The 144,179-nt window shown below is 36.6% G+C and overlaps 1 long non-coding RNA gene across 1 annotated transcript; it reads left to right on the top strand.

Moving 5' to 3' along the window:
- Nucleotides 1–28,113: 28,113 nt before the first annotated feature.
- Nucleotides 28,114–122,582, top strand: LOC148052158 (uncharacterized). Its single transcript, XR_015699261.1, has 6 exons — nucleotides 28,114–28,202; nucleotides 30,187–30,289; nucleotides 48,860–48,994; nucleotides 107,746–107,859; nucleotides 109,862–109,949; nucleotides 122,530–122,582. It is a non-coding gene; the product is annotated as an uncharacterized LOC148052158 (long non-coding RNA).
- Nucleotides 122,583–144,179: the final 21,597 nt, after the last annotated feature.

Below are 144,179 nucleotides of genomic sequence, written 5' to 3'. Positions count from 1 at the left end.
GCACGGCCAGCTCAGCTGACCCAGCCTGGCCAAAGGGCTATTCCATACCGTATGACGTCATGCTCAGTATGTAACTGGGGCGAGTTGGCCGGAGGGGGGAAGGGATTGCTGCTCGGGAATGGGCTGGGCATCAGTCAGTGGGTGGTGAGCAATTGTGTCGTGTATCACTTGCTTTCTATATTATTATTGTATTATTATTATTATTACTACTACTACTACTACTACCATTCTATTTCATTTTACTTCAATTATTAAACTGTTCTTATCCCAACTCAGGAGTTTTCTGACTTTCACCCTTCCAATTCTCTCCCCTACCCCAATGGGGGGGGAGTGAGTGAGCGGCTGTGTGGTGCATAGTTGCTGGGTGGGGTTAAACCACAGAGATTAATAAAGCAATCACTAAGACTGATACTTAGTCTTAAGTATTGTTGCGAACTTGTTGCTCTTTCCTTGATACCATTTGGAAAACAACAAGCTTCTTGGCCAGCAAGTATGTTCTTACCTCAGCACAAGTTGTGCTACTTGCTGAGAGTACAATAATAGTATCTGCAGATTTAAAAAATAAGGTCCTGAGGTTTTTGTGCAGTATTCAATCCATAGTGTTCCCAGGAAACTTTAAAAAAAAAAAAAAATTGTCATAGAAATAGCTACTGTCAGTAAAATATCAATAACCTAAGAGAAAACTGGAATCCATAATGTTATTTGCTTTCCATTGTAAACATCCTTGAGTAGTGGCTTGAAATTAATAATAATTTCATTATCTCTCATGTATCAATGTACATTTCATTTTCATGCTGGCAATACATGGGACCATATAATAAATAAATGGTATATAAATATAATCTTTTTTTTGCTTTGTATTCATTTCAGGACTTAATAGTATGAAGATATATGGTTAGAGCTGTAACATTTTCATGAAAATTATCTGTAGGTGATTAATTTTACTACTAGTGCAGTCTCTTATTCCCAGTACAGTTCACCTAATGGGAGCAGCTTTTATAATGGATTGCTTGACCAGTTGAGTTAATTCTGTGATTTTACATGTTCAGAGTATCACAAATCAGATTAAGAAGTGAAAGTATTAAATATTGTATCTGTAAAACCGTTACAAGGTTTATTAAGATCATAAATAGAAATTCAAAAGATGTCATAGGTTCAGAAGTTAAAATTTTAATTTTGGCTTAGTCTCTTCGAAAACAATGGCTTTTGAAAAAGTTGGAAACATGTATTGAGCTATAAGGTTTTCAAAAGCTGTTCACATTTGCACTTGAGCAATATTCTGAACACCAGAAACATTTAAATGCTGCTCTGAAATACCTTAAAATTATAAACTCTTTTAATATGTTTATGAAGACAACTTACCTGCATTGATTTGTTGAATATTTGGCATCAGAAGATCCTTTGTCATTTTGTTTAGCCTGCATAATAATGACTTTTTGCCTGCTCTGAGCTTTAAAGTAATTATAAAAGGATAAACCTTTATTGGTAATCTATATCTTTCAGAGTTGTGTTGATTTTAACTGAACAACAATGACAAAAAGGATATTAGCTTCACTGAACCAAACATTTGCAATTAAATCAGAGGATTGGGGAAAGGATTAGCACTAATGAGGTGAATAGTATGGATTACAGGATCTACATTTTGTCCAATTAACTTCAGAATCTTTATATTTAGATAAAACAATGCTTGGGGTAGATAATGGCTAATAATTGTCAATCATATGTGAAATATAGTTTTGACAGAATACATCAGCAGAATGTTCATTCAAGCTGTTAAGTAAATTAGGATTTCACTGTCTGTACTGTTAGGCACACCACACCCTAGATCTAGTAGCAGGCTATATGCTGACATACGGAAGGCTGTGCTGTTTGCTCTCCTCCTTCTGGAAAGTGGCTGCAGTACAGTTATGCATAATGTGAATGAGAGAATCTCTGCGAGAGCTCAGTCCAGATGCCACGTAGTTCAGTTTATAACTCTGACAGTACAAGGCACACAAGAAACATTGAGACTTTTCTTTGGTCCTTTATTTGTTGGACATTAACTTGCTGCATGAAAAGACTGACCTCTAATTTGTTTGTAACAGTAACAGCCATATGAGAAAACTATTTGTGACAAACTCTTATCTCCTTGATAGGTTTACTCCTTAGAGGTGCTACCTTCATCCTCTGTGCAAAAAAAAAAAGATGCTGCAAGATACCTCTGATTTTAGTGCATTTGCTCAAGTAAAGAGTAAAGTTTACGCAAGTGTGTATGGTAGTTTGGATGGTTGGGATTTAACATTCAGTTGTTTAAAAATTCTGTATGGTTTTTCATTGGTTTGGGTGGTGTTTTGTTTTGTTTTTTTTTTAAGGGGGTAAATTCTTGCAAGGTCTGATGTTCTTTTGTAACTTAATCTTCTCAGAGCACTTATTCTCATTGTGCACAACTACTGCAAATAAATATGTATGAAAGAGGAAATTTCTCTAATAGCTAAACTTTGTGTAGGCAAACCCTTCCAAAATAAAAAGCTAATAGAAAAAAAAAAAAAAAAACAAACAAACCTCACATGGCTTTATATCTGGAAGATGCTTAAATATTCTAAAATAATAAAAAAATTCTACACAAACCTAATTCGAGCAGTTTCATAGAGATACAAAGGCAGCTTCACCCAGTACTACTTTCCTTGAAGTTGGTCCAGTCTGCCCAAGATATGAAAAGAAATTTCAGCTATTGTGCTATCTAGTGGAAACCCTTAAGTATTTTCTGTTGTCAATTAGAATGGAATAACAATTAACAATGAAATAGCCTGTAATTTATGTTACATTATGGAGTTTGGATTGTGGATTTTTACTGTTTTTTAGGGGAGGGCGTGTGTTAAAATTTCATGCGTAAGATTGATTATGTTTATAGAAATTGACTTTCTTAGATTGAAAATGTTTGCCTGAAGTAAGCTGGATTTGTTTTCAGCTACACGCAGAATATAATCATGAAAATATAATGAAGAGTTAATGAATGTGCAACACATATTAAAGAGATCAAAGAATAGTGTGGTGAAATGAATTTTTTGGATAATGTTTTTTTCTGTTTTCTTGGCTGATTACTTGTGAAGGTAGTTAACACACAAAGGATGAACCATTGCATAATTAATTTATAACTGTAATACTACATATACCCTAAAAAAAACCTGGAAAATTAGAATATTAATATATGCACTGGTGATTATGTCAAATTATTTTTTGCCCAAACCATGTAATTATTTAATGCAGTATTTAGCTGTGACTAACGCTACAAAAGGAAAACAGAATATCCGAGTGATTTAAAGTGTTTATAAATATATGCCTGTGATTTTTTTTTTTTTAAATTGTATTAACTTGAGATGATTTTAGGAAGCCTACTTAAGTTTTGGTAAATTCCTTATTATTTATTTTATAACGCCCCAGTGTGAACATGCCATGAGGGTAAAAAAAAGTTGCTTGTTTGTTTTTTTTTTTTAAAAAAAAAAAAAAGGAGAAAAGTATTGGAGTCTTATACTTTCTGGGTTTCCATACCCAGTTTTCAATTACTGCAATTTAAATTCCCCTGTAAATTATTTTTAATTATTTCTATAAAGATGAATCAAAGTGAAAGCAAGAAGACAACCCATGAATTTTGTGCTGAATGCAGCTCTGATAGAAAGCAAGGTGGGAGTAGGGAGGAGTGTGTGCCATGCTTGAGTTAGAGGGAGCTTTGATTCTTGCAGATAAAAACAGATTATGTATAATTATAGGAAGTTTAAAAAAAAAGTTGAGTAATTTTTTCAAAGGTATCTAAGTAACTTGGCATCCTGTTCCATGTTCAAAGAGAAGTGTACCAATATCCAGTTTTTGTGAGGGCAAAGCTTGAAAGCACAGAGAAAGAAGGCCCAGGCTACTGAAAGTAGCTCTGAAAGAACAACACACTTAAATGAAAACAGAATGGGGCTGAAAGGAGGGAAATAAGTACAGCTTACAGTTCTTTTTTCATTTGTTTGGGGGGGAGGGGGTGTGGTTTTTTTGGGTTTTTTTGGGGTTTTTTTTAGGGACTGTAAAAACCACATTTTGCCATCACCTTCATTATGCCAAGCAACATGCACCCGCCACAGAACTGCAACATTTCAGTCTTTCTTTTCTTCATGTATTACTGAGGAGAGAGGTGTAGTTTTAATTACTGGAAAATTTGAAATGCAGGTGTAGTGACAAACAAAAAAGCAACTATCAGGGACAGTATAGATCTGGTTTTTTCCTCAACGTAATGGCACAGAAAGGGCTTTCTCAAGGTCCCCCATTTCCTATATTCTATGAGTTCTGTGGTCATCAACGTATTCTGTGCATTGTCCAGGGCTTGTGCCCACCTGCCACACAGCCACGCGTGCTAAGGTCTCCTGCAACTTTGCTTATGAACGTCCTCAGCAAGCAATGAATAATAGGTAGTGGGATTGTGAGCTAAGGCCAAAGACAAGAAATAAAGTAGGGAAGGAAGTATGGGGGTACACTTTGCGGAAGATCTTCAAGATGTTACAGATTTCGCTCTTCCTCTTGTTTACTCGTGCTTCCTTGCAAGGCCTGTAGAGTTTTATTTTCCTTAACCCTAAAGCACATGGAAAAAGTCCTCCATGCCTGGATAGGGCTTCTGACTGAAATAGGTATGACAAACAGAAATTGTAGCCTTCTGTATAACTCGGCTGTTCTGGGACATGATGGTGACTTTCTTGCAGTAGCCAAAAGCTGTTGTAATTTTCCAGCACAAATAGAGCTAATTTAAACAATCATTTCAATAACTCTAAAGGCATTTATGTTAAAAATTCACAGTGGCTTAACAAGAAAGAGTTACAATGGTCACAACTTCTCAATTAATTTAAGCTTTCCCAGTTTTGCATACACAAATCTTAGGTAAGCTGCAGTAGTACTGAGCTGGTATATTTTAGTGGTGCTTTGAACAATTGTCTTGAAACATGTGCCAAAACCACCAAATAGTTGTAATACTGTTAAACAAACAAATTTGAATCTGTACTCAATATTATTAAGCAAAACAAGAACTTTGCTTAGGCAGAATGTTTTGAACTGCTCCATCTCTGCAGAGTATGCTTTAGTGGCCACTTTGCTCACCAGTCCTATAACAATGTCTCAACTTTTAAACTTTCAAACACTGGTTTTACCAAGGGGTTTCTGTCATGTTCTTCAGAATCCAATTAACCTGATCAAGGTACCTTGAAAGAGGACTCCCAGACTGCTAAGCAAAGTTTGAATTAATTGTAAGACCTGTCTAATTAGATAGCATAATTTCTATTTTGACTTCTATTTTCAAATATTTGCAATGTAAATGTTCTAAATTGCTCTCTATACATCACATCATAAATATTCAGATCATCATTTGACACCTATTGCTAGTTTATACTCTACAAAATTATTGTAGAGTGCTGAAGCATTTTCCTCATCCCAGTGGAAGACAAAACAAAAAATAGCATAACTTTTTTCAAAAAGGTGTGAAGGAAAAGACTCTGAGGATTTTAAACAAGATCTAATTAATTCTAGTGCCTGTAATGTTGCAAAATGCACTGTATAAGACTTCCTTTAGCAAATTAGGTTTTATTTTTGATGTGTAAATATGATGATGCATGCAAATTATCTCTCCAATAGTAATTAATTACTCTGGGATGTTCTTAAAATTTAAATACTAAGTTATGAAATAGCTTAGAGAATAAAGGAAAATTTGCCACACTTTTGCCTATATCTCTGGTCTTGTGAGCTTCACTAAAACTATTGTTCAAGGACTACAATGATCATAAAATGTGAATGCTAGTGCAAATGATATGCTTTCATTGCCTAAAGGAGAGATTCTGGTTGTCAGTAGCTTGAGAGCTGGTTACTCTACACCTTCCCACTCATGGGAGAAGAATTGAGAGAGCATTCTCCAGCTGAGGCTTATTATGATGATGAGTTAAAGAAAGTAATCAGAGGACCATCTAAAGATCAAGGGTTTTGCAGTGTAGAGAGAGGGAGTCCAGCAAAGTTCATACCTGGAAACAGATGCATTTAACTCGGTGAACTGTTTTTTAATCAAGTTCTCATTTACTGCTGACCTCTCTGCTGTGAGGTATGTCTCTGCTTTCTGGTCTTTTCATGATTAAGCAGGATATCCATTTGTTCAGGATTTTGAAGAGCACCGTGCTGCTGTTGTACCTGAATATATGGGATAACTTATACAGATAGATAGATATTTGCGCATATAAAATACATGTACCACACATACATATATCAATATCAGGGAACTGGAGATTGTTGTGATGGGAATGTTCAGAAGACTGACAAATTGGGCCACTTTTAAATTTATTCATTAATAGTACATCTTGCTAGTAATCAATTCTTTATATTAATCATCATCACGATGTACATAAAAGTGTTTTAACAATTACATTCTAAGTTAGCTGCGAGTATACTGTATGATGGAGCTAATGATAGGGAGCTCCTGTATAGTTAGTGCTGATGGCTTATGGTCTTTGGTGGTTTGTAGCTGCTGAGGTTATGGTGACAGGCTTGAGAACTGTTTGAGAAAAGGCAGCACTGAAGTGGTCTTCTCATCTTTCTTCTTGGATAATCTGCGCTAGTGTCTTCTGTTTTTATGCTGTTGTCCCCCTCCAAAAGGGGATGAGAGTCTCCTCTGCCTATATGCTGTATATCCTGTTTTCTTTCCTCCTGTTAGTCATCTTTTGTCTCTAGGTGGATATGCTGCCTATTCGCAGACCATTGTGCTTGTCTTGTCCTTTGTATGGCAAGTTTTATTACTTGGATGCTTCCTGTGTGTGTCTTTATTGCCCCTTTGGTGACTGCCTTGTACAGGTACTCATGTAAAATTGTCTGGCCAGTGATTAAATTATTTTATAATAGTATATCCTTTGATCAATTATCAGTTGAACAAAACAGCTCAAAGGTTTGTGTCTGCAGTTCAGGTTGCAGAACTGTGCCAAGTAGTCTGAGAAACTGTCTTGCAGAAGTCCATGCTGCTCCAGGCAGAGTGTTCCTGAACTAACTCATTTTCTTAAGTAGCTGAAGGTATGTGCAGGCTGCACAGCAGATCGCAGAGGAAACATTTATTAAATCAGCTTCCACATGGATTATTGCAGTATCAGGGTGCTGCTTAATTTGCTTATCTGTTTTGGTGGTCTTATTTTAATGGGGGGGTGTGTGTCATCTCTTAATAGCTAAAAAAAGACTTAACAAAGCTAATAGGGTATTAAACAATAAAGGTATTGGAGTTAACAACCACTGTAAAAAAGGTTGAGGGAGAAGGGTAGAACTGAAAATGAAGAAGTGTGCATGGTAGGATTTAAGTTCATTACAGCACTGGGTAGGTGCCTATGTCTCATTGTCCTAAATGGCTAAGTATTTCTGATCACTTCCTTGAAGAAGAATATTGGAAAATCAGAGATTTATGTGTTGAAAATTACAGTTAGTTTCTGAAGTGGTTGAACTGTGAAAGCATGTTCTTTGTAAAATTCCTTATATAGTAAAGATTTAAAGTTTCAGTGGTTTAGAATTTGAGAAATGTTGCAAGTAAGACTAGTTTTAAAAGAAAAAAAAAACAAAAACAAAACCACAAAAAACCAAACCGAAACAAAAACCCCAAACCAAATCACTTTTATTTCAGCTTCTGTATTGTATATCTTACCATGCAGTGTGATCGTTCAGGAGCTCATTACCACTATCCAAAGCTTTGCTCAGAGAGCGCTAACTGGTGAACTGCAAAAAAGCTATGAAGAGCAGAGTCACAGAATATTTCCAGTTGGAAGGGACCCATAAGGACCATCAAGTCCAACTCCCTGCTCCTCACAGGACTACCTAAAACTAAACCATATGACTAAGAGTGTTGTCCAGACTCTCCTTGAACTCTTGACAGGCTTGGTGCCATGACCACTTCCTTGGGGAGCCTGTTCCACTGACCGACCACCCTCTCGGTGAAGAACCTTTTCCTAATGTCCAGTCTGAACTTCTGACATAGCTTCATTCCATTTCCTTGTGTCCTGTCACTGGTCACCAGAGAGAGGAGATCAGCACCTCTGCTGCTGCTCTTGAGGAAGGTGCAGACTGCGATGAGGGCACCCCTCAGCCTTTTCTTCTCCAAGCTGAACAAATAAGTGACCTCAGCTGCTCCTCTTAAGTCTTGCCCTCGAGGCCTTTCACCATCTTGGTCGCCCTCCTCTGGACACACTCTAATAGTATGAAGTCCTTATATTGAGGTGCCCAAAACTGCACACAGTACTCGAGGTGGGGCCGCACCAGTGCAGTATAGAGTACTGCTATTTGAATCTGATAAAGTGGAGAACAGTTGGCTGTAGCTCAGCTAAAATGCTGAGGTGTTTTTTTTTTTCTTCCCCCCTTTAGCTAAAAGAAAAGGTAGTTTGTGTGAATCAGGCATGAGGAGCCAGTTCAGTGGATCCAACTCCATGCAGGAGTACGGTCTCAGTGCTGCAGGTTTGGCTGGGTTTTGGAAAAAAATATTTCAGGACTGTAATGCTTGAACAGATAAACATTGTTTATCCCTGTCACTTACTGAGATAATGACTGTTTTTCTGTTACTGAGTTAGGAAAAATGGAAGACAACAATTGACTCTTACTATTTCTGATAAACTGACTGGAAAAATTTGTAAAGATGTAATGTTACTTTTTTTGAACAATCCAGTGATCTTTAAAATGCTTGAACAAGAATTGTCTGCATTTTTCTAAGTAAGCAAATAATTATACCTGCTTTTAAAAGATGCAGAAGAGCATCAGGTAGCGTTCTGAAGAAGCATCATAGTAGACTTGTCCTATTATTGTGCTTTTCCTCAGACATTTGCTATTTGGCATTATGGGAGATGAAGTGCTAGGTTAAATAGGCCTTTTCTCTGATCTGGTATGGCTGTGCTCTCCTGTAAGGTATGTAAAAAAACAAACAAACAAACACCACCCCACCCCCCCCCCCCCCCCCCAAAAAAAAACAACCCCAAACCAAAACCAAAACAAAACAAAAATAAAAAACCAAACCAAAACAAAAAAAACCCCACAAAACCAAACCCCAAAACTATATATTTACTGACAAAGCTATTAGTATTTTTTTTCCTGATAAAGAACCTTTTTTTTTTTTCTTAAACTAGAATTCTCAAAGTGGCCTCATAATATTTATTTAATTTGTAAATTTTTACTTTGATTTTAATACTACTGTTAGACTCTTAAAAATTTTAAACTGGTAAATTTTGAAGAACAAGAAAAGACAAATCCAAAGGAAAAGAAAGAGAACATGAAAAAACCCAAAGCTTTTCTTGTAGTAAGGGTGGTTACCTTGAAAAGTACAGAGATTCACATCTTCCTTTCAACTTTAAATGCTGATATATACAACAGGACATAAACCAGAAAGGTTCAGACAATAAAACAAAGTGATTCCAAAGAGAAAAATTAACTAAATGGGGAGTATTGCTCTTGGGGATCATCAAAGTGAATGTTTCTTCATGGGACTATATAATTGAGAAGGCAGGGGCATCTTTCTAACATGCACCAAGTGTTACACTGAACCTACTTCTATGTTAAAACGATTCACTCCCACATTTGTAGGAATTTTTGAGGATGAAAGTTTGTAACAGCAGTATGTATCAGAGGCAGAGATATCCTATTTGATTTTCTTTCTCTGAAGGGAAAATTACCTCCTCAAACTCCTTTAGCAAAGTGAGGTAAATTCATGCAACGCCTTTTAAAGAAAGAGGGAGATATATTAGAAATAGCAGGAGTTATTCAAATTAGCATTCTAGCATATTATAAAAATAAATATATATGCATAGTTCTGGAATTTAATTATGTATGCAAGCTCACAAACTTTTCTTATTCTTTCATTAAGTTGAGGATAAAGATTTTGGTATTCAGATTTTTAAAACATGATATATATTTAATTGATGATGTTCTGTTACTTGCATTTATACTCAAACAGTTCCTTCCCCTCCCTGAAAGGAGACAGAATGGCTCCTTTAAATATTAAGCACTCATTTACTGAACATTTGCAGCATGAAATCTGAACAAATTAATACATTTTACTGAACCCTATCCTAAATGTCTAATTTCTGTAATATATTAAGCAGAAGAGGTGCTTCATTCTACCTGAGATTTTGCAGTATAGCCCTTTACTTTGAGTGCAAGAAAACTTCAGTTTCTGCTTCATTAACTTTACAAACTTGATTTTGTTCTTATTCATTGTTTGTACCTCAGTTTTTTTTTCCTTTGATATTTGAAGTGCTGGTTCAGTTTTCATAAAAGTCAAGTGGAAATATGACCTGCACTTCAAAAGGGCTGAGAGTCAACTCTTAAACAAGTAAAGCATTAAATAAATGTGTATTTGAAATGCCATACAAATTCCAGCTGTTTTCTCTTACTCTTGTGAAGACTTTTTTCCTGTGGGTAAATATTTATTTCTATAACCTTAAGTCAATTAGAATACAGTTTGAGTGTTCTATCAGACTTAAAGCAAGAATTTACATTTTCTGATCAAGCTCAAGGTTGAGACGCCATCTAGACACCCAGGATTTTTTTTTTGTCTTTTTTTCAAATTGCAGCTTTATTTAGTTATGTCTGCACATGTACGTAAAATTTTGTAATAAAGCATATGTGTTCTTTCAAGGTTAATTTTTATTTTGCTGTCTCAGTCTATCAGGTCTAAACAGAACATTTTTAAAGCACTCAGAACAGCTCTTCAGACCCTCACAACCCTGAAACGCTATCTTCAATTTATAACAGATTCTGGAAATTATATTTGAGAGTGTTCTTTGTATTTAAAAAATATTGTCCATGTATGCTTCTCCATTGTACGTGTGTCTCAGCTAAGCCAGAGAGATCAGGGAAATCTATTTGGAGTGAGATTCTGGTGCAGTTATCCATCTCTGTCATTTCCGTAGCAACATCCACCTTTGATGGAGTATGAATGCTAGCAGGTGAATGATTTTCAGATAGGTAGTTTATTATAGGTATGGGAAAAAACACGTGGTAGAAGTTGCCCCGGACCCTTCCCTGGTGAATCATTGTAACTCTTGCTATTTTTAGGACTGGTTTCACAGGATGAACTTGATTGACACATAGATGTCAGGTCCTTCATGGTTTACAGCTACTGAGGAGGAGAAAAATGTGAAAATACTTGCAGACTCCGAGCTTTCTCACTATGGTCAAAGGCTAATTTTGCACTTCTAAAGACCTGGAGGCAGAGTGGTAGGCCTGGATGAAAGGGTGGATTGGTCTGTAAACACAGGCCTGCTCCATGTTTGCACAACAGAGAGACTTTGGTGTCTCCTTCCAAAAGGGGCATGATAGATATAGTGCCCCTGAACCCATGTGCCTGACACAGCAATGTCTGAACATTCACACCGATGTGCATATAAATGCACAATGGTCTGTCATTGAGCCCTACTTCTGTATTCATGTCATCCTTCACCTGTGTGATCAAACCAATACTCTGATGTTCAGGAACTGTTTCTGTGGTAGGTGAAATACCTGTGTTCATAACCACCACTGAGTAGATCTAAAGAGTTTGATTGCTAAAGTTTGATTCTGAATGTTGTTGGCTTTATAATAGTTCTGCTGGAGCATTTGAAATGCTATGGGTGGCTGTAGAAGTGATCTTCAGTGATTGTTTCCCCCCCCCTTATTCTTACCATCAGCTTAGCGTTTAGGCTTTTTCTCATTGTTTCCTCCCCTCTGCACTTCTCATGCCTATCACACTGTTGGTTATTAAATGAGTTGCTCTGTTTGATTGCCACTGGACATTATTTAGCACAGGTTTAGTTATAAATACATTGTGGATTTTTTCCCTGAAGTATCTTTAAAAGTGATAAAACCTGTGATGAAACTAAAATCTTTCTAACACCTAGGTTACTATCAGGAGAAATTATTGCAATGAGCAATAATTCTTCTTTTCTCATTAATAAAATATCTTTCATTACCTAACAGTGAATCAACAGCCACACCTTGCAGATATAATCACATTGTAGAAAGTGACCTTTTGCAGTGATAGTTGACAGAACAAAAAAATTAGAACAGAACAGAAAAAATTGACAGAAGAGAAAAATTCGAACAAGTACTTTTTTCTTGCTTTAGTTGGCCTCTATTTATTTGCCCTAGTGGGACATGCTCCTTATGCTTTCTTGTAGGCAATATCTGAAATGGCTCAGACTGTAGAAAACCTTGCAGATTAACTTTCTAAGTATGAGGAGTGATCAGATAATTTTGTGGTTGGGGGTTGTCTTCTCTGGGTGCATCTGTGTTAGCGTTTCAGCTCATACCAGTACTGCTCTTCTGCAGTGAATTTCTTGACTGTTCCCCACTACCTTCATTTGATTCACATTGCAGGGCAGCCCTGAGGTGTTCAGAAAGGGATTTCTTCCCTATGACGCTAACCCAGAAGGTCACTGCAGGGATGTGCCACTAGTGGCGGTTCATTGTCAGCCGCAGCTTAGCACTAGTCTGAGATGTGTGCTGTGTGGACACTGGTTACTTAGCAGCAATAATTTCAATCTACAGATCTGCTCCTATTGTGCAGCACTGCTTGGCAATGCAGGCGTGGCCTGTGACCGCTCCATGAGGTTGTTTTTTGTTGCTTGTTTTGTTTTGTCTTCTTGGAGAAATGGAAGCCCTAACTGTTGCCATGACAGACCCTCATCTTTTCATTTATGTTAAGTATCTTCTTTTTGGAAATTGCATATGAGGATATTAATATGCATCATATGAAGCATTCTACATGTAGCTATGTGACTTAATTTTCAGCCTCTTCCATCTCATGAATGGAATGTACACACCACGTGAAATGGGAAACACTGGTAACTAGTGGGTATTTTTATAAAATAGCAGAATAAATAGGCACATAAAACTTCACAGTGGTTACTGCTGCCTTTCAGCTATAGAGACTCACTGGGGTGCACTTTCAGAGAGAAATGTGGGGTCTAGAAGTAAGTACGCAAAATCTTTATATGTTTGTAGAATTACCATGGGTGTTGTTTTTTTTTCTGGAATACTATTTAATTTGCTTCATTGTGAAAATTCTTTTTTCCTCTCCAAGACAATAAATATTCTTAATTTGCAGACTCTTACTTTCCACCTAATTTTGAGACCTTTGGTTTTCTATGCCCTTCTTTCTAAATCTCATACTTGGCTGGTTACCATAGCTATCCAGAAATAATGTCTGATTCCAGTGTTTTTGGGCATTTTTTTAACTTAGCTGGAGGTGGGGGTGGAGAAGAGGAAAAAGCTGCATTTTATATTTCTCCAGATTAAATACTCAATATGTACATTGCCTCAATTTGCAAAGAAAGAGATATTGCTAAGCACATTTTCCTTTGATTCTAGTCCAAGATTGATAGAGAAGGGCAAGTCATTAGCAAGAAATATATTGCACAATGGTTAAAACTGTTTGTTTAAGAAATTCAATATCCCAAAATATCATTCTTGTCTCTAGAAAGGAGCATGAGTCTTAAGATAAAACCTGCTGCTGTGTCTGGTGTCATGTCCTACACACCATCTACAGAAACACCTGAAGGCATTTATATGGTTAGTGTGATGAGAGAATGGATTATGATAGAAAAACAATTATAAAAATCACTGTTGAAATCACTTTGTGTGAAGCTGCTAACTACTTCTGGGTGTACCATTAAGAAAGGCATTTTCCTGTGTCTTTAAGTGCACGACAGCAAAAATGTCACTATAAGGGAGTTCTGCTCTTTATTGTGGCCAGCATATAAGCTAATCAAATATTTGAGCTTCAAGGGCCTGTCTTGCTGTCTCTTTTTATATATTTATATTATTACTTTCTGTTACATTTTTTTTTCTTTGCTATTTCCTTTCAGGGTAGTTCTCTGGGTGGTCATGTTATTGCTTCTAGAGCAAAATATCTTGTGTTGTTTTAAGGAGACTTTGTTTCAGTAGAAACTGATGAAAAGTGCTGGCTTGTACTTGAGTTCTCCTTTAGTCATAAGCTCAGTTCAAAACAGGAATGGAGTACCACAGAAAAATAGTAAGTGCAGGCTGCATTTTCCAAAAAATGGCACAACTTCAAGGCCATAAGAAAAACAACGGTCCCTTTTCAACAGTTGTGACTTATTCATTTAATGAAGAGATGGTCTGTGTTAGGAGAAGCTTGCAAGCTAAATGCTTGTTTCTACTGCTGATTTGATAGAGGCAGTGATTCATGGATGAAGCTCTGCATAGGTGTGCATTTCTTGTTGGACATCACTCTCAATTGTTCTTTCATAGTCAGTTTTAGCACAATTGATTGCTTTTTGTGGGAAACTGGAATAGGGTTGGTTGATGTGGGGTGTGTGAACAATGTATGTGTATATATATGCATGCTATAGATAAAGTATTCTGGCTGATGTTTACTTTTTGGGATTTGTTAGTATGCAGATACCATAGCACACAGACACATTTTTAGATTTACTCTTTTAGGTACTGAATTGGGACTTCTAACAGTGCTTAAAATAGCTTGTTATTAACTGTCTTTATTTTCCTGTTTGTTTTCATTGATATCTGCATGCCTAATTCCATCAATTGCAGCTCTCTCTGAAATAGCAGCAATTTTCTATTAGTTGGTGTGTTTTAGAGCAACACTCAAATATATATTTAAAAAAATAATCATTTGAAAACAGCCTTGAAGGACACATTTCATTAAATACCATTGATTTCACAAGAGAAAAGCCACTCTCTTCTAACAGTAACAGCAGAATTCTGAAGGATCTGTGGCAGTGCAAAAGATTTTCTGGGAAGTTCTTCTCTGTTCAGTTCGTAAAACATAAGTAGAAATAGCAGAGTGGCTTAGACTTTAAAGCTCGGAGTGACAGCAGATATACTGTTTACAATATGTTTAATTGTGTGTCTTGAAAAAAAAGGCACAGATAAAAAACTCAGTGCAAAAATAAAGTATGTTTGAATTTTTCTCATAGTAAAGACAATCAGTGGTGATTTTGTTTATATACAAACTTGAATGAGCGGAGAAGTGCTATTATGTGTTTACATGAATATCAAACTACCTGTGCTAACTTTCTTTAGACGAACAGTCTCTTCATCAAATCTAACTGCAAAGGCTTCCTCTAATAAGGAGCATTCCTGCTCCATTTTCAAGACTATAGGTATTTTGAAATTTCCATAGGGATAAAAAGCTAAAGGTAGCAGCTGAAATTAGTTAAAAATAATGGAAAAATTCAGATGGTGTTGAAGTGCCTTCAACATTACAGCTGCATTTGTAATGTAGTTGTTGCTATTAAAGGTGACCTCTTTTTTGATACGTGATATCTTTTGATGATATGACGTGAAATTTCAGACACGTGAAAACTGTGGCTATTTTTATGACCATTCATCATGCTTATTTATATTTACAATCAATTTCTATTACAATCAAAATGTGTTTTAAAAAAACCCAAGTTTTTGTTAACAAGAACACTTGAGAAAAAGGAGTGAAAGTGGATGTATTGCAAATAAATGCTAAGTGAGAATATTTTAACCTATCTGCTTTTAATATATTCTGCATTTTAAGCTCAGAGGAAAGAAGAGTTAGAGTGGGGCAGTGGAAGGGATGTGTTAAAATAGTATGGGCTATTATGACTGGTACTTTTTCATGAGAAAAAAAGTCATTCACAATTAAAAAGGAATGAGAAATTAGAGAAAAATTATTTGTAAACTGAATTTGTAACTGTTTTTATTTTAACTTTATTCACTGCCTGTTATGTTCACTTTTAAGGAGCATGTTACACAGATAACACTTGAATAAAGCTGTTGTTGCTACAAATAATTATTTGCAATGCAACAACAGCATGGACACTCTGTGCTTGACCTGCACATGCTGATTCTGTGATACTTGCTCCAAATCTAGCCATAAATAGGGAGATACATCTGCAAGCAGAAGTGGGCATGATGAAGATGTAGCTGGGTTTTAAGACGAAAACAACCTCCTGGTATGCGGACATTTTAGGTGATCAGTGTGATGCAAAAATGAAATAAGTGAATGGGGCCCATGCAGTGGTATTCATGCATGGTTTCTCACTTTTGAGCAGCAATTATTATTTGTTTTGCTTAGAAACTTTCACTTTTTGATAATTTTTTTTTTAAAAATCAGATATTAAAATTTAGTAATGGTATTTGATTTTTATGATAAGTATATCTGGCTGTACTTACTGTTGTTTACTTATTGGAGACCTTCCAATGTTGGCCTTTGGAATCTGTTTGTCTTGAATGATGTGGATTAGAACAAAATTGTGTTCCTTACTTGGTACCAGTGTAGCTCGTGATGTCTCTAATTTGCTTACTTTCTCAAGCCTGATGTGAGATGCTGGACTTTGATGTTGGCTATATAGGTTCCTTTGAAAATGTTTAGCAGTATTCAGAAAAGAACCCAGCTATTCATAACTTACCAATTTAATTTTAAGAACTGCTGTTGGTTTTTTTGGTCTATATGCTTTTTCTTCTTAGAACTGTTCATCATAATGAAGCATTGTAGTTATGGTCACATTAAGCTGACCTGAGGGAAGGATTCATTTCTGCCGGTGTTATAAGGTCAGCTTCATGAAAGTTGTTATTGATGAGGGCTTTATGTTTACAGTTAATTTAATGAATAGCTACTTGGATATCTGGAATTTTGCTTAGATGAGTTGCTGATAGGCAGTAGAAAGTTTGAGTTCTAGTGAAGTGCCGATTATAAACGTTATTGGACTTCTTAACAAAGACTATCGAGTTGTTTCAGATTTCCTTCTCTTCAGTTGTTATTTCTCAACATTGTTTTGATTTCATACAAACAAATGTGCTGTTAAGTATCAAAATTATTCATGTGAAAACCACAGGAAACATTTTATGGGACCAAGCTGCTGCCCATAGGAGACTTCTATAATCCAGTTGAGGATGGGGCATGGTGAGACCAGGTTGATAGCTTTTGCGCAGTGTGCTTTTAGTCACAAAGAAATCCAGCTAGGAAATATTCATGCGCTGTAAATGTAGTACTGTGTGATAATTGCATGGTTGTTTATATAAATTTTGTTATGGTGTCTTCAGTCTGAAGAAACCTCTTTTAGCTGATGATGAAGCCTTCCATCATTTAGCACGAGCCAGTATGGATTCCTACCATGTTGTCATCTCAGCAGAGAGGTGTCTGGGCCTGACCCGGCTTGTTGTTGCCAGTGCCACAAGAGCTGTTGAATATCAGAGCTTCAAGTGCACAGGAGGCCTCTATGCACCTAAATTACCCTGAGAAGCCTCACCTAGGTCCCCCACTCCAAACCTGCCCATTTAACCTCAGGTCTAGGCCTCAGGTGTTGTCCAAGCTACGCTGCAGGTACCCCTGTCTCCTGCAAGTCTTCAGAGAATTCGTGGCTGCTTTCCTGCCTTCCCCCAGAGAGGGCTGCAGCCGCACAGGGTTAAGAGGAGCCCCTGGGCATTCGTGGTGCCCAGATGAGTGCCCCTACAGAAAGCAGTGGGAAGTAACCAACAAGTCTGAGGGACAGCAGAGCCAGGCGTTCCTCCTCTCTGTGCTAGGTGCTTTTTTGGGGCAGCTCTCTACTTGGTGCAGAGTGTACTTTCCTCTAAAACAATTGCATAACTCTTCCACTCACCTCCCATATGCATGTTGCTAGGTTGGTTGGTTTTTTGTGTGTGTGCTTTTTGTTTTTGTTTTGTTTTCATAAGCTGCCATTTGCACTCCTGGATAATTATAGGACCTGGATAGCTACCACCAAAGGGTACAATTCAATTTAAAGAAAAAAATATGTTCAGGCTCCTACGTTGCAGATGGTCGTGCTGGGCTGCTGAAGGCCTCTGTGGCATTATGTGGGCTATTCTAGTATGGAAGCCAAACATTGTTACTGATTTGAGACCTAAATGATTATTTAAATTTAGACTGAAGAAGGGATTAATTTCTCTTTAAAGTATGCTGTCAGAATTAGTGCAGGTTCATTCTTTTCTCTCCCTGCTATGCTTCCTTGTTGGAGAAGACCATCTGTTTGTCAAGGGAAGTCAGAAAATAATATTAGATGTGAGATTTGCACTGAAATCCTGACATCTAGTAACTGTAGTTATGAAAATAATTATCTATAATGTGCCTAATTCATTTATATTTTAATTTCAATCCATCAGTGTCAGATAAAATAAGTTATTTTCCTTCTGTTCCTGGGTGGTACCTATTATAGCTTAATGTTGTCTAGATAGTAAACCGGTAAGTTTTGAAGTCCTGCTGATAGCCAGGGGCCTTTTTTCTTGACAAGGGCTGCCCAGATGAAAGCTGATTTTAGAAATAATTAAGCTTCATATTTCTGTAGTTAATGATTGTATTTCATTTCTTTAAAATGATCTGCCTATCGCAGTTGTTGGAAGCTGTATGTGAAGGGAATAAGAATTAAGGATAAAGCAAAAGCAGGTAAAAAATTCTGTTTGGGTGTGAGGACAGTGATGAGAGTTGAGAAGAAACAGATTCTGTTGGCTAATCTGATTGAGACAGTTTCCTTTGTATGTTGCAAAATTGGTAAAATACATGGAAAATTAACAAAGCAATTGTGTGCTGTTCCAGGTTTTTCTAATTTGACTCATCCCATTAAATCGTTGATTGCACTGTTCTTTCAAAAAGTATGTATTTACCTCATTTCTTTATTTGCCAAGACTGACTACAAACCTTTGAAAATACGTGGCTCAGATCCATAGCTTTATAAGACACCCCTAGATGTTATCTGAAGCACTTCTTAAGGAGTTTCTGTATTGTAGGCTTTCTGTGACTTTCAAAAAAGATGGCTCTTTCTTAACATCAGGGAGGTGCTTTTAGAAGAATCCAAGTTGTCTTCTTTTAGCAAGAGTCAAACATCAGAAAATAGTGTACCTCACATGATCTTAAGACGATGATCTAGGCTTAAGTTGTGACACCATACTATTTTCCACAGTGGTTTGTATGATTATTTCCTTTAAGTAAATTTCATTTCAGGCTGCTATTTCACTAACCTTTGTGCTTTTGTGTTTTTAACTCCTTTATTAGGTGTGGCATTCCTAAATCCATTGTTCCTCTGAGTCTGTTGGCCCTGCCAAATAGCAACAGACACGTACTTACGCACTTTTGCCCGTAATGAAACATCAGGATCCAAAGTCAGGTTTCTAGAAACAAAAGTCTACAGAGCTTATCTACTTCTTTAAGTAGTATTTTCACATCTTGAAACTAATTTTGCCTTGAAAAGGCAAATTCTTCTTATACCAAAGAGTATGCTATATGTTTCTTCGTAGCCTCACAGCTAAAAAGTGATGAAAATTTATAAAGTTCGTGGTCCATTACCTGTATAAGCAGTCTTTTAAATGTTTTCTCATATAGCAAAGTGAAAATTGACCCTTTTATTACCATATAAATGGTGGCTACAATTAACTATTTCTGAACATAACCCTGCTTAAAACTCCCATTTGAGCACCAATTATTTTTAGAAATCAAGACTTGTCTCCTCAAAAGGCCATACTTTCCACTGATCTCATTATCAGCCTAAGCACCTTTGAAGGTGTGGGCCCAAGTGTTTTTTCATTTGCAAAACTGCTTGAGCATATTTGAAACAACCTGTCCATTTCAGGCTAAGCTGGGTATGATTTAGTCCTTCACCAGTTTGCAAGGAGTCATGAATAAACAGGCGTGAAGTAATAAACAGGCATGAAGTGATAAACAGGAAAACAAAAGAACTCTGCCTTGTTTCATGTCTGCTTTTGATCTGCTGCTGGCAGAACAAAGGAATGTATTGTAACCATATCCTCTTTTAGACAAAAAATGAAAATATGACAGCTACATCACACAGATTAATTCAAGAATTTTTAATCAGTGAAATATTTTTCTTTCTGTTGCTTCACTCAGGTGTTTTCATCACAGTGCCAAAGGCTTTACACAATTTTATTTTTGTAGAATATTCAATGACAAATCCTTTAGTCTGAAAGCTTGATTTATAGAGGACTGTTTATTCCATTTCATTAATTTGCACTATGCAAACCCAGAGGTTCTGACTTCTGTTTCGCAAGAGAAAAGTGAAATGTATTTTATCTGTTGGTACGCTAAGCTGCTTTTCTTCGCTTGTCTCTTTACTGAAAGTAATGCAGCTGTTCTTGCTATAAAATATCCTTGTGTTACTAGGAAGCAAATATGTGGCAAGCAGCTTTGTTCTAAGGTGCTGAAAATGTGGTTGACTTTCAGTAACTGGCTAATTTGGCTATGAGCATACTAAAGCTCTTCATATGGATATGGTTAACCTAGAAAAAAGAATATGATGAATTCAGAGTTTTGTAATTTTAACTTTCAGGCTTTCATGTGCATAAGCAAAGACTGTTTTCTGTGGAGCTTGAAGATAAGCACAACTGGTAGCAAGACTTGAGAGACAGACCCATAGGCATTCAGTGTGTCATGCCATGGTCTCCCGGTCATTCTGGTCAGTGAAGCTGCCTCCTTTCCTTCTGTGGAAGAGGAGAGATCTGGTGTTCACTTGGGTGGTCCCTCTGAGATGGACTTGGGACTGTGCCAGGGAACACTCCTGGTGTGGGTGTAGAAGGACTAAAAGTTGGCTTTGATTTCAAATTCTGCTCCACCAAGGAACAGTAAAGTTGGTAGTTTCTTGAATATTCAGACACGCACCGTAAACCTGGTATTCTTGCATATTCAGACAAGCACCTCTCAAATGTTTTTCTACACTGTTGCCTTCATGAATGAAAGGAGTTTATTGTAAAAATCTGCAAGAAAACTGTTGCTCTCCTTTAGGAATGCAAAAAAATAAAAAAAAAAAAAATGCCATGGCAGTCTGAAAAAAACACCAGCAGAAACAGAGCTTAATTGCTGAGGGATTGATTCTATAGTGAGGTACTGTTTGTCATCACACTCATCAGGACTTTATCCTCTTTCCCTCTTATGCTCCACAGAGTAAAACCTACTTTACTACCTACTACTACATTATTCAATAACATAGTCCTTCTGGCACAAAATGCCAAATTTTCAAGAATCCTCCTCTAAAAAAGTATCCCAAATTCTATCACCAAATTGAAGAGTACCTACGGTGTAGCTGAACCTATAGGTATGACAGAAATAAAAAGATATTTTGGAAAATGGACACAGATTAACTGTCCACTGTAAAGAAGGGGTGCCAAACACATGTTTTGTCAGTTATTTCCCTCCAAATTAAAAAAAAAAAAAGTATTTTCAGATTAATTCAACTGTCCATTTATGGTGGTCATTTTTGCAAGTGAAGAATTCAATGAAAGTTACTTGGTTAGAAAATTGCTTGGTTTTATTCCTTTAGGTCAGAAAGAAAATATAATCAACTCTTCCAAAAGGTAAAATAAGCATCCTATCTGTTTTTGTTTCTTAGTCTGCTTTTTATGTACTGTTGGCAAAACCAAAGCATGTGAAATAATAATTTCTTCTGTCAAACATCAAAACATCAGTCTCAGCTATATCATGCATATTCATTTGAGAATAACTAATTAATCAGTCTGATCTTTGCATTCCCTGACAATAAACGCTAGTTTCCATTCCATTCCATTACCTGCTGCTTTGTTTCTACAGTTTCAGGAGCCAAACCTCAGAATCTGATGGTTCAATTTAACTAGACCTAAGTTTGGGGCTGGGCTGTTTGTGGTTTTTTGTGTTTGTTTTCCCTCACTTCAATGTATGTTTCTTCTGTGTGTGCTCCATATTATTAAACTGTGTTAAACAATGTGAATGATTCTATTTTAAAAAGTCAATAACCTAAGTGGCTTTATCTACCCCCACTGTAAGCTTCTTTTCTTTGTCTAGTTTTGTGGAGAGAAATACCTACATTGTGTCTAGAAAAGATTTTCAAATACTGTGCTATTCACTAGATACTTAGGGACAGTACATTTAGAACTGGAGTGGATAATGTGTATACTTTGCTATCTGCTTCTGGCACTATCCATTGAGTCAGTGGTCGTGGCAGGAAATAGCTTCAATAGTGAAAACCAGGGGTTTGTAAAATGCTTTGAGAGGAAGAAAGAAGAATGACACTTTCCTTGCCATTTCAGAATCAGTTTTGTCTCATACATACACCAAGGGAGTGAGTTTCTTAAACTGAGAAATGTTTTACTGTAAAAATGAGGCAGCGTGAAGCTATTAAGTGGCTGAAGTTTTTGTGGATTCAGCTTGTATATTTACTGATATCTGTTTATCTGAAAATGTGCATTATATAACTATACTTAAATAACAAAATAACAGAAGAATAAATAACAAATAGCAAAAGAATAAGGTCTATCAATAGAGATGGCTTAGATTCATGTTCTAAATGTCTTGTCTACCTTTTTCTCCAATATTTAAAAACTGTTTTAATTTTGAAAGTCCTATGGCACTATGCTTTCCAAATATTTCTCTATTAGGTATACCCTTTAAATATGCTGTTGACACTATCTCAGTCCTTTGATAGCCTCTCCAAATAAAAAGAAACAGTAATTTCTAACACTTCTATATATGATAATCAAGATCAAAAGAGAAGATTTCAACAGATGGTTCCATAAGTGCTGGCTATTGTGGCTTCAGGATAGTTCCTTTAATTTTTTATGTTCTGGTCTTCCTTCCTACTGTTTTTCTATTTAGACTGTAAAAACTTCAAGGCCAGACCAATCCCGGTATGTGTTTGTTCAGTTTCTGACACAGTGAAACACTTTTGGTTGTAAATTTCCCTGTAATCAACTAATTAAAATGCACCCCACCCCAAGCTATTGAATTTAAATAAACAGCAGCTATTTCATCTCAAGAATTTGGCCTAGTTATGGATTTGGTGTGACTACTGAAGATAACTCAAGCAATTCCTTCTTTTAATTTGTAGTACATGGCCAACCTTCCTAACATTTTTTTCATACAGATTCTGTCCTCATGCTTTTACCATTCATGGAAGTATGTTTACTTAGCCAGTGTATTTATTTCTGTACACTCAGGTGTCCCCAAAACACTAAAACATAGTTTGACATCCTAGTGATGTGACCTTTTGTCACCTGTTTTCAAATCAAACGAGAAGACTGGTAGATTGTCTCTGATTTGTGGTAAGCAGTCTTAGGGAAACAGTCTGGCTGGTCTCAGGAGATTACTGTGTTTTAGGTTTGGTGGTGACCCTTGTTTTTTCTGCATTCAGTAGCATTGAGACATTGAAACATCAAATGATGTTAGTTTTCTTGGAAACACTATCTTTTACCACTTCTGTTCCAACTTTTTCTCCTGCTCACCCACGTTTGTCTCTTACAATGCACTGGGGTGCATAGCAAGGCTCCCAAACAGCAGGAGGTAAAATACTAGACCATGCATTAAAAAATAATTCATAAATATCTCAAGGGAAGGGGTTTCTAACATACATATGCCAACAGCTAAATAAAGCTTGTTTGGCTTTGTGTCCAACTCTTTAACTTTCTGTAATTAGTTGACAATTTTTTGTATGGCCCTTTTGTGAATTTCAGACAAAATTTTGGTAGTAGACCATGTTTCATTACTCTCCCTTTCACTCTACTGTTCCTCCAATAGATAACTGTTTTACTACATCTTATCTGAAAAGAAGCCTACATCTAAGGCTTTACATCAGCGTGTGAGATTTGATACCATCTTTGTCACAGTATCACTAAGGGTGCTGCTGTGGCTCACACTGAACAATGTAGAAAAAAGTCTCTGCAGAAGTGGCTATTGCTTACGTAGACAAAAGGTAGGGATAATGAATTATTAAGTGCTTTATTTCTTTGAGATAAAATAAATCAGCCCAGGTCCCATTGAAAAATTTGGGCAACATTAGGTGAGTAAACCTTGATAGCAATAAGCCAGTCTGTTGCTTGTAGCACTAAGCTTATAATATGTAATTGAAGATTTCAATTTTGTACTTTCTGCCTGTATGTCAAGTCTAGTAGAATATTCTGCAATGGGGTGTGAACTTTGTTATCCACAGATGATGATAAAAAAAAAAAAAGTGCATGTCGACTCTATCAACTTTGCCTTGATATCTCACTCCCACTGAATGCCTAAACACCACCACTTGTTTCTTCCTCTGTGAGAACCAATGTGTTGCTAAAGGAAGCTTTGTGTAAAATGCAAATTTTCCAAACTTTAATAATGTCAGATTATTTTCTTCAGTACAAGTCAGAGCCCAGAAAGTATTCCTCTCTTCTTTTTCCAGTCTTGTTTCGGTATCCAGTGATAATAAAAGTAGACTCTTCTTACTGTTTTATTGTTGGTTTTTTGTTGTGGTTTTTTTTTTTTTTTGACTTATATCTAAATTAGCCAAAAACTGTCAGGTACACAAGCAGAACCTGCTGCTAAGCAACAAGGCTGCATTACCTGGAGAATAATATTACACTGCGTTGAATACTGACAGAATTGGCAAATGGTCTCAAAGGAAGAGGATCAGTCACCATTCTGTTACAAACCTATAAATACAGCTGGTAACAGGGATTAGCAGTCTAGGGGTTTTCTGACTTAATAACTTACAGCCTGTGTCTTTTCAAAACATGCATTTCAATTGAAGTATGACTCATCATAGTCCTTTAATATATTAAAGTGTTATGGAATCTACAGACTAGCAACTTTGAAGAACACAAGTACAATCTATCAGGCTATGAACATTTAGTTTAGTTTTTATAGCATTAAGAAAATTCTTTAGAAAAGCCAAACTTGCAGTTGCCTAAAAGCTAAATTTAGAATCTTTTTCGTTTAGTACCCAGTGTTGGTCAAAAATAAAGACCATTTGCAATGATAAAATTATCCAGCTATGGATAGCTGGATATTATTCCACAGTAGATGGAATATCACTGAAGAGGAAAACTGAAAATCTAGTTTTCTGAGATTTATTCAACAAGCTTAGATCTGGTAACAGGCCATTTGATGCATTTCAATATATACTACTTTGTAACATGACTTACGCATTTTTCTCTTTATATACGAGATTTCTTTAGCTGTATGATGTTGCGCTGGATAAACCTCAAATCCATGTTTTTGCTTTCATGAATGCCTGCATGTTTTTAGGAACAAGTTAAAATGATGGAGATTCCACCTCCCCTTTCTGCAGCCTGGTGTGTTGTGTTGGTTAATTGTCCATAATGTCCCCAAAATAATAATCATAATCTCTCAGTTAAATAGAATTAGACTGCAACAAGACATTTATCTTTGGCCTTTTCCCCAAGGGCATAGGGAACAAATTATTTACTTCTTCCTGGAAGCACCCTTTAGCGTGATGGCTCAGTCATGATGTGAAAGGAAGATACAGAAAGTTGAAATGGAATTGAACAGTGCAACACAACTGTGTTAAATATTAAATAAATTAATAAATACTTATCGTTACTTTCCTATGCCGTTTCATGCATAGCCAATGCTCAGTGAAGGATGCCTCATTCTGATTTTGTATTGTGCTGTGTAAGACGCAGAGACAACGAGTGCCATACCTACTTGAAAAATATATACCTGCTTTTTCAGAAAAAGCTTAGTGTCCTCCTACTTAGTACGGTTTACTGCTGCAGAATGAGCTGTTGAGCCAGCAGGTCCAGCAATCTATACTGCATTTTCTTTTAGAGGACTAGCCTTTCGCATCTGGCTACTGCTGCCAATACATGTGGGAATCTGCTTCCCAAACCTGCAGGGCCTGGGGCCACACCTCCTCTCTGCTGCTCCATGCCAGAAGCCACTCTAGGTGCTCTCCAATCCAATCTGCAAAGATGTTCAACAAAATGTAACCTTCTTTGTATCAATGAGTGCTTGGAAAATAGAACAGCTCACCCATGTATGTTGTGTTTTCACGTCTGTCACCAGTTTTGTAATGTTGTAATGGAGTTTTGTGCGTAAAGTGTCCTGCAAGTACCAGGCATCAGTCTGTGCCTCAACAATGGCAGCCAAGTTATAATTTATCTAACATGCCTCTGTGACTTTCCTCTCAATTCCAGAGTAAATGGCTTTCTTACATCACTCATTCAAATGCACAACCAGGTTATCAAGTAGCTGCTACTTCTCTGCCTAACAGCACAAAAAGGACATAAAATGCCTCTTACTCAATGACCACTCCTTATGTGCTTCTCTCAGTGTGCCAATGGTGAGTCTTCTCGCTTCCCTTTATCCCTCGTCTGAATCTAACTCAGAACCTAGTCTCCGCACATCCTTACTACTAGCGAAAAGAGATGACGAAGAATAACATTTATTATAAGCAGATCATATGGCAATTAGACCTTCTTTGACCACGTAGCCAAATCCATCAGTGTACTAGTTCTCCAATGGGAGCTGATTTAAATTCTCCTGGTCTAAATGAACCAGCTCCGAAATCTCTGGTTTCAAAACATTTTAATATGAAGTGCTGCCAAACAGAACTGGTTTGTGAGACTCTGTTTTCATAAACAAAACGAGGAATTACTAGTCTGGCCCTAAGTCTTAAAAATATTCTGTAACATTGGGCTGAGCAGTGCTATTTAGTGGTCAACTAAACAAAGAATCCCTTTACTGTGTGGTTGGTCTTCCCCAACTGCATTTTTTTGCTGTCATAATATTTTTGTTTAGTTTGGTTAAGGTAGAACTAGTGCACTTATCCAGCTGTGCTCATGAAGCCTATTTAAAAAAAGGCAATGTGAAGTAAAGCCTTTGTGTGGTTTCAGCCATTGTAGTTGTATTTACTTGATGTCTTGACCATTTTGAATTTAATCTTCTAATCGAATCTAAATTATCCTTCTTTATGCTGCTGCTTTGTGTTTGAGATCGCTGGCAGCCAGGGATAAAAACAGTGTAGACTTGACAGAGACTTGAAAACTAGGTGAAAATGGTTTATAAGAGAACTATAGAAAGATTTTTTTTTTTTTCTTTAAGCAGGGGTTTACATCTAACTCAGTTAACTGTTTTTCCTGTCAGCTATTAAATAAAAGTCATTCACCATCAAAAACTCATCATCACAATCTTCATCATGAAAACACTCCCAAGATTTGTTTTTCAACCATTATTGCATGTTCTTGGTGTAGAGCACTAGGTATTTGAACTAATTTGTTCTTGTTAGGGTGAGGAACTGGGTCTTTTTTGATTGCATTAGTACCGTGACAGCCCCACAATCCCACGCGGGGTTTCTAGCCCACAGGATGGACTCTTAGGCACCTCACAATACAGTGCAGGAGACGAATGAACTGTGTGCACGTCTACTACAGCTAAGCTTTCAGATATTGTCCTGGTTTCAGCTGGGATAGAGTTAGTTTTCTTCTTAGTAGCTGGTAGAGCGCTGTGTTTTGGATTTAGGATGAGAATAATGTTGATAACGCACTGATGTTTTGGTTCTTGCTGAGCAGAGTTTACACTAGTCAAGGACTTTTCAGCTTCTTGTGCTCTGCCAGGTGCACAAGAAGCTGGGAGGGAGCATAGCTAGGACGGCTGACCCAGACTGGCCAAAGGGCTATTCCATACCGTGTGATGTCATGCTCAGTATATAAGCTGGGGGAAGAAGAAGGAAGGGGGGGATGTTCGGCGTGATGGCGTTTGTCTTCCCAAGTAACCGTTACGCGTGATGGAGCCCTGCTTTCCTGAGGATGGCTGAACACCTGCCTGCCGATGGGAAGTAGTGAATGAATTCCTTGCTTTGCTTGCGCGCGCGGCTTTTGCTTTACCTATTAAACTGTCTTTATCTCAACCCATGAGTTTTCTCACTTTTACTCTTCCGATTCTCTCCCCCATCCCACCGGGGGGGAGTGAGCAAGCGGCTGTGTGGTGCTTAGTTGCTGGCTGGGGTTAAACCACAACAGATATCTGTTGGCATGTGTGTGTAGAGGTGGATCTGTCTTCACAAAATACTATCGGGTAGGAAGAGAAGAACGTCTTGCTACCTTGAATTCCTCCCTACTATACTTAGCTGTCACTGATGTAGTATTTCACCATTGTAAAACTTGTCGCACAGTTGGGTTCAAAGGATCAGGTGTTTTCCTGATTTCAATGCAGGATTATTTTAAGAAATTTCCACATGTGATAGTTGCTTTACAAAACTTGGTGTTTATCCTCCATAAGCAGAATGCACTGTGTTGTGAATTTAGGGCAAACACTAAAAGTCCTGTTTTTATCTTTTCATTACAGGCTTATTGGAATATTTTTAAAATGAGCTCGCTTTGCTTTCTGCCCAGCAAATGACTGTGAGTCTTTATATGGTAGTACACCACAAATTCTGGATTCTCAGAGCTCAAGCTTTCTTACAAGTTATGTTTCCTGAGGAGAAGAAATTTTCAGCTGCTCATAGGTGATCTTTGGCTCATGCCTCTCTCTTACCACCTGAGTAAACCAGTCTCTTAAATTAAGCCGCTCTTAAACCTTGCTTCTAATTACTTCATTTTTAAAGTAGAGTAGCTACTGTGACAAGCTGGCTGAAGAATTTTTTTTTTAGGGTATACTGCTGAGCGCATTGCAGAAGATAGCATTTTCATTAGACGTGTTTACACAGCTTTTATATGGGGAGCTATTTATTACCTTGATCAAACAGCAGTCGGTAGTAGATGAGAGTGAGAACAAGACCGCAGAGATCCAGCTTGCTGTCCAGTTTTTCCTTTCAAATATTTCCAGCTTCAGAGAGAAAATAGATTAGGACATACATCAAAAACAGAACAGGAAGTTTGCAAGGGACTATACACAGCTTCAGACCTTTACTTTGGTTTGCCATAGTGCCCTATCAACTTGGCAGAGTTTTGGGAGACGTGCCTGTAGCTGATAACTTAAGCAAGAGAGAACGCATACTGTTACAAAGCTGCTTCCAATGCTTGTATTCTATACTCTGTCTATGGCTACATCATCTGAGGTCTAGGTTGGAGAAGGCAGGTGTATAATGTTTGAAGAGTTTAAGATTCATCTTTAGTAGGAAAGTGGTATATGCCGTACTGTGGCTGCACTAAGCAGATTTTCTCCTATTATAAGTCTATGAGCTGCACTAATTGGTAGCATAAAAACATTGTTGTAACTTAGAATATTCTCAGCATTGACTATTATATATTGACTAGACCTAAACCCATTCATTATGTGTCGTATGCACCAGAAGAAATGTTTTTTCTACATACACTGAAAATTGTTACTTCTTTTTGCTTTAGATACGTGTTCTAATGTGGCTTTAGTATAGCCATATGATAAAAATGGGTGTCAACTGCTAAGGTGTCTGGAAAGAGAGTAAGCTAAACATTTAAGCAGCATAAGTAGGCATAATTCCTTGAAATATATGGGAAAATGCTGACTTTATACAAGCTCAGGTTCTGGCCTTTCAAACTTCATCCTTGAAAAAAGGTAGAAAGTTTTCAAATAACTGTGGCCATGAAGTTTGTGATGTTGTTATTTAACGAAGTTCCTCCCTCTTTAAATGGACCATGAAAACAATAGTTGGTATTTTTCTGGCCCTTTATTCAAGGGCTTCTATGCCTACATACAGGTCAAGGATACCTAAGATACAGATATTTCTGCTGTTTCTATTGCACTTTGTAAGGATTTTTTTGCATTCCATTTTGATTTCTGACCTTTTTCAGAGACACTGGTTTATGTTGTGATTGTGATTCTGAGAGATGGTGACATTTTGTAAGTTTCCTGGTGGGGTCACTGAAGGGACATAATCTTTAAGTAAACATTTAATTTTTTTTTTTTTTTTTTTTTTTTGCTGGTATTGGTCCTACAGTACACTGTTCAGGTGGGCATTATAGGGAGTGGCTTCCAAGCACGAATAAACGTCCCAAAGCTATCAAAATCATTCTCTTTTCAGATACATTAACATCATAGTTTTCCAGTGTCAAGTTTCTAATGGATGATCATGTGAACAGTACCGTATCAAGTAATTTATTCAGGCCAGTGTCTGTTCACAATCTGAGGGTGATGTCCAACAAGATTACTTCGTCCTTCTTTGTCTTTTACAAATTATTCAATATATACTGCATGGATGGGTCTATGTATTAGGCTATCATCATGTTAGTACCGTTGTTCTGAATCACTAGTGCAAAATTTTCAGTATTTTTAAATGAACACAAAACCTATTCAGGGCTGCAGACTTGTGTAACCTTGGAAACTATGATACATGTTCACTTTAGAGACAATCGATTTATTACACCAGTGTCCGAATGTTTTGGATAGGAAGTGAATTACACTGTTTCATTTGTTAAAATATATTTATATGACTCATCTGCTGTTGTTGTTATTGCTCTTAAGCTATTATTAAGAGTAGTAGTACATTTAATGAAGACTTCCCTGTTTTGTAGCACTTGGAACTTCATTGAGGAGTGAAGCTTGAAGTCTTGGATTCTATTTACAAAGACAGTCTTTGCTTTGGAGAGGTCATGCTCAAAGGCCTCATGGAGACAGGTAAAGTTGTTACTTGCTAAATAGATTTCAGAGGGCTTTATAAGGGTCCCATTTATAGTCAGGTCATGGGAGGATTAAAACAGTTTTGAGAAGGCTGTAACATATAAATGTAAAGAAAAATTGGGAATTTACTTTCCTTTTTGTTTGAAATTACAAGTATTAATATTGCATAACATTGGTTACACTATTCTAGAGAGTATACTTTCAACCTTATTTAATTATTGACATTAAGTTTTAGCATTTATTTAAAAAGGATACGTGTGAAAAATCATTAATCTTTTGGAGGAGTGCCCTCATCTTTCAGTGTTACTGATAGTTATGTATATTCAGCAAGACACAATTATTCCAATCAATTAGTGCTCTTTCTCTATTTTTGAAACAGGAATGAAATGTATTTATAGCTTTCCTTAGCTGTAATAATGTATGTGTATCAGAGGCAGGATGTCATCATACTGCTCATTAGCACATGTGGAGCCACACTCTTTTAAAATCCCAACATTGTTTTTTCACTGTGCTATCTGACTTAACCTCTATTTCACAGCTACATATGGCTGCTGGCAAGAGACTGAACTTTAGCAGGAACAGTAAAAGCAGCTACGTGGGAAGACTGGGGTCTTTTAAAATATTTTAAGAGTTATTTTATAGAGGTTTTTGCAAAGCAAGTGTGAACTTGATAAATACTAGAAGAATACAGTTGTCACTAGATGTGCTTTGCTGTTCACTCCCTTAACACCATGTTTTCAAAAGGGGTATTTTGCTGTTGTCTCCAGTGAAGGCAGAGTTGGACAATAAGTGTGTATACAAATGCTTTTGATAAATAACTCATGTTTAATTCCTCTGGAGCTTTTATTGAAACATGTCCCTGACAGTATCAGCAAACTTCTTTCAGCTTTTTGGGGTATGTCAGTTCTTCCACACAACAGCTTTGATTTGTTTTTTTTTTTTTTTCACACTGGACTGAAAATAAAGCATTTTGAATATTTTCTTGCAATAGAATTGTGTCAGAACAGATGCTCTCAATTCAGAAGCCTTGATTTTTCTCTTTTTCTTCAAAAGTTTCAAAAGATTTCTAAACCTTCTCTACTAAAAAAACGTTATAGAAAAACAAAATGTTTCCATTATAGTTCTGGTTTCCATGAAAGGCACCACTGTCTATGAATTTTGCAAACCATTTAAAGGCTTTGCCTGGAATAAGAGCTTACTTCTTGGAAAGACTTAAATCACTATGACACAAATGGAACTTCCTCCTGTAAAGATAATGCCAAAATTTATAAGGAAAAGGGAAAAAAAAAACATTATTATCTCAACAAATAATAGTGAAATGAAAATTAGTTTTCATAAAGTAAGAAGGTAAGGCTTGGTAGTGGGATATTTTGTTGTTTAGTTCAATGTTATTCAAATTATTCATTAAATTCACATCAAATACAATTATTATCAATATCTAGCTAAGCATCTTGTTCCTCTGAGTTTCTGGATATTGAAACAGTTTTTAGCACTGGGAGTAGTATGTGACTCAACATATGATCGGGAAGGCTGCAGTGTGTAGCCAAGTGCTGCCATTGTTTTTGGATTCACATCTTTACATAACTGTACCATGCATTCCTACTGCATGTCATTGTAAATGAATGCATTAAAGCCCATGTACCACGTAGAAGAGACAGCAGGAAAAATATTTGAAAACCTCCCTTCCTGTTTTTGTCATGTACAATCATAGAAAAAGGCAACACACGTGAAAAACTTCAGTACTGAATGGTTTCCCCTTAAAATTGTAACTTGATGTTAATATGTCCTGAAATAGCTTTTAATTCTTCATTATACTTGTAATTATGCAAATTTTTAGAGTACTATTGTTATGTATAAATATTCATTTCCATATATGAAGGTATTAAGGTACATAGAAGTCAGATTAGCATACTGCAGTGAATCACAGCTGAGAAAAACAACATTGTAGCTCAATGTGTTTTTAACTGGAAATGGGCAGTGAGAGCCGCTGTGGACTAAAAGGACAGCTGGCATGACATCATTTGACATCCTGTGTGTAATTGGTTTTGAATGCTTGACGGATTTTTATAATGGTACAGAGGCACTTAGACTAGCAGGTAACTGTTGGGAATAGATTGATTGGTGGTGAGCCCATTTTCATGTTACTCTTACTTGAGAATCCTTTAGACACACTTGACATCAAAGATATGTTCTCTTTTAAGTTCAAGTGCTTGTCAACTGTTACACCCCTTTTCATCAAATTCAAGAAAAGCAGAACAACTTAAAACACCTCTATGTTATTTAATTAAGTGATCATTGTTAAAGATTAAATTTAAAGTGCAGTTATATATAGTAGGGGTGCAAATAGAGTATTGGCTGGGCAACCAGCATTTAGATTTTATGTTCAAATGATGTTTGTTGGCGAACCCCAAGCAGAGGATCACTTGTGAAATTGATGTCAGAATTAGATCAACCATCCCAACAACTACAGTAAGGGACAAGACAAGCTGTTTCTGTCTGTTGGAAGTGATAGCATTTTTATTTTTTAATATGTGCTAAGTGAGCTGATCAAAATAATGCAACAATTCTTGGAGTGCTACTGGTTTTGTTTTCCTTTTGTGTTAGGTGACTTCAAATTGTCAAGTGAAAGAAAAGAATTGCATCTGAAATAGGTTTGATTTTTGCATTCACTCTTCCTATTTTTTTTTCTCCATTTGTGTTTCTGATTGAATGAAAGAAACCAGGGTCCACCACCAGGATATTAGGAAAGGATTAGTGGAATTGGATACCTTCATTCTGGGGTACTGAATTTACTACATTATAAAGGAGTTTGCATTGCAAATAGTTAAACATAATGTAGTCTCTGAAAACCAGGCTATCTGGAATCAGGCACCAAAATACAGAAGATTCAAAAATGACCAGTTGCTCTAAAAATCTAGGTCATACACTTCTAGACTTTTGGTCTTTAAACTGGTGAAAAAGTATTTTGTTCTTCAAGGATATTTTTTTAACTCTGTCATCATTTGCTGCTAAAGGTTTGGTGTTTCACATGAAGTCCATTAAGGTTTGAATCTGGATAGATATTTGAATTAGGGACAATAAAATATCTCACATAATATGCTGTAAATATCCAAAGCAACTGCTATGTTAAATTTAATAGACTGTGCCAAACAATGTTCATAATATTTTATTAATGGCTGTGAATTGGATTTAGAAAATTTTACAGTGGTTGGACTGACCATTCATCCAAAAGATTTAGGTGCTTAATTGTGTCTAAGCAGCTGTCAATTTTGCGTGCCCTTAAGATGTCCCTTTCTCACTTGGCTGATCGCATCATGTTTGGAGACTCTGAAATGTTCAGACTTGAACCAGAAGGGAAAATTTTGCTTGTGACAAAACTGCAATGGCTTAAACCATTATGATGTATGTCTATGTCTTTATATATCTCTGAAAAAATATTCAGAGTTACAGGAAAGGACAAAGACAGTTGAAATAAACTTTCATGAAAATCTAAATATCTATTTTGCAGTGTTTCGTGTACTTACAAAGTACTTTGTTCGGTAGTAAGATGAGTCATTTTGATAACAGATGAGAAGTTTTTTCCAAACTGAAAGAACCAGCATTGCTCTGCTCCTTAAAACTCTTAATTTCACCAGAGATTTTATTTTTGAACAAAACCATGAAAGGATGGCCCACTGGTGACCACACCAGGTCAGCGGCCTTGGTATTTTATTAACAAAGTTCATCAGATAATTGCAAGTCTGGCTACCCAGATCCCTTCAGTTGTACAAACTGTTCTTAATTTTCTGTTGTAAAGATCTATGTGGTGGTAAAGTCAGAGTAAAGATGCAGTGCATTCTATCTTAGTGTCATTTGCAACTATTGGGGTACAGGAGGTAAAAAAATCAGGAGACAAAATCTTGCACTAGAGGAACATCTTGGGTGAGCCTACAAAAAATAATTTAGCAAAGCTAAAAAGTGCTATGGTTCAGCTAATAACTATAGCAGCTATTACAAATTACTTCAGCGATAATACATTTTTACCTGTTCAAAACTCATTGGCTTAGAGCTCATAAATGGCCACTTAAGTATTGCAGTTAATCTTACCAACTCTACTGTCATCATCTTGTAAAGATTATTTGGATACTAGAGGCTTTTCAACCCATTGGAGGGAGATATTTCACTGCTATTAGGTATTTGTTACAAATGTCAGGCAAAAAAATTGATCTAAAATTTTTCCTTTAATACTGAATAATTAAAAAAAAAAAAACAACCAAACATTTTTGCAGTTATTTAGAAATTTTCTTCTTGGTAATTTAGTTTCCCTAAGAAAGACCCGCAAACCTCAGCTAAAATATTGATGTAAAATCCAAAAATCTGCATGACGTGAAGGACATTTATTAAAGAAAAGACATATTTGAGACACCCATTGGTCTCCTTTTGGTTTAATAGTTCCATAGTGCACACACAAGAAAGTAGCTGTAGGTAGCCCTATGATTCCAGATGAGAAAGATATTGTTCTGGTTAAGTCTAGGAGACAGTCCATAGAAAATTAGGACTAGTCCATAGAAAATTAGCCTAGTAGCCTAAAATAACATAAGATAGTATTTGCCACTTAAAAGAGTCACTAATAAGACCAAAGAATGCATTCCCAAAAACCATGTTAAAGTAAATGCACATAAAGTGCAAAATGTGTAGGCTGATGCACTCTAAACTGTGTAATGCTGGCCTCATTCTTAGCTATGTTATGGTCTATTACAATATACAAGATGGATGATTTTTTTTTTTCTGGTTTTGAAGCAGAAATATATGTATATATTCTTCTATGGTTTTTTTACTGTTTAATTTCTTTTTTTTTCTCCTTTCCTTAAAATAAGAGACATCTTATTGTTAATCATAAAAACAAAAAAACCTAGAACCTACTTGTCCTCTGCAGTTAAAAACTGGGAAAATCCTATGAGCGGAGGCACTCTCTCCCGCATTAAAATGTGTCAGAGTGGTAATTTAAATTATGAAGGAGGGCCAGTTTCCACTGAAGCCTATCTAAGCAGAATTTAGCATACCTGTCATAGTCCATTTCATTTTCAGGAGCATTATACATCTGCTGCCTCCCAAAAGATAATCTTGGAAAACCAATTTGTATCAATATTTGACTTACATATCCGAAACTTCTAATCCTGTCCTAACCACTACACGGACTGATTTAAATATACTGGATTCTATCAATATTGCAGCTGTGTGTTTTGGGTGATAAAAGTAAAGATTGTCTAAATATATGGCTGCAAAATTTCTCAGAAGCAAAATTTAATGTCCTAGATCCTCCCTAAAGTATTTTTCTTTGTTATCACAAGACTAAGATAAAGATTATTGAGATCTGATTTACATATTAAATTAGGCATAATTTTAAAGGATTGAATATCTCAGTGTTGACGGGAAATTCTTACATATAGTCCTGTTTCTGTATATAACTATATATAATTGTATTATGTACAGTTATAGAAAATACTGTTATCCTTTAAGGGGAAATTTTGAGTGCTGGCTCACAGGAAGCACTTCAGACCTGAGATAACTTTTCCTCTGAGTGATGTTGTGACAAGTTTATACTTTTGCTCTTCCAGACATGCAGTCAAATTTCCTATTTTTCCCTAAATGGTTTACAGCTATCATATATGGCCAAAAGTAGGAGCTAAATCCACTTACAGCAGTTGAGAAATGCCACATAAATCTTTATTTAAATCAGTTTTAGAAGGTACATCCAATATAGTTCTTCCCATGTATTTGTATGTCCTGCAGCCTCAATACTGGTGAAAGTGATTTTTTTATGATTCATCATGAGTACTGGTGAAGAGCGGTATCTTCCTTCCAAGCAACCACAGTTTCCGTGCAGCAAGACTGTGCCTGTTCCTTAGTCCTTTTGCGCTTAGCTGACAGAAGCGAGAAACCTTAGAAATAATAGATCAGCTCTTTCATCCCTTTTCCAGAATCTTTGCAGTAATTAAAACCCAGTCGTCGTCTTCCATTTGCACCTCTTTGTCCTTAGTGTCAGGGAAGGAAAAACCTGGTGTTAAGCCTCCTGCCCCAAATTGTGTACTGACATTTGTGTCAAGCTAAACAAATGTGTAAAACACAGATCAGCAGTATCAGTTAATTTTGCTCTTTCCTACCTTCTACATATTTTTTTTTTTTATATAAGAGACAGTTCTCAGCATTACACAGGCTTTAGTATTTGTCGTTTGCACATAAATAACATTTGTAGCTGTATCCATGAATACACTTACTTTTAATTGATGTAAACGTTCTGCTGACTAACCCTTGATGTTAGTTGGAAACCTTTTGTAGTTGTTAAATGGTGTTTATTGCAATTGTATCAGTTGTTATATCAAGGCAATAGTTACTTTCCCTATAAAAGCCATAAAACGTTCCCTATCAGAATGGCCTTACACCGCTCAGGTTTCAAAATTATTTACTTCACATGATTGCAACACAGTCATTACAGTTTGAGGAAATATGAATTTCTGCCATGCCAGATGGTAATGGGTATTGACGGCTTTTTCAGTGAAAAGATAGGAAGCTTCTAAATTCCTTTTCTTCCAAAAGTCATGCCTTCCCACTCAACTTTATTCCCACCTGCCAGCAAAGACAGATTTTTCAAAAGTTACTTCCTATCTTGCACCAAAAGAACTGGCCATGTTTTAGCGATTTAGCAAGTTCACCTTCATTTTGTGTCTAAAGATTTAAAAATCTCTCTGAACATTTTTGGACAAAAGCTGTTGCCTGGGATTTTTATTGTTTTTATCATGACCCAAGGAGTTGGCATCTGGCTGGTTTGGGATTTCAGCTGCCTGTGGGCAGCCAACAGGAGCGGCTTTATCAGTGCAATTCGTATGGCAGCAAGGCAAAGCTACTGTAGGCTGTGGCTTATGTAGTGTTATTTGCAGTAGGGGAAATCACAGGTTGTGTAAGCTCAGGCAGTCTATCATAAGATTTTACAATTTGCACCAGTGCTTGCTGCTGGTTGCCTGTAATTAGGTCAACTCCTCAATGGAGAACATGCCCTAGCTTTGCACATCCTAACTGAAGAGGGCCGTGATGCTCTGTGTTAACTTTAGTACATCTTTTTCCTGTTCAATCTTTAAGTTGCAGTTTTGACAATGAAATCTTGTATTTATCCCAAGTGTATCAGAGGCTGTTTTTTCAGGATGGTGATTCTGTTGGTGCTGTTTATTAGACTAAACTAAAGGAAATCTGACCACCTTTGGTATATAGATCAATTAATGTAATTTACTACTACAAATATATTTAACCTTGAACATTTGACTTATTAGCATGAGTAATTGTTTAATATCAACATCTGTAGGGGCTAATTTATTTTTCAAAAAGCAGAGCTGTACTGTTGTAAACAAACTTCAAGCAGCAATAGGAGAGTTTCTACAACGTAGTTTTCATTCAGAGAGAACAAATAGACTTGTGTCTGTTCCCAGAACACACTGGATAGGAAAATGCTGCCTATTCAGGTGATAAACAAAGGTGCTGTATACTATAACATGTGCTCAAAAATCCAGATGTATTTGGAAAAGCAGCTGTAATGATGAAATAGGACTTCTCGGGGCTGATGGGAGTCTTCAAGCAATGCATGAGTTCAGTGATACGCATTGCCTATTTGATTTCCTTTAGAGCACAAACGTAGTCATGCTTCAGATCTTACCGAATGTGCCAAAATCTCTTCATTATGGGAAATTGTATAACGGGCGGCAGAAAAGAGTAACCATACTGGGTTTTACTGGAATAAGCTGATGCATAAGGTAGAAAAGAGAGATTTTCTTCATTTAAAATTTGGTCAGGGGAAAAAAAAATCACAGAAGACAATTATTAATCAGATCTTAAATGTGTCTTGAAACTTGTTTCATTATGTAAAGTAATAGGAAAAAAATAGTTACGTGGTGAGGAGGGGTCTTAGTTAACAGAAAACAAAAACATTTCTACCAGCCTAAGATCATCATCAGAACACAAAATAATGGTTAGAAAAGATACTTAACTCACAATTGAGTAGTTTTCCAAAACATTCCTTGTTATCACCTGCTTCCTCAAATATTCCTAGAAACTGAATCTCCATTCTATTCTTAATAACATTTTTGTAACAGCATAACTCACCCAATCAAATTGACTAGGCTTCAGGTAGTTTTCTCTCCATTTTTATGAGCTGTGGTAACTCTGGTGAAATCAAATGATTTTGTTTCATTTATGTACAAGTAGTGCTACTAAGTTCTGTGGAGAAACAATGATGCAAGATTGATATAATAAAGTGATGAATGAGGTCATGAAAGTTAAATTACTGTGTTAATCTATTTTAAGCTTTTTTATTTATTATTTATTTATTATTTATTATTTAAGTCTTCCTAGCATAAAGGATACAGCACTGGAAATTTTCACATTAAAAAAAGCAAACAAACAAAAACCTAACCCAACGAGCTAGCAAATGGGATGGCAGTTATGAGTATATGAATCAATGGCCTTAAGCCATTCAACCCAATAATCTCACGGTCATTCTTGTCAGCGTTTATTCTTGCATATCGTTCTCTACAAACACAATGCAGGGGTTAAAATATATACTGTACACTGTAAGAGTGAGTGTGCAAATAATGCTTTAGATAAAGTAGCCACTCAACTAGCTTTGATCAGTGATCAATAATACTTGCTTTTTTATGGTATGATTATTCCATTTAGTCTATTAATTACTCATATGTATTTTAATTAAATAATGTTGTTAGTGAAAGAAAGCTAAAATGTTAATGTGAATTCTCTTATCATTGTACGCACTGTCTGGGTTATTGTTGCTGTTACGCTGGACAACTGTGTTGTTAAGATCACTTCTTCTGAACAAGGATATCACTACCTTAGTAATGACTCTTTCTAATGTAGAAAATAGATTCTGCCGAGCAAAATATCTGTATTTATTGTCTACTCTAGGGGTTATATGATATTATTAATGAGCTTTAACAGGTATTGTTTGCCTTGGAAAGCAGAGTGAGATCCCTGTGTGGCATGATGCTATAAGGGCAGTTTCCTCTTCAGTGTGTACATGTTTGACCTAGCCAGAAGCCCCAGGCTGAGTTGGGAATTTTGATTTCACTTGCAGCTCTTCTCCAGAAGCTTGTTTTTGGCAAATGCTGCTAGTGTGGTGGCAGCAGTAGTGATGGTGGTGGGATAATTGTGCTGCCTTTGTACACCATAACTGTGTTTATTTTGTGCTGATCTTCCAAGAGTCAAGTTAATTACAAGACCTGATTATGAGCAAACAGGCCATGCATCCCAGTCAGTTCAAGACTGTACATCATTCCTTGGTTTAGTCCACCATTGGGATGGGGAATTCACCCTCTGGATGGGTGGGAGGCTGAGTAGATGGCTAGGGATGAGTCTGCGCAGCTACCACCTGAGCAACGTAAGTACTTGGAAATGTGCTAGTGGATCAGTTGTCTCTGCAGTGAGCATCTACATGGACTTTTTTTTAGAGTGCTGAATACGAAGACAGAGATGCAGATGGATTTTCAGAATACTCAACAGTTTTGTGTGTTATTCTACTCAACTGTGAAGATGCAATGAGCGGTCAGCAAAGGTAATTGTCTCAAATTCCATATGGAGTGTAGCTCAAAAAGTATCAGCACCGAAAGTTTCATTTGTATGTTGCAAATGCTAAGGGCTGTGTGGAACTGAATGGAAGAAACTGGCTCTGCTATTGCCTACAACAAGAATCACTCCAGACTCCTGTGCAGCCTCTGAACTTTCTCACTATTTTTCATGCAAATTCACTGCAGTGATCAATCCTTCCATAGCAAAGAACAGGAAAAAACTGTTTTGTAACAGTTTCATACTTTGCTGCCCTGCACTATTTTCATGGTGAGGAAGTGATATCTAAACAGTTACTGAAGAGAAGAAAGGAAGCTCCTAGAACTGGTGATTTCAATTTTCCATTTATTTTTTATATATTCTGATAATATAAAATTTTATTTCTCATAGGAATTGAATTTTAATCAGGAAAGAAAAAATGTGCTGAGGAATAAAAACTGCCAACATTCTTTGGTCCTTGAATTAGGAAGTTACATAAGCCAGCAGTCTTACAACTGAGTGGGCGTATGGCAGCGTGGGTGGATCTCTGAACTTACAAAGGAGCGTCACTGAAGTCAGGTGTAGGATCAGAACAACTTTATGAATGCAATCATTCCCACTCTTAAAGGCAGCCTCTTAAAATTATGTTAGATTACCTTCCCACATCCTTCAAGTGGTATTTAAGAAATAATGAATTCTCTCTTGCTTAAAAAAAAAAAAAAAGGAATCAAAGCGGTTGGAATCAATTCTTGTTGTGCAAAGAGGTTTAAGTCAAATGATACTGTATGGTTATAAATTGCATTATAGACCCATCAGAAATTGTTTCTGTATATATTCCTTAGTCTTTGCTAACAGATGGCCAGCAATTTAGAACTTCCTTTTAATGAATCCTTAGCGACATCACCCATACTAATGAATTTGCTATCAAAAGTAGTGCCTACTATGTTTGAGTGTTTTCTGAGTACATTTAACTTTTATCTATTTCTGACCCTAAAAACTGAATTAAATGATCCATTGAATTCATCCAGCTGTTAGTCTCCTTTGAAGCCTAAATGCCATGAACTAATTTTTCTCTCTTAATTGTTGAAATTTGTGAGACCACAAATCTCTTAACTGAACATGACTTCCGGTGGCAAACATTTTAAAAAGTAACCAGTATGAATACCAGCTCTGTTTCTTTTTCTGTCACTAGGAACTAGCACTGCTGCAGTTGGTATGATGACAGAGCATCCACAACACTGTTTGATTCTTCAGGAACATTTGCAGCTTTAACATATATAATTAAATTCTTCAATCTCCCAAAAGAAAGTCCCTAATTAATTCGTTACCGTATATGTGGGTGGACCTCCCAATACAATCTCTAAGAGAACTGCATCCCATGGTAGTCCATTAAATACATACTTTATTAAAGGTCTTCAAAGGACTTACAGAAATAGAGATGATTGACCCTCATTTAAACTGGACAGAAAATCTCGATTATTTATGTGTTATTTATGTACTGCAATGACCATGTTTGGAATAAAAGGCTCAGCGGGATTTGAATTTGAGGATTTCCGCTCCCCTTGTTGGGGGGCAACGCTTGTGAGATGTGAGCAAGGATCCTTTCAACCATACCTCTGCCCTCATTTTATTCTCTGGCTGTAGCAGAGTAATTTTGCTTCCACTGCCATTTTTACCATATTCTTCTCTACTTGCCTGTAAATTCCTGACATGTGCTACATTGTTGTCTCCCTTCCTCATTTTCTCTTGTTTTGCCTCTGCAACCCCTTTAGCTTTAATTTCCCTCTAGTTCCACTAAATCTAACCTGGCTAAGTAGTTATTTTTATTTTCCTTATTATTCATCCCTGTGATACCTGGACAACTTAAAGGTTTTCAGCTTAGTTGCAATAAAAATGTGTTTCATCTAACCTAAGTTTCTCCCTGTTGCTCCTATTTCCTGTCTTGTACCATTTCCATGGCGGTAGGAAAGCTAAGTTGGGGGTGGGGGGAGGGGTCAAGTTCTGTGTTGAAAATCACGATCTCTTTGATCACTATGGTTGCTCTCAGGGTCTGCTCAGTTGTTTCTGTAATCTTGAATCCTGAGGCTTTGGCCAGAGGTGATGGTCTGTTCATACAGAACTCTGAGTTTGAGCAGAATTCCCCTCTATAGAAGAATAAGGTCTTAGTCTTTTCACACAACAAGCTTTATAGCTGCATTAATTCTTGGAATAACCTTCCATTTCTGTATATCGGTTTCTCTTCCATCTTATTTCAAGTCTAGTAAAATTAGTTTCTTCCATTATCATCATTTGTTATATCTTTCTTGGCTGTTAAAATAAATGGTCAAGTCCTCCAGTTAAGGGCACTTTACTGTGTCAATGATTAAAGCAGTGGTGTTATACCACGAGTGAAAGAAGTTTCTTTCCTTCAGGACCTGATATCTGTACCATAGTGAGTGCTGTCATAGATACCAAAGTTTCTTAGAGTTTTGCTTCTAATCACTAAGCTTCAGGTGAAGCTTTTTCAGTACTTGATGAGCCTCAGACACCTGGAGAACTTTAAAGACCCCTAGCACTAAAGAAGATCTAGCATCCAATGTTAGTAAGATGTATTAATCCCTGCTAATAAAAAAACTACTATAATCTTCTACATTAAAAACAGTTCAAGGGAAATTCAGAACAGTAGAGCATGTTTTAAAAAAAAAAAAAAAAAAGAAATTACGTTGTGCTAAGAATTTCCACTTTCAAATATATAATAAAAACAGGATAGTGTTGAGTGAAAAATGTTGTAAAAATATGGAGATTTCTCATGTCTAGATCATAGTATTATTTCACAAGAAATGATTATAAGCCTCCAAAATTAATAACCTATTCAGCCATTGAAGGCAAATTAAATGCAAATGAAACTCCTTAAATGAACGCATAATGCTTACTGCATTGAGGTTTCAAAACACATTTGTGATGCTGAGTAGGAAAAAAAAAATCAAACTTACATTGAATGTACTGTGCAAATGCAAATGTCATCCATTTCTTTTTATGCTTTTCTGGTTTGTGTTCTTTGCTTTGCAAATATGGTAATTGCAATGCAATTGTATTCAAATTGGAAGAAGTTATCAAGATTCACCCAGCAAGCACACTCTTCTTCTGAAGTTATTTGGCTCAAAAGTGTAAAATGGATTTGGAATTTTAAGTCACCAGTTTTAAAGCTTATTGTGTTACATTTATATATTCTATTATGGCATGAATGAGATCAGAAATATTGACATGTTAGTATGGAACTACAAAAAAAAAAAGCATGTATTAATGTGTAATTTATTTTTTTAAACAGAAGGCCACCTGATGACTTTTTTTTGGCGAGACAAATGTTTTACTGCATATACCGAGGCCTTTACTTAAACTTTGAATGGTGTACCTATGTTTGGATGTTAATTTTTTTTTTCCTTCCAGTATTTTAATTTCAAGAGTTACCTTAACATGTCAATTTCTCCATACAAGTCCTGTAGGAAATAACTGTTTAAGCCTAAAAGGATTACCTTTGACTTCATGCATTTTACACTTCCGTTTATCCAGTGACAGCCTGACGCTGCTGGGAAGAGCTCTCTTGTGTTTGCTACACCACCACTGACTGCAGTGCTCTGTGATGCAAACTCAGCGAGCTGAAGAATCTTTCTCCAATACACTGTTAAGTTTGCTCCACAAACATTATACTAGGCATTTTAATCTAATGTTAATTGTGACTTTGAAATTTGGGTACTCTAAGCCATCACAATTTGTGGGTAAGGAAAATTCAAATATCACCCTATCATTAACACTATGTGCTGACGACTTGCTGGTCATCAGTCAGAGACTATTGTAACAAGCTGACAAGCTCAAGACAGCTAGGTTGATTCCACAGCCCAAGTGCTGGCATCTTACCAGTTATAGTTTTGCACAAATATAATACATTTCTAATGTCAGATTTCTTGCGGTACGTGCTGTGCAGATTGTTATTCTGCACCAGCAATCAACTAGTGAGGAGTTAAATGGTGCTGTCCATCTGGGATTCACAGCATAGATAGCAGATTAAGTCCATTAAGAGAGAGAAAGCTGAATTACTCTAAATGACTGACAGAGACTTTATTCTGCTTTGGTTCAACTGGAAGATGCTGGAGCAGAATAACAGTGTGTCAAGTATGTGGCCTGTAGTACTTTCTCAGAGATCCTTAGCTTTGTCAAATGCAAAAATAAAAATAAGTTTGGAAAAAAAAAAAAACAAACCTCACAGTTCTGACAGGTCGTAATTAGTGATGAGTCATGCAGTGCACAAAGCTTGGATAGAAAGCTTCGGAAAACTGACCAGCAAGAAAGGTGATTATCACGTAACTAAACAAGAAGTACAAGAAAAAAAAAGCTTTGTTTCATGCACCATATCTGGTGAACAAGAAAGGTGGAGGAACTTTAGGGAACCGATTGTCAGAAAGAAACCTAAGGGATAGCAAAAGTTAAAATACTTTATGGGAGATTAAAGTTACGCCCTGTGGTGAAAGAGGCGTGCAGTCGAAGAAAAACACCGGTGTATTTTCATTTTGCAGCATAGCAGCAAAATTTATTTTGATCTCATTTGTCTTGTTAGATGTTTCAACCAACTCTGTATGTGTTGTCTTTATATTCTGTAAGAAACAGGTTAAGATCCTGTGTGCTTTGTCAAATTTTAAGCTGTAAAGCGATGCTCTTGGAGGCTTAGCAACTTTTAGTTAATCACTGCAGCGTTATGGTATGTGGTTGAGAGGCTCATTGAACATTACAAGGCTAGACGCAAAGCAGATCTTCAGTGATGTGGCATTTGATTAGTGGGGAACTGCAAATAAAAGACATTTTGCAGTTGCAATGTTTCCATATTTGTCATTAGAGCCTATGAGTAAAAGGAACTTAACTCCTTGCTGTACACAGGTACAGAGAAAAGTTAGTTTTGTGAACAGTACAAACTACACCTGAGGGCCTCAAATCAGACTGATTATTTGGAAAGAAAGCCAAAATTCATGAGTTTATAGGGGTCTCCACCATCATTTGCAGAGGATTTTGGAATTACTGCTGTTCTTGGATAGATGGATAAAGAGAAAGAAAGATATTTCTGTATGTATGTATATCAGCTAGTGTTAAAACCTCAGTGCCAGTAGAAACAGAAGTATAGTTTTGATACTTTCTTTTCTTCTGATGTTTTAGTTGTGTACTCCAGTCTATTAGAAATTTGCTTTAGCTACTGACAATCCCAAATGCTAAATCTTAGTTCATCATATGCTTTCTTCAAAACAATCTGTAACTGACATAGGAACACAAATGCCATTGAATGTCCATGATACTTCATATAAAATATACAATCCCCAGTATCTATATAATAGAAATATTGATTGCCATAATTATTATAAACTACTTAATCATATTTGACCATGAAGCAAAACATCAGCAGATGCGGTCATCCTCTCAGCTGATACAAATTAGGAAAATTCTGTCAGTCAGTAGAGTTATGCTGGTTTGCTCGGGAGGACTGGGCAGAAAATCTGTAAAAGTTGATGTGGTTTTTGATCTACATTGGTCAATCTGTTCAAAAGATTTTTTGCTTTTTTTTAAATGGAGGAGTAGTTGCTATGTGACATGGATTACAGCAAGCACTAAAAGTATTTATAAATGAGGTGATTCCAGGTGCTACATATGCAATGGTGCTTAAAGACTCACAATATCTTTCATAATAAATTTCATCATCAAGTGTGCCAGCTGAATCAATATCAACCAGTAAACCATTGCCAGGCAAAAACAGGTGTTGACCACAAACCAGGAAGAAGTTTGGTGCTATGCAAGCTACATGCAGGAAGAGAAAGCACTCTGCATCGGCAAATACAGTGTTTGCACAACCACAGGCTGATGGTTTTCAAGAATTCAAGTAAGGCCTCTGGCCTTTTTAACTCTCTGTTTGTTAGACTTCTGTTTGCGTACATATCTCTTTCTTAATGAATCTGTGCATGTGGGGCCTATAAAAATACATTCTAGTTATGTGAATTATGGAAACTAAATACAGCTGGCCTTTCAGTCTGTATGAGTTGGAATCACTGCAATATGTAACTGCTGCAGGTAGCATTTTTTCAGTAGATGAAGTTTTTTCTCTGAGTCATTGTGGGTAAATCAATTTTCCAGCTTGGTGGGTCATAATCTATCAATGAGTCTGCTGTCTTTAGAGGTGTTCTCATTCAATTGAGATGTAAACTTGAGGAGAGTTCAGTGAAAGGTTTACTGCATAGCTTTCCTCCCAGTCTTTTTTTTTAGTGCATATATGAATGGACTAGAGCTGTTTGCAAATATATAAACATAGAAATTCATGAGATTTGTTTTATCCAGTATAAACAGGAAAAGTTAAGAGCTTTCAGTTTTGACTATTCTTAATGTTACTGTTTTGTACCAAAATCTGTTTTTAAGGGCTAAATTGTATAAAATGTTTTAGGTTGGCTTGGTAGATGCAATTAATTTCAGCAAAATTCCTTTTCAGGTCTAGTTGAATGCATAACTTTTCCTTGTTTTTGTCAGGTTGATCAATACTTTATTCATTTTTGTAGTGCTAAACCTGAAGTTGAAACTAATAGCATTTAAGATCCCTAAAAAGAAAAAAGTGTGTACCTGGCTTTATATAGAGGTTTCAAGTCCTGTTTTGCTTATATGCTGGTGTTTATGAAACCATAAAGCTTTGATCATATTCGTTAATCCAATTTAAAGATTTTTAGAATTCTTGTTTAACCTTCAGCTTGAGATAACCACTGGTGATAGTTTCAGAGAGAGGGAGTGATAGCATATTTGGGAGAAATACCGTATGTGAGCGTTTGCAGCTATTACCATTTAAATAGCCTGTGTCAACCTAAACAATACAAAAGGGTTTGGATGACATTTTTTGTGGGAATTTGATTCCAAGGATCTTTATGGTATGATAAGTACATGATCCAAAATGACATATTATGGAGATATTCTGAGCTGGGGCAAACACAGATCTCAAGAAAAGGATGATAGGCAAAACTGAAGGAGCAAGAAATAAATAGATGGAAAGCACTTTAAACTCTGTCCTCCAATATGTACAGCACTGTATTGTGACATTCATCAGAGAAATCTCATCTTCCCAAGATTCTTCCAATTTTCTGCAACGTATTTGAATAGGTCCACTTCAATTAGGACCAAATTTAATGGACAAGTAGAGTTTTTGTTCTAGCTGCATCAGTACTGCCAGAAGAATATCTGTACAAGTCCCGAACTCTGGGTTTCTTGATCTGTAAATATCTTGCATTTGCTTACAGGTACATGCCTGAATAACTCATTAAGGTTAGTGTTTCAAATACGAGGAAGGAATTTTCAGGATTGAGGATTAGGTAAAGTTGTATTTTTTGGCTTGTTGCTGTTATTGCATAAAAATCCTCAGTAGATTGTTACGAGAACCTCCAGAAGGATACATGTTATAAATAAACCAAGGTCTGGAAAAAACAAGGTCCAGGGACTCTCTGAGTTATGAACTTGCACTTGGAATGTTAGGCAGGAACGAAGAATGCTTGTAACCTGCTCCTGCAGTGCTGGGGTGCAGGGAGCTGCGAGCGCAGGGCTGGAGGAGTGCTGATGCCCGCCAGAGCCGAGCAGCGGCGAATTGAGATGGAGAAAGCAACTTTTGGTATCGGAATCTGCTGTCTAGGTTGATTTTTAGAATACAGAGTTTGTGTTAAACTACAGCTTAACTTTTAATTGTGTAAGTGTGACACTTTTATAATAAACACAGGCTGTCTGGGATCGTCTGAAAACAATCTTACACGTTTGATTCATTTTATTCATGGGGACATTTTTATGTCATCTGCTGAGTGGGTTTGGTGCTTTTCCCCCTTTTTTCCAAATCTATCTTTGAGTGCTTGCAAGGGAAGAAGAAAACAGACACCAAGAGGAACCGAAGTTCTTCATTGTGGGAAGTGTGCCTACAAAATTTGTTTTAAAAGTTTGAGTATTTTATTTTTGTAACATAGATCTCAAAGATTGAGGAACAGATTTTTCTGGCTGTATTCTTTATCTGCAAAGTTGTTTAGATTCTTTGCTTAAAAAGATTTGTTCTCTCTTAATAAATGGAGCAAAATGGATTGGTCAACACTAACATTTAAGAGGTGGTTTCTGTTTGCAAGCAGAAAGTTTTACTTAATGCTCCAGTCACATGAAAGGTGTTGCGTGGCACAAAGCAGTATGGACATCATAACATTGACCTTGCCTTCAGGATACCATAAGAGAAATAGTGTGAATGACAATATTGACAATGTTGTTATGTTGTTACTAATTTCTGTAGATGTACTCTGAAATGATCTATGTCTGAGAAGCTCCCTGGTTTTGTATATTGCTGGTGCTTTGTTTGACAGGGCTACATACTATCGAGATATGTATATATTTATATAGCTGTTAGTCCATTATTTGTGTGCAAAGTACTGTCTGAAAAAAGATTCCTTATTTTTACTTTTCTTGAATATTATCTATGGAGAGATGATATATGTGGAGATATGTACGTGTGCATACATATATACACATATATACAGGCATACACACAGTATGTCTGCATCCATGTGAGGCCTGAGAATTGTGGAGATGGTTCACACTTCAATTACTTCCTATAAACTGATTGCAATTATAAAAGCTCATTGTAATATAAAATATGCTTATAATAATCTTCCAATTGAAAGCTAGTCTGATGTATACCAATATCTTGATAATAGATGGCATATGACACATGTTCAAACAAAAAAATGTACTGTTTAAAAAATGGCACCCCACATTACTGACAATGTTAAATGATGCAACCCCATCAGTTTTGAATCAAGTTAAATTTTATCATCATTTATAATTCATTTGAATTCCTCTTAAACTCTGCTTCAAGCATCTATCTCCTAGGTGTTTAGACTGCAGAAGGATAAAATGCATAGATGTATATTGCTGTCTAATAAATCTGTTTCATGTTTTTTTCACTTGCAGAGACCGAGTACCCTGACCTTGGAAAAGGGCTATAATCTAGTGTCTGTGTAGAGATGAGGAAGCAGCTTTGACAAGTAGAAGTTAAACCCTAGATGGTCCAGAACTATCTAGCCATTGCTTAATCTTCTTAATATGGTAAGACAAATCCCATTCTTCATTTTTATATTAACATATTTCAATTTTATTACAGTTTTTAACTCTTCAGCAGAGCTGTAGGAGCTTGGATAGAAATGCCAGGCGAGCACACACATTAGTAAAATAGAAAAAGAACTCAGCTCAGCAAGCTCACAAGTTTCAAAAAGCTTATTTTAAATGACTGTGAGTGAGGAAGAATTAGGGCATTGAGCAAGCCCACATAACTACTGCAGAGACAATATAAGGAGTATAAGATGAGAATTAATTACTATTAACAATAAAGTACATTTATTCTTGGTAGGACTTGCTGTCAAGATAGGATCCGTAAGTGGGCACATGCTTAGAAACATCCACTTCTGATTGTTACCTGCATCATCAGCACGTTTCATCTTTTTGGGAGCAGGATATGATTATCCCCAGTTGTTTCTGAAAAGAAACATACAATGTCAAGTTTAATCTTTGTGAGGTGACTGCCTGTTGTTATAGTCTGTTACAGTGCACAGACTGGCCAGAAGGATTTCACTTTGAAAACTATTTCTGGAACTGCAGCTCTCGTCTTTCCCACATTTTTTTTTTCATTTCTCTCTCTCAAACTAGTATAATAGATATTATTCTGTATTTGAAGGAATTCTTTGCCAGTGAGTGTGTTACACATGCCAGTAAAGCAGTCATATAACTGAGTCTTGTTTGAAGCTGGCCAGATTAATTACGGATATAAATAATATTTTCAACAAACCATACCTTTTATTTGAAGAATAGTTATGTGTTTTATGGTTAACTTTCAAACATTTAAACTCCTTTTGCAAGCATAGGGATAGAGACTCTATGGTGTCTGTTCAGTGTATGCCTTGGATATTTACAAACTGTGATTTGAGCTGTAGAGTTGTCCCTTTGTGTCATTGTTTGTGGTTATCATTAGATTATATGACATTTTCTAGGAAACTTGTCTGCTTCTGGGTTCATTTCTTCAGTAAAGAATTATTTTTCTTCTGTAAAACAAACAAACAAAATCTACTAGTAACCCAAAATTCAATATTTGCAAGGATTTTGTGTGAAACTTCACACAATGAGTAATATATCATAAGCAATCCAAATTAAAATTGGTCCTGCTCAAGTGAGTTGTTTTGAAAACATTTCCCATGTTTCACTAGCTCTAACACTTACAATCCCATGTGGAATAAAATTTTCATAAAGTGAAAGATTTGCAATCCAAGTCAGAGCACCCCAAATCAAGCTTTGAACCTTCGCTATAAGGGTGTCACCGATATTTGGGAACCTGAATTTTGAAGGGAGGATTTTCAATGTGGCTGCTGAGATATCGATTCTATTCAGCGTGCTCATAAATAACCTTGGAAAGGGGTGATTAGTGATGAGATACAGGCTGCTGACTGCTTAAATATTTTTGAATACTCAAAAGTAAAGCTGATTCTAAAGAGGTAAAGCATGATTTTTATGAAGCTCAATGACAGATGAAATTCAATTTTGGTAAATGCAAAGGAATGCATGTATTTAAGTATGTATTTTGACTTAGTAGTTACTATTCAGGAGGGAGATGTTAGCGTTATTGTGATTCGTTCAATAAAACTGTCACCTCAACACTAGTTAAAGAGGAAAATACAGTTTTACAAAGCATCTAGGGAAAAATAAGAGAAAAATTAGTACAATCCTTTTGAAATCTAGGTTGCATTGTTGTCTTAAATATTACAGACAAGACTGGTAAAAGTCCCCAATGGAACAAGATGAGATACAAAGAACAAGAACAATAAAGGCATGGAAGAGTTTCTTGTTGAGGACCAATTGGATGGCTATATACCCTCTCCTGAGAAAAGAGAGGATTAGGGTTGTGGTAAATGTCTAATAAATGACAAATAGTGTAAAAAATGTAGCATTTTTTTATTAGTTCTTATAAGGATGAAGCTGTACCGAATAAAATAATCATGCAGCAGTTTTAAAACCAACAAAAGGAAATATTTGTTTCATAAATGCATAATTAAATTGTGGAATTCCCTGTCAGAGGGTATGGTGGAGGTGTGAATAGGCTCAAATGGGATTTGGTTACTTTGTGCTGTAATAAATAGGCCTAATTTTTGTGGATTTTAAAGAACATACAGTTTTCAGATATAATTCCTGCCTCTGCTTTCAGATATAATATCCTGCTGGAAGAATATGCCATTCTATATTTTCCTAGTTTCTTATAGTATTTCCCAACTGTGGACCTTTGTTCAAACAAAATATAGCTGTTCTTGTGATCTTCAGACATTTGTGAGCAGGATCAATTTTATCACTATAAACAGTTTCTCTGTGAAGTGTAATATTAAATGCTTGCATATGTTTACACTTTAATCTTGTGAAGTGCACCTGTGAGACATCCATGCTAAAATGCGCTGTGCTTGAAAAGAACTCATTGATGGTCATGTGCTTTCTCAGTATGTTCATGCATATGAGCTTTGCTGCACACAGTCAGTATTTTTGGCAGTCATGGGTGATTGTAAGGACAAAAGTGCAGGTGCAAATTTAGAGACTGGGCTTTGCTGCTGTGTGGTTACCGTTGCTTTTGTTTGGAAAATTTGCTTCTGATAATATAGTCATATCAGCTGTCATCTCAAACAACTAACTTTGGACTAACAATTTTATGTTGATCAAAATTAAAACTAAAGAAAGACTAGCACAAAGCTTCTCTTTTCCTGTTTGGGGTCTTGTACCCCTTGCAGCATTATGTTACCAAGTTGTAGATCAGTCCTCAATCTGGAGCTGAAATTTACCCCCTTATGTGCACCCATCTTTTTTCCTTTCCTGCGAAGAAGCGATCAAAATGATTTTGTGATGCATGCACAGCTAGTGATTTTTGGGGTGGAGTGTAGCCTGTTTCACTCTACTTGCTTATTAATTTCAGGACAAATTATTTTAAGGTGGTTATTTTTTGCTCTTTGCTTTTGTCATCCATAATAGACGTTCTTTTGCTTTATGGTAAATGATACAAGTTTGTGGATGTATGTCAGGTCTCTCAGTTTACAGGATTCCTTTTCTTGTCAAAAGGAGTCCCAGGAAATGGAGAAAAATGGGCTAAGAAAGAAAAAAGGTAACAAAAACAGAAGAAAGAGAAAATAAATTCACTGGAACTTTGAAATAGCCCTTGTGAGAAAATGTATTGTCAGCAAATTCTACAAGTTTTTTTTGGTACAGAATGAGGAAGAAACATATTTCAGACATACACAGGATGCACTCTGATTCCCTAAAGCCTCTCCTTTCTGCTTTGGCCTAAATTTGGCATGGGTGGCTTGTCTTCCTCATAGCAAAAATCCTGGAAAGTGAAGTGGTGCAGCTGGTCCCTGGCTAGTTCATTGCTAAAGGGAAATCTTAATTAAAGCCTTCTTCATTATGTATTACTGTGCCCTGGGAAGGGATCAGATGTTACATAGAATATTCCACATCAGGGAGAGCTTCAGAGGACACTGGGCAGGGAATACAAGTTCTCTGGAGGATGTTTTGGGTTTTTTTAAAATAATGGTACGCAGAGGTAGAGTTTTGGAAAATTTGGCCTTTGCTTTGCATTTGTAACGGTTTGGGCACTCTGCCTGTAACTGTACACTCACATCCTGGAATTTCTGCCAGTCACCTGCCACTTGATGTGATAGCATCCAGACACACTTCTTGCCAAGTCCCACAGGACTCCTCATTGTGCTGTGCTCAAAGATTTAAACTAGATTAAAAAGCAACCATGAGAACCAGAGCACGAAAAGAACCCGTAAATATGGGGGAAGCACGCACTGGCCTCTCATGAAGTCACAGCACTCTCAGGCATCATACAAATGATGTAAGTGCAAATGGATATCAGCTGAGAGCGAGAACAAGCTGGTGATACGTACTTTGGACAGCTTCCATGGAACACTCTAGCTCTATCGATAGCTTAAGCAAAATGTTGTATTGACTCAAAAAGAGTATTTTGCAACATTCCAACTGCAATATTTCAAGCTGGGATAATTCTGCTTGAAATTTATATGTGATTTTAATATTTCCCCTGCGAAAATGAGAAAAATGTTTATCAAACCATTCCCTTGCATAGAATACTGAAACTGCACTTTTTAGTAATTGTTTTAGTAGAAAAATTCTCAACTTAGTATCCAGGAGTTTGAGATTAATATCCTTGACTAAAAATTTTCTCCTCATCCAAACAAAAATTCTTTCCCTCTTTAAGTCCCTTGCAGGCTATTCACATTGTCTCAGGCTTAGGTGTGTATTGACACAAGGAAGAACTAGTGCTTTTATAGGCTTCTGAATTTATAAACCATTGATTTATAGGGGTAAAAGAAACCCCCTTTTCATAATCAGATCATAGGGGTGAAGAGCTTTCAGTAAAATTTTCATACTTTGCTAGAGAAGCTTTACAAAGTCTTCACTCCTGCATGAATTTAACTTAAAGGATTTGTGTTAAGCATGAATGTTTGGCCACTCCGTTTCCATTCGTGCGTACCTAGCGATGTCTAGAAAGCCCAGTTATTTCTTTTCAAATGTATTTTGCTCTTCCTTGGGCCTTCTCAGTCTCAGCTATGTCTTAAATCTTACAGCTAATGTATTTGGAAAACTTGTCTCATTATGACAGAAGACATGACCAATTAAATCACACAATGCATCTGTCAGGACAGCTGAGGGAAGAGACTATTTTAGTGTATACATATATTTCTCTAAATACCATTGTCTTGCGCTGAGAAACTAAGTGAGTCTAGCCAAATACATAAACAGATGATGCTACTTTTGTGGTGTTTGTTAATAGTACCTGCTGCAATACTTTGTTTGTATTTTACAAATAAGAAAAGTGCAATTATTCTCAGAAATATTTCAGTAGCTGTTCTATAGCTCAATGAAATTAAACCTGCAGTATTTTAATCTGTTTTTTAATTAATATATCCACATCTCCATGAAAACCAATCCAGTGGGATCTTACTGACACTATTAACTCTTGTGAGAGTATGCTGCATATCAGCAAACTCAAAGGGAATTGGAGGGAGAAAATAGTTACATTTTTAATTTATTCAGATAATTTTGAATTCTCAAAATTATTTTATCAATTTGGCAGTTCATTAAAATGTGTTCCCCCTTTCTTCTTGAAAATGTTTGCACATTTGAAAATGTGTTTCTGCTCAGATATAAGCACTCTTGGCTGTATTTAGCTTATTGTTAGTATTTCCAAGGTCAGGCCAACAGCAACAATCAAGGACTCGGGAATCAGATTCTGATTTGAGCCTCAGCAGTGTACACCTATGGTAAGATATGACATTTCAGTGGTTTTACTTTGACTGTATTTTTGAGAACAGAATGTGACTTGACCAAATACAATTTTCTATGTTAAAGAAAAAAAAATAACAAGCCCAACCTACTTTAGAACCATCATTTAAGCCAAAATTCATTAAAAAGAAATTCCACAGAAGAAATCCTATTGGCATTTCAGGCACAGCCGGTAACTGAAAAATGCTTTTATATACAGATTCATACCAACAGCTTTCTGTCCAGCAGGTGACTTTCTACATTAAAAGGTTTGTAGAAGTGGAGATTGTAATAGGATGAACAACCTTGATAAAACACTTTGATTCTTATCTTTGAAATTTTTTCCTTATTACATTTGCCTTAGCTGGTGCTGCTGCAGTTAAGGGGATGTCAATGCTCCCATTATAAACTCCTTTCACGGGGGTTTATGACTTCATGGTAAAAAATAGCTTTTGTCTGAAATACAGCAGAATTTTTTTTTTTAGAATAACTCTTTGTTCAGTTAAATAGGGAATGTTAACTTGAAAAAAACATTTATTGTAAATGAAAGAGCAATCTTCAGCTAAGTAATGTCACCTCAGATTAATAAAAATGACAGTATTTTAAAAATCCAATTTTGTTTTCACAGTTAAGGTTGTTTGTTTGATTACCTTTTTTGCATTGCACTTTGTTTAGACAGGGAAAATCGATGAAGTTAGTTTCAGTGGGATGGTAATCATTTTCACTCTCAGGTTGTTAGGACCACAGTATTTAAGATGAAATAGCTGCAAGGTAAGTTTGATGAAAACAGCTGCAAGTATTGGAATTTTATGAGAAGTTCTAATGTTGTATCCATCACTTTTTGGTTGCATCTATGTGTCACAACCCAGCAGTATTTGCCTGCTCAGCTCTGATTTCTACCCTCTTCCTGTGAGTCTTGCTGCAAAGAGCCTAACCTTCAAAGATGCTGTCTGCGGTTATTTCTTTCTCCCGATTCTGAGGGGCTGTTTTCACAAACAAGACCTGGAAGGTGAATGAGCCGGGAATTCAGAGGAATGAGCTCCTTCCTCTGCCCTCCTTGTCTCGTTTCCTTGCAAGCCCAGGCTTTGCCCTTTCTTGTTGCCTGACTTGTGACAATGCACCTGACTTGTTTGTTGAGTTCTCCTGGCTTTTAGGTTTATGTTTTAAGCAGTGACTTTGCTGTCATGTAGTTTAGCAAAAATACGTTGTAATGGAAATGTCAGTCACTTATGTCACAGCAGCCTCAGTGCTGTAACAAATAACCTTCTGGACAGCGGTATGAGTTTAGTGTTAACAGGTTTTATTTGGGATAGCTATAAGAGAATGGTGATGCTTTTGTTTGTCTTGGGTTTTTGAAACTGCTTTTGTTTTTGGATGCGGGGCTAACTGAGGCATGAGGTTTTAAAAGCTTTTTCTTGTGAACCTACTGTAACAATAACTCAGGAAAGGACAAGAAGTCAGGGGAGCAGAGGCAGCTTTGAGCTCTTTGGGCAGTAAAATAGAATCATAGATTCGTTAAGGTTGGAAAAGACCCTTGAGATCATTGAGTCCAACCCTTAACCCAGCACTGCCAACTCCACCACTAAACCATGTCCCTAAGCGCCACAGCTACGCGTCTTTTAAATACCTCCAGGGATGGAGACTCAACCGCTTCCCTGGGCAGAGTGTTCCAATGCCTGACTACCCTTTCAGTGAAGAATTTTTTCCCAATTTCCAACCTAAACCTCTCCTGACGCAGCTTGAGGCCATTTCCTCTTGTCCTATCGCTTGTTACTTGGGAGAAGAGACCGACCCCCAACTCACTACAACCCCCTTTCAGGTAGTTGGAGAGAGCAATAAGGTCTCCCCTCAGCCTCCTCTTCTCCAGGCTAAACAGCCCCAGTTCCCTCAGCCACTCCTCATAAGACTTGTGCTCTAGACCCTTCACCAACTTCGTTGCCCTTCTTTGGACACTCTTCAGCACCTCGATGTCCTTCTTGTAGTGAGGGGCCCAAAACTGAACACAGGATTCAAGGTGCGGCCTCACCAGTGCCAAGTACAGGGGACGGTCACCTCCCTGGTCCTGCTGGCCACACTATTCCTCATACAAGCCAGGATGCTACTGGCCTTCTTGGCCACTTGAGCACACTGCTGGCTCATGTTCAGGCGGCTGTCGACCGGCACCCCCAGGTCCTTTTCTGCCAGGCAGCTCCCCAGCCACTCTTCCCCAAGCCTGTAGCGTTGCATGGGGTTGTTGTGACCCAAGTGTAGGACCTGGCACTGAGCCTTGTTGAATCTCATGCAGTTGGCCTTAGCCCATCGATTCAGCCTGTCCAGGTCCCTCTGTAGAGCCTTCCTACCTTCCAGCAGATCAGCACTCCTGCCCAACTTGGTGCTGTCTGCAAAATTCCTCAGGGTGCACTCGATCCCCTTATCCAGATCATTGATAAAGATATTAAACAGAACTGGCCCTAGTACTGAGCCCTGGGGAACACCACTTGGGACCGGCTGCCAACTGGATTGAACTCCATTCACCACAACTTTTTGGGCCTGGTCATCCAGCCAGTTTTTCACCCAGGAAAGAATACGCCCGTGCAAGCCATGAGCAGCCAGTTTCCACAGGAGAATGCTGTGGGAAACAGTGTCAAAGGTTTTACTAAAGCCCAGGTAGACAATATCCACAGCCTTTCCCTCATCCACTAAGTGAGTCACCTTGTCATAGGAGGAGATGAGGATAGTCTAGCAGGACATGCCTTTCATAAACCCATGCTGACTGGCCCCGATCCCCTGGTTGTCCCGTACATGCTGCATGATGGTTGTCAGCATGATCTACTCCGTAACCTTCCCCAGCACCGAGGTCAGGCTGACAGGCCTGTAGTTTCCTGGATCCTCAGTCTGGCTCTTCTGGTAGATGGACGTCACATTTGCTAACCTCTAGTCAACTGGGACCCCCACAGTTAGCCAGGACTGCTGCTAATGGATCAAAAGTGTCTTGGTGAGCACCTCCGCCAGCTCCCTCAATACCCTTGGGTGGATCCCATCCAGCCCCATAGACTTGTGAGAGTCTAAGTGGTGTAGCAGGTCACTGACCATTTCCCCTTGGATTATGGGGGCTTCATTCTGCTCCCCATCCCTGTCTTCCAGTTCAGGGGGCTGGGTACCCCGAGAACAACTGGTTTGGCTATTAAAGACTGAGGCAAAGAAGGCTTTAAGTACCTCAGCCTTTTGCTCGTCCTATAGAGCTCTGTTGTGGAACAGGTTAGCATATGGAGGGGTTTGCTCTTCCAGTGAATGCTGGGAAACTGATACATTTTTCTCTCCGTGATGAAAACGCAGCAGAACAAAGGCATGAGTTTTCTTTTTCTTTAACACTCTGCAGCTCAGATCCTCAATTTCCTGTGAGCTCATTATGTGTCTTTATATGCTAGTTTATGCAAGGTACGTACTGTGAAATACAGGAATGAGCGGCTAAATAATTAGTAATTTGTTACTAAATAAGTATCTTATTCTTGGTTATGCTGTTTTCCCCTTGTTTACAAAACAGAATTAACTACTGTTGTGTAATTCACTTAAGATGGTTATGCTGGAGTTACCGAATGCCTTTCTCTGTTGGAGAAGGCTCTGCCAAAGGGTAACAGTGGTAGTATAAGGAATAGCTTGCAAGCACTTGCAAAGACAGAATCTAATACAGCATGAAATTGTGTCACTACTATTGTTTGCAAACAGGAGCCATTAGATTTGACTGTGAAGTGTTTTTAAATGCACAAATCCTTTAAGAAGAGATTTTCAAAATGCCTATCTTAGTCTATTGAAAACTACCCTCATTTGAAATTTTTTAGACTGAATATATTGCTTTTGTAATTCAAAGCACTAGGCATATTTGTTTTATTTTGTGTTAGGAAATATTGCATTAATTTCAGAACCATAAAAAGTGATATAAAAGCTTTAACTAGAAAAGGTTTAGATTTGTGATGCAAATGAATTCATGAAAATGATCCACTTGCCGTAGATGAATAATGGAGCTAAGTTATTGGAAAGTAAAGATAATAACAGTATCTCTGGGATCTCATTGTTCGAGAACTGCCTGTAAATATAGTGCATTATTGCTCAAGCATTACCAGGTTATCTCCATATTGCTCAAATTTACGTGAAAGTCTTTTTAGTATCTGTGGAAAAATGGTATGAGAGGAGCTGACTATTTTGACTTTTGGTTGTTCATGTTTGCCACGTACAAGGCAGACTGAAAAAATCAGAGTTGCATTGCTAGAGTCAAGTAACATGGTTATCTAAAACTGAGCTTGAAACAGGATTTCTGTGTTCTTTGTTGTTCATTCCCTTCAAATATATTGTAATTAATCAGCAAATTCAATTCAACTGTGAAATGGAATAAGTGAAGAGAGAAACCTCCTTTGTACATAGCCTCTGCAATCCCTAACGCCCCACTGACCTCTTGATATTACTTAGGTGAAAAACTGTTCTTACATTTACAAACCCTGCTCCTTCCACCTGCATTTTGAAGGAAAGGCTGAAGAGCCTGTTGGGCCCTACCTGCCAAGTACAGTCAGGAGGGACTGTGACAACAGCCAGGAGTGAGAGTCTCAAAGGACAGGGGTTGTCCCTCTTGCCTCCATCTGAAGAGGAGCAGCTGGGGCACTATCCCTCTTCAATGGCTGCTTTATGAAAAATAATTTATAGTAGAGGCTGAACTGTTCATACACGCAGATAAATGCCCTGACCACTTTCGCTTCCTGTAGTCCCTATGTACTAAATTTTTCTGTTGCGCAGTGGGACGATTGTAGTACAATTGCCTCCAACCAGTGACAGCCTGTCACTGGGTAGCCATGGTTTTGTTTCCCTGATAAGAGATGCGGGAGTAAATCCTTCAGCAGAGAAAGAAAGTACGCTTTAATTTTCTATACTCATCTACATGATCATTTTAACTGTAGAGGTATTGACCAGAAGTGTGCTCAATAAACCCTCTTCTCCTCATCTGGCTGTTTTGTTTTAAAGAAAAGCATAAGTTTTGCTTAGTTTTTCAGAGAGGGGCTGCCTGCAGGGAGGAACTTCAGACAGCATACTGCAAATGAAGCCTCTCCTCAGCCCTCAGTGAAGTGTGGTTGAGGACCCACGTGATTTCAGCCTTTCCCTTTTGCCAGGTTTCTCATATTGACCGTGGGCAGCTCTGCTCGCTGTGCTGTACTGGATGCTTTTGTGCTTGTCATGGGTCATTGTGACAAACTAGGTTTAGATTTAATGATGGGAGATGGCACTTAACAGTTAGTCATCACAGAATTCATTTTTATGATATTCTGTTCTTTTTCAGTATAGCACTATATGGCAAGGACATTTATTCTTTCAGGATATGATTAGGTGACTTATCCATCTTTTGTGAGGCCAAAACTGCAGATATTTTGGGCTGTGTATGTGAACCTGTATTCTTTAGGGAATAAAGTATAAGGGTCTATAAAAACTTTGGCTAATGAGTGGTAACTTTATCTGGCAAGTTATTGTCCTTTTCCCTTGGTTTATTCTTAGGCTACAAAACTTAGTTTAGAATACGAATGGAGAAGAACAGATTCCCTTGACATTCTTGTACCCTCTCTGTGCCTCTCTGTGATATGGAAGGCTTAGTACTGAATACAGTTGTCCTTGTTTCAAAATAAAATATTGGTCAGTCTGTCAGCAAGGAAAGCATCATAGATCATGTGAGAACAGTGTTTTTGATGCAGGCTGATATTCTCCATCTCCTAAAGTCTTACTGGTATTAGCCATCAGTAAAGTCAACACTTACTGTATCTCCAGTAATGCTCCACATTCCAGTCTTGTTTCTGGTTTTCAGGGACTTAATTGTCCTGAAAAAATTTGAAGAGGTTGAAGTGGGTGGATGCTTTCTTTTTCAACCAGCAAGAGAATAAAGAGTAGAACCAAACTATTAGAGTGAGAGAATGCCTTGTTTCTTCAGGTGAAAGTATTACAACAATATGGACTGTATGCAACAGAAAGTGAATGTAATATGATATTACTGCTTGATTACCTCTGCCTGACTCCCTCTAACTGACTCCATTTTAATTATTATCTCCTTGCCTCTTCACTCTACCATCAGATTTGTTTCAGCAATTATTTACAAGTATTTCAGTGTTCCTGCAATGTATCAATTTGGCTGTACTGGAAAATGAAGTATTTTATTTATCTGTAGAAGCAGTATAACAGAGACAGTTGACTAACTGTTGTGGTACGAAAAGGTACTAGTTTCTCAGCCCATTCTAGTTTTGGCTTTTCTCTTCCAGCCATTTATTGGCATGTTATTGTAATCATGGTGTGTGGGTTGGTTTTTGGTTTTGTTTGTTTTTAACATATCTACCCATACGCTGTCCTATCATGCTGCACATCATAACTCACAGGCCATCTGATAATGATGTTTGACTTAAGTCAACTTCAGCACACTTTTCAAGTGAGTGTTCCAAAAAAAACAAGCATTAACTCCCAAAATTGATGAATTCTATTTGTTAGATACTTTTTTTTTTTCTTATGAAAAATGTGTTATATCATAATGTTACATTAAGTATATTTTTTAAAGTGTATTTTCACTAGGAGGGAACAAAGTACTTTCTTTAGATGGAAATCTCTTTCTGGCTATGCTGCTTCAGTTAGCACTTCCATTCTTTCCTTATGCAGAAATCCCATTTTAGCGCTCCTTGTTTCCCTTTCCTAAAACATGATTGCGGATGGGTTGTATGGCTCTAGTAACCCATTAGAAAACTGTAAAGGTCAATTCAAGAAGGTGCCAGAATGCTACTGGCCCAGAAAGCACCCCACATCCTGAACAGTTACACTTAATTGTTCATCCCTCCCTCTCTTCATCTTAGCCTGACTGTAAAGTGCTTTCATGTGTAGTTCCACGTTTTCAGAGGAGCTGAGTCATGTTAAAGCTGGAATACAAAAGAGTATGCTTAGAACCTGTGTGCTGAAATGGCTTTCTTACGGTTTTGGAGACTTGGTTGAGGTGCTATGAATATCTATTACTTATTCCTATGTCTCAACCTCATTCTTATCTCAACGTTATAGAACATAAAATGGCCAGGACCAGTAGGCCATACTATGAACCTGATCATTCACTGAATGTCGTAATATGTAAGGGTTTTTGCATTTGGTCTCACATTTTTAATATATAACCATAAAAGGTTAATTCAGTTCAAGTGCTAGAAATATCCATATTCTTAGCTGTTATTAAAATGTAGTTTAAAAATAATACAAATGTATGAAAAAAATCAATGCAGTGTTAATGTACCAGTACTATTTAGAATAATTTGTTTCATTTATTTCCATGCTTATCTTTTATTGAGTCTTTTTCTATATCTGATGCAATTGGGGCATGTGTATTATAGCTCAGCTCTGTATTTTAGTGATGCTGTTAATATATAACATATACTCGCTTACCTCTTAGGCCCTATTTCTCTCTGTGTATGCTAAGACAGAAAGACTTGTTGGGTTACTGTGCGATTAAATACTGATACGTCTGTCCCACAGATTAAGACTGTAGGTTTACTAAAATATTCAGTGTAGATTAAAACATCATCATATAATAAACTGCAGTAACCATCTCCTTGGAATATTAAGTAAATGCAGATAAATGACACATTATCTAGGTGCATGTGTAGGGGAAAAAAATAATTGCAACAGTTTTCATCAATAGTTGCGAAAGGAGAAAAATGCTTTATGGTGCTTTAGATAATGCAGTTCTGAAACAGACCTTGCTGCCCCACTTCAAGCATAATCCATATAATGGCTATATTGCAGTGAGGATAAGATCATCTTATAAGTAGCATAAAAGTGCAATCTGCCATGGTTTCCCAGTTTTTTCCTTTTTCAGTTCCTTTTTTAAATCAGACTTAAATAGACTCCCAGCAGTAGTTTATCTGTACTGCATCAGAAGATAGATATTTTGGGTTAGTGAGAACAAAAAGCCCTATAGGTAGTAATTGTTGCTCTTTCATGAGCAGTTAGCAAGCAGCATCTCATTCCTCCAAAAACAAAAAAATGAGGTTATTTTCAGGCACCCTTGCAAACAAAAATCATCCTAAACTTTATGTATTTTAATGGGGAAAATACCAGCATATGTAATTAGAAAGGCATTTACCTCAATGATGAAAGAGATTTGTTGTACTGTTAAAAACCACTAGTGTTGACAAGAACAGCTTTAGAAAGCAAGTAATGTTCCATTTTAATATCAATTGTGGTGTTTATTAATATTTTAGAAGCCAGGGAGCATGTCTGTAAAAATAAAATGCTATAAGAAGGCAGTACTTTACCGAGTGCTAGCTATGTATGGTCTGTCTGTGCCATTTATTTGAACCACGTACACAATGTATTTGTTATCAGCATGTCCGGATGCATTTAAATAAACAGTAATGTAGAAAAAGTGCTTTTCAAAGCACTGAGGAAGAGATCTGAAGCTCTTTTGTTTTGTATATGCTCCTTAACAGAATGATTCTGATGAGGATATCTAGAACTTTCCATAGCTATACGTCATCCTGATAAATAAGGGTATTGGTCCATCCAACATTTTCTAGGTGTCATTCCCCTCCTCCACTAACTTCCGCAGAAACTTGTGGGTCAGTGATATCTGTTGCATTTGTCTTCTATGGATGAGCATGTTTTCTCCAATTCAGGCAAGCAGGGAGGTCTATTATGGAAAGTTAATTACTGTTGTTGTTACCTTTAACAAGCAGTAGTGAGAAGGTAAGAAGGGAGGGAGGCTTTGAGACAGGTGTAGGAGCGGGATTTGCTTCCATTGCTCTCTACTAATCCAGCCAAACACCTTTGTTCTTGTAGTGTGTTCCTCTAGCCATTCATAACAGTCTGTATGAATAGTACTTGTTGTAATAGTGCTTATTCCACCTTTAAAGAGTTAAGATTTCACAAATGTGATTTTTTTTGTTGTTGCAAACAGTAAAAATATAACAAAGCAATATTAGAATGGGAGATCACCTGCTCACGATCCATCTTCACAAAAAATACAAGGCACATCTATGTTTCATCCTGTGTGTTACCACAATACTTTCCCCCTGCAGTACAAGCCTCCACTAAGCTGAATGTATAATTACTGCAACTCTTTCACCTATAGCATTGTCTATAGACCTGAGATGCTCAAGAAAACTTATTTCAAACTGCAGACACAACCAGAAAATAGCAGGAAGTCTTTCCAAAAGGAAAATATTGCATTATAAGCTTTGAAATCAAATTGAAATTCATTTAGTTCGAATGAAAGAAGTGCAGCAAACAGTACAGCCTTCAGTTATTACAAGGTAGTGTTGTTTGTATTCTGAATATCTGACAGCAAAAGACCAGTTTCAGAGGCAAGTCACTGAGAAGCATGCATTGTACTGATGCTCCAAGTAGGAGTAACATTTTTCTTCCCATTATACATGTTTTTTCTTAAATAATTGTTAGCTTGTGTCAGGGAAATGTGACTGTTTCACACTACGTGGACCTCTGCTGGCCTGAAGGCAGTTTCAGAGGCATCTGAGTGCACTTTAGATTTCTGCAAAAAATTTAAACAGAGTAAGACACATTAGATGTTTAATTTGCTTTGCATACTCCTGGAGGACCATTGGCATTCCTGTCATGTGGAAAAGCCATCTTTCAAAGTAGTTTTGAGAAGGTATGTGCTGCAGCAAAAAAACTAAGTAAAAGCAGCTTCCCAATTTTCCTCACCAGTTAACAGTGGCTGAAGCTCAGAAGAAGGTTACGCTGAATGTTGCTCTCTTCAAGGAGTTTTTACTGAGCTTGAGCCCTGCCACCACTGATGTGTGTATCTCAGGATCACGTTTTGACCAGAGTGGTGTGAGGCATTTACAGGTGGATAGTTTGGTTAGGTGCCGCTTTGTATTCATGGATCAGTTTTCTAGGAATTCCTTCAGAGCATTGACACAGTGCAACCTTGAAGTACATTCAGGATCCCAAAACATGCCCTGAATGAATGCTGCTTCCACAGTATGCCAGTGTGCAGGGATGCTTGTTGCATCTTGGTGGCAAAAAAAAGTATTGGCTGCAGCCCAGGTTTGAAATAAATTGAAATAAGTTGCTCCTGTGTCAATTGATAAAATATTAATTTAACCAGTAATAAGTTATGGACCCTACCAGTATTGCATTAAGAATCTCTTCAGCTTTGTATTGAACATATAACTCTTCTGATTATTTTTCTTTTTGCATCGATAGTTGAGTGGGGGAAACAAACAAAAAAATCCTTTTATTGGTTTAATTTTTACCAGAAGTGTAGTTTGTTTCAGATTTCTGTCGTTACTTGTGACTAAGTTCTAGCTTATTTCACTGATAATTTATCTGTGCGTTAGGGCCAAACAGTGTTTAAACGTTCCTCAGCCATTGTCTTATTTCCGCAGATTTTTCAGTTCTACTAGAGATTTAACTTCTCTGTTATTCCATTTAGGATTTTATTAGGTCATTTTATTTCCACTACTGCATCCTTTTCCAGCAGTCAGTAAGAGGCGGGATGTTGGATAGGCATGCTTTGCTCAGGATCTGAATTCTGGCCAGAGGCTCAACAGGACAAAATAATTGACTCCAAATCAACTTGGACCAATGACTCTGAAAGATACAGTTCCCCATCTGTGACTCCACTTGTATTTCTTGTTCTCTTCCAGCTAAAAGGCCTTCTGAGGAAATGAATCATAGGGGAGCTATTATCCCTTATAGATCATCTACACTGTTGGATACTTAATACCAAATCTGTGACAGGTATGAAGCTGTATGTCCTAAAAAAGGTAAATGAGACATGGAAACAGCACATTTCCTTCTCTGGTTTGTAAAACCAAGCAAAAGAGCTTTGTGTAAGAATGTTACATGTTCCTAAGTACAGTCAGGTGCCTTGTTGCTTTAACTATTTTAAATTTCCACTCTTTCTAAGAGGATCCTTCTCTTTGGAGGATCCTTTCTTGATGACAATCGAACAGTGAGTGAATTCTTGTCCCCTTGGAGTGAAAACAAAAGTTCTGTTTGTTTCAGTGTCACTCACCTTTCTGTCCTGTTTCTTGAGCTGACAGCCAACCTTCAGAAGTCTGTGGCATTCCACATTACAGATTTCTTGGCTTCTTGTGACCATCCCTGGTTTGGCTTGAGAAGTGAAGAATCAACCCTAGAGAAATTTTCCTGCAGTGACCTACTGGGGAAGTAACCCAGGCACTGGACTAGTTCTTGGTATTGGGGATGTTTCTTGATACTGGGGATGAAAAGGTATAAGTTGGAGAAAGGTAACTCATTGGAATCTGAAGTTTTCAGATGCTTTCTGTTTAATAGGATTAATATCACTCCTGCTAGTGACTTAGATTTCTGAGGGACATACTTTTGCTGACATGAATCACCTTGCATCCTTTCAGCAGCCTGCAATATTCTCTGCATTTTGATATGTTACAAACAAAATCTCCCAAACTTCTTTAGCTGGAAGGATCTTTTAGCATCTGTTGTACTGTAACCTCTTTAGTTATGTAGACAAAAAAGAAAAAAAGGTCTGCTAAAATTGTGAGCTCTCACTGCTTGAGTCTTGGTCTCGTAGCCGGTTTCCACATGTTCTATCTTTATTGATACTGATTAACTGAATTACAGTGTGGTCTGCCAAGCCCTTCTGAGACTGCTGTGCAGGAGCTGTTTAGGAGCTGTACAGACTCATAGAGGATAGCTTTTGTTTCCAAGAACTTGCAATAAACTATTTTGTTTATTGATAAATGCACAGATGACATTACTTGCTCAAGGTTATTCATCTGGTCAGTGAAGAAGCTGTGTAACCCCAGTTTCCACTCCAGTCTGGTAGCACGTCAATCATTCTGCCTAACCATTAACCATTTTGTTCCCACCCAAAATGGAATATAATAAAAATAAAACCTTTATTTGGCCTTTTCTGTGAAAAGATGCTATTTATTACCAGTCTCCAGATTGGTGATGAAGACATAACTGTGCCTCTCCTGAGTCCTCCATCCACCATATATCTTGTCTTCACTTAACTCATTTTCTCCTCACTGTGACACTTACAGGCTATGAATTGTGGGTAGTAATAAACTTTGTGCTTATTTGCTGCTGTTCTTTGTTTTCATCTTATTACTGTGGCTGGATGATGCATCTTTCTTCAGGTCCCAAAGAAAATATTTGCTATCTTGTTTGCATAATTCTGTTTTAATCTTTTCTTTTGGTTAGTATTCTGTTCCTTGGTGGAGCTCTGTACCACCTAATGGATTTCTGTCTGCAAAGGTGAATCAAACCTGTAGATGAATACAGATTTGCACTCAGTAGCCCCTCCCTTGCTAACCTGGCTTTTGACCCCAATTTAATCACTATGAAAGACCAATCTTACTCCTTACAATCTAAAAAAAAAAAAAAATCAGACATTTTTTGCATTAGACAAGGTACCTTGCAAAAGCAGGTTGATTTTTGTTTCTTGAAGGGCATCATGAGCTTTCCATGATCTTGAGAAATCCCAACTTTAGCCATGGAAAGGATAAACCTATTGGTGCCTGAGGCAATACAAGTAAAGAACTTGCCAAACTCAAACGTTTATACTTTTGGGAATATTTCCTAACCACTGTAATTTCACAAGATGATTCGGTTGCCCCATGGCTTATTTATAAAATGTGAAAATGTTAAACACAATTAGTATAAGCATCCTAATCTCTCTAGAGACTCTTTGCTCATAATATTGCTTGGAGCCTATGTAAAACAGTCTGGAGTATTTTCTCTTTTTTGTTTTTGTTTGCTTTTATTTTTTGAGACTGAATGGGAAAGGAAATCTTGGAGAGAAAGTATTTTCTTCTTGCAAGCTACTACACTCTGCTGGTGAAGCTGTGGTAGGCTGGTTCTATCCCAGAACAACATTATAAAATTTGACTACCTGTGGTTTTAATTGCATGTGGTGATTGTTTTTATCACTATATGATGAGAACATTGTAATATGGCCTGTATAGGACTATTTCTTGTCATCAGATAGAAAAGGAAACTGTCAGTTTGTTTATTAATTAGACTATGATGCTGGGAGAATGTAAAACTAGTGTTCTGTTTGCTGCAGTAGTGGTCTGTGTCTACCTAGGAAGCCTCAGAAACTAGGTGAGGTGGTGTTTGTTTCTTTCTTTCTTTCTTTTTTTGACTTAAGTAATTTGGAACCTAGCCCTGTGAGAATTTTTTCTTGTGTGATGCCGTCTCATTTATAGTCAGACAAGGAACAAATGCTACAACTTCATCCCTGAATGTATGGCAAGTGCACGAGAATATAGCTTCTGTGAAGAGTCTTTGATGGTAGAACTCCTTTTTCCTTTAGCGAATATGTTGACATTCTTTAACTGCCCCTTTAGTTTCCTAAATTTTGGTAGTGATGTTGGTCTTGAGTGATTACAATAACTGGATGAAAGGAGTGGTTATAGTGAGGTTTACCATGGCAGCAAACATGACGTGAAGTCATGATGAATTTGGATTTTAGGTTTAGTCATGGGTGCCTTGATTAATGTTAAAATATCTGGAGTGTATTTGACAGTTACTAGTCTTTAAAATAACTTCACTTTTCTTGTTATACATCACTAATGGCTAGCAGAAGAGGGTCATCTTTCTAATTGGGCCTTCTAGGCTGCTCATAGTGATTCACACATGGATTCTTACATGCTTAATGGTGAGACAACAGTGATTTTAATGGTAGACACTAAAAAAGACCTCCTAGCCACTCATCTTTGTGGAAGACTCTGTCAGCTTATGGATTCAGTGTAAGCTAACTTCATTTGTTCATTTTTATCTGTTAAGATAGTTAAAAAATTGGACAGGGCATTGGAATTTGTGGCAGAATTCCAAAGGCATATTTATTTTAAATATTAATAGGCATAAAGAGTTGTGGAATAAAGAAGTTGTCTCCATGAAATCTCACAAGTGAGAGCTTAATGTCTATCTCGAATATGGCACAGATTCAAGTCACTTTGGACATTGTATTTTTATAGGAGGAAGGCCAGATTAAACAGAGCTTGATGTAAAGGTGATTTGACAGCAGTAGAAACTTCTCTTTAGGTTTCAGTGAGTTTTGGGCTCACCTTTTTCTGAATTCCCTAAGTGTTCAACAGCAAAAGCAATCAAACCTTGAATAATCTTAAAAATTCAAATAAATATTTCTCACTCTTTTTATCCAATAAAAAGCAAGTTTGAGTGCTGAGATCATGTGTTGTTGTGGTTTAACCCCAGCTAGCAACTAAGCACTACGCAGCCACTCGCTCACTCCCCCACCGGTGGGATGCGGGAGAGAATCAGAAGGGCAAAAGGGGAAAACTCGTGGGTTGAGATAAGAACAGTTTAATAACTAAAGTAAAATAAAAATAGAACAGTAGTAATAGTAATAATAACAATAATAATAAAACCAAGTAATAATAGTACAATAGTAATACAAAGCAAGAGATATAGTGTACAATTGCTCACCACCTGCCGACTGATGCCCAGCATGTCCCCCCAAGTAGTGATTGTTCTCCTCCCCCGGCCAACTCCCCCCACTCATATACTGGACATGACATCATGTGGTATGGAATAGCCCCTTGACGAGTCTGGGTCAGCTGTCCTGGCTGTGCCCCCTCCCAGCTTCTTGTGCACCTGGCAGAGCATGGGAAGCTGAAAAGTCCTTGACCAGTGTGAGTGCCACTTAGCAACTACTTAGCACTACTTAGCAAGAACCAAAACATCAGTGTATCATCGACATTGTTCTCATCCTAAACCCAAAACACAGCCCCATACCAGCTACCAAGAAGAAAATTAACTCTGTCCCAGCTGAAACCGGGACATATGTGAACAGAAAAGCGCACAAATGCAACACAAAACCCCAACCATAGCCCCTAAGAAAAGCTTTATCTGAGTAATTCTCTCTAATAATTGTTTATGGATGGTAGCACTGTTTGCTGAAAAGGATTTCTGTTTCTGGGCTTCATGGAGGAAACCTTTAAGTAAGGATTTATATGAAAAGTGGGACAAGACACAGTGAATTGCAATGGATGTTAGAAACCAAGGAGAAAGAAGAAATTGGGAAAACGGGAACAGGGGAAGTGAACTAAAAGCAGAGGCAAGTTTGTTCTTCAGCTTCTCCTCAATATAGTTTTTGGTACTGATCTTTTTAGCCTAGGAACATCTAGTAAAGGGAAGAAAGGCATTAAGACCTCTGCTGGTCACATCGATAGGGACATAATGTCTTTTTAGTGAGGTTGCAGGACATATCTGCAGTACATTGCCACACAGAACCTCAAGAAGTATAGTTTGATCTTCCTTTGTGTTATCACATTCCCAGAAAATGGTGATTTCGTTCTTCTGCCACTGATTTGAATAACAACGATTATCCTTGTAATTTGTGACTGATATTATGAGCATAGCTGATGACATCTAAAATCTCTTCCATTTGTGTAGCTTAAGATTCGCTACTGTGCTTTATCTCCTGACTTTTATCCTCACGTCTGCAACAAAAATATGTGTCTCAAACAAAGATTTATATGAAATGACTTTGTCTGTGACAACAACCAGATTGTAAATGAGATGTGACAAGGCAGAGGGTGGATATTCTGGTTTAATAACTACAATTAATCAATCGATGAATCACTCTATGACCCTAGGGAAGATGGTACATTATATGGATGCAGTTGCCTTATTTTATAATCTGTTGTATTGCCCTTGGGGAAGTTCACGTTCTTCTATGTAATAATCATCTGCTCAGAAGTGACAGTGAATTTAAAATACCGCCTTTACAACCTCCCTGGATTGGTGGATCATCAGATTGGATGACATAGTCATGAGTCAGTGTAGGTGCTCTCTCTATATCTGTTCCACCCAAAGAGAGTAGGAGAAGTTTTGTTGAGGTTTTCTGAAAATTGACTGTCATAGAGCAAGATAATAATTAGTCCTTTTAAGATTCCCTTTATGATTACATACACTTAGTTATATGAACGGGTGAATACAGATAGAGAAATAAACTAGGTGGATAATTTAACAGAAAAATCTGTCCAGGTGTATCTTTTGCAGAAATCTTAATTTAGTCTGAATTACAGGTATGATTACATTTTGTTCTCAAAGTTAAACATGGCCTTAAATCTAGTTAACTTGTCTTTGAACTTGAAAAGTGATTGCTTGAAATATTGAAACCCTGCAGAATGAATTGAAAAGTAAGTTTTTTTCCTGATAGTAACTGTTTTGACCCTTTGTCACTAGCTCTAAATCCCCAGTTGTTTTAACATAACACAGATAAACTCTTGTTTGAATGAACCTTGTAGAAAACAGTCTGATTAAACAATTCTGTCTGTATCACCTGCAGCCTATTTTCGTCTCATTTGTTTTTTTCTACAGCTTTTTCACAAATAACAGGATCTTTACCCCTTATTATAGTGTATTTATTCCTGCATTTTTTTTCGCTCTCCTGGAGTAATAATCCTCTATTTGCAGCACTGTCAGCATCCCCACAGTAACCAGCTGCAATATTGCAGACAACAATGGATTATGATTTCTAATAAAGAATAGATAAAATTTTAAACCCAGTGTATTTTCATGACCCAATGTACATACTAATGAGAAACTAGTCTTGTTGTTCATCTAGATAACAAAATTAAAATCCAGTTGTTTTGAATATCATGATACATAAACAGAATGAAAAATTCTTCCCATGGTGTGAGTGGTGTATTGTTGACAAGATGGTATCCTCAGTTATTCCAGTGAGGAATAACTATTCTTTTGCTATTATTTAGCTCTGATTTTAATAGATTACAGATAACAGATGAAGATTAGAGAATAGATTGCAGATAACAAAGATGAAATATAAACAACTGTATTGCTTCAAAGAAGCAAAGATAATTTAGAGTATGGAAGAACTCATTCTGAGCCATTCCAATTTAGCACTATTTTGTTTTCAGTAACACTAGTGGGTCTTGCCAAAGCAACTCTGTTATCTGACCTTCAGTTAGGAGCACAGTTCTGAATTTTTTAGGAATTTATTTTCTCATATCTTTTCATAAAGAGTACAGCATGATTTGAAGCATTAACCCATTCTGAATGTGTAAATTGGAGAATCTACAAAACTCAGCATTTCAGAGGATGGTGTTTTATTAGGATAAAGTAAGAAAAGTATATGAAGAATACTGCGAAAAGTATATTAAAATAAAAGTATATTAAAATATTTCCTTTTGTTCTTTCCTGCTTTCATGGAATTTAAACTCCAACTGACATTTGAAACTCTCACTCTAAAGTTAAAATCAACAAAGTGTTACTGTCACCTGTTAGTGAGTAGCTCAGAAATTTAAGGTATTATTCATGCATTACCAGTTATTTACCTCAAAAAGATCTTATGATGTCACCAAAAAGGAGGCCTGGGAGGCATTTAATTTGGTCAGTCTTCAGTGTGTTTTGATCTGAGCAGGAATCAACTGATAATTTGTAACATAGCTTTCTAAAGATGGAAAGAGAACAGTAATAATTGGGGAGCAAATAAAAGAAGAAACCGCTACAAAATAATGTTTACTGTTCTGGAGTCTTCTTAAGCTTACATATTTACTGTCCAAGAAGTAGTCTGCATCATGAGTCATACTGTATGTGAGATGGCCTGGCAGATTTGGTGCAAAATACTGTTTCCGTAGAATACGTACAATCACTTCAACTGGTGAGCGATCAGATGTGTGAGATGTTGGTAGGGCCATCTTGGCTGTGCATTTCTTTCAATATAGTGGAAACATCCAAAGGTAGGGTAAGTATTAGATTTAACGGAGAATGACCAAAGCTCAGTATGTATGATATGCCAGTTAGAAATTTATGGACCAGAACATGTAATCACAATAGTTTTACTTCAATAATTTGAAACATATACAATATGTTTGAAACACATGCAATACGTACAATAATTTGTGTTGGAATTTGAGCACAAATTATGTTGATTTACATCAAGAGTATGGTTTGGTCCAGGAGATCAATGAATAAACTAAGTGGCAGACTGATTTTATTAGTTAAGGAGACATTCTCAGAGAAATGATGGTAAGCACGAGCAATATACCTGTTTTGTAGAAAATCAGGCAGTAGAAATGTGAAGGTTGGATTCATACTTTCCATGCATGGAGCGCACCAACTTGTGGCATATTAAAAAGACTTACTGCTGTCTCAAGAACAAAAACTCACTGCTCTCTCAGGAGCACCAAACAATTCCTCTAACTTGCAAAACAGCTTACCTGTGTTACCATGGTATTTGCAGATATAAGAAAAATACCACTAATTAGGACTGAGAGGATAATTTGCAGAAAACAAGTTAGTTGATTATTTTAGCCCTTGGTTTTATTTGCTTTGCGAGTTGCACACATCAGTTCACTGGTACGGAATTTTATTCTCAGCTATTCAGGGATTATTCATATTTGTTGTCCATATCCAGTTAGTTGGGTATAGTTGCTTGGATACGCCATGGAATCCTGTGTCTACTCCTCCTTGAGTATATGAACGCTATAGGCTATGCAAGTATTTTTAGTCATGAGTATTTGTAAATAGATCTCTGAAATTCTACTTCTGTAGACATTCATGAAGGAAAACTTGGTTGTATGAGTGTTTTCAGAAAGTGTCAACAAAGCTGTTTAAAAAGAAGTGAATTGCAACGGGTATTGTTAGTCTTTTGTGAGTGAAGTGATTCATTATGTTTCAGTAGAGAGTGAACAGCTGACCAGATTTTTTGACTGGAAGATTTTTTGCGGTATAGAGTTCCCCTCCTTTACAAGTACAGATTTTCTCTTCTTTTTAAAATAAAGTGAAATGGTGTGCAATTTATTCTACCTTGAAGGATATAAGAAAAGCTCATTAGGTAATCCTCATGATTTTTTTTCCCCTCTACCCCCAAAAATGTGCTTTCCACAGGAAAATATCCTCTAGTCCATAATGAGAATTATGGAGTTTTGGCTGCCTAAAGCCTAGTACTAAAATCTGTTCTTTTGTGTAGGTAGGAAATGTCTTTCTTCACCCACAGTTTGTTCAGAAGAAGCAAACCATGAAGTAGCTTCAGTAAGATATTTGTACATTTAGAAGACAAGAGGACCTCTGAATTAGACAGAATTTTTTTGGGTTTTGAATATATTTCAGTAGCCTATTAATTTATCTGTCTTAAGTCTCTCTAATGCTGGATAAATGCTAAAGACTTGCTTTAATTGCAAAGGCAATAAAAGCTTCATGTTCGTACAGGGTTTTTTTCTTAGATGAATCACTGTAGTATCATTATTTTTATTTTTATAATGAAAAATAACATTTTTAGATGTATGTATTGAAATGAAAACCCACTTCAATGTAATATCTCTGACGAGAATTTTTATTGCCTCAGATACTTTACCTGGATTATAGCATATGCCTGTTTTTTTAACAGCATTTTTTTTATACTCCCTCTATATGTGTATGTCACACTGTGTGCAGCATAGTTGTTACAAACAGTTCACTTCCTTTGGTACAAAACTAACCATTATCTGTGATCAACCAGAATGTACTGTATACATAAGAAAATCCTGGATTTACTTAATATGAGAATGGGTTCATCTATTGGTCATAACAAAATTTTCATTATTTTAAACTGTCATTTACATTAAATAGGATGTGCATAAGAACCATTCTTAATGACTCTGCGTTGTTTCAATTAAGTTGTTCTTAGATCAAATCAAATAATGGTAGGATTTGTTGATCTGCAAAACTGCCTTCCCCATATGGATTGGAATGAGATTATCCCATCAGGGGTTTAGTATCCAGGAAATTAAAAAAAATATATCTGAATGACTAAATGTTTTCAAAAAGAGAAAACATCTATGATAATGAAACAGTCTATTTTAAAATGCAAGGCACCCTCTTGAATGCCGGTACTAAGCACACTCAGAGAAAACATTGTGCACTAAACACTGCATTATGATTTAATCCATCAATATTTTGGTATGTTTAATATTTAAAGAGTCTTTTTAAACCATTACTCAGAAAACTCTGGGATAAAAATGATTTTAGAAATAACAAAGCATACAAGAATGGAGGATAATTTGACCTTTATCACTGTATTGTCATTAGTAAAAGAAATTCAACTGTAGCAGTAGTCTGCATATATATGTAATCTGCATCTTTTCAAAACAGAAGAATACATCAGAGCATTTTCCATAATTTTGAGACTTTTACAAATCAAGTGCATAATAAAATATGAGACTGTAATAAATGCAGTTATGCATCCCAAGTATATGTCAAATATGTTTTCTTATTCAATACAAGGAAATGCAGATGGTTGAAGGAAATTTGTTTTTGCTGTAATCAATAGAACCAATTTTAAAGAGTACTTACCGAAGCTGAAACGGTGAGTCATCACCTTCATTTTATCATAATATAAGAAATGTTCCCTTATCAACTTGAGTGACCTGAATATGTTTTTCATATTAGGGACTTAGTTAAAAAAACTGTTAGAGGAAAAATATATGTTTTAAAAAAGGTAATATGACTATTATGTGATTCGAAAGAACATCTTTCTGTCAGAGCTTGCCTGGGACATTGTTTCATATGGAACCTCTCTTAGTGTGTATTATTGTTACACTGGATGCCATGCATACTGAAAGGCATTCAGGAGCTACTGAGTTGTGTCAAGAGACACAAATTGAAGTTGCACTCCTTTTACCCCTTCTGTGCTCTGCTGTGCACTATTTTAACACTGTGTATTTCACAGTGCTACCAACTTTCAAATAGCTACTATATACCTTATACAGATGTTAAACTATATATGTAGAAGTTACAATTTATAAGAATTCTAGTAGGAGGCTGATGTTTGTTTCCTTTGAAAGAGGTCTTAACTATGCAGACTTGTGGCTTAGGTAGCTCTTATCACATTGCTCTGTGTGTGTGTGTACGTACCCAAATAATCCCCATGTGTATACCAAATAACACCACAGTTAAATTAATATGAAGAGTTTGGCAAATCCTTTATTTGTGCATTGATATTATGGTATGGTCTTTAACTTAGAGGATCACAGAATTTCCAACGCCTGAAATGTATTTTGCTTTAATCATTAGGAGGATATATGATGAGGGTATCAATGTTTTATGTTGATGGAGGATGTTATCTTTATCTGTCGCAGAATGTGTATAGTGAAAAGGCAAGCCACTACAGTTAAAGGTCACCTTGGAAAACCTCTGCTCTGTCACATGGAGACACACGAATAATTTAACCTACTAATAGACATAATACATATAATTAGATAACCAACTTCTTGTGAATTAGATGACTTGCTATTAGTTCATCGTTATCTCTCAGTAACCTGGTTTTTGTGCCCCTACTCACAGGATTTCTTCAAGAGAGAGGGGGTAGGGCATTAAATTTCTTATTGAGTCCAGAGGCCTGTTTTGCAGAATTGCCATGTACTGAGATATGTGGTATCAGTTCCATCATTCAAAGTACCATAGAATGCCAAATACTCATAAAAAGTAACTACTTTAAAGCAGACTCCTCGTATGAGTGTAAACCCTTTACATTTGTGGGGACAATGAACTACAGGGAGAACTAAAATGCTGTACATAGCTAGCTTTGGGCAGCAGGATAAATAGTCCAAAGTGAATTCACATATGTCATAGACAAGCTGCTGCTGGCTTGTTTAAATTCTGTGGATGCCTTTGTCACATTGCTGTCACCCTGTGATAACAGGGTAGACATACTCTCTGTGCCTCAGTTCTCCACTGGACATAAGGGAATACTACTTTATATCCTGATGGTAAATTGATGGGTGGCTGTTAGTGATTCAAATGATACAGGGAAAAGCTTTACAGAAAAAACTTATGAAGAAATTAAGAATGAGGTGTTCAAAGCAGGTTTTTGAAGTGACATTGAAGACCTGTGGCATCACATTGAATAATGGAGATAGAATAAAATAAAATACTTTTTTGTTCATTAAGTGAGCATCATCCATCTCATTTACCAAACAAGGTGGAGTCCTGGGGAAAACGTGATATATGAATCAATGATTGCAGAATGACTGCTGTCAAACTGCTCTTGCAACTGAGTAGAAAGTTAACTGAGTTACTGCTTTTCAGTTTTCCCTTCAGCTGAAAACGAATAATCCTTCATTGGACCATGGCAATGCTCCTAGTCCATGTCAGACCAAAAAGTAAAGTAGGGTTGCTTAAAACACCTTTGGTGACAGTTAAAACTAAGAACTTCCTCCTCTTGTGAATAGTCACCGTGTCTCAGGGTATATGATGGTAACCACTCAGATAGCTCAGACGCAGTTGCAGAAACACATCTGTGGCCTACATCGCAGTGTTGTCATCCATGTATGCTCTGAGCTCTGGTCCTCTCAGGAGTAAGAAAAGCTTGGTAGCACTGTCAGCGTCAGGCAAAACAATGTCCAATTTTATGAATATGCATGTGGATTTTCCAGCCATGATTAAGAACTGAAGGAGAGGCAAAGAGCCATTTGGTCTGTCCTTGCTTATTTCAGCCCACCACTAAAAATTATTACAATGAATTCAATGTATGTGTCTGTAAATGTCATAACATGAATCATACCACTGCTGCCAGTCTGAATTGCTCATGCTCCCAACTCTTTGGAAGAGCACTACAGCTTAGAGTTTCACATGTGCTTCCTCAGTAGAGGATAATCAGAGTTAATTATGTCCAAGTATAGCCTGTTTATGCAGCAAATAATTTTGAGGTATTTCTTTCATTGACACTCTAGCTACCTTGAGCAAGCTTGACTTTAACAAGCTCTCCTTCTGTAGTAGTTCATTATCTTCGGTTTCTTTTCTAGACCCTGAAAACTATTTTGTCCACTTTGTAAGCTTAAGCCTATGATGTATCTGCCAGACTTCATGTTTACAGTGGTGCATATTTGCTTTTCATTAACAGCAACATGAGGGGGAAATAATGAAAATTAAGCCTGTATACAAGTTGTCTAGTACTTGATTTTTCCCTTCTCTCCACTCCCATACCCCTTCATTGAAGGCAGTCCATCACGCCTAGCACCAGGCTGCTAGGAGAAAATGCAAGTATTTCAGCATGGCAAGGGGAAGGGAGAAGTCAGATTTTTATGCTACAGTCTGCAGTAAGGAGTCTTTGTAGTGTCCAAAGAAGACCTGAAGGTAAGAGGAGGGTTGCTTGGCCATCTGGGTCTTTTGGGGCTTTATTGCATGAGAAGCCATTACATGGCTTAGGCCTAGAGTTTTTCCTTTCTGCAGTGGCAGACTGCTGTGAGGAACTGTACCTAGAGCTTTCAAGCAAGTCGTAGAAGGATGTTTGAGTACTTGACATGGGTGCAGATAAATGTGTCCAAGTTGCTACACAGTATGAGATACAAAAACCTTAAATGAATGTGGATGTCTAACACGAACTTAACAGTAACCAAGTCAATTATCTATATGCTATATAAAGAAAACAAATAGTAAATGGATTTAAGCATGTTCAGATTCTAAGTTGCCATGCATATTTTTACAAACACTAATATGAATATTGTGAATTCAGACAAAGGTCACTTAGTATTTCCTTTGTAAAAAGGAGGAAAAAAAAAAAAGAGATGTTGCAACCCTTTTCGTATTATGAAAGGCTTTTTTCTGCTTGACTGTTTTCAAATATTTATATGTATACCACTCTATTTGGAATTGACTATTTATAGAGTAAAAATCTTGCATTTTAAACCACTATTTATTTTCAATTTTAATAAATAAATAAATGCAGGAAGCAGGGAAGGAAGATTTCGTCGCAGAAGGTGGATTTTGTTTTAAGCATTTTTGAAGTGAAAATGAGCTAAGTATAGTAACAAATCCTGTTTGTCCCTTTTTACTTTGAATTATCTGTTCTCTAGGGTATAGATGAGGAACAATATAGCTCATAGAAAGATTTTAATAATCTGGCCTGGTAAGAAAGGCAATTTATAAGTGTGTGATATTTGTCAGTAATTTAGTAATCTACCGTATCTTGGTAACCATGCGTTTGATGTTGCAAAATACTAAAGACCTTATGTAAGAGATGAATGCTGTTCTCTGACACTGGAGCTCAGCTCTGTATGTTTATATAACACTTATTAAAGACTTAGGTTTTTCTGACAAGTGCCAGTTTGATTGCAGCCTCTGTAAGATCTCCTTGCAAAATCTGTAAGAGCTGCAAACTATGAATGAAATGTTTATAGTGGAAGGTTGGAGAGCCACGTTATCTGGTAAATTTCTAAACTCTGCTTCCATCAATGGGATGTGGTAGGGTCTTAATAGCTCCCATGGCTCTGTAAGCTGCAGTATGACTGCTAAACAAACCCCAATCAGGGCTTTTCTGTCTGACTGCTAATTGCTGGGATTCTATTTCTGTCAGTGCTTGTAACACCTGCTTGGAAACAAGTGGATTCATGGCACCTGAAGCATGTATAAATTATTTTCAGATTTCATTGAGATTCTGTATGAACAACCAAGAAAGAGGAGAAAATGTGTTTCATTTTCGCAGTAGGTCACTGGAGATGATGACCATTTGAAGCAGTACAATGCTGCCAAATGATTGCCAGGGAGGACTATTTCATTGACAGCAGGTGCTCCAATGTGATACTTGGCACAAGTAGTAGTTAACACACTGAGAGGGAGAGAGAGTTGCATAGGAGAGAGTTGCATTATTTTGCAGGTATTGTGGAACCAAGTCGGTTGTGTCTGGCTGATCCTGCATTTTGTTTATCAGATAACAGTGAAAACTCATGTTTGTGTCTTGCCACCACAGGTTTTGACATAGCACTTTGTGTATTTTTTGTCCCTTAGTAAAGGAAGGTGGTTACAGACAAAAGGTTGACTTTCTGAAGCGGTCTCCTGGTGCATGTGAATGTGTGTGCAAGAGTCTGTGTGAGATCTCTCCAGAATCATCAAGGAGAGAATGGTGGCCGTGCCTAGGACAACTCGTGCAAAAGCAAGTGTGCAGGCCTGTGGTCTCAGGAGCACTGAGAAAGTTGAGGTCTCTGCTGTGTGGCAAAATCACTGCTGAGTGTGTTTAGTTTATAGGTAGATATTTCCACATTTTAGAGAAGAGAGCGTAGTTTTGTGCCATTAAAGGATGTGGTTACCTGGATTTTTTGAAATATCTGGCCACAACTAGACTGAAATTGGCAGGTAGCACATAACTCATCAGAAAATGCATGTGTGTGTGAGATTTAGTGGATTTTGGTTACTGGCTGGATACACAGTTATTTCAATGTTTGGTAATATAACAAAAATACCTTCTTTTGCCTGTAAAGTGGTTTGATGATTATTGAATCTCTTACGTAAATCAGCTGCTGGCCTTTTTCTTCTGCACTACGGATATCTATAAACTAGGCCATACCAAACAGTACTAGCTATTTCACTAGCTCACAGTCTTGCAGGAGACAACAAGGTAAGGATGAACACAGAAAATGAATTTGTCTTTTATCCCTGTGGGAAAGTTGCCCCTGCCAGGTGTGGGTTGAGCTGCGTGGCTGGTCAGTGGCAGGAGTCTGTGCTTTCTAGTGCTGACTATACTGAGCTTGTTCTAGGAACAAAAGGGTTTGATTTCTGCTGATGTCAATCTGACGCCTTTTTAGAAGCACTAAATTCAATCAAAAAAAACCAAAAAAGTCTTCATGGCATGCTTTACTTTATTCTTTACCTTTGTGATGTGGTGATTTTTTTTTCCTTTTCCCTTTTTAATTTGATTATTCATTTTTTCCTTTGATTGAATTTGACTTGATCACCTCTATTTCTCATCAAAAAGTGTTTCAGACCTGAGGACAGCTTGACTTCTCTAAGTTCTTCCTTTGAACTTTCAACTCTAGATTTTAATGAGCATCCATCTGATTCTACTCAAGCTGCAGCAGGTTATTATATCTGCTGTGGTACTGATTTAATTGTGTGGCTCCATTACTACGCTGAGATTCCTGGAATCTCTGTAACCACTTTGATTTAGTGTATGTTTAAAAATTAGGAAAATTCTTTTCTTCTTAGAATTAAGGAAAATATTTTCTAATTTGGGCTGAAATTATAGAAGAAAAAAGGGTCATCAGGAGGCAGTGAACATGTGTAGTCACTGATCCATTGGTGGTAAGAATTTTAGCTGCAGTGTTAGAGGTGTGCTTTTGGTAACATGTCAAAGGGTTTGTCATCATTGGTGTCTTTGGGTTTAAATTTTATGAGGTGTTTGTAGCCTCATCCCCTTGATTTGTTTTAACTAGTAGCATGTCTTTTGATAACTAACATTTTTACACCATTTGTTCTGCTGGAATGTCATTATTTACATAGCTGAGAATCACATATATTTGATAAAGAGGAATTGCTCTTAAGGCTATTTTATTGACAAGAAATATACAAACATCCTTACAATTCTTTGATACAAATCTTTGTAGTTCATTTTATCTTCTAAAACTTATTACTATATGGAGGAAGAGTTCCTGTTGTTGCTGAATTCAGTGTTTCAGTTCTAATGCAATAAATTCTTACTTGGACTGTCGTTTATATTATTTTCCTAGTTCATCTTTATGGTGTGTATTTTGTTGTTGATTTTTTTTCCCATGAAATTATTAAGGACTTCGAATCAAAACGATGGCATTAGGAAAAACTAATTTATGAAAAAAATTGTTCATAGACATAGCACTGATGAAGCAACAGTATATAGGGTCATTTTTGATAGTCTGGTTGAAATTATTTTCTATTGTTCTTTGGAAATAATGGAAGGAAGCTGCTATGTAGCACAAATTAAAATATCTTTTGATATAGAAAAAGAATTATGCCTTCCATTTGTGTTCTAGTAAAAGTTTGACATTCTGACTAAGAAGAGGGGATCACAACTTACAAAATCAGGGCATTATTCTGAAAAATGTCAGAAATTATCATAAAAAATCTACAAAATGCGGGGATATCAATTTGAAACAGGAATGCTGTTGAACAGGAAAGAATGGTGGAAAAAGATGATACTTTTTAATGGGGAAATTTAATGCCTTCAATGAAATAATGAAGTTGCTTTTCTGATTGAAGCATTTCCCTCACTTTCTGTGAAGCCAACCTGCTACGCTATTTCTTGGATATATTTTTGAAGCTGAGGAGTGGTTTTAGTCGCTTTGAATCTCACAGGACTAATTTTGTGTTATACAATGATTTACACACAGCACTCTTTCAGAAATATCTGGTTCCCCTCATTTAATATTTATATCTGAGGATCATAATTTGTTTTTTCTCTTCATGAGGATGATGTACAATTTCATTTGACATTTATCTTGATTCAAGGACATTGTTACTTCATCTCTGCTTGGCTTTGTAATATCTCATTCAGTGGAAGGGATTGTCTGCATCTCTGTAGAAAAGAAAGTAGTTTGACTGGTAATATAATGCTGTTTTAAATGGAAAGAATTTTAATCTTTCTTTACATGGCACTATGTTGCTGATGATTTTACTTCAGATTCTGGATTATGCACTGCCAGTTTATTAGCTGACACGTTCAGAAGTTGTCTTTCTTTACAGAATATTGGTGAGGTATGTTTTTCTCCTTTCACTTTCTGATGATCTATAATTCAAATTTTCTAGTTCAGCTAAGTTTAGGTTTTTGTATGTAGAAGTGTGCACATACCTTTTGTCAATTAAAAGTAATTTGCTGTGGTAATTTTCTGTCTATGGGTTATGACGATTTTTAAGCGTCCCAAGTCTGTTGCTGGAAGGACACAACATTGATGATTTCTCCCTCTTCAAACCTGGATACACTTGAAGTTAGTTTCCTATGATCACCAGCACGGGCTTGTCCCAATGAGTAAGACATGTCAGCTCTGCTGCTTGAAGCAGAAGCCATAGTTATGCTCTCATCTCACCTCCTCAGTCTCAGGTTTAGACTCTGTTTGTGTGCTCTGCTCAGGGTGTAACCACAAGGACTTTCTTGCCTTGTATACTGCCAGAAGTCCATGGCATGGGGTCCAGACAAATGCAGATGAATTCGACCATTCTTGCTCTATTACTTTGGAGTGTTCAATTACAAAGGATAGCAATTGCATGAAGGATTTGTGTATGTTAGTTAAAAAAAAAAATCTTTATTATTTCTATACAACAAAAATTATATTATTTCTCTTATCTAGAGAAAAATCTTGTCTAGAAAAAATTAGAAGTTATAATTTAAGGAGACTGGTGCTGTCACTTCTCAATTTTTTGGAATAGAACTTTATTCAGAAATATACTTTTTCTTTAGAGTTGCCAAAAAGGAAAAGTTGAATTTAGGTCTTTTGAGGAAAAAAACAGGAAAAACTGCTTTTTGTTACTTGCCATCTACTGGGGAAAAAGGTCCACTTTTTTCCCCTCTGAAGTAAGCAAGCCTGTTGGTTCCAGAATGTTTTAGGTTTGTACATGCATGAAAGGGAAAAGATTAATTGGGTTATGTGGAAATAACAAGGTTATCTGAACTTTTCTTAATAAGAAGGTTGCTGTGTGGCCAGGAAATAACTCCAGCCTAGGAAGAAAGATGAATTGCATCATTTAAAGTTCAAGATAACACTTAACAATATCTGTCATCAGATCATAAACTCAACCCTAATGTGGCCCCTCTGTATGCATCATGTGCTGAAGACATGCAGGAGACATATTTGGTTCAGGGGACTGTCTCAAATATTTTCATTCTTTGCACTTAAGTGTGGTCTCTTCTTAATGTTTTCCACAAGTGCAATTATTGCGTGCTTAATCTCCAACATTGTAAAGTCCTTAACAATGAAGTGCCTGCTTATGTTAAATGCCTCTTCCTTTTGAAAGTCAAAGCTGGATATTCTGCATTACCTTTTAAAGGTAGAAATTATGTTGGAACTACCTTTTAAAATCTTTGTAACGATTCTTCCAGTTGCTAACATGTATCTGTACACATCTTACATTCAAATGCAGAGAGTAAGTGCTCTGCTTTTAGCTCAAGATATTTTATGTTACTCCTTTTCTAAAGCTTTTTCTTGGATTTCACGTTTGTATTACCATTGATTTCATGGTTTCTCCACGTAATTTTGTTTTCATTTTATGCATTTTGATTTTAAATTATTTTGATTGGAGGGCCTTAAAAAGCTCTGAAATTGTGCTTCTTACCTACAATTTATACATCTACACATGCTGTATTACAGACAGAAGTAGGGATTTTATTTTAGTCACTTTTTAAAATATGATGAGAAAATATGGCAACTTCTTGTGATTTTCTTTCCATTATTTCTAATTAATTGCTTAGATGTGCTGAATGATATGCCTGTTGCTGATGCTTATAATTGCATATTGATCTATTTATTTTCCAAAATGACTTTAAAAAAGAAGTTGCAGTGGAATACTGTGATGATGCTCAGTAAATTCATGTTGATAACTCCAAGGAAATCCTATAATTAAATTGATAGACATGACTAATAACTAACAGAAAATACAGTATTCTCCATTTGTCTTTAAATGTGGAAGATAAGAGAATTTTTGATATTACATTTACCTGAAATGGTTGTAGTTACAGTTCTTTTAGGTTGAATCTGCTTTAAATGTTATACCTTCATTGCCATATAGGTAGTTGTGAATTATGGCTATGAAGCCTGGGAACAAAAGAAGAAATTATACAACTCATTGTAGAAACCACTTAAATGAAGTGTTCAACTCCTATTTATTGTGGATCTTCCTACAACAATTGTTGTGGAAAGAGAACAGTTAACTGAATAAGATCTTGTATTTTATATAACATCTGAAATGTAGTTGGCTATATGATGCATATAGCATGAATATACATGTTTGTTTATTATAGTTTGAATACTTTTTATTGTAGGTATTTGTAAAAATTTTTGAAATGTTACATGCCTAAAGGGTGTGGGTATTCTTCCAATTTTAAGCATTCCTGCCTTAGGGGAAAAAAAAAAAAAAAAAAAACCAAAACAAAAAACCAAACCACAAAAACCCCCAAACCACAAAAAAAAACCCCTGTTTGTCCCAGGCTGGTGTACTGTACCAATAAAATATGATCTCCATTATAATAACCTACTTTATGAAGATTAAATGGTTTTGCAATTCAAACAAGGTAAAATTGGTTTAAAGCAAAATCAAACACTAGTTTGCTAGTTTAGGATTTGAATAGTGGAATGAGAAATCTTTTTTTATATTGCTATTGTGCACTGGTCAGCTAAGAAGTAATTGCTTTTTATAAGGCAAATTTGCTTTTACTTTTCCAAGGTAATGAAATGAACCTGAAACATTTCCTTTGAAATCAAAGTCACTATCACTCAAATGTCACCCACAGAATTCCATCGTATAGTTTCAGCAAACACATAATGAGAAAGTAGTGCCTGGAAATGATTGACAGAATTCTGTTAGAAAGCTTTACCACACATTCATCCATAATTATCTGTGTTGTAAATCAATAGTGATTTGAGTTTTTCGTATTTATATGTTACTAACATGTACAGAAAGAGACATCTGGAAGCTATTTGGAGAGGAATAGCTTCAAGAGAGAAGTTGGAAAAATTGCAAATGCATTGAAGGAAGATGGTCTGAATTTAATTTTTATTTTTTTAGCACCTAATGAAATTCTGTGCAAAAAAGTATGCTCATTGACACAAGAAGGTCCTAAAATATAATATGCAAAATTATTCAAGGGGAAAAAAAAAAATCTAAGATTGAACCAAATCTTTAAACAAATAGGCGTAAAGGTCTAGCAAAAAAATTATTCCCAAGAGTAAAGATACTCAGTTGCGTAAAATCAAAGCTGCATAAGGGAAAAATTATGTCAAATATAGTTTAGCTCCTCTCCAGCCTAATCATCTGTTCAGAAGAGGGGACTTTATCAGTGGTCTGGGAAATGCTTTTTTGGGGGCAGAAGTCCAAGGGAAGCAAATTAAATCTCAGTGGGAGGGCTGCATACTTTTAGCAAAATAGAAATATAGTAGAAGGAATGTTGCAGCAGGCCCATGAAGTAGAACAATTTTCAAGCCTATCCCAATGATTCTGACATATTTCTTCTTTTAAACAGGAATAGGGTAAGAGTGAGGGCTGTAAAGTTAAAATGTGAATTAAACAGACATGGTTTCATGCTAATATAAAGCTATTACGGCATTATCACGGGAGACTGTATTTAGAGGATATTGTAAAAGTTGCTCAGCAACTGAGGAGGAAAACTAACAAATATAGTACCATTACGGCAACATTGAAGCCCAGTGGCACGACTTAGATGATTTGATATTTAGCATATTGGGGAAGACTTAAGTGGCAGAAGGGGAGGAGAACGATGCTTTATGCCAAATACAGTTTTAGCTGTTTGAATTACCAATAGCTTGGTACCAATAGCTTGCAAGAACTGAAACACAAAATGGTAAGAGTGGGTGTCTGCTTTATAATGATCAAACCCAAGAACAGAATGACAGTTCTGTAAAGGCTTATTTATATGTAGCAAGAAAAAAATATATTTCACTGTGGAGATCATGGAAATTTTACATGAAGTTTTCATGCTAGAACCTACATTCAACTAATTTGAAAGTAATTTCAAAATGTCTCAGTATCCTAGAAGACATTCCTGGCTCAATTGTGTGCTGAATATTACTAATCAAAAAATGTTAATTTGGACTTCATCCAGACTGAAAATGAAGACTCAGTCACAGCTCGGTAAAAAGTGTTTGACAGGATTCTGCTTACTTAAGAAATGTGATCAAATTAATTAGAAGACAAAATTAAATTGAGATAATGGAATAAAAATTGAGAGTTTTATAAAATATTCAGTGAATGATGTAGAAAAGCCTCATACCACATTTGATACAGAAAACCCCCTGTTACTTTTGAAAACAAGCAGCTCTATTTTAAGGAGAATTTAGATGCAATTCTGTGTTAGAAAACTAGGTTTAGCCAAAGGAGAAGTACAGAAATAGAGAAAATACAAAGTAAAAGATAAGAATTGCAGAAAGACAGATGATGGGAAAGAAAAAAACATTAAAAAAAAAATCCAAGGTTTTGGTTAAATGGGTATAGTCAGTCTGATAATGGTATTGAATCAAATCAATGTACTTGAAATAGTGAAACTAACCTGTGATATTATATTGAACTGGAATAGATGTGTGCAGTTACCACAACTCAGCTGAGGATGAACTAAAGTAAACTGTATCACACTTGTGATTGATGATGCAGTTAACAATATATGGAATGTAAATACATTAAGAAAAGGACACATAAAAACATTGTATGGCAAATAACCAAATGAAGATAACAAATGTTATGAAAAATGGAAAGACGTTTAAAAAGCCCGCCTAATTTTCAAAGATTTCTTTCTAAAGAGTGCCTTAAGAAAATCTTCAAAGTTGACATTTTGTTAGTTCTTTTTTTCAGAAAAATGAAAAACTTTTCTTTCAAGAGATCAAAAGATAATTAATGCTTTTTCCAAGTGTTATGATTCAGTTTCAGAGTTTTCATCTTTACTTAAGTCCATGCAAAATAATGAAATGATTGAGAAAAGGCTTGAATAATGAAGAACTGAAAGTAGGAAGTATAATTAATGACTCCTGAAAAGGGTTGATGGAAGACAGATCTTACCAAGTTGGCTTGGTATAATTTTTAAAGTGATTTAGATTGGCTGATACAGGCAACGGTGTTTTATGTGATAGATTCTTGTAAGCATGTTTCAGATTTTGTTTGAGAAAATGGAAGGACGCTAAGTTGTATTGCGGACCTGGAATTGCAAAATTGAATTAATAAGTAAGTTAGTAGTTTTAGCAATATTTGGGCTAGTAATAGGTTTTTCAGACTATTACTTGGAACACTTTTCTCAGTGACCAGGAAGAAGACATAAAACAATTAGAAGTGATAGCGCAGTGACAGAGGTATGTGGGGGAATGATGAATAATGATTACGAAATTGTGCTGGGGCTGATCCATAGTCAGTTGAATGTATACTGCTAGGGTGGTGTTATGGCCAAAGGATAATATATTTTTAGGTGTTGAAACAGAAAATGTACAATAGAGATGTTATTTTCACTGTATTTGTCACTTTTATAATCAAAGAATAGTGTATTCAGTTTTGGAGTCAAGAGCTCAAAAAAGATGCCAATAAATTGAGACAGGTTCATCAAGCCATGACAGCGATGGAAAACATGCCTCGTGGTGAAAGACAAAAAGTATTCCACAATGAGTGTCAGCAGAAAGAGCGTTAAAGATCAACTTGACCGGTACATAAGCATTTCCAGAGAAAACACATTCAAAAATACCCAGTGCTTGGGATTTAGTGTTACCCAGATTTTTTTGCTTTACTTTAAATTGGCATTTTTGACAGGAAGAGTAATTAACCATCACAGAAACTACCAGGCATTTTTTTTTTCCCCATCACTGGTGATTTTAAAATTAGAACTAGATTAATTCTTTTCCGGAAGATGTAATAGTGCAAAAGTTGGGCATATTGGGATCTATACTGTGCAGAAGACTGTGCTAGAGGACCACGGTGCCATTTATATTCCTGTTTTGAAGCAGCTTGTAAAGGGTATTCTGCTATTAATATTCTTGAGGAAATTGGCAAAATACAATAATGTTGTTCCAGTGTTCAGTTAATGGAGTACAATGACCCTTTGTCTGTATGTCTCTGTAGTCTGTAGAATGGCTGGGCACCTGGAGAAGCAGAGAAGGCATGAGGCCTGATTCACCCGTGCTGAGCTCCTTTTGTTAGAAAATGCTGCGTAGCATTGTTCTTTTTGTTTCTGGGGTGACAAAGAGTCTACTGTTGAAGCTGTCTGTTGCCCAAAGAGAATGGGTGACTGGTGGTGGCATTATCCTCACTTTCTCCAGACACACACTATGGCAGTGTGGAACAGGTGAACAGAGCTGTGCTGAGGTAATGGGAAGACCCACCTGTGCAGTGGCACGTGTAATTGAGCACTCTGCCCTTCATAGCAATGTGTCCTTTCAGAAGTAAACCAAATAAGTTTCCATGGGCGTTACCATGGATTTAACTGGATCAAGTTCAGTGTGGTGGGAGTCCTCATGTAGATGAATCTTCAGCTGATTCTGGAGTTTGTTAGAAGATTAAGGAAATCTCTGGAACCCTTCTATAAACATCCTGATGCTTTTCCTCCCCCTGAGTGTGGCCATATCTCCTAGGACAGATTTTCTTTTGGTGCTTATCTGAGGCCTATGAAAAGTGAAATGACATACTGATGCTATAGGAATTCACAGAGCTGTTTACTTACTGAAATATTCTAGTTTGCAATTAAATCTTACTCAAATTATTTATCAAGCATATTTCTATCCTGCTTGCTTATATTTTAAAGGAAAAGGAAGACACAAATCTGGATCCTTTGAATAAATTTGCATTTTTTTCCAATAACTCTATGAAATGATGCAGATTTAAATTATCTGTCCTCTCTGTCTGTAAGGATGGAAACTGTCTAAAATTCACCTCCAAGACAGTTTAAAAAGTGTCTTGTGCAACATCAAACCTCTCAGATTTGTTGATGGAGGAAATTTTTCTACTAGTATATAGGTAAGACTTTTTTTTCTCTTTCTAACTAGTAGTTGCAGTTAGACTGTTAAAATTTGCCATGATAGCATTTGGAGTCTTCTAGGAGGGTGGCTTTTTTCTTGTGAAATTTTTCACTTGGGAATCATTAAAGAGAAACAAACAAACCTTTCTTTATGCTGGAAGGTAATTTTTTTAGGTAGGCATTTACAAGAATATGGCAATAAAAGTGGTAAAACCTTTCCTACATTAAGAAGGTCTTGATTTCCGCGATAGAAATTTTAACTGGGTTTATGGTAACTTGCATGTCCTCTGCCCTTGATAAAATTCCATGTGTATTTATATACTACAAACTTGAAGAAAACTTACTGGTGTATGTGGCACTTTGATCTTCAGCAGTTTGTTAGCTTATTTACATTTTGGTCCAACTGTCTTGGGGATCAGTGAGCTGATAGAAGAGTAAAACGCTGGAGTGCTGAGTCAAATTAGCAGGATTCATAGAATCATAGAATCAGTTCTGGCGGAAAAGACGTTTAAGATCATTGAGTCTAACTGTTAAAATATCACTGCCAAGTTCACCACTAAACCACATCCCTAAACACCACGGCTACGCATCTTTCTTTTAAATACCTCCAGGGATGGGGACTCAACCACTTCCCTGGGCAGCCTGTTCCAATGCCTGACTACCCTTTCAGTGAAGAAGTTTTTCCTAATATCCAACCTAAACCTCTTCTGGCTCAACTTGAGGCCATTTCCTCTTGTCCTATCACTTGTTACTTGGGAGAAGAGACCAACCCCCACCTCACTACAACCTCCTTTCAGGTAGTTGGAGAGAGCAATAAGGTCTCCCCTCAGCCTCCTCTTCTCCAGGCTAAACAGCCCCCGTTCCCTCAGCTGCTCCTCATAAGACTTGTGCTCTAGACCCTTCACCAACTTCATTGCCCCCCTCTGGACACACTCCAGCACCTCCATGTCCTTCTTGTAGTGAGGGGCCCAAAACTGAACACAGTATTGGAGGTGCAGCCTCACCAGTGCCAAGTACAGGGGGACAATCCCTTCCCTAGTCCTGCTGGCCACGCTATTTCTGATACAAGCCAGGATGCCATTGGCTTTCTTGGCCACCTGGGCACACTGCCAGCTCATATTCAGCTGGCTGTCGACCAGCACCCCCAGGTCTTTTTCTGCTGGGCAGCTTTCGAGCCACTCTTCCCCAAGCCTGTAGCGTTGCATGGGGTTGTTTCTAAATGGTGATGTTTCTAAAACTATCAATTTTTAGAAACTTTGCATAGATTAAAATTTTTGTTTCAAAAATTGTATTTACAAAACCATTTAATAAACACTTCACTCAAGAAGACAGGCAGTTGTAGTATATTATTATTAACATTGAGTAAATTGAAGAAAATATCTTTGAAATACAGGATGATACATCTTCTGTTGTTAGAATATGTCACAGCTGATTTTTCTAATTAGAGGAGTACATGACAAATTGATACAGGGCATAAATTGGATTGACTTGTAAATACCTAAGATTTTTAATTGGTTAGTATTAAGGAAACGCTGTTGTTAGAAAGGAAAAAAATATGAAACTGTACTTAAACTGAAAATAGCACTCCTGTTACCTAGAAGTGTTTCTAATGCATGATGCTGAAAGCTCAAGTATTCCTTTTTTGATGGCGTGGTTTACTCTAATGTGGTTTTGTGATGAAAATTATTGGCTACTTTCAGTAATATGTATTTTCCATAACTGCTCTTAGTCTGGCAGGAAATTTCATGCTCTTTAAAGGTGAAAAGGTTTTTCTTTTCATCCTTTGAAACCTGTGGATCAGCAAGTCTTTAATAGATGAAAAAAATCCTAACTAATCAACCAACCAAACAAAACCCGCTTGCTGGAATTAGGCCTCTTGCGGCTGATAACTGTCAGGGATATTTTTGTGAACCACATGGGTTTCCCACTTAAGTTTTTCCTTGTTGCCTAATTGATAGGCAGAGCAGCTATGCAGTAGGGCTTGAACCACCATGCTGTGGCACTTTGTAATGGTGCTTATGATTGGGGACGTTTGGAGCTGCGTGTAATTCTTCTGGTTCAGTAATATGCTGTCAATGCACTTTCTTTATGTGTAAATATGGTGGAAGGCATGAGGCAGTGAAGAAGTGGAGAAAATAACGAGTACAAGTTACTCCCAGGGAGGTTCCGATTGGACACGAGAGGTAAATTTTTCACAATGAGAACAGTCAATCATTGGACAATCTCCCCAGGGAAGTGGTTGACTCCGCTGAACACGTTTAAGACTCAGCTGGACACGGTGCTGGGCCACCTCATCTAGATTGTGCTAGAAAGGTTGGACCAGATGATCCTTGAGGTCCCTTCCAACCTGGTATTCTGTGATTCTATGATTGAAAATAGATGCAAAAAATAAAGCACATGGCTCACTTTCCTCATTTATTTACTGAAGCCAGCTGTTGAAACTGCTCAAAAAAGGTCTTTCAGCTGGCATTTGTGAAACACATTTTGTAAGTGAAGGAAGAGTGCAGGATGGATTCCTCACAGTGCTGCACTTCATCAAGGGGTTCACTTATGATTTAGTCAGTCAGTTTGGATAGTTTAGAAGCAGTTCATGCCATGTTCACTGTGAGGCTCCATCTATATATAAATGGATCTGATATAAATGATGCTTTATTTTGTTTTGGTCTTACAGAAATCTGCATTGCAGGTAATATCGCTATAAAAATATTCAAAGTTCCAGTGAAGGTGATTGGATCCATGTTGTTCTGCTAAAACTAGAGCATAATCACAAAATAGGTCAGGATTTTAGTACAATATAATGCTTCCTCAGAAGAAACAGAGGAATCTGTTTTGCAAATAAATAGGCTCTTTTTGCATAAGTAGTAATGTACAGTACAAATAGGCATCAGCGCCTTTCCGTTCAGTCTGCATCCTTTTGTTTACAAAGGAGAGAAATGAGCAACAGAATAATGCAGGATGCATTCATTAGGAAGCTTGGACCTACTTTGTGACAGCTTGATTTCTCCATAGCATTGTGGGGATTGTACATACGTATAGTTGTGTGTGATTTCTTACTGTTTTCCACCTTATGGAATACCATGATATTGGCGTGGTATTGAAGGAAAAACTAGAATGTTATTTTACAGTTAATTTAACACTTGTATGGTCCTTTTACTGTTAATGAAAGACATTGTTACCTTTTAAAGCCAGTTAAGTTTGTTGTGTATCATCTCATAAGTACTCTGATAAAATTTAATTTTGAAATATGTTTTAAGCTGAAGTGCTGTGTTTTTTGCTCTCGTAAGTAGGAATGGCTAGTGGCACTTCTTACCTGTGGTATGCTGTCTTATTCTTGTGTTGTGTTGGTATAACTATTGATTTCAGAATATAGTAATGGTATGAATCTTAGCTTTTTGATGTCTAGTCTCAAAAAGGGCAGAATGAGAAACAAAGGTGCTTGCCAAGGATTGCAAAGAAAGAAAGAACAGTTACTGTGAAAACAGCTTCTGCACAATCCTGCCATTATCAGAAGAAAGAATAAAGACCTGTGCCAGTGTCTTCCTTTTGGCAAAGACAGGGCCATATGCTGCCCATGTAACTCTTACGTTCTCTCTGTCATCCTTGTACCTCTCTTCACTGACTGAATTATCTAAAATAGGGATGAATCAGATGACAAAATTTCTAGGATAAAAAAAGTAGATGATGAACACCTTTCCTGTGGCTTACCATTCTCTCTTGTGCTAGTTCAAAGTCTATGTGTATTGGTATGAAAATAGAGGAAATTCTGGTCTTTCTTCCTGTGGTTGGCTTCTTCATTTAGAAGCTCATCCAAAATCCACGGACTTTGGTGGGAGTCTTTTACCTTTTTTTACCAGCTGTTAAGCTATTCCATAGGTCTAGCGAAAATATTGTGTGTTGTATTGATTAATCCAGTGATATTTCCCATACTCCATATTAACCTGATATTTACTTCAGTCTGTGAAGATATTGTTCATGTGCTTTGTCAGAGAGAATGAGAAAGTTAAAATCAGCTTTACCACCAGCTTTCAGGTAGTTCTATTTTTACTTTCCTTGCTATGCTTTACATATTTACCCACTGTATTGCATTGAATCACCAGAACCATCACCCCTGCATTTTTTTTTAAGGAAGAGGAATGTCTGTCAAGAGAAAGTTGGAAGATGCTTCTGTAAATATCCATTTTGATTTCAAATCCTAACCTCTAGGCAGGTTAGAAGGAAACTGAAAAATCAGATACAACTTTCTGAACAGAATGCATGTTACAGCTGTATTTGCTAAAATGCTGCAAAGAATTTCTGTAGGTTTCTTTGCTCTTAAGAAAAACCCAACAAAAACATTTCACAGTTACTGCATGACCTTGTATCTATGAAAGTCAACGCTGATTAAACCATAGTTGAGGGATAAGATTTCTCTTTCTAAAGGATGCTATAATATTGTCTGGTTTAAAATGATGTTTGTAAGCTACTCGAACCACGTATGTATGATTACTTCTTTTTTTGCCCATAAAGTACTCATTTTGCACTTTAGTGTTAATTTTGTACAGTATTAAATAAACTGGCAGATTTCACTACACATGGATTAAATTGATTTAAACTAACTCTTTTAGAGGAAAGTACACAGGCAGTAACCTACTGCAGGTACGGCAGTGTGTGAAATAATAGTGCAAGACACTAGCAGAAATGATCTGATTCATTAACATGTTTCCCAAATATATAATACCCAAATATATATAAATACTTCTTTTTCAAAGAAAGAATTAAAACATCAATGGTATGCTGCCATAAGCATAGAAGAGTCTTCCCCTTTCTGTGTTGCCTGATGCTGCAATCAGAATCGGCTGGTTTCCTGGAGTAATCAATCACGTTGATTTACAAGTGCTGCTACCGTCTGTATTGTGCTAATAGGAAGCTCATGGCATCTCTCCTTGCGCTGAAAGCAAGCCAGCAGCATAAAACACATGATTATTAGATGATGTACAATCAGTGGATGAGGGAGGAGAAGGTTGGGCAAGATTCTGGACAATTTCTGGATCTTAGTCAATGAGCTGGAATTACTTGATTCTTTTTTCATAAAAATGTCTCTTGTCTCCTGGGTGAGGCTATGCAATTCCTTAATGTTCAGATTGATCACAGTGTTTTGCATGGTCTTGACTGCATCACACACTGAACAGGAAAATTTCAGTTGGTGGGCTGTTTCTTTCTTACCACTATGTGTGTGTCTGCTTTCCGCATGGACCCTGCTAACACTGCCGTAGTTAGCTCTAGCCTCTTCACTATCGGTGTGAAGATGGATGAGAGATGATGTGCAGAGTTCTCCTTTGAATCCTATTCTATTCTGCTTCCTACTGGTTTAATGAATGGAGAATTTGATTTCTGAAATGAAGAAGTTGATTTTGTAATCCCAAAGGCAAATATTTTTCAAATCCATCTTCTTTTCCTCCCCTTGTGGAATTTTTTTTCCTCCTAAATTCAAGATCTTAGTATCTTTTACGTGAATGGGAAACTGCATTTTACTTCTCTTTGTTTTCTGTCATTTCTCCACCTTTATGTCCATAAAATCCTCTAATTTTTAAGTTGGAATATGTTTGTTTTTTTCAGTTGAAGGTCTGTTCAGAAAAGTCTTTTGCAAAGAACGCTGTGCAAAATGCAAAATAACATTTTAGGGGATGTTATTTTAAGTTTCTTTTAAGGGATTGAGGCCATTATTCACTTCTGGATTCTGAATGATACCTAGTTGATACAATGAGAGCAGAGGCTGCTAAAAACATTAGACCCAAAAATGAAAGCATCATTGTTCAAAGTTTTGTCTATTCTTTCAAAACTGGTCCCTTTGGTAAATAAATGGCAGGATTAAAATATGCTTAATTCTTCTTTGTATAATCCACGTTTACAGAAAGAAGTCAGAAACATTTGCTACCTCTTTGAGAATTGGAAACTGTGAGAGCTTGGTACTCCAGCATATGCCTGGATGAGTGCAAAGCCTCTAAGAATTGTTCGGTAACCTAATGACCACTTGATTAAGAAAGTGTTCTTCTATTTTAGGCATTTCTTGTGTAGACAGGCACGCTTTGGACCTGAATTTTTGGATGATTGCTGGTGTCAGCATATGATTTCTGTAGTTTGAGCTTAAGTGATGTGTTTTGATGCAACTCAATAATTTTAAATGTCTCTTTCTCCCAGTAGGCTGTAAAAGGGGATGGTCTTAAGGATATGTGATAGGTTAGTAGAATTTATAATCTCTTACTGTTCCTAGGAACAGTAGTGAGCTACTGAGGATTACAACCCATGGGTCTGCCTTTTCCAAGTTGCATTGTTTGGTGATTAGAGTTTGGGGTATACTTCCCCGCCCCGTGTTTGTGATTAGCAAGAAATGATGCAAGTAGGATAACATCTGGCAATACCAATGGCAAAAAGCCTGGGATAAATGTGGCTGACTGTGACACAGAGATTTCTTAATAATGTATGCCATGGCTGTGCTGTACTCTGTAAAAACTTAAGCAATTTCGTATAGCTGACAGCTTGTTTAATCTAGATTCCCTTTTTCTGGGAATTAATTTGTATAGTCCCATGATGAGGAAATGTCTTGTTTTGCAGAGACTCGTCTGCTCAAAATATCTGCAACTTGTATAGCAACAGGATGGAAACTTCAGGAGATGAGTTTTTTCAATTTCAACTACAAATTGGATTTACTCATTGAAGTTGCAGGTGTTGTGTTCTGTAACAACACCTGTGCTTTGGATTTCTGTCCAACAGCCAGGGAGTACTTAATTCTTTACAATGTAAAGACAGCAAAGTTTTTTTGGAAACTAGATGTTTGTCTGCCCTCTATTTAGTAATCTGTCTTGTTAGCTCAACTTTCTTGAGAATTCTGGGACCAGTTAATTTTATGGTAGGAATCAGCTAAAGCATATGTGTATTCCTCATGTAATATTTTGAAAACATGGCTAGAAATAGTACAATTAAAATCAAATGCAGGAGCTCAGTAAGCGGTTCATTATATTTTGAGAAATACTCTCAGTAAACTGCTAAAGGCCAGGAAGTTTAGTAAGATTACATTGTGGCTATGTAACTCACTTTTCTAATGAAGCTGAGAATCTCAAGCTGTAAAACTGAAGTTAACAGCATTGGAACTTTTTTTTTTTTTTTTTTTTTTGGATGTTTTTGAAGGAAATCATGTTGATTAATTTAAAAACCCAGTAATTTCAGTTTTCTTTTCCATGACAAGTTTCAGAACTAAAACAAATCTTTAATTTTTCTCATGAATGAAATCATTCTTTCTAACCTTTCTTGTGTTTCAGCCTTCCATATTTGGATAAAACCATGTAGAGATGTGTGAAGGTAATCTGTCATCTGTCAGATGCTGTCTGACATCTGTCAGATGCTATTTACTAATTTTGGCAGGATAATGTATTAAAGTGGTTTAGTTAACATTAAGATACAGGGCATATATATAGGAAGACTAAAGGAGATGATACATGACTCCAACTGGATTGAATGGCATAAGAAAATTAAGCATCTTACCTCTGAACTCTCTCCTTTGAAGCTACAAATGAAAGAGGAGGCTGGAATTGTTTTGGGCTTTTGGAACTATTCCCAAGGCTCAGGATGTCTGAAAATTGTGAAAAGATTGCTGCAGGTAATAGTCTTAGGTAAAAATGGGTACTGCAGTAAGGTATCATCAATAGCTACCAGAATCTGGCACGTTAGAATCATTAGAATCCGAATTAATTTCTCCTCATTTTATTTGTGAACTAGGAAGAAGCTTGAAAACAAACTTGAGCATCTCCTACATTTCATTTAGTTTAGTTTGCTAAGAGGAGGAAAGATGCTTCTGGATGAAAAACATGTACCTATTAGATGTGCGTATTTTTAGGAACTGAGAACTAAATGTGAATGTGACTTGTACTCTTTTTTTTTTTTCTTAAGACTAGCTACTTATCCAGTGAAAAAGAAAAAAGTTTTATTGTCATATGTCTTGTAATTTTATATTTCATTATCATGTTTAAATAATTCGTGACATGAAGTATAACAATTTAGATCCCTTTAAATAGATCACAATAAATAGAGTAACTATTTCCCTCGTTCTTTTATTTACTATATTTTCCCATTGACAAGTTGCACCTTATTAGACAATATCTGGAATCTTCAAAACATCAAAAATGTATGAAAAGATGTATGAATAAATCAGCCAACTTGCTTTATCACTCTTAGATTTTGATTCAAGTGGGTGGCATTATTGCAGTTCTTTTGGAGTCAGAACATTCAAAAAAATCTACACTGTTGATTGCAGATCTACCTTGTGAGTGCCTGTGTTCTGCTACTTAATGCTTCAAACCAAACAGCTCCACCTACCTTGCATCTCTTCTTAAAGCCATATTCCGTTGCTAAATGACAATTTTTGAAGAAGAGCACGACTTAACCTAAGAAACTAATGTGTGGTTGGTGTAAAATGAACTTGAAAACTCTACTTGCTTAAAGCTTTTTTGAAAGAAAGTGAGAACATCAGTTTTAAAATTTGCCTTTTGAAAGTCTATAAAGGTTTGGGGTTTTTTTTCTGGTTTAAATAAAAGGCGTATTTGCCAAAGTGGATATTTGCTATACTTAGAAGAAAATTGTACATCAAAATAGTTTATGTAGATGTTTTCAAAGACGTCTTACAAGTATTGGGTATTTACGACCATATTTTTAAAATTCTGTGGGAACAGGCTGGTATATTTCTGTAGGCACCTGTGAAAGCCCCAAGCAAAAGTCTGGATTCTTGACTTATATCAAGTATAATGCTAACGGCATAAGTAGCATTACATGTGTCATCAGTCAGTACAGAATTTGGGCTTTTACTGAGAGAGAACTTGGAAATATTTTGCTGAAGCTGCAAATATTTTTCATAATAGATATTCACAGAATAACTTAAGAATAACATGTAATACAGCATCTTGTTTTCTGAAGGAAGTGCTCTTGTTTCAAAAGCAGAGAGTTGAAACTTTTAGTTTTTTTTAATTTGGTGCATGAAAGTTCATGTGAAGACAGGAGAATCCATAAATAATGCTAAGGTCCTAGGCAGCCTGCCATTCTGACAGCGTATTTTATAAACAACAATAAATAATGCTCACTTCAGAATATCAGAGACAATTATACCATGCCATCAGCACCATTGTTCTAATTTACTGGGGTCTTTGAAGAAAAATACTCACTTGCCATGCCAAACTTCAAAGCTCTAATATGGTTGATATTTTTTCCTATGGGTTCATTATGTTTGGCTCTTGTTTTCTGTTGTTTTCTGCTTGTTTTGTGTGTTAAAATACAGTCAAGAGTGAACTTAGGTATTTTTTTTTTTTAATCAAAATGCCTGAACGGCTGAAGCAGAGTATAGGTGCAAATCCTGTAGTACTGCTAAATAAGAATAATTCTCTTATGAGAAGAGTCTAACTATTTTTTTCTGCCTCTTCTAAGCGAAATGCTTTTGTTTTGGAAGTGTTTTATGGAGCAGCAGCAAAATAACACAGGATTAGAAGGATAATGGGAAAGTGGCAGGGCCTGACGGACAGAAGGATTCCCAAGAAAAGGTTATTAGGTGTGTTTTTCTGTGATGCACCACAGTGAGGCTCAGGTGTCTTTCTAGAGAAGTGCTGTGATACAACCAATAGCACAGTAGATCGGCTGGTGGGTTCAGCAGCAGAAGATACAATATAGCTTCATTGACAAAGAGGTGACCCTGGGAAAGTTTTCTAACAAGGATTGGATTATATAGGGCACAAATTCCTATTGGAAATTAGTAGAAATTAGAGCAAACAACAGTCTTGGGAACCCTGATATTTTTCAACCAGAAGTAGAAATGTCTAGCCCTGTTAGCTTGGATATCCAGTACTTTGAGACCCACTGATGCTGTAAAATTTTTTAGCAGAAAAAATAGCTGGAAATTCTGAGGTATTTTCCTGAGTGAAGAGGTCAAACAAATGTTTAGAAGTTACATATGGTATGGTGATCCAACAGATGATGTTCGTGCTCTCGTTTTTTCTAGTGTTAGGGACACGTAGGCTTGACTTTATTGGGGTACGTCTGCTTTGCCATCTGTGTGAAGCTTGTATACTTCAACTACGCAGCAAGGTGGCATAGGTGCTAGAACAACATATACTTGACAACTTAAGCCTGAGCCCGTGACTACCTACCCAGGGTTTTGGCTTGGTGTGTGCTGAAGGTCTGAAGGCCATTCAGTCTGGTGGAGTGTGTCGATTTTTTTTTTTTAATTTTGTTTTGTGGTTTGTTTGTTTGTTTGTTTTGTGGTTCTTTCTTGTTTTTGTTTTGGTTTTGTTAAAATTACCTCTCATGTCTGGATGAATCACAACTACAGATTAGGTATAGCCTTGGAAATTTAAGAGGTCAGAGTTCTTAACCCACTTGCCTATTAAGCATCCTACAGCACTTCTTAACAAGAGGAAGCTTGACCTGATAGCTTGACCAGAACGCAAGTTAAACAGTTTGTTTGGTCAAATTCCAGTTCGTCAGACTGATGTAGTCTTTGGCCAATGTTTTGAAAAGCTCTTTAATGTCATACATAATTTAAAAAGCTCTATTTCTCAGGTGAATTAACTGTGTTCTATAGTTTGCAAAGCTTTTGAAGATGGGTTTTGGAAAAATGAAGAGTATTATCTAATGCCACTGTATTTCAAAGCTGATGTTCTTCTGCAATAAAAAAAGAAACAGCATTATTTAGCTACCCTGCAGCATGCAAAACTTAGAAAGCAGAATTTCATGATTTACAGACACTTTTGACAAAACAAGATGATCTTGTGTTTTGCAGGATTTGTGTCAGTAAGAAGTATAATTCAGCAAATTAATGCAAGTAGAGAGTTATTAGATGGTAGCCATCTGGAGTAGAAGCAATATTGCATGGAAAGTTTCATAAGATTAATTTTTGTGTGTAATGGATAGCTGGTTACTCTAAACTGTCTGGGTTGTACAAAAGTGCCTGCGTTTTCTGAAGTTTGAGCATTCTTGTAAATATAAAACAATTATTTCACTTTGTAAATCAATAATCATAAAACATTTCCTTGCAAATATTGTTTACTTTATCACTTGCCAAATGTGTTGATTTCTTCCTAATTATTTATTTTATACACATTTCAGATTTCTCCAGTCCCAATAAAATATTTGGGCTACAGGTTGATCAGAATAAAGAGCTACTAAAAATAGTATTTGAGGAATGATGGTGCTGGAAGTTAGTCTGACCAATGAAATGGGACAGGTTCACATACCTTGATTAAGAGGAATCCTAGATAATTACCAAGGTGCACTTTGGGCTTGTTCTTTTGCATTCTTCTGTGATTACAAAAGAAATCCACCAGTTCTTCTGATAAGTAAAAGGCTTTACTGTTTCTTGCCTTTGCAGACTGTTTGTTTACAGAACAGATCAATATAAATTGACAATATGCAGGATTTTTTTTGAAAACTCACAGGATTTATGATTAAAGAGCTTGTGCCATGCTTTTTTTTTTTTTTATTCTGCATGCTGCTGTGTGCACTAAAATGCTAGCTTCCAATCGTGCAAGATATTCCCATAGGATTTTTCCAGTATACTCGATGTTTAATCTTCTGTGAGACTCTTCCAGCAGATGGCTTCTGCATAGTGCATATTCATTGTTATGTCTATGAACACAAGCATTTAATCACTTATCTCTGAAACAAATCCAGAATTCCATACCACTTTCTATTGAAGCTTCTCGTTTAAGGAGGCTTTAACAGCTTCTTACTTCCCAAATGTCTCTTTGTCTGTTAAAGTCCAGGAGCTGACCTTTTATTGAAATAAAATCCCATCCAGATGTAACTCAGCTGCAAATTTGTTGTCAGAAGTAACTGAGTAGAATCCAGCCCCCGCTGGATTCACTGGTTCACTGGACTTACATCTAGGTAAAATAATTCAGATTCAATAGGTACAGATTCACTGGGTCAAAAATAATAAAATAATAAAAAAAAGTAGGCAGACAGTTGTCATTCTCTGTAGAATCTCAAAGTTCAAATCTGAAACCCATACTGCTAAAAATTATTTAATAATTATTAGAATTAATAGTAGGAAACCTTAGGAGAAAGTTGTGATTTTTGGATAGATATAAAAAAGAAACTCTTTCTTACGTCCTTCTAATATCTTCCCCCCCCCCACCCCCCCACCCCGATTATGGCATATGATTCAAGGAAAAATGATTCTAAAACCAATCTCTTTTTGTTATACTGATGTGAATGATGTTCTAGTGAAAATTATGTGTTAAGGTACAGTGTTGCCTAGCAAAAATGTCAGAACTGCTTGTGGGAAGTGCAAATCATTGAAGAAATTTATTGTAATTTTTTTGACAGATGAATTCCGGAGAAGAGAAGAAATATTAAAGAGGGGAAAAAAGGAGAATCAAGTGTCTGTCTTTATATAGCACTGTGTTCTGGCTCAGGCATTTTCTCAGGACCAGGGTTGCTTGGCTGATGTTTAATTGGGGGTTAAAAAAATAAGTTGCAATTCCAAATAAATGTCAGTTTACAACAATGCCTGGAAACTAGTAATTGCCTTCATTCTGTAATTGAAAATGTAAGGAGTGCTTTGCAGATTAATATGGCTCTGACTTTTGTTATGTACCATAACTGCTTTGGCAAGCGCCAAACCTTTGCTCTGGCTGTGAAACAGGATACGAAATACCAAGCAAGCACTGGTCAGTACATGGTGCAACGCAGATACCGTATGCGGAGGCAGATACTTAGATCCCAGAGCAGAGTAGCTGTGTTAGAGTGGGCATTTTGGCATGTTGTCGTAGCTGGGTGAGTTTATGGCTGGCAACAGCTAATTCTTTGCTTGTCTTCATGTGATATAGGCAGGCATCAGAGTTAGATGGTTGGTCATAGTTTGTTTTGTAATAATTTGGACTCGGCTCATTGACTTTGAATCATAGGAGCATTTACATGTGCACAACAACCTAGACTCTGAAACATGAACCCTGTATTGGCTGTGCTGGTCCAGGAATTTACATTTATTTCATTCAGAGATTTGCTATTTGAGTCTTGTCTTCAGTAGTTCTGCACCATTTTAATACCTGCTGAGAATCTGGCTCACTTGAATGACTAGAATGGAGAAGTCTACTTCAGTAGGTTTTGAATTTGAGGGGAAAAAAACCCCACTATCCTGAAGGTTGTTCAGGGAACATTGTTGACCTCTAGTTATTATTTATTGACAACAGGGAAGTTCAGGACCGAAAATATTTCCAACATCAGATAGCCAGTCAGTCACCTGTTGGTTAAAGACAGATAATACTTACATATAGACAACATACTATCCTACTTGAATAGCAGGATTCAGAGGTACCTGTGATGTCTCGTGGTAATATACAGATAAGTAAGTGTTGTGTGATTCTGCCCCCCCCCCCCCCCCCGGCCATGTTTCAGCCTTAATGTTTTAAATTTAACAGAATTGTCTTTTTAGTATTGTACTGATGTTTGCAATATAGTACAATCTCACGATGACTTTTTTGTGATTATGGGTGTAATTTAGGTTAGGTAAATAAATAAAGCGGTACTTAGAAATACTTAAATGTAGTGTTTTGTGATGTTAATATTCATATATATTCATATACTAATGATTAAGCAGAAGATATAGTTCTTGTTGTTATAAGCGTGTGCATTACTGGCAATATTGTTAGAGCCATTAAACTCTGTTGGTAAAATGGAATAAATTAAATTAAAGTGTTTGTTCAGTTTTCCTTGTGTGCTCAAACTCCAAATTCAGCATGTTTTAAAGCCTTTTTAAATTTTGTTGCTGTTAATATTACTGAAGTCAAAGAAGTATAAATGTCAAATTATACTCATTTACCCTTGCTCATAAAACCTAAATGTATTCACATTATGGTAGGAATGCAATAATTGTATATGCTAGTAGCAGTTTTTCCTAACTTATTCTTACAGTTTTTGCTTATAAAGATTCAAGAGGATCTTGTCCCAGATATCTTTGTTCAACATATTTTATTTATGGTGGATCTTTTCCATATTCAAAACTGCATGCAGGCTTCTTAAAATATTGTATTGTTATTTCATCCCAAGAAATAGGATAAGAAAAATTTGTGAAAGATTTTTTTTTTAAACTGTATTTTTGCAAACCGAAATACTTAGTAGAATAGTAAACTTATGGTACTTACAGAATCATATTTAATGTCAATCTTTTAAAGTTTATTTCTGCTTTTCAGCTACTTTTCTTTTGCTTAATAATAGCATGAATAGAGTTTGATATTTTGCTCATTTTGCAAAAGTCACATATACAAGTTAAGTGTATCAAGCTTTTTTTAAACTTTATTTTAGTGGATTAAGCGTGAAGTAGATGGCAGGATAGGAATTCTGTAATCTTACCCAGAGCATCCTGTATTCTGTTCTTGATTTTTACTACAGTAGTGTCAGAGGTTCCTATTTTTTTGAAAAATCTTGCGAGAGAGAGGGGCTGGCAAGGTGTGGCAGGAGAAAACGGAAGAGAATGGCTTAAATATACTTGAATTAGACAGATACAATCCTTTTTTGATTCTGCATATATTGGGTGACTGCATTGCACAGCAAACAAGTTTTGCATTACTTTTAGTCCCTTTTTAGTTTTGCTTACAGAAAAACCCCTTCAAAGAATCAGGAGATGCTTATAGCAAGTTAGTATGTGATTTCTTACTGCTCTCCCCTCAACTTCATTTAGATGTCCTTATCCTGGTTTACAGAATTTGTGGATAATCTCGGACATCAGTATTAGCTGCGATGATATAATGTGAGATTTCTCTTTATTGCTAAACTCCACTGAATCTTGGAAGTGCTTTTCCAATTGAGTGTCCCTTTCATGCAGCACTTTTACTGTTCAGAAAGTTTTATTGGTGCCTGTCATTGCATGAGCTGAATGTTGTCGCTCTGTTATACCTGTCCCTCTAACTTCTTACCAGTTAAAATTTATAGAGGCCAAGAAGGCTTTTGAGGGTTTTAAACCCCATACTGCTCTGTGGAGGAGAGAAAACCCACACTGGATTGGCCTTTCTTACTGAATAAAGCTCTCTTCTATGAGTACTTTTTTTTTTTTTTTAATTCTAGGCAGGTTTTTATGTAAAGTAATGAGAATTTAAATACTGATGCAGGAAATACCTTGAAAGAGAAGGATGCCAACAATTGAGTCTGCAAGGCTGAAGTTGAAGGGTTTAAAGGATCAGCAGGAACAAAGCAAGGCATGACCATGGCCCTCTCTAAAGCACCCTCCTATCGAGGGGATGAGCCTCACAGTGGGTGCTTCGACCCAAATGACAACTCCTTCTCAGAGGAGTAAAAAGTTACAAGACCTTATGATCCTGTTAATGAAACATTGGCTATTTTTAAAGCAAATCCTTTAATGCTCGTTGCTACTCAGGTCACTGTAAAAATAACAGGTAGAAGAATGGAAGAAGGGGAAAGATGGTGAAATGTGCAACCAAAGGTGCTGTGAGAGCTGTGACTGCCGAAGCGCAATGTCCTGCTGCAGCGTCTGAACACACAAGAAGTGAGAAATACTGACATTAACTGCTTGGTTAAACTCAAATAGATTGGGCAGTGATACCAATTGCTGGTAGAACTGGCAGAATGGGTCCAATAAGCAGGCATAATTTTGAGATGAGCAGAAGTTGAAAAGGGATAATCAAAATATCAAAAAGGATAAGGGGATATCAAAAGGGAAAAAAAAAAAGGATATCAAAAAGGGGAAAAAAAGTAGGTTTTTAAAATAGAGCAATATGTACTGCTCTCAGAATGTCAGGAGTTCTAACTGAACTGGGGTAGAGTTAACTTTGAAAGTCAGAAGTTAACCCTATAATAAGTGTTTTTAATTCCTGTGTTAAAAACAGTGTGTCTTTGAAGTGTAAATGAGAAGGAAAAAAAAGGAATGGTGAAATCTGTGTACAAGTATCATGACCACTATCAATGTTAAAATGAAATTTGTTATAAAGGAGAGGTGGAACCAAAGGTTAACAAACAAGAATAGAAGACTAATAAACAGTTTTTAAGAATATTGAGTAAAATTTATTAAGTAACAGTAATGCACTTAGTAACAGACATTTCGGAAGCAAACATACTAAATAGCCTTAGTATCACCAGAAAATCCTATGGTGGGAGATGCTTTATGTTGGATAACTAAGGCAGGTGCGGATTAATAGTCTTAACTATTTTTATCTTCCATTGATATCACAGCAGAGTAACTTTGTTTAACTTTGTGTTAGCTGGTTTTCATTTTGTTAGCTAATATGCATATTTGAAAAAAGAAACCTATAAGGGTTTTTTCAGGTCAATTGTCATGGCTGAAGTTAAAATCAGAGAAAAATATGCATAAGGAATATGTTATAAGGAGAAATAGATCCAGTTTCGGCTGTTTCTATAGCCAAACAAGAGCAGCCTTTTTCCCTTGGGTGAGGATAGATGATCCTCCTATTAATAAAGATTATAATTAGTAGATTACCAATATAAAAAGGCTATTTTTGTAACATTTTATATATAATCTATAAATGGATGAAATTTATTGTGTTTGTAAAACAGTATTTTCAGAGCTGTAAGAAACAAAGGTGAATTGATCAAATTTAAAAAAAAAAAAGTTTACTGTTCAGAAGTGTATATTTAAAAAAAAAAAAAATCATACTAGCAAGTGTAGCTCTATAACACCAGGACTGGAAAGACTGTACCTTCACTTTGTGCTGTCCTGGGGATTTTTTAAAATATAGTGATTAACAAATGGTGTGGAAATTCTCAATTGTGTAAATACCAAAACACTATGTATGCATATAGTATTCAATCCCTTTTGAATTTGATAGAAACAGTTCTTTTTATTACAAAGGGGTTGATTTGGTAGTTTTGGAAATGTGTTATAATGTTTCTGAGATATATATCTATGAGAATGAGCTACCCACCAAATGAAATGTTCCAAACTGTCTCTAGAGAAGCTGCCAGCAAACAGCAGCTTAATGTACGCACAATATATAGGAAGGTATTTGTTTTCAAACTTCAGGCAATTTCTTAGATCAAAATTTGGCCAAAAGTGATTATGGAATTGGTGTTTTCTAATCAACCTATAATCGTATTTGTGGGAACTATGTTTGTATATTTACTTAGTGCTTAGAAGTTGTTATAAACTCCTTTATTGATTATGAGCTGCCTCATAATAGGTGCTTATGTTAAAAGGTGTGATTTTAATTATACTGCATCCTTAAAAGTAACACTGTGGTTTGCAACAGCTGCAGGAATTTTGAGCTTAAATTTACAACCTATACTTGTGAGTTCTATAATCATAGTGGTTTTGCTGATTGTGAAAATTGCATTGCCTATAAAAATCAATCATGTATCAGGTGAAGTAATGGCTGTGCATGGTGATAAAGAAATGCGAGCCTCACTCAGACCTATGCAGGTTGTCATGAGGCAAGACTAGAGATGTTGCCCGTTTTTGATCCAGAATCCTTGAGGGGTTGTAGAGCTTGCAACGTCTTTGCTGCGCTCCTGAGTGATGGCCTGTGCTTCAGTGACTATGAAGAGGGGATTAGAAGCTCAGTATTTTTGCCATTGCCAGTAGAAGGCCATAGGTTTGCATTGTCCTGGAGAGTAGGACCCTGAGAACTGTCTGGGCTTGTGTTGGCCAGAGCTGGTTGGGACTTGTTTTCCTGTGTCCAGCAGCCTCGTGACTGTGGCCTCCCTGGCTGTAGCTTCAGCTTTGCGAGTGCTGGAGCTGGGAAAGGGCTGGTAGCCCTGGGATGCTGGTGAATCACAGCTGCGGGGGTCAGTGGGTGTCAACGCACATCCTGATGTCAGCTCAGGCTGGGGAAGGCACATGGGCACCTGTCACGCAGTGGCAGGCATCCAGTGGCAAGGAAGCAGAAAGTGGTAAGAATGTGTAAAAAGTAACTGAAGTGTAACGAAGACTTCCCTTCCCAGGGAAGAGACCTTCCTTCATTCCCTGCTCATTCCCTCATCCTGTAAACATCATATTCATCCTGGCAAAGACCTCAGCACACTGGTGGCTCAGCTAGCTGAACACAGGGGTGGTTAGCCTGTATGGTTCTCTGTGTTATTCTTCTAGCAGAATTTGAAGCAGCTTGATTAAGTGTGGCTTAGGCAGGTCAGCAAAAGCTCTAGTTGTAACATTATGGTATTGTAGGCATGCCTTGATGTAATGAATTTATTTTTTTATTCTTCTCTAAGTATTGCCTTAAACTTATAGGAAATACTTGCAGCATAGACTGGCAGGGTCCATACTACCCTGGATGTCTGGAAGGGGAAAAGTTCTGTTAGGATGAGAGATCGTAGCCTAAGTCATTCTTTAGCCTGTGTATACATTGAAAACTTTCCCCGACTCTTGAAATTGAATTTTTTGGCATTCTGGCTTATGGGGGATTAACTTTAAGCAATTACTTCGGTATACCATTCCCCGATGAGTTAAATATGCACTTAGGGGTTCTTATGGCTGACAGAATGCTCTCAACAGAAGTGCCTGAGGCTTTAATGGCATGCAAGGTACACATTATACTCTTAATTGCTATTCTGTGCTGCTGTGGACAGATGCTTCTCTGTAGTTTCTGACTGAGTAAAGTTTATCTTGGTAAGAAATGGCCAGGTTTATCACTTGGTGTCCTTCCTCAGGTAGCAGTTCTGTTTCTTCCCTGAACATACATTCCTTAGAACAAATATCTGGTGTACACTACTATGTTTTAACTACTTAAAGAATGATTGTGACAGCTGACAGTGGAAACATCTACTTTTGGTCTAGCATCAAAATTCAAAATCAAAGGAAAACTTAAAGTAATTCACAAGGTCAGTGCAAGAATTGATTTACTGTTTGAAGAATGCATTGAAATGTTTGAGTCTGCTATTAGCAGGATCAGGTCTCATAACTGCTGTTTTATTAGGTGGATTTGTGTTCAAATATGACAGAGGTCTCAAGTGAAATTTCAGAATGTTATTTAAGCACATGCTTAAAATGAGTCTTTCCCAAATAGGTATGCTTTTCTAAATAACCTTGCGTGGTGTTTTAATGTAGAAAGAAGGAAGGAATCTTCTTTTAATATCTTCATACTTATTTTCTGTTTTTAAGGTGAGACTCGAATTTTTGGGAGATTTCCTCACTGATTGCTCAGCTCGGCAAGAAAATGAAGGATGCCACCTTCCTTTGCACTCCTGTGATTCAGAGACATGAGTCTGTATGTGGGTATGTATTTATGTTACAGGAAATCTTTTTTTGTCCTGAGCCATCATGCCACAGTCAGGCATGTCCTTTCCTTTTGCCTGGGACTATGGCTGACAGCTGTTCTGGAAAGTGCCGTGTGCTGTGCCCTGCCATACAGCAGGGTTGGAGTGAGGAGATGAAATTGAGATTTAAACTTCCATCTCCCCTCATAATTCTCCCCTCTTCTCCTTATTTTTTGCAAAATGAAAGAAAACAGGTTAGGATGCAGGTGTCAGACCCCTGAGGGCACTAATAGGCCTTGATGGCCATGAGGAGCCTCACCTGGGCCTCCAGCCCCTGCCTGCCCACAGCCTGCTAGCGGAGCCCTGGGCCTCCAGCGCCCGCCTCAGCTGTGCCCACCGCACCACAGCCCATCCCTGACCCGCAGAGTGACTTCCTTGCTTGGCCTTGGACCTCCCTCACTGCTGCCTTGTGACCTGGGCTCGTGGCTGGAGACGGCCACCATCTCTGGGCCTGCCCTGCCACCGCGCTCCCCATGCCCTGGCAGTGTGGGTGTTTGTGGCCCTGACCCGCCGCACTGCCTACCACTCTAAGCACAAAGGTAAACTGTTAAATATTGTCATGTATTTTGTCAGAAAATGTGGTATAGGAGGGAGTTTGGTTTGCGAAGAGGTTCGCTCGGTTGCCATTTGAATATTAGCAGCTATGTTGGTCAAACAAATATATTACCAGCTAGCTATAAATCTAGTGAAACTTAAAAATATTTTCACTCACGGGCTTGTGATTGTACGACAAATATGCTAACAGAGGCCCTGGCAGGCAGGGAGTGTTTTTTAGAGGGATTAATTAATGTGAGGATAGCGTTCTTCCCGGTGGAGGAGAAAGCTGATTTATAGCTTCAGGAATCAGCATCAGCCAAGGAATACATTATCTGTTTGCAGATCAGCAAAGCGTGTTATGCCGTTAGGTCAGGAGTGGCCAGCTTCATTCCCCCCCAGTACTGAACACCTTAATTAGAGGAACCTTCCTGAAACTTCTGGCATCCTGAAATTTGCTTTAGGGTAGTATGAATTTGCAGCATCCTAAATGAAATAAGTTCCAGGGTTCTGGTTTCCTAGATTAAAAATAAATTTCTCAAAGCAGTGAATCACAATTAATGAACAACCATGCGACAGTTATTGACAATCCCTTCAGAGTATGCTGCACAGCGGCAAGATACTTACTTCTTCTAATAAGGTCTAACGTGACATAAGGTTCTATCTGAAGGACCTTCTTGCTTTATTAATCTCATTATGACCACTTGAATTGCTACATCCTCTGTAATGATTAAAACATTTGACTCCCAAGTGTGATATTGTAATGAGGATGGAGTTCATAGAATAAGGCATTGTATCACTCTGCAAAGGCTGTCAGCAAGTGGAAATATAACTCAAAGTCCTCAGTGTAATTTCCCTACTGCTTCCATGGAAGAACAAACTCAACAATTTTACATACACACCTATATATGCAGGTTTCCAAATCCAACTAAGAATCCTCTCATGGAAGATATATTTTTGCATATTTAAATCTTAAAAAATATAGATGCCTTGAGCACCAATTTTAAAAGGAGTATGGTTTACTTAGAGTTATGTGAATTGCTGAGCTAAAGTTGACCACTTGTAATGCTGTATGCCCTCCTCTTCCCACAATCTGTCTATTCTTGGGAAGGATCGGGGCTGAGTGTACAAGCCAAATTCCATTTTGACAAATTATCTATTTCCTCTTGTTCTCTGCACTTCTCCTGTACTTGAAAATTTATGAACTGTTCTTCATTTTCTTGAATATACCATTGCTCAGTGGGAGGATATAATTAAATACATATTCAGAAACATGTTTTCATTAAAAAAAAAATAATCTTCATCTGTTCCTCCAAAAACTAAAAAATCTAGTATGAAATTTGGAATCCATCTTGTTTGTAAGTAATAAAGCCAAAGAAAAGAAAGATGTGAAATAAAATTTAACTGTGCCCTTCTTTCTTCTGCAGGGATCTTGAGGGAGAGAAACTTTGCCATTCTTCAGCATGACGATCTAGAATAAAAAAGCATAATGCATGTTGGTCAAGCTATCCTGAGGTATGAAATGAGTTAGTAACTGGAACTGAGAATAATCATTTTACTTCAGGTCTACCTTGTCTGTTTTTTCAACGGGGTGGGAGGGGTTGTGTTATTTCCCATAGAATTAGTTAATCCAGCATTTTCCTGGTTCAAGAGAAATTTCTGTAGGTACAATTGGTGCCTTAAAAGCCTTCAGCGTTGGCTCTACTCAGTGTGATTTTCTGCCAGTGGTTCACCTGTCCCAGCACCACAAACCCAGTGACTTCAATTAACTGCATATTCAGTTTCTTTTTTACACTCTCCATTTTGGTCTAATTACCTGTCTAATGGATACATCCAATTCCCCAAGCTATGTGTTGTTTCCTAATCTTGGTGAAAGCAGTAAGGGAGCATAACAGAATACTGTATAATTAGGGAAGCAAGGTTGATATTTGAATGCAACTTGAAAAAAATATGGAGAAACTCCTGCTTTTGAAACCTCTTGAGAAATATTCCCCAGGTGATCAGAGAACCTGGGGGATATTTGTTTTGGGTAAAATTGATCTACAGGGGACTTTGTCTAGGGCTGGAAACCTGCTGTCCTTTCAGATAGACTTCTTTCTAAAGTACCTTTTTTCTGCTATTTTGACTTTGAATGAGTCAAATCTTGCTCAGACTTTTGCCTTTGCCTTGGTATTTGCAATAGTTCTGCTGTTCAAAATTATTAAGGGGGGTGGCAAAGAAGTATTTGCAAGCCCTGAATAGATAATCCATGATAATAGATTGGATAATAATAGATAATAGTAATAATAATAATAGAATATTTTAAATAATAATGAATGTAATTAATATTAATTATAATAATTTAAATAAATGATTATTTATATCATAACAATAGATTGAATAGATAATTCATAATAATAGATTGGGGGTTGGACTAGATGACCTTTAAAGGTCCCTGCCAACCCAAACCATTCTATGATTCTATGATAAGTGGAATCAAATTATCAATCAGGTAGAGAAACCACCATCTGTCATCTCGGCTTTAGTCTTGTGAGAGACAGTGTGGAAGAATGTTAGAAAAACCCATCAGGACATCATTGCCTGCACTACTGAACATTTCATATTGTATGTATTAGGAAAGAATGTAAAAAACACTTCCTCTGCCCCCTGCCCCTGGTTACCAAGGTAAAAATACAGAAACAAAAGAATAAACTGTGATCAACTATTACAAGAAAGCTAGAAAAAAAGCTGAGATATACTGAGAGATTTTTTTTTTTCTGAGGGTAATTTTTACTATTAATTATTTGTTTTATAAGGTCACTTTCCTATGATGCTATTTGAAAGCATCTTATGCACTGAACTAAAAAACATTTCCTTTATTTATTGCATGGGAGGGATTGTGAGCTTTTGGAAGCTGTATGGTTTGGTAATTATATCATTGTTGTTCAGTTGTCAGGCTAACTGAATTTTCCACTTGGTTGAGGATTGGGTAGAATTTGTTCTCATTAGTCTTAATAAAAGAGAACCAACAGTTGCACTAGGAGTGATCATATTCTTAATGTTCTTTGAAAACATAACTGCTTCAGGTCATTGCAATACATGTGTGTGATACATAAATACTTTAGTTGTTTTGGTTTGGGATATTGACTCAAATGTCAACCGTGAGCCTGACTTCCATGTTTCTGCATAGTTTTCGTGTTCCATTTTAATTTCATCCTTATTATTAAAGGAAGTTCTTTTTATCCTGTGGTACAGAAATTCATACATGATATATATAAGGCAGTCATAGTCTTGTCAAGAAGACAAGAGAGCTGTTGTTCAGGTTCTAGGGGAAAGTTTTCAGAAGGAAAATCATGGGTAGGATAAGGGGGTCTAAAGCTTCATTTTCCTGTTTTCATTTCTTAGTAGGCTGTTGAAACTAAAGTTGTAACTGCACTAATGCAAAACTAGGTTGATAGCTCCTCTTACACCTTGTGGAGTTTGCAAAGAGGAGGGACTCTAGGCTCAAAATTATTTGTTGCTACAGTGGATTAATTTTTTTCTCAACAGTTCAAAAGATGACAACCTTTTGACATACATCCTAGAAGTTGATGCTATATCTAGTCAGCACCAAAATCAGATAAATCTGAACAATCCAAGGTGTGTTGATCTATTTGTAGGGATGTGGATATATATTAAGATTGTAAGGGTAATATTTGCTTACTTTATTGTGACTTGATATCTTTTATCTGAAATGATCAGACATGGTAGATAAAAGAGAATTTTAATTTATAATTTCAAGAAAACAAATAGGTAAAGTGGGGAAATGAAATTATTCCATGCATTAGTTGTGAATGCTGAACAAGATCTTACATAGTGCTATTTTTATTCTATCCATACAGTAAGATCTCTTTGAAAAGTTTTCAGGTCTTTTAGTGCCACTAGTTGGTTCTGATTTGTGCCAAAAGCTGCTACGAGCCATCAGCTGCTATAGACCCTTTTCCATAAGATATTACTTTAATTAGCTGCTTTTGTTTTGTTTTGTTTTTTTTCAAATAACCTAGGTTGTTTCTATATCAACAGAGTTCTAATTTTAGTTTGTTACTGTCTTTACTATTTAATGATTGTTTAGTCCTTACCAAAATACTTCAGTTATTAGAAGGATAAACATACTTGTAAGTGGACTGAGTACCTTGGAAGTATGGAAAGAGTGTAATGTATATACATAGTGTAGTATTCTGTGCCTGTAATGCAGTGTAATAGAAGTGTTGGTGCAGTGCCATTGTAAGACAGTGCCAGATGCCAGAGGCACACAGCATGATTTGCTATTTCGCTAATTCTATTAGATAGGTAGTTGTGGGCTTGTGGCAAGTGTCCTACTGACGGTGCTGTAACTACTCCAAGGCTGGAAACCACATCTTCTGCACCTTAATTTGTTTGAACTACAAAACTCCCACTTGAAAATCTTCTCCAAAAGGCACTACTTTTTTTTGAGAGCATTGTATTTCTCAATATTATTTCTCTAAAGACAATTTATGAGTCTAAAAAGACAAGAATAGCAAAGCTGATGCTGAGAAAAGGAGTGAAGTCCATGTGTTTTGTTTGTATATACATGATACTGGTACTCAGATGGAGTATTTGCCAAACTGTAATCTGTTATACGCCTTTAAAAATTGACCTTAAAAGGCTTCTTCAAATAAAGATAAAGAGAACCAACCCAAACCAAAAAAACCCCACCAGATCCTTTCTGACAACACTGCGGACATCAGTACACAGGAGACATTTACATTTTATGTTGAAGTAGCTTTACTTGTAGGAAACTGGGTAGATTGTAAGCCTTTCATTGTCCAGGAAAACCATATTTAACATTCCAGATATATTTCTGCTGGTTTAGGGCTGAGTTTCCTCAAGTGCTGTCAGCAGTGGGAGGGACACACGGGTGGAAAGGCTTGTGTTCTGTTACTTGTCTAAGGATTGGTTTAGTTTGCTGTGGTACTTTGCTGTTTATAAGATCATGGAAATAGACATACATTTAGCAAGAAAACAGAATATGATGGTTCAACCTGTTGAATTATTCATTTTTGGAGATACACTTTCCTTAGGGAGAGAGATAAGCCTTGCATTGGTAATGTCACAACAGCATGCCATTCTTTGCAAGGCAGGAATAAGGTAATGACCACCAAGAGAAAAGTAAGGTATAGTCTGGGAGAACAAGAGGATGTTGCTGGTATTTTTATAATCATTTGAAAAGCCTTCTTAATAAGAAAATTAATAGCTATAGTATTTTTATCTGATACTGACCAGACCACTCAATGCTTTACTCTAAAAGTTTGAAGTTGTGTTTATTGAAATGTATGGCTCCTCATTGTTTGCAAATGGTTTACTTACACTTGGGAGGCTTTGCTCTGTGCGTACTTACATATACGACATTTTGATATTGTTAAGACAGCAAACATTCTACGTAAATGTGCAATATGCGCTTTAAAATTGCTTGGAGGAAAATGTGGGGTTTTTTTGATATCCATGTATATATGGATATATATATCTTTCTATCTATGTATTCAGGATGACTGTCAACATGCTAGTTTGTATTTGCCAAATGATGATGCTTGCCTATTAAAGAATAGACTTGGGACCTAATTAGCATTTTTTAAATGAAGTCAATCAGTCAGAAGTTAGCAAAAGACTGAAAAAGGTTGCCCACATATTTTTGTTTTTTCCTACTTGTATGTAGGCATTAGGATATACAGTCTTGGGTTACAAAATCATAGGACTGGGGGAGATCTTGATCTCCCTTAATTTCTGCCATGGGCCCAAAATTAAATCATCTGTACCGTGTATTCCCAAAAAATATTTATCTAGCCTTTTCATAAACGTTTGCAATTATGGAGAGTCAAAAACCTCACCTGTCAGGCTGTGATCTCATACTAATTTTTCATTAGAATGGCTGTTTTACTTAGTCCAAAGGGTTGCTCACTTATAACACAACACTAATTACCCTCCATCTTATTGATCTATGTGTGTATCTGAGTTTATTTACTGCATGCTATTTCAAACTTTGCTGTCAAGACAGGATTATTAATTTCTGAGGTGTTCATCAATAGAAAGATTAAGTTTTTTGCTAATTTTTATGCATTTTCTCAGTCCCTCTGTAATTCAAGAAGCTGATATCTGTATCTTATAAATTAAGGAATTATAAAGTCAGAAATGTCCAATAATGCTGACTCTTACATTTAAGACCCTTTTCGAGTTTGTCCCCCACCCCGAAAGCAGTTCTTCCACTGACTTTACTGGAAGCTGTGAGTGCTCAGTTCTTCTGCAGATCATTCTAAGCTCCCAAGTCTATGTATTTAGAAAATGAATAGCCAATTAATGCCTAACTTGGAAGAAGTGATCCCCACCTTGTGATTTGGGAGATAGTATTGGTGCCAGAGCTATACATCTGGCTTGTACTCTGCTACCTAAATTGAAAGAGTAGAGCCAGGAGGTAATTATGGTCTACATACATCATTGTGGAGGTGGGAGCCCATTCTGCCTCCCTCTCTGTTATGGTCCCTTTGGGTATGGGCAAGGTGCAGTCATTTTTTGAACTTGTGTAGTACAATGTCAGTCTACTCCAGTTCGGGTCACAGCAGTTTTCCAAGAGTGCACACGCTGATTTTGCAGTATGATCCAAAACTGTCTGCTACAGTAGAAAAGCAGATTATACTGCGTCCCTCTGGTTAAACTCCTGGGTAAACAGGGTGAACTCTCTACCCAATTTTCTATGGAGCTTTTTTGACAGGAGAAAGCTTAAACTATGAGCTCTCTTCAAGCTCTGGAAAGGACTACACTTGATGTGAGAACAGGTACCCCTGGCTTATCTCCTTAGCCTGTGTCCCCCAACATAGTAAGTCTTGATCTTCTGCTCATTCATTTCTTATGACTCCTGTTATATCCTCCTTCCCTGCAGCTCCTCTCTTCATTCATCTCAAAATCCTCTAGACACATGCTCTGTTAAGTCAGTGATTCTCTGTGCCAGCCTCCAACAGAGCTCTCACAGGCCTGTTTCTCTGTCTCCAAGGTTGACTGGAGTTCAGCTCTTGCCCTATTGCAGCTCTTACCAGACCTCTCCTTGCATCCCCTGTGTTATGGAAAAATCTGTGTCCCTTCTAGTTCCTTCTGCTATTATCTTGATGTGTTTTTGTCCAAGATATAACGTGAATTAGATGGCATGGCACCCGAAAGAGTTACAATTGCAGCATGACATAAGTTCAGCTCTCATGTGGTAATTGTTCCTCAGCATCTGCATAACTAGCTCTCACTAAATTTAGGTATTCATGTTCTAGCTTCATGAATATATATGCCAGGTAGGGCTGACTTCTACTTTACTTGAAACTACCACAGAGTTCCATGGGATTAAGGAGGACAGGATCTAACTGTTAATGTAATTTGTAGTCCCTTTGGGGCAATGAACAGACTTTTTTTAGTTAACTGCACCTGTTTTCACTTCTGTATCCTTGTGATTATTCTGAAGGAGAGGAGAGTAAGATGTGGTAAAAGCCATCAGAATTCTAGTGCCTGATTGGCTTTTTCTGTAGTTTTGTTCTCCACTTCTTATCTTCTCATGTAAATAGCCACTAAGAGCTCTATTAAAAAGTTCTTTGATCAGGGTCAAAGAATTATCAAAGCCAGCAAACTAAAAGTTGAATTGGCAACCAGATGCTTGGAAGAAATGAGCACCATTTGGCTGTGAACTACCTTTAACCAGGATTTAATTACAATATTCATTACTTCAGAGACTAGGAAAATTCAATATGACAATCTTGAGGGACCAATAGTAATAAAATAATGAAAAACTCTAAAAAAATCAGCCAAGTGAGAGAGTATATCTGTATCAGTAAAACAATCATAATTAAAAGTAATTTAATTTCAAATGTGTGATTGTTTTGTGTAGCCTTTAGAGAAAAAGGATAAAAAGAGAAACCACTGAAAAAAACACTGAAATATGTCGTCTTGTACTGCTGGATGCTGAAGATGGTTATGGTGTTAGTTATGAGTGCTTTCTGCTATTTTGGGTCAATCATACATATATCTTGCTGTAATCACTGTAACTTTTTATTCCTTATTGGCCCAGTTTCATTACTATCACACCAATGTTAAATCCCAATCCATCTGGTAAGTGACAGAAGAGCCCAAAGGTCAAGGGGCTGCTTTTGCAAAATATACCTGATGCCTGGTCATAACATCCTTCTGTGCAAATTGTAGATAGTTATTACTTGATTTTGTTTTAAAACAGGTAATTTACATGTGAGCCACTTGGATTCTGCAGCAGAAGAATATTTTGAGTTTTAATTCAATTATAATTTCTACGGAATTTTGTTTTAATGTTTGTTTCATGATAGCAAATACATTTTAATAAACTGCATACCAGCTCTGGGCACCTCTTATAAATTGTAAAACTGACCCAGGGGTTCAGGTGTCAAATAGTTGTTTTCCAAATATCAGCAATTTCTGAAACTGCATTTATCCTGGCATTAATATTCTTATTTGCACAATGCTGTGAGATACTGACATTAATCCATTACTGTATATTAAAGCCATACCTTTTGAAGATAACATCATATTGCCACTGAATGTTTGCGGGTGCTGTTTCCTGCAGTTATGTATATCAAACTGCTGAAAATGTCGTCACCTGTAAACAGATTAGGCCTTTCTGAAGTACTCTCATTGATCTCAGTAAGGTTTATGGTAATCCATGGAAGAGAACAAAGGATACTACTTTTTAAGACACTATTTGCAGTATCATTTTTACAGCTTGCTACCCCATCTGCTTTTTAGATTATACAGACTTTACTTTTTTTTCCTACATCACAATAGTGTAAGTACATTTTGAAGGCTGAAATATGTGTTTAAAAACACATTTCCTGCCCATCTAAAAGATTTCTTTTTTTTTTTTTTTTTGTCATTTTTGAAATGACAGCCTTTCAGGTAACATTGTTTTATCAGTCAGTTTAGCTAATCTATTGAGGATGTAATTTACTATTCATGCTGCACAAGGCATTTTCTTTTCTGTATGTTATATACATATGTGTGCAAGAATAATGTAGTCCTGTGGCTGCTATTATCTTTCTTTCATTGTTAGGTGTTTCATTTACTACCATATGTCCCTAAGGAGCAAGACTGCTTAGTTTCATTTGATTGGATTTTAAAATCTATTTGATGAATTAGGTCCACCGAGGCACACCTCTGATGCAACATGGGTTCTACAGAAAGTATTGGGGATACAAAGAAATGTACTCAGATAATTCTGTTTTCAAAGTCTGCTTCTACAAATGCACTAGATTTAACCCAAACAAGTGGAGAAACTGAATATTGTTCCCAGCATGTTTTCTGCAATAATGGCATATATCTTCTTTAAAGTCAACCACATACTTTTATGCTCCTCTCTAAATCTGCTTTAGTCAAAGAAAGAAGGGATGTGGGCAGAATATGAAGAAGTGGTAAACCCAAGTAATTTTTAATGAACAGTCATCATAGAATCATAGAATGGTTAGGGTTGGAAGGGATCTTAAAGATGATCTGTTTCCAACCTCCCTGCACCTCTCTCATTGGCTCCTCTATCACTTGGAGAAGGAAGTTATCATCAACACATTCCAGGAACCTCCTGGGTTGCTTATACCCTGCTGTGTTGTCCCTCCAACAGATGTCAGGGTGGTTGAAGTCCCTCATGAGGACCAGGGCTTGTGAACATGAGGCTGCTCCTATCTGTTTATAGAGGGCCTCATCTGCAAGGTCTTCCTGGTCAGGTGGCCTGTAGCAGACCCCCACTATAATGTCACCTATCCCTGCCCTCCCTTTAAACGTGACCCATAAGCTCTCGATTGGCTCCTCATCCACCCCCAGCCAGAGCTCCATGCACTCCAGCTGGTCACTAACATAAAGAATGACACCCCCTCCTCATCTCCCCTGTCTGGCCTTCCTTTAGTCATTAGTTTGTTGTGCTTTGAAGACAATATATGCAATAAAAATGCCTAAAGTCATAGCCACTCTGGCCTGTATAATGGTCAATAGCACTTTACTTATGCAAAACTATAAAGTGTCTATATTTTCCCTACAGCCAAATGTCAATGTAGATCATAAATAACACAAAAGCAAAACTTGGACCCGAATGTGGATTCAGCAATCTCTCTGAACAGTTGTCTGTAAAAAATTGATCTTGGATTAGACCTGGAAGGTTGACTAAAGATTTTGTGGGCCTCTATGTACAGAGCCTAAATGATACCAACATTTTCCCAAATATGTTGCATTAAACATGCACATTAACCTGTATACATGTGTTAAAATGTAGTAGTTTATTTGCTTTGACTCACGTTTTTTTGCTTCAATAATTTAATCTATTAAAAATAAAAAGCATTTCACTCTGAGAAAAGTAGCATTTTTGTGAATAAATTCCATCAAGATGATGAACAGAAGAAATCAGAGTGTATATTACTCAGAAATTAGGTTAACAATATTTTTCAAATAATATGTATGCAAGATGGGGGGAAGATGGAATACAGGATGACTACTTAAAACTGACTTTCCATTAGCAATATTATGATTCCAGTGTAACCTATGTCTTTACTTCCATATCATCCGTATGCAAAACATGAGTACGTCTCAAGATATTAATAATAGCATTATTATTGTAATAATTATTGTAAGTGATGTCAGCAATTCTGGAAGAAAGCAGAAAAAATTTATTTCTAAAAGCAAAAAATTGCTCTGGCATGTTCAAAGAGGACAGGAAACTGAAATGTAACTGACTTGAGGGTGTTCTTTACATTCATGAAACAAAAAGATGACAAGGCTTATTCACAAGTTCATCAACTTGATATTTTAAAAGAAAATAAGGTACAAGGAAAAGAAATATAAAAACAGTTAAATTAGGAAGGTGGGTTTATCCTTCTTCAGTGGGTTATTCAAGGCAATCTTGTGAGAATAATGAAATAGATTTTCAGAAGTGGAGAAAGAGATCTCTTTCTGGAGAAAGGAAATGTCTTTGTTGGCGTAGATTAAAAAGATATACTTTTTTTTTGCTCTCCTGGGAACTTTTAAACATGGTGGAAAAACATTAGATGGGACAAGAATGGGCCAGGAGAGTATTTTTCCCCAGTCCCTCTACTTTCGAAGTTTGAAGAGAAGTCTGAATCACGTTATGTCAAACTGCTTACAAGGGCACAGACTTGGCTTTCATCTGTGCTCAGTGTAACCTTTGTATGCAAACACAGATCTGTCAGTTAGTGTTGACTTCCATCAATACGTTACCTAAGATCCATGCCAGTGTTCTCTCCATAACAACATGAGACACCAATATCTGTGTATCGCAACTTCTAAGCCTGGTAGTGGGGTACAGTGATACTCTCGTAGGCCCCAGCTGTAGACTTGTATGTCTTCCCATTACACTCGATGGGACTAGTGCTGTGCTTGTTTAAATTCTGAAGTCCAAGACAAAGAAAATACATCACTGAAAATACAGCTGTAAGATATAGATGTCATGAAAGTCTTATTGAAGTTTAAAAAGTTGAATTGAAACCTTACCGTGACAAAACCTTTGCCTTGGAATTCGTACTTATTCACACGGGGCTTTTTTTTTTTTAAACCTACTGAGTAGAATTTCTTTGGACAGTACAGAAGAACCTTCTTATTCCTTTGAGAGAAAGAAAGAGTCATTAATAAAAAAAATTTTAAAAAAGAAGTCTTGCTACTTTGCCAAGGACAAGTCACAGTGGGCATAAAATTCCTTAAGGTCTATTGTATGTCATATCCTTCAATGAAATAATGTTTTGACCAAAACCTCATGAATCCCTTTATTATTTCTCTATCAAAACTAAAAGCAGACACTATTACAATCATTTCGTCTATACTTCATTTCCACAGTGAGGTAATGTAATTTATAATCTTACATACAGTGAAATAATGCATGAAAAAGTATGTTTTCAAGAAGTTTTGAAGGAGATACATTTGACCAGAAGGTAGATAATGTGCAAGATTTATTTTCTAAATTAGCTCTCGCTCTGCTATGTTTAGCTGTATCTACATCACATTCCCCAAATGCGTTGCTTAATATTTTCTTTTAATTTATTATTGAAGAAGAATAAATGCTTTCTAGTATTTTTAGATTGTGGTAAGCAAGATCTTCCAAACTGTAGGTTTTAAGTTCATTGTAACATAGTTGGCTCAAACTGGAAACAAAGATGACTTTTATAGTATCTGTTACAAAGCTCTTCGGTGTGGTTATATACCATGGATGCCTATTAGAAATAATCTTTTAAAGCTGTGCAATAGTTTTTTCTGTTAGGAAATGAATTTGCTCAAAAGCTGAAACTTCTGCGGGAATTGAATGTTTTCAGTTATTTTCATGTGGGAAACACGGTTTCAACCTTTGCTTTTGTTTTTAGAGGCTGCCATTTTTTACATTTAATTTTGAATTGGATATTGCAGTGGATAATGTTTTGACGTCTGAAGGAAAAAATGTCGTAAGCATTTAATAGTAATGTCATAGAATGGTATTTATCTACGTAGAATATTTAACTGTCATTTCTTAATTAATTTCTGCTAAATGAAGATTATTTAGAATTCTCAAGCTCAAATTCATTCAGGTGGAATTCATAGTGTGTGAAATATCACTGTTTTACTATTAAAGTATTATTAAGAGTCGGCTCAAAAGTTAACTTGCTAATTTGTGGAGAATTTGACAGTGAATTCTCTTCAGTTTTCTCAAGCAGTTCCGGGGGGCTTTTAAATACTGGCAGAATGCAGGCTGGAAAGCTGCATCCTGTGGTTTTGCACAAATAAATAAAGTTTTGCTATTCTTTGCTGTTACTCCATTTTACAGCTGTATTAAGACTGAGATAACACAACCTAAATATATGAAAGCTTTACTGACATTCGCAATTTATCTATCTCAAACTCAAAGTGCAAGCATGCACTTCATATTATGTTATATTTCATATTTTCTCTCTACTTGGGCTTACTGCAAGTATTTATTATGTGTATTCAAGGCCTAGTAACATATAGTTGAGGCACATTTGCAACTGCTATCGTATTGATATCTGAAGAGAAGGCACTATTATTACCTGGGATGTATTTAGCAGGGTGCAATGCTAAATAAATAGAATGGAGACTCTCATTCCCATTCATGTATGAGAAATGATTGGGCCAATGTACTGGCCAGCTCTACACTGGAAAAAAGAGAAGTGGTGGCATAAACAAAGAGCTTTGTAAAAAAATGTAGGATGCCTGTGAGCAGCACTGTTCTAGGAGTGCACAACTATGAAAAGAAATATTTAAAATAAATACACAGAACTAGAGTATTTTAACAACTTAAACTATGTCACAAAATCTATTCACTCCCTCTTCTATTCACAAAGGAGCCACCAGAACTTCAGTGGGTTTTGAAATTTTATGAAATGGATGTGTCTGCCTGATGGGAACAGTCTGGACTTTATGACCCAGTATACACCTCTGTGTCTGGGCCAGATACTATCTACTTATTTCACAGTTTGCATTGTTTACTAGCATGAAGAATTCAAAGCCTTGCTTCTGTCTGAGCATTTTTTTATTTACCTGTGTTTGCATTCAAGATTCACCTCCTTTCCTTATATGCTCCCAGATCAAATATTCTTTTACCTTCTTTCCTTACATGCTCCCAGACCAAATATTCTTTGTACCAGTCATCCTATAAGCCAGAATCTACAGTAGTAATAATGTAGCCTTTTTTCTGTCTAAAGAGCAAAGAATTCTACAAACTATAAAACTCTAACACAATAGAATTAAAAATAATAAAATAAACAGTATGAAAACAAAACTAATTGATAAACTAGAATAAATCTCATCATTGATATGATAAAATGATCATGAGAACAACTGGTATATAGGCCAAAGTTAATTAAAGTAGAAATATTTTCAATATTTTTCAGTAGAACTCCTTGTACACTGTGATTTCTTCTACAGACAAGAATGTTTTCCCTGTCATCAAGAGTATAAATTCTGTGTAATACCAACAGTTAAGTTTCTTTCAAGCAGAAGTGATGCATGTCACATGGATTGTTACCAGGCCAGCTTGGTTGTAAACGATTTTCAAAAGTGTGATAATATTTCCATTCCTTAGCAGAGTGACTTGGTGTGGAGAATCTTCAGTTGCATGGTTCAGGAAATTTCATAAGGTAACCAACTATAATTACTTTAGATTGAGTTGAGTCTCTGGTCTGTCATTAATTTAGATGTGTTATCATTTTTGACATTACTGTATACTGTTTTAGTAGGAAATTGTATACTTTTTTCTTTTTTCAAATGAAGAGAGATTTGTGGTTATAATTTTAAATTAATAGTGTCTGCTAGAAGTCTGAAGAGTTTGACCTAAGATCAGACAAGATGTTTTCGTTGGACAAGTTTAGGGCTTCATCTTGATATATTTTGAATGGTTCCCACAGGCTAAGTAACATCAAGATGTTGCTAGTTTCAGTCACATTTATAGATAGATGCTGGAGTTATGTTGTTATCACTATTATGCTTTTTACTTATAGCTTGCAGTTGACAATATTGATGATATATTTTTTATTCCATCCAGATGTCTGGCTGTTTTGAACTGGGGGGGGGGGGGGGGGGGGTGGATTTTTTTTTTTTTTGAACCACTATTGTCTGCAAGAAATAAGATTTCTCCTTCCATTTGTGTATAATGGGTTTCCAGTTCTGCTGAACAGTGCTAAGGGAGAGTGTTTTTTAGTTTGCTTCTTTTGACCCATTAAATTGTTTTATTGCATTTTGGTAATGTATAAATTATTGACTGGCGCTTGATTTTCTGCCTTACCTAAGTCTTTTGAGTAATCTCTTATATTAAGGACTTCTAAAGATTTTTTTTTTTTTTTTTTTAAATCCATTGTTGTTAAATTGCTGTCATTCACTTTCTGGAAGTGTTTTTGTATTGTTGTGATGTGTGCAAACAGTATAAGCTATGTCTTTACCTTGAGAATTTTTGTGGAGGTTACATTCCTGAGAGCATTTCAGAAATCTCTTGACTGTTGTATCAAAGCTGAGTATACAGTGCTCCTCCAGTATTGCAGATTCTTCCTCTGACAATGAAGCTGTTTCATAGGCTAAATTATAATGGTTTGAGAGTTTCACAGATTACCTGAATGCTATTCACTCTAACAGTATTGGAGAATACAGATTACATCGTTTGGAGTGACTGTTTCCATTTTCTTGCTTTCAGGGTCAATGGGTATTTGGGGCCTACTTGATACCACTTACTGAAAATTCTTTCTGAGAATGGTTCACTTGCCATCGAGATAGAAGGTTTGAAAAGCTGCACAGAAACAAGTACTTTTCAGAGATTCTATATTAAATTTGGAAGGTGGTTTCCCATTAAATGAAACAGTATATTTAAGTACGAGATTGGGAACTGGGGATTTATCGCGCTTAATTCATATTAATCATTATATGATTATAATATCATTAATACATATCATACTTGAGATCACTGTTTTACATTGAATTCTGTATGTGTGGACTTGTGCCTTCGTAAATTCCTAGAGAAACCAATAGGAATGTCACTTATCTTTTCTGGATATGTAAAGTTTAGTTTTAGCATCCAATGATGTGCTGAATAACCTTTGTAATAAATACAGACCAAACAAAGTATTCATTATGACATTGTTTTCCTTCCAATATACTGTTGAATATATTGTACATATTGGTACAAAGCTTTTTATGTTGATGGACATGATCACTTGTATACTGGCACTGATCATATTTCTCTTTTTTTCTGAGATTGTAAATTACTGTTCTCTTGTGGGATTATATAGCTGAGAACACTCTGGAAAGATGAGACTAAAAAATGAGGGATTTTTTGTTGTTGTTCTTTGTTTTTATAAATCTTTCCATGACTCTTCATTCAGCAAAATTTTAAGTTCATTCCTGCAAGTTTCCAAACAAGACAGATCACTCATCTTCATACTAAAGGCTGAAGTGATGTAACTTAGTAATGATAGCTACTGGGCTCTTTATAGGCTGGCTTGCCAAATAATAATGCAGTTTTCATGTAGTAGCCACTGCTTTTGTGTGATCCCCCTGCAAGGAGAATAAATTTACTACTACGCGGATGATGATGCATATCCCTGTGTGTCAGTCCGATAAAATGCACATAATAAAATCTGGTTTGATTTCTAAACTGAACTAAAGTCTAGTTCAATGCATGTATTGAACTAGATACAACCAACAGCACAGCCACTTTAAAAAGGGGTAAATAGGGAAGGTCTTACTGAGAGATTATATGAATTTTCATCAGGGCCTTCTGAAATAGCTGTACTGAGAACAACTTTGCATTTCAGTAGATGCACGAGATTTAGATATTGCATTTCTACACGTGCATGCATACGCAGCGCATGGAGACAGGGGCATCCAACTGTGGTCTTATTGCAGAGCACTAATGCCTAATGTAGATTCATCTTTGGTTACTGTTGCTTCCTTCTCCTTGGAGATGAATTAAGTTGCAACTGTATAGGAGCTTGTTTTAACATACAAATTAGTATGAACTTTGGTAGGATGCACATATAAAGTATACTAATTCTTTATCAATATTCATGTCACCATACTGTGTTAAATTTAAGCTACTTTGGAAGTTCATTATATCAATCAGTAGAAAGACACTCTTTTCTGGAATAAGAGTAGTTTCATGTGTGAAGGATTTGTAACAGCACATGCGCAAGCAAGAATGTACATAAGACCGCTTTTTGAATCAGAGTATCAGTGCAGGTATTTTATCTGGTTTTGCTTTGAAGACTATCTTTGAAGCTGTCTTTGGATTTACCACCATGTTTTTGTATTTGATCATTTATTCTGTTACTAGTTAAAGCAAAAATTGCCTTTGTCTTTTTTTTCAATGCTAAAATAATTAATAGCTTCACTGACTTATACATAAGAAATGCCCCATTGAGCTCCCAAGGTGGGGATTTGGCTGGTCCTGATGAAATACAGGTGCAGGGTTGTACTACTCTGATATATTGCAAATCCCCCCTCATCCTCCTGAAAACCACAAGTAAAACTGGCAAATGGGGCAAGCAGAAGAGCATAGAAATCATGAATAGCAATGGTTTAGCAAATTTTTAATCTGAAACTCATCAAGAATATGAATGGTCCTATGGCCACTCCACTGCTTTGAGTTGCTTATGTCAGAATAATTCACTGACTCTTCTCTGCAAAAAGACACATATGGACTAGGAAACATAAGATGTTGGTTTCGGTAGCCTAAAGATGGTTGTGGTAGAGAGAAAGGAAAGGAGATGCCCCAATTCTTAAGTATATCTTTAATGATTTCATGGACTCCTAAAATGTACATAGATATTTATTTGGAGAATAGCCAAAATTGACAGAATTTTCATTGAAAAAGAAGAAATTATGGAGCTTCACAACTGCCTGACATATGCCTTTATATAAAGGTCATTCAGGCACAATACAGAAATGAGAGCAGGAATTCAATGAGGACACAAATTTATGGCAGAAAGTTGACCCTTTCATGCCTAGCAGACTAGAGGATAATGAATTTCCTGTGGTGAAAGCCACTGCGCCCAGTGGAACAGGTAGTGGCATACTGCCCCATCTTATCATTTGTAATATATGTTGCAGTTTCAATGAAGGCATCTATTCTTAGGTTCTCTGTAAACATGTACTCTTTCAAAGGGTAAGTGTGCAAGTATTTGTTCTCCTGGTGCAGTGGAATATGAGAGTGTAGGAACCAGTCAGTATGCAAACAGTGGATTGGTAAATATAAAAAAAACTTATGCACAATGCAAATATGTGTAATAAATAAAATGTAGTCTAATATCCATCTCTTGTCAAAGGTCTGTATCATTCTTTTTCCCCATTTGACTCAGTATGCTGATTTATTTTTCATTATTTTGTCTCATTTTTGTCAGATTTTTTTTATATCTGTGGGTGCAAAGAAGTTTTGCAGTCCTTGGGCTGAAAACAGGTGTAAAAGCAATTTTTTCACTTATTTTTAGGGACACGGTTTATTGGTGGGCTTAGCAGTGCTAGGTTAATCGTTGGACTTGATGATCTTAAAGGTCTTTTCCAACCTAAATGATTCTATGATTATTTGTTGTGAGAAAATGGACACAAAGTATTAAAAGATGTTTAGTTACAACTTTGTTGCATTTGCTAATAAACTCTAAAGTATTATCTTTATCTGAGAAGCATTATGCATCTGTAGGACAGTAGGAGTATATGGGTAAGTTAAATAAAATTGCTGTGTTCAGGATTTTAGAATTTCCAAAACAGGTCCAGGCTTAGAGACAGACTTTTAAAGTAAAAAGTAAAAAAATGTGGGAAGTGTTATGTGAAGAATGATTCCCATCACCATCCTAAATCTACGTGGTATATGCTTATTACAGATCAAAATAAATTCCTTGCAGATACTTTCCACTTTATTATGCAGGATTAATTCCAGATGACTCTAAATAACAATGTAAATATTAAGATGTCACACAACTAAATGTTTCTGTAAGAATGATACCTCTGCTTTAAGAATGTTTAGAGTGTTTTACTTTGCTTATATCTGTAGATTTTTCAGGAAAGGACTCTAATAGTTGACCAAAGTCTCATTTCGTATTCCCAGATCAGCTGAGTAACTGATTTTCAGCCTTCTCCAAGGTGAGTTTTGTACAAGTTTTAACCTGCATGCATTTTTGATACATTTGGAAATTGACTTTCATTTCCTGCATGCCTAAAATAATTCCGTGTCTTGTTAGATTAATGCCATACATCATATTTACCTTAATAAGTTAAGAAAATGTCTTCAGAAATGTCCCCCTTAGAGCTAAAACTGGAACTGGGTCTTAAAGATTAATCAGTTAGTGGGTAACTTGCATTACATAAGGTGGAAATACAGGCTGGAAATAATAATGTTTAAAACGGCATCGTTATCCCTTGATATGATGTATTTTCATATGTTAATAATCTTTGATTTTAAACTTGGATAATTGCCACTGGGGCTAGCACATGAAGTCTATTTTTGGTTTCTTAGGAAAATATTGTTGAATTTAAATCCAATTAAAAAAAACTCTTAATCTGTCACTTTCTATGATTTCCTGCTCTGCCTTGCAATTGTGTTAAATAATATGCATGCCTGTGGCAGAGATCAGGCAACTGTTTTTCCCCAAATACTTTATGCGATAATTTTTCATTGGTTTGTTGTTTTACTTTCTCTAGTTGCAAATATGGGTATATAACCAAATGATACCCTCTCAGGCTATTTCATGGTTCTCATGGAGAACAGTAAAGGAAAAGACTGATATTTTTTCAGTGAAAGACACCCTGCAGAATGGAGACATGGATCAAAGCTCCATGGAACTAAATGTAAGTTAAAATTTTAAATGTCAAATGTATGTTATTTCAGCAAAATCAACAGGCTTGAAGGCATGTGCTCGTATGAAATACACGATATGAATTGCGCAAGACATAGATGTTGGTGAGTTTCATCCTGTAATGGATAGCAAGGGTTAAGAACCATAATCCTCTCGCTGTAAGCTAAAGTTTAAGTGCAGCCTAACTCCCAGTTGAAAAAAAGAGCTAGTAAAAGCAGTAGAAATTTGTGGTTTAAACTTACACCAACATAAGGATCATAGGTTTGAAATATTTTGTTGAACCTTTGCTTTAATTCCAGTTCAGACCTGTAGCAGACTACAGAAAGGAGTTCCGTGTGATTATTGGGTATAGGATGTGATAGCCTCCATTCTTTCCTTAATGGTTAGGTGTTTGCTTGAGTTTAGTCTGTGTGACCCATACTGCCTGGCCAGAAGGAAGAAAAATGAGTAAACATTTTCAGTACCTCTCATAATGCTGTACTGTCAAAGACCATAATCAGGATTTTGCAAGTATGATCTGGCACGTGAAATACAGTGTCCAACATGCTTAGGTGCAAGTACAGTTGAAATGCTTGCACATATTTAGATGAGAGATGTCTGTTACTATATCTTCACATCCAAGGAGAAATTTCCACTGACATGAATGGAAGTATTCAGAGGAGCTAAGGTCACAGTGAAAAGTTATGTCCTTGCAAGGAAACTCCTTGATTTTGTTGAGATCAGAGATTAAATTCTGGATACCTTAGATGCTAACTGAAGAAAATATCCTTTTTGGGGATGTTAATAAGGTGTTTAATCCCACCCTTATAAGCATCTGCATAAGTCTTTTGGAGCTTGTGTGATTACTGTACTATTGAACTAGTTTTTGTTAATAATCTTGCCTAAAGTGTAGTTGTCTGACGCTGTCCTCACATTTGCAGACTTGACGGTGTTCATTTTACTGTGTTCGTTTTACTGTGCTGAGATTGTGACATATGTTTTCCTGTCTGCTGCGTGCTTGTGACGCCTATCAGTGAGATAAATTTATCTTAACTTCCCTTGCAAAACTAGTGCATGCGGGGGATGTTCTCCATCAGACCTGGATTTTATCTACAAGTCGAAAAGAATAAAAATATGGCACTTAAAAGCACTGTTTGCCTTCTCAAAGGGCTGCAGGAAGCCTCTTTGTAGAAATTGTAAATCTTTTCAAACAGCTTTTTAAAGGTTTTCTTTTTTGTGCGTGTGAGGACTTTGTCCTCCTGGTTCCTTTATGTAAAAAGCAGACTGTGTAAAACAGGAAAAAAAGGCTTTAAAAGTTTTACTGCAATATATTTCTTTGCCTAGGAGCATGGAGGACTATTATATACTTTGTGTTTTGCTCCTTTATCTTTCGCAATACATTCCCTGGTCCTTGGGCTCTGTCAGAGGGAGTGGTGATGTTCTTGAGATGCATCCTGCCAATACTGGGTCAGATGGTTAATAGCGTTAGATTGGGGAAACCATGCTGCCTGTTTCTCATGCCTGTTTTGCATTTATATGAGCCATTGTTCTGTGTGGTTGAAAGAAGAGCCCCAGCTGAAAAATACCTCGCTTGCAAAGCATTCAAACAGTTTTAAACAAGCATTTGGCTGGTTTTCAGACGGTATCCTGCTGTAATTTCTGTCCTTCAGGGAGGGGGCAAGGTTCTCCTGTATAATTATAGCCGTCATTTTGCAGCAATACAGGGATAACTATGGGAGGAAAAGCCTTTCTACAGAATGCATATAAAAGCAAAATATATTTTGAAACAGATATGTATAGATGCTTTTTTTTCCCCCCTGAATTCTCTGTAGAAATACCAACATAATTTGGATAATATTACATGAAATTAGAATAATGTAATGTGTATTCATACAGTGTTTCCTAATTGATCCCTGCCAAATTATATTGTGCAATTACAGGCTTATTCATTCTAGAATACAACTTAAGAATTGCTAATCCACCAGTATCACATTAGAAACTGGTAATATATTTTCTTTATTTTATGATTACATATTTCAGATTACACACAACAAATATTTTGCAAGGACAGCATGACTTCCAATTATCCACAGCCCTGAACAGATGAAGGAGTTGTAGACTGTTAAAAGCCATGGAATGAGGAGCTTTTGGCAGGGAAAGAGAAATTTTTCAGAATATAAAACTTATCACTGATTAAAAAATTGTATGCACTACATCTAAAAGTTGAGAGTGATTTATAGTGGTAAATACTTTTACCAGTTCAGGAATGGACCTAGCTCTAAAGCTGGGAGTTTTCTGTCTGTCTTAGAGCACCTTGTTAACTAGCAATAATATCAAAAAGGGATTTCTCCCCCCACCCGATATAAGAAAGAAAGCTTTGACTTAGCATCTGTTGCTTTTCTATCATCATCAATTCACAGGATTTTTTTTCTGATCAGCTAAGATTTCTTAACCATTTGTGGACTGCAGTTGATTAACCTTGTCATGAGGTCTTACCCCAGTTACTTGTAAAAAAATTACGGGGAAAAGTCTTTCAGTATTAGCAGTGAATGGCATTTAAATCTTCTGTTTTGAGTACCTGTCATAATATCTATGGTCATAGTCAATGGGGAAGGAAGAGGCCCCTCCTTCAAAGGATGGTTCAGAGAACTTAGACTTCTGTTTGAAATGTTCTTTGGAGAAGGCATTGTCTCTCATTATGGCAGAATTAATTAGGGTTGCTAATCTCTAATCTAGTAGCATCAATAGCTTCTGATAGCTTGCAGAAATCGTTTCAAAAGCAGAGGAAATTTAAGGGGACAAAAAGTAATTTATCAGGCAGAAATTAGGCTTGCAATCTAAGTGACAGGAACACCTCAGTCTTTGTGCCAAAACTGTGACTGAATTTGGGGTTTTCTCAATTCATCTTCATGTCACTAGGGTTATATGTGCTTTATTATACACAATGGGCATCACTTTACTAATCTTCAGCATATAGTATATATATGAAACATCCTGGAAAAGAGAATGATTGGGCGTAATTTGAAGTGTTGTGGGGTGTGAAGCTGAACAGCATGGGGGGGATCATGGATATAGTAGGTATAAGAATGAGAACTTCAGCAGGACCATCTTATATTTCCATAAGAATTTAAAAAAGTTAAAAAGTCAGTGTAAGACAAAGTATGGGAATATAACCATGTCTGTTCCCCTTCTTATTTTTTAACTGTTTTCTGCAAGCACATGTTCATGCTGTCCTGGGAACTTGGGTGAGCCCTTTTAAGCAATCACCACCACACAGGTGGAAATTTTTGCCCCTTAGCTGAGATATGATGAGTTTCATATATGGTCTTAGTCTGTTGCAAATGCCAGGGAAATTTGTCTTCATAGTAGTAACTTCTAAAGAGAAGCAAGCTTGTTTGCTTTGTATGACATGAATGGTCCACTAGCAGTTGAATTATCTCTGAGGGAAGAGAAGGGAATGGTGGGTGAAATGTGAATACAATGCTGTTATAATCACTAATCTCCTTAGGATAATCAGATAAGAGAAAAGAGAATATACATACAGAGAACAATACTTGGAGAAAGCAGTTCATCCCAGCTTGTCTTTTTATTCATACTAGTGGGTACTGTCACCACCAGAGCCACAATTTTCACGTACAAACCCATTGGCTCACAAAACAACTGAAAACAGAGCAAAAATGAGTTTCCTGCCTGTATGTTTCCAGACTTGCATCTGAAATGCCTCACATCAAGATGCAGCTTTATGGTTAGTTTGTACATGTGTTCATTTGGTCCATAGAGTTTAAAATCAATATCATGCTGGCTACTGTCTGCCCCCAAGGGTACAGTGGAAGAACAGATAATTGCTTTTTAATTAATGGTATCAGGATTGTGTTAATGCAATTTACTACAACAGTGTAGTCTGAGACTAAAATATTCACTGAAAAGCTGTTTTACATTATTTAAGAATGTTAGTATGCCTATATAATACAAATGAAAAACGTACATTTCAAAGAAATTAGTCTTAGTTCCATGCAGGCTTTCATAAAGTAGTATGGCTCTGAGTTATTTGAAGAAGCTTCAAATAAGCTTTACATATTTGTAAAATATATGCCTTTAGATATTTTAAGCTTTATTTGATCCTTGACTGCACGATCTTCTCCTGATTGTCTCCATTTGTCGTCTTCTTCAGCTGCTTCCTAGGAAGCTGTTGAATTCAGAACAGAAGGGTTAACTGGAGGCAACCCAAAGGTGGAGCTTATGTTCTAATGGCATAACTTTATTTGATCTTGAAAGGAATCACATTATGTTCTCAGGCCATATGAGGTCAGGATTTGCTAACTCTTAACTTCTCAAATATGGTTTGGAGAATAAATACTGTGAAGAGTGGTAGGATCCTGGTAATAATCCTAATACTCCTTAATATTTAATCAAACACATTTTTTCATCTCAGTTTTTGACCTAGCAGGAAACAATTTATTTTAGAGTTCATTATTGAAGTTTGGGGAAACAAAAGAGATCTTCTCTTTCTGGAATATAGTAAAGAATTGGATATGATGTTTCATTGAGAGAATGCTTTCACAGAGCACTTAAAAGGAAGGTAAATTGCTGTCTGGGTACTGCCTTTGGGAGAGGAAGCTGGTGACAAGTAGTGTTCCTCAGGGATCCATTTTGGGATCAGTGTTCTAGAGAAGCACTTCATAACTTTGCATGAAGTACCAGTCTCTGTATATTTTCAGGCCACCTAGCAAGGAGACATATCAGGTGTTGCTTTCTATTTTGAAACTTCATGATGTGTTGATCCTGTCTGCTTAGAGTAAGCAATCTTTCATTTCCAACTGGCAGTATTTTTTTTTTTTTTTTTGTAGAGCAGCAGTTTCATGTTAGTATGTAATAGGTACCTTTTCACTGCCTTTTGTATGGTACTATATCACAGTTGGTCTTTTTTACTCCTCATGTCTCTTTTACTTTTGTATTATGTCTTTCTGTATCTTTTCTATCTTTCTTTTCTCCTTCCTACTGCTCTTAATCCTTGTAGAATTCATCAGTCTTTGTTTGCTCTGTTGACAATACGTAGAAGGCTGTTCTATCAGAGCTTGGACCAGTACCACTGAAGGTAATGGAGATGTTTTCATTGAATTCAGTGAGCACAATTCAAAATTGAAGCTGTGACAGTACAAAGGGATATACAAAGGGCCAATACCTTTGGATCCTACCAATACCTAGTTCATGGTATCTACTGCGTGAAATTTCAATCTCTTGAGGTACTAAATAGTAGTAGGCAGTTATAAATAGTGTCACTACTGGCAGCCTAGCTGGTATGGCCAAACACAAGCAACTATATGAGAGAGAGAACACTGAGTAGCAGACAGATTATGTGCACCTTTTAAATGCCCTCAGACTCATAGTACTTAATTTCTTTTCTTAATCTCTGTTACACCTGTGTGAAGATAGGTAGTTGACAGAGAAGAATCCTGTACCTATAAACAAAATTTCAAACAAAATACTGAAGTTTATGCCAAAGGTTATTTTCCTTATAATTTTTCCAGGTGGTAAGAGATGAAGTTATACTGAAAACTGTTGCAAATTTTTGAATGCAACCACGTTGGATTTTCAACTAGTGGAAATCAATGAAGTTTCACTAATTTCAAAAGGGCTAGGAATATTTACACCAGTTGAAGTTTTGTGATAAAATCAGCATTTATATAAACAGCTTCTGAATGTTTAGTTTGCACTAAAGAAAAACGATCAGCTTCATCCTGTGTTCGTAAAGTGTTTCCATTAATCATCAACTGGTCTGAAAATCCAGTAATTATTTTATACAGAATGTCTAATTTTTATGCAGTAATTTAAAGCTATAAATTAGTAAATATGTAAACAGTAGAATATCAATTAATAAGTGTAGGTCCCGAGATGTCCTGGAACAAATGGCCTTTTTAAAAACAAAGAAAGAAACAATACGTCTGCCATAAATGTAGGCTTATGGCTGTTAGAATCATATCATTTCTTAGATTGGCTGATTATCAAATGTTGGTGTTTTAGTGAAGGAATTTCTCTGTTGTCACTTGCCTTCCCCCCCCCCCCCCTTTTTTTTTTTTCCCCCCTTCTGTGTGGAAGAGAAGTAAAAGAACCATAATGTTTAAGGCAATTAAGTAAACCACCTACAGCTATTAGAGACAATGTTCAGAAGTTAATCACAAAATGAGTGGGAACTTGCTCAGAAATGGAGGCTAAATCTCTCTATGTATCAGAGAAGAGCTGGATGAGGTCACAGATCACAGATATATAGGGCAAAACAGTATATTTAATTCAGAAAGGGGAAAAAAAAAAAAGGTTGGTTGAAAGAAATCTGTTTGAGTCCAGATCTGGAAAACTATTTTTTACCATTTATCTTTTGGAGTATTTCTCCTCTGTGCCCTTCCCCTTGTACCATACTAGTGTGGCAGCCCAGAATGTACTTGAAATGCCTTCTCTCACTGCCTAAAATGATAGCTTTTATTTCAGGACTTGGCTTATTATTATTTGATCCTATAACCCCTTAAGGCCAGCATTAGCAGTTGGTGTCAGGAAATCCCAGTTCCCAGTGCCAAGGGGTTAATTGCTTTTTGCCATTTGATCTTTTTATACCCACTTTATATGCTACCTGACCCTTTTACCATCTATAGGAAGTACACATACTTTTCTTTGCTGGCCTACTTCCTGAATCTCCCCATAGCTTTCCCCACTGCTGCCTTGCCAATTTTACGTTACATATTTTTCAACCAAAAAATTGCAGTTGAAGTGATTTTTTTGTTTTTACGCCTTCCAACTTTCTTGGCAGAAAAGACGCAGTGTACTGCCATTGTATTTCTAGAAAATGAAATAGATAGATAGGATGGACGCATGATTTATTAAAAAAAAAGGTTGAATATATAGAGTTATGAAATTGAACAACCAATGTGTTCAATTTGAATAGCTTTATTGCATAACAATAATTTTTGTCTTTTTAAACAATAGAGCTAAAGTTGTGGGGCAGGCTGGAGGAAGCCCTCAAAACTAAATCAAGATACCTCAGATTTTATTGCTAAGTTAAGTAATCATATCTCCAAGCAAACCAGATGATCAGATTTGTCAGAAATATTTGCCTTGTCAAGGCTTACCCTACATTCATTGGAAATTTTGTTTTGTCACCAGGTTACAAGCATAATATGTCAATTTCTTTAGGGCTGCTTGGCTTAAAATAGCAATTTTATTTATATTTTCTTTGTATTCCACAAAGCTAGCAATCAAGCTGATATTCTGCCATCATGTGCTTTTTGAAATCTTTGCAACTATTTGTAGGCAACTAAAATTTGTGTGACATACATAGGTTTCCTTAAGAAAGTGACAAAATATTCAAAATAACTGAGAAAATAAAAAAATACCTGTTTCATAGATTTTAATGGTTACGGTTCTGAGAAATACTTATCTTCTGGATTTTTATTGCCTTTGAAACTTTAATGTGCCACTCCAACTTTCAGATTTGTTAAATAACTATATCATCTAGTAAAGTAAAACAACACAAACAGGGAGGAAACTTGAATAGTATATCTGTAGGGGAATGGTCAATATCAGGTCTTCAGTATAAAAAAAAGTAGTTTAGATGGGGGAAAAAAAGGTTCTACCAGCACTAGAAATTACGCACATTCCAGTGTATCGGTGTCTCGCAGTTGGTCTCAGTTTTTCATTTTTCCTCCAGTTTGTGATTTTATTAAATTTCTTCCATGAGGATTATCTGATCTGACAGAATGGGAACTCACACGTCAAGATTTTTCCTCCAGCAGAGTGCTTAGGTCTTGTCACTAGTCTTTCAGGCTACCTATTTTTCACAACAGCAGTAGATATTTGATTCTCCTGAAAACTTTAGTCATGTTCAGGTTTAATAAAAATGTATTGCTAAGTTAGAAAATTATTTTTTAGGAGGAAGTGAGAGGCAGAGAAAGAAGCATGCAAAAACCCCGTGCATTCATGTGAGATTTATTGACTTCAGAAAATAGATGAAAAATAAGAGTAAAGTTTTAGCTTTTGTGGATCATGATGTGTTTAAAAGCTTAGCTGTATTGTGCTGGTTGTTTGAAACATATTCAGTAAGACTGTGGAGGTCTTTCAAAATGTATTTTGAAGCAAAATTTACATGCTCTTGAATTTTAGTATGAAGATAAAAACCTGCAAAAATCATTTGAAAATCCACATGGGAGTTATGAACTTCACAGACCTTTATACTGGTGAATTTTGCCTATTTTGAGTTCATTTATCTCCTCCTCAGCTATGATTTGCTTCCTCTGCAGGGAAAGGAACTAACGCTTTATCACCTTAGAGGAGGCCGTTGTTTTCTTCGTGGCACTTGCATTTAAGAGGCCACAAGATAAGAGTCTCTTTTCAGTGATGCAATCACATGTCCTCTCTTCAATGCTGACCTTTCTTCTAGCTCTTGTTCAGTGGTCGGAGTACATGGATTCTCATCCAGGTGTTGCTGTGCTAGATCCTTCTAACTCTGGGACTGAACGGTGCCTTAAAAAACATATGGCTTTTATAGGGAGTTGGGAATGTCATTAAGCTTGCATACTGCCTACAGCACTTTCTCTCTTTAAAAGATGAAAGACTATATAGTAGTGTCCTTTCCCTTTTGGCTGCTTCACAGTATGAGACTGCAGGAAGAAGGGGGATCTGAATGTATGTGGGGGGTGGCCTGGCCCTGCCGACCATTGTTTTTTACTATCTCTCAGGATGTTTCATGAGTAAAGTCAGAACTGGCTGCTCCCTAACCATGAAGAAAGTTAGCGTGATAGATGTTAAGTAAAGCTTTTTATTATTACTTATGTATTTCTAAAAAAAAGAAGGATTTGTGAAAACTAAATAGTGATTTTTGGCATTGGCAGATATGTTTAGTATTTTCCATAGATTCCAATAGTGTCTGGAAGTAGAATCCTTCAGCGTGAAAGCAAAAAAACCCAAGCCCCATATTACAGACATTTCTGACATCCAGCAGAAAACAGCACCCCATGAATTTGTTTATAAATAAAATATATAATTCTGACAATATAATATCCAGCTTAAAAATGTTTTCATCTTGGCTGCCTTAGCAATGGGTCAAGAATCAGGCTTCTAGTACCTTTCTCCTTCATTAGCCAGACTTTTATCTCACTACACAATAATAACTAGCTTAATTGCCCTTAGGCACCTATAAGTTTTGCTGTTAGAGAAGTACAATTGCTGTATCTTCAGATCCTTTGTGGATGTCAGTATATTTTCTCCTCAAAAATGCAAACTGAGAAGTACAATTGGTAGAAAAAATATCGGAAAAATAGAAATTATTCATTTCAACTTCTTGATGCAATGTTTCTATCTTTCATGTTGATGTAGCTCAACAAAATTGTTTATTAAATTTTTTTTCCAAAGGGCAAACTTAAGACTTCATTTTCTAGAAATGATTACAAAGTGGTCTGAAATGTTGCAACAAAAGTTATAGTGGAGAGGTTTTTTGGACTGACAAAGCCAAAACATAGAAAGAACAACAGCAAGTTAGTTGTTTTACCAGAAATGTCTTGCTCAGTACCCAGGCTGTTTTTTCAGTGGCACGGCGCTATACCTTTTCAGAAAGCTGAATATAAGGAGAGATTTAGGAAGCGGTTGGGAAAGCTTTCTGTGAGTTCAGGGAGTTATCAGAGGTGGATACCTATCCCACTGGCCTTCTGGCTCTTAGCTAAACCAGAGCTGCACAGGGATTTATGGTAAACTATCCTCTAAATAAATGGCAACAAGTCTGAGCCTCTGAATGACCTACTTTTCTCATCTCTTTAGCCTTTATGTGAGGAAACAATGCAGAAAACACTGCTGGGTTGAGGAAAAGAGTAGCTGAGGTGCAGTACTCTTCCACTGCATATTTAATCTGCTCTTCTGACTACTTCCTTGGACCTTGATAAAAGGATTTTAATAATTTATTTATTTTTGCCATAGCAGCAGATTGCAAGTTACAAGATCAAGGTACTTATCAAAATCTCTGAGTTTCCGTGTGCTTGAAAGCCAAGGACAAACCTACAGGATTTCCATGGACAATAAACCTCTCTATTGTGTGCCACATTTACACTGTCAAGCTATTACCTGAAGTGTCTTGTAGCTATTCCACTTTTAAACTTGACTGTGACCTTTTATTATTTTCATTCCCATGACCTCTTTGCCCCTCTCGTCGAATTTGAAGGACGTCATATCTGCCTGGCACCAAATGGTGCCAGTACTCAGAAGCTTGAGTAAATGTTACAAAATAAGAGCAGCTAATTAAAAATCTGTAGTGTTGACATATGTTTAATATATGCAGTATTTCCAGAACTTGATAGCAGACCACCATACAGTAGCAAGGGTCTAAGTCAGACTGTTTAAATAAAGTCATAATGAAGTATAGTGATATAGTTGTAAACTTGGAGCTGTTCCAAATGGAGTCATAAAGTGTGCTAATTGGTTCTGAGAATTGGAATGCAGTAAAAGTCAAATTTTACAACAGTGACTATTATACAGTGGAATTAACTTGGCTACTCTGGAGCTTTTAAATATACCTAGCCATTAAGAGGCAAAGTCACAAGATTATAGGGATTTTACTCCACTAACAGTGAGAGTGACATGTCTGTTTTCATTGTTGAAGATTAAGATAACAAGAACAACTTAATTAACATATTTAGTTCAATGAGGGAAATGTAGAATGCTATTTGTTTGAACAAATTAGTAGTACCTACAGGCTTGATTAGGTAACATGTTGGAACATTACCAAAAATTTAAGTAATGCTTTGAGTCGCTTGTTAATAGATCAAAATATATTTAGTTAGTTGTACTACCATTATTTAATCAAAGTTACAGAGCACCTTGATTTCATTAAATTCATTAAGTTAATAAGAAGTATAGAGATTACCATTTCGATAGTGTTGAAACATCTATAATTTTTAAGACTATAAAATACAAGCAAAATTATTTGGCACCGAAGTAGTAATCTCAGTGAAATGCATCACAAATGTCACATCTATTTAATATATTTCTGTAAATTCTAAACTAAAAGGAACTGTTATACGGTTTCTACTTCAATGGCTACTGTTACTTGAGACACTCCATTTTCTGTGGCAGCAACTTCTTCCATTCAAACCTTTTTTCTACTAAAGTTATTCTTTTTTTTTTTTTTTTATATTGCTCGGGATTGATACAGCATTTTTTATTACAACTTAATGAAAATGTCATCATTTATGTAATCCTTTCTGTATCTGTAAGATAATGATTATTGGAATCTGAAAATGAACAGACAAGTCAGTAAGTCATGGTTATGCCAATCCGCTCTACTAGTCTTACCAGCTTAGACCACTGCCTGCCCAGTCCTATATCCTTTTTGACAATGGGAAATACAGACTTAGAAGAAAAACACAAAATGCTGTTTACTGGACAGTTATACTAAAAGTGGTAGATAGGGAGCATTTGGTTGCTCCCCTGTTATTCTCTGAGTCTGTTCTAATCTGAACTAATTCTCTAACATGAAATTCAGTTTTAGTAGTTTAATTAAAGCCAGCTATGTTCTGTCCAGTCTTGTCCTGGTGGGTGGCTCAGCGGTATACGTTGGAACAGAACTCTGCTGGACTTCACAGGATCTGTTATCTGTAGAGGCATCTGCTACTAATAACCTGTGTCTGAATGCAGAGGAACTGTCAGGTATGGAGGACATGCATGTGGGAGAAGTAAGGCAAGTAGTAGACGGAAGCAAGAAGGTCTTTTTCTTTAAGTCTCTGAATTCTCCATATCTGAAGTAAAACAATTTAGAAGAGTACAATCTAAAAGATGAATCATAAAAGTTAAAAAGTAAATGTTAAAAAGAGACAGGCACTGTATGCAGTTGTCATCTTAAGTTGCACTGAACCAAATGAAAAGATAGCTGTAATAGACAATTCCCATTAATAATTCAATTGGAAACAGGTGCAACAGTTGAAGTATTTAAACTGCACAAAGATGATGTTAGTTTAGTTTCAATCAACAGCTGTGGAGTAATTGCCCTTTTAAAATGCAGTTATAAAATTGTTGGCAACAATAACAGTAAGCCAAATCTATGACAATGTTGCTAATTTGATACTTCGATCACCAACAGATGCTCAGAAAAGCAGGTTTTCCATTGATAACTGAATTTGTGAGTAGCTTTTTTGCAAACGTTATTGTAGAAATGATCAGGTAATAAAATGTGTTGATTTAGCGTGCTAAATTTAGATAAAAGCTTACCTTTTTAATATACTAAACTGTCAGAGTAATATGATTTGAAAGGAAGCCTTGTGCTTGAGCCATTTGTTTTTAAAAGAAAATATTTGCATTTAAATGTTGCAGAGCTGAATGGAGGCATTGTAAAAGGAATCTGATTCATATCAGATTTACTATAAGGAAAAGCTTATATGATTCTTAAGAGGTGCTGAGGTAGCAGATGCAAAATTGTTGTTAATGCTGTCATGCAGTGTACTGCCAGAAAATATAATATAAAGCTGGACAACATCAGTTTTCTCCATGTGTGAATAAAGAAGAGAAATGCAAGTTTATTGAGCTGTTCATTGAAAAGTCTGGAAGGAAACTGTAAGCTTTAGAGTATGAATTATTTTAAACTATGTAGTTAAAAAGGCTTCCGGAGGAATTCTGCAGGATGTCAGGAGAAAAGCACATTGTCAAGACCTCAAATGTTTTTTAGCAATGTGATCGCTAGAAACTAAACACAGGAGCTTAGTGGGGGAAAATGGGGTAGTAGTGACCTTTTTACAGAAAAGATGCATTGTAATCAACTAGCCCTTGTCCTCTTATTACGAACTGAAACCTATGCTTTGATTTGCTTGTCTGGCACTCAAATGGAAGAGGAGAACGTTGGTTAATCGGAAATGCATATTTTTATCACTGGTTTATTGGTATGTTATAGAGGTAAGTACGGTGATGTGATTGGAAGAACCATACGTTAGTTTTCTGAGAAACACAAAGACTGAAGTTGTTGATTCTAGGCTGTGCAAATCTTTATCGAAGCTCGAGTTATCTTTGATAGGGTATATGTTGATTTACTGTTAAGAGTGTGTAGGACAATGTGACTGTTAGATATTCTCCAGTGTCATGGGCCAGAAAGTATGGTTGCATTTCCAACTTGAAATTATCTATCTGCATAAACTTGTAAACTAGTATGAAGTAGAAAAGACATGATTACAGGAAATAATGCTTCATTTTACGTTAAATGCTGCTAGGTCTTGCACTGTCCTAGTCATCAAGAAGAAAGCTTAGTGCTGAGATCTTGTTTCATTTGATTTCAAAAATAACCACTGTAGAACAGCAAGTGATCAGATTTCATCCCAGTGGGCTCCCCAGCATTGCTGCGTTGTTCTGACTGCCATTCTTCTGGGAAAACTGAGAAACCAATTGCTGCCATATTTTCACTTCAGTGATAAGAAATGTTGAGAAAGCTGTTTAGGAACTCTCTTCTGTAACCTTCATTTGTTTCTCACTAAGAGTATGCTGCCTGGCCTAAACACCCATTTGTCCTGAGGCTGTGTAAGCAGCTTTCTGTGTCTTAACTGTGAGGTTTACCAAAACTGCATCAGGAAGAAATCATGGTTTTGTAACGATAGAATTATTCTTTTGGAAGAGCAACTGGAGAAAGATGTTTTTTGTAGAGTTTACAGGAAGCCGCCTCAGTTTCCTCTCAGCTTGCCATCTGCAGAACAAAATGGCAGTGATTGCTGAAATTAATTTCTTATACCCATTCTTCTTTTTAGAGTTCCATGACAAATTATTCTATGAACAAACAGAACAACTTTGCATCTATATGCAATATTTGAATATATTCTTTGTCATTTTTTTTTTTCTTTTCAATTTCAGGTGATACTAATGTATTCTTTCTAATTTATATTTAAATTGCATTATTTGGGTATCTCCCTGAAATTAGTACTAGTTTTCCTTTAAAATGTAGATAAATCACCTTACATTTTTGGAAAAACAGACATGAATTGTCTCATTAATTTGTCTTTCTCAACCTATAATATTTTACATCTCTAAAAAGATGTATAACAGTTTAATGGCATATACTGATTTCATTTTTTGCTTGTTTAAAAAGACCTTTTGCTAGCATAATCCTACTTAATTTAGCATATTAATCTGACTACAGGAATCACAGGGTATTATATAATACTTTAAATGTTATCAAATTTTGAACATTTAAAATAAAATGTCATTGTGCATTATTCCCAGTTTTTCATTTTTGGTAAAATATATCAATATATTCTATGATAGTAAAGCAAGCATCCATGACCTTGGTCTTTGTAGATATGATCACAGTTTCTCCCAGTTACTCCATTTGGATCATCAGGTGAATGCAGCTGTAAGAGAAGAAAGGTCAGGTAGTCTTTGGGTAAATATCGGTGAAGAAAGGGGACAGAAAGCATTAAATCTGCATTTCTAATCTGAATATTAAGTTACTTTGAAGCTGATCTTACAAGAACATAGATCCAAAATGTAAAGACATTACTAGCATTAACAATAAAACATTGCCAGTGTGATGGTGCCATGGTAGTTGTGTGCAAACAGAGTAGGACTTGTTTCTGTTTTTTCAGGGAATGTAATTTGAACAGCAATTTGGTTTTTGCTTACTGCCTGAACGAAAATGTATGCGAGGTATAAAATCAGTTGGTTATCATAGAGGATTTTCAAGCATAGAACTAAATAAACCGTCTTTGGACTGTTGTATTTCAGCAGCTTTATTTCAGCTAATTCTCCTGCAAAATAAACTCTGTGGTTTTGAAGAAAAGGCTGGGGAAATGCATCTCTATATTGCAAAGAAGTGACGCTGTTTTTCTTCTTTCTGATCTCTTTTTATCTTCTATCCCCCACTTTTGTTTTCTTTTTCCTCTCAGGCTACAGATACAGTGCAGAATAGCGATGAGGCAAAATTCAGCATAAATTAAGGCAGTCATTTGCAGATAACTGCTTTGGTCTCTAATCAGCCAAAGAGTGTTTATTTTCAGTAGATGAAATTGATTCTATTCCATTCTCTGTAGATTCCTTATAAGCCAATATCTGTTCTCTCTCTTTTTTTTTAAAGCATATCTTGGTGTTGTGTTCTCTTCCATCACGAGAGAGAGAGAGAGAGAGAGAGAGAGTATAGCTTCTCTTGTTTCTAGCTTTCTCTCTTTTCTGTTTAAGATATTTAGTGGAAGTTTAAGGATTCAGGGCAGCTACTAAAACTGCAAAGATCATGCATAAGTCTTGCATTTGCCTTCAATCCATATTTTGCAAATTTGAGATAGTTCAGATTATGAAGAAGTATAAGTTGTGGAGCTCTGCTCTTATCTGTTATGGAATACAAGCCACTTTGGAAAAGTTTGGTTTTAGCACCAAACTGCTTGAGTCAAGATAACTCCAGAAACTGTTCTTTGTGGTTGTTGGATTCTTTGTTTAAATAATATCCTCTGATGTATTATGAATGCCAATTATTTTCTGAAATAGACATTACTTCTCTGGTGCAGAGCCTCCAGTGCTGTATGACAGTGGATCAATCACTTCACCTCACCTTTGAATCAATTTTTCTTTGAAAAATACTATTTTTTTTTATAATCTTATCATGGAGAATAGCAAGAGTTACCAAACTTTTTTTACCTAGTTTGCTGGCAAAAACCCTAACAGGATTTGAACTGCAGCGCATTAAAAGCCCATTAGTAGCCATGTGTGCTGAAACAAGTAACAAAACCCATTCAACTAGTTTCATCAATCCATCCTGAAGAATTTCATGGTCTGTATGTGTCATGGTGGGTTTCTACCAGTATTAACCCTCATGTGTAGTCAGTTTGACTGGGCTGGGTTATGTTGGCTTTGCTGTGCAAATGCAGATGGGTTGCGTTCTCTATGTGATATTTTGGATTTGCTGTACACAAACAGCAGATCGGATGAGGACATTGGACTTATCATCAGACTTGCCAGTGTGGACAGGATTGCATTTCTTAAGTACAATGAATTCCTTGGTCATAAGAACCCAAATCAGATCAAAAGAAAACCCTTCTGAAATATAACTTTTACTGAGGGGGAATATGACTTCCACTGGGGACATAGTAACCGGAAAGCTCAAGCTTTGTCATAGTTATCAAGATGTGCTCTAGCTGCAGACAGTGCGGGATCAGTACCATTCATGGGGGGACCGGTACCGTTCATTGGCCTGCTAATAATGAATTCTTTTCCTTTTTGATGACAGGGTCCTAATAGTTGAAAATGCAGCCTGACTCAATACCGACCTGATCTCATAGTAAGACAACTTGTTAGGAACTCAGTTGATGTAATCTTGGAGTTAAATCCTTTAGGCTGTGCAAATACATTAGCACTGGGCCAAATAGCTTCACTCCTCTTTTCAGGCTTACAACTGCTATCTAGCAAGCAGGGGTCTAGCACTTGTCAGCAG

Source organism: Nipponia nippon, unplaced genomic scaffold (assembly GCF_047370975.1).
Source record: "Nipponia nippon isolate SJK-2023a ecotype South Korea unplaced genomic scaffold, ASM4737097v1 scaffold_5, whole genome shotgun sequence".
Classification (NCBI taxonomy): Eukaryota; Metazoa; Chordata; class Aves; order Pelecaniformes; family Threskiornithidae; genus Nipponia; species Nipponia nippon.
The sequence above is the reverse complement of the archived record's forward strand: the minus strand, read 5'-3'. Positions and strand labels throughout refer to the sequence as shown.